A 144,179-nucleotide genomic window follows, 5' to 3' on the forward strand; every position below is an offset into this window, starting at 1 on the left:
TTTTGTGTCGTTATCAGCTTGAGTTGGTTAAATGCAAAGTTATTCATAAGGAAGTAAAGGCTTGCCCCCATGAGATTAGTGGGTCTAGTTGTTCCTCCGTTTTGCTGCCTGAATACAGGTTGACTGAACGCCACCATCCTGGAGGATTGCTGTAATGAGAAAAAGAGACATGACATTCAGTAACTATTCAGACTTCCTTAAACTTTTAATATACCTTTAACTTTGTTTGTAATGTGAATAAGATGGGATTAACTGATGCTTACTTCTGAGGACATCTTAGAGACACAATCTGAAGAATAATTTATTGACATCTGTGTGCAGAAGTATGGAAGCCCTAAATGGCCATAGATACATACATTTTATTCCATCTGTTTTCCCGTGATAACGAGATAATTAACTCGTTATCTCGAGAAAACAATGATCGTTTTCTCGAGATAATGAGTTAATTTACCGATGGTTTTCGAGGCCACTTTTTCTCCCCAGTCCGCCCCTGTTTATATGTGTTTACATGTATTTCTGGCAAAGGTGTACCCATTTTTACCCCCCTTTCATTGATAACTGAATAAAGTAGCCTATGAATCAAACGTGGAAAGTGGAGCGTTTGTGTAACAATTCTGCTTGTGAAAATGCACAAAGAAAATCCCGCTGGTGTGACGAGCATTTGAAGAATGGAATCAGGTTTAACACACACCAATCATGCTGATATCGTTTTCTCGAGATAACTAGTTATTTATCTCAGTATCTCGAGAAAACGATAACGGCACCTCACTGTGACTCAACGTCACTGATGAAGTCGACTATATACTGTAAGCAGGATCACTTAGGTGTAAACGCCTACTGAGCTGCAGTCAAGCCAGCCGTCTCCGACTACTGTATCCAGTTTTCAATGAAAGGGGGATAAAAATGAGTACACCTTTGCCAGAAATACATATAAACACATATAAACTGGGAAAAAAAGTGGCCTCAAAAACCATCGGTAAATGAACTCGTTATCTCGAGAAAACGATCATTGTTTTCTCGAGATAACAACATAATTATCTCGTTATCTCAAGAAAACCATCAGAAAAAAGTTTATACGTATCACGTCCTCCCTGGGCTTCCGTACAGAAGGCAGGAATTTGGTGAATTTGGAAATCGGTGTTTTCACATTAAAAATAGTTAATAAGACTTCTTGTCATGTTGTTGTCAACATTGCATGTACCTGAACGTATCCACGACAGAAAGAAACAACTGAAAAGCAACAAACAGGTCAACAGAAAGGAGAATAAAAGGGCAACTCTTACCAGCATGCACATACTGCAGGTAGTAAATGCTGTGGAATATTTGCTGCTGTGTTCACACATTGTCTCAGTCACTGATGTTTGACAGATTTTACGAGGGAGTATGATTTGGAAATTTTGAAAATGTGAGTGGAAAACATCTGGAGTGACTGATGCAGACACTTTTAGAACACTTTTAGCACTTCAGTGTGTCCGTGAAAATGGCTGTAAAGTGCAAATCCTGTGAGGTCACTGGACCGTCCAGTGTTGTTTGTATCATTCAAAGTTCTGGAGCACAACACTAACCACTAACATTTCTAAATATTTGTTATATTACAAATGTATAAGATTGAATCGTCTTCTTTTACTTTTCTGGTAGTGTACAATAAACAATGGTAACACTCCATGGCTGAAGCAGCTGCAGCTCAGGTAGAAAAGTGATTAGAAGGTCAGTTGGTCGTTCCCCGGCTTTCCCAGTCAAAGTAACCATTGGCAAGATACTAAACCCCACTTTTCTGCTGATGCATTTATTGTCATTTGAGTGTATATGACAGAGTAAAAAGCACGATGTAAATTGTAAGACTGTATCTATAAAAGTGTGTGTGAAAAGCTGAATGTGGCATGTTGTGTAAAACAAGTCAACAAAACTAGAAACAGCTATACAAATGCAGTCTGTTTGCCATTCCAAACTGATCTCACAACACAAAGTGAAATAGCTACATTGCTCCATAGCACAAAACTTAGCCAAGATCTTACCTATTTAACTACTGAGACGCTGCTTTCATGTCGCTAACCGATGACATTATAGTTACCTTCCCTATTTGTGTTAATATATGACAACTTTGATGCCAGATACTTGAAGCTGTCAAAGCTTGTCTCTTTTAAATGGTCAAAAATTAAATGTAAAGGAGAAAGAAGGGATGGTGGAGGGCATTGACCTGTGAACGACTGTCTGCTAAACGGCCACATATACAGTATTTTACAGGAGAAACCAAAGGTCAGATTCACCTGGTTCTTTCATTTATGGTGTAGTATTTATGGCGTTTCCCTCTCAGAGTGCAAAATCACATGATGCGGTTATTTACTGATGACATTATTTACTGCAGTAAAAAAGTAAGATGTGATAGCAGCTGTGAGGAGACGCTGCAGGGAACAGAGAATGTGTCGAGCATTTTATGATCGAGCAAATCTATCGGGAATTTATCCACGGTGCAATATGCAGTCATAGGAAAAAGAGAGGTTGTATGTGTTGTGTAAAGATTTTTCTAAATGCCTCCACCAAAGAAAAACTAAAAACATCATGAATGTAGAACCACCTTTAGCAGCATTAACTAACCTGATGTTATCAGTCTCACATGTCGTCGTCGAGCAATTTCTGTCCTCTTTTCTCCATGTTGTTTCTAATCATCGAGGCTTGTAGGCGCTTATTCATCCACAGCTCTATAAAAGTGCCAAAAGAGTCTTTTCATTCTGATGTTCTTCTCTGTGAGACAATCTTTAGTGTTCAGACAGACGGCCTCACATTCAACGTTAGAATACTTTGGTATACAGAGGAGTTCATGGTTGACTCAGTTTCACACATGAATTGTACCATGTCGACACAAAAAAAGTTGTCCTTGTTAAAGGATAAGATCGGTTTTTTGACATTGGGCCCTTGATTTCACATTATAGCATGATGTTCTACTCACCCCTGCTTGTTGTTGAACATTTGGAGCTGTTCCGAAGATATTCGCGAGGCGTCTGGCTGCTCTCTTGAGATATTCGGCCATGAAACGGTTTCCTATGGGCAATGTTATACAGGCACAAACTATGCTGTTTATAATTTATTAATTACTCTACACTAGCACTGATAACGTGGAGGTGCGTCGCTTACTTAAAAAAATCCGGGTTATTGTAATTTTGAATTTTTGTCGTAAAGTGGGTGTTACTGACGTCATCGTCGTGCTACTGCCACAGACAGCCCACAGACCTACTGCCTATTTATTCATTCGGCTAAAATTCAAAATTAGTAACCCGAATTTTTTTAAGTAAGCGACGCACCTCCACGTTATCAGTGCTAGTGTAGAGTAATTAATAAATTATAAACAGCATAGTTTGTGCCTGTATAAGCTTGCCCATAGGAAACCGTTTCATGGCCGAATATCTCAAGAGAGCAGCCAGACGCCTCGCGAATATCTTCGGAACAGCTCCAAATGACCAACAACAAGCAGGGGTGAGTAGAACATCATGTTATAATGTGAAATCAAGGGCCCAATGTCAAAAAACCGGTCTTATCCTTTAATCCGCCGCTGTTCATCTCTGTAATTCACACATGTGAAAGAAGTAGAGCAGCTCTTAATGTGTGAAAGCACACACAAAGCAGAATCTTTTCACCTGCAAATAGGTATTAGAGCAGAGGATCAACTTCAAACCTCCATTCCACCTCTGTACTTTCACATGTGACACGATGTGCAACAAAGGTTGCACATCAGTTTACAAAGTCACAGCTTGCAAAGGCATATGTAAAAGGGCTAATGACTGCAAGGTCTCCAGGTCCTGCAGCTGCAAAATAAGCCCACATCATCATCTGCCATGTTTATTTTTATCCAAATGTTATGCTGTTCATTATGACCAAACATCTCCACTTTGGTTTGTTTGGTTTGTTGATATTTGTTCATACAAACCTGGCAATCCTTACAAACAAGTCGTATTAAGTCAGTCTTTTTCTAACTGTACTGTTATGAACTGTAATAGTTCACTTTCTAACTGAGGCATGTAGAGTCTGAGATGTAGCTCTTGGATTTTTTTTGCAGTTTCTCTGAGCCCTTACGTCCCAGATTGATAGGAAGGGTTATAGGATCATTGCTGATGTCTTTCCTCCTTGGCATTGTCGTAACTCGCACCTGAATGCTTCACACCAGCAAACTGCTCACGCTTACTAGTGATCAGTTTCATTGGATTTGCAGAACCTAGCTACTAACCCTCTTGATTCCTATGGAATAACAGTAAGGGTGTACTTTTCACACACAGATTACGCATTTTGGCTTAGATTTTGTTCAATTTACAACTTAATTTTAAGAACCAGTAAGAACGAGGAAACTTTTTTATTACACAGCTACAGTCTCAATCTTTTGGCAGGCTTCTAAACTATCAATTTAAGAATCCAGGAGCACCTGTGGCATTAATAAATGACCTACATCTGATTAACAGTACTAAGCGGCGCTGTTCTTGATGGATCACTTTGGTCATTATGGAAATGAGCCTGTTGCCACTGAACTTATGTATCATGGTTAGTAGATCACTTCTAAAAGCAAATGCTGCCTTGTGCTAATTTCTCAGGCTCGGTAAATCTGGCCACGAGACTTTCTTAATTAATGCAGCGTTAAAATCTCAGATGTTGGGTGACAGAAGAGAGAGCTTTATAGATAAGTGACAATTATTTCACTGAAGCAACCTAAAATAATTAGAAGTTCATCATTTTCCCAGAAACGGCCTCTTGCTCAGTGCCTTGACCTGCTGTCGGACACACAGCAATAGAATGTGCTCTGAAAGCTGAGAAAGAAAGCCTTGTCTGACCACAGTTCATCATTGGAAAAAAGACGGACGGTTCACTTACATCCATCAAATATAGAACTCACTGTTTGCCCTCCCTGTGCAAACTCAGCTACATATGTTCTTGATGTCAATTCTAATTTGATTTGCTGTGCCAGGAAGGACTCTGCGGAGATTCAAGGGGATATCTACAACATCAGGGAATCAGGGGAGAAAAAGATACGGTGGGTCCAATTCATTACGGAGTGCATTTAGTGATGGGCAAATGGGATTCGATATGAGTACTTTTGTTTCATCAAGTGAAGGGGTTGACAAAAGACAGGGCAGCCACATCAACAGTTGAGAAAAGAAGGGTATGAAATAGAAAGACTGCCCGAGGCCTGTAATTCATGGCAGGGACTTGGCAAAGTCAGCTTGAGAAATGTATTGAACTCTGCAAATACAGGGATTACTACATAGATTTGAAGAGGCAGAACTGGCTCTTTAAATTCTTTTATGTCAACAGTGAACCGTGAAATAAATCTCTTTACCCCGTTAAATATTCTGCACTTGGTGACTAGATTTAGCTTAGAGCTGTTTTGACGATAAAGAACCTGAAGTTCCCAAATTTGACATAAAATTGCGGATTATCTCTTGTGGTTATTATGGGATTTATTTTCTATGAAAACATCCACTTTAATAAATCAGAATTTGAGAATTTGGCTGTTTTTAGCTCTCTGGCTCTCCTTACAGCTGTGGCATCCAACGGCACTGTTGTAAAAACCAACCTCTATCTGAGACTTACACATGCACACCTCTATACACGTCAACCGCCACCAAAAATGTCTGGTGTAATGTTAGAGGAACAAACAAGAATAAGATAAGACTGCATATTTTCATATGAGTATAAAATATATGATATATGTGATGAACAAACATGCTCACAAAAAGACAAATAAAAAAATAATATAGGTAAATTTTTTCAGATTGGAATGCGGCCTATGTGTGAAAACAGTGCGTGTGCAATGTAATGTGAATTGTATATATTACAGTTGTATTGCATCCATGTATATATACATGTATATACATGTATTGCAAGAGAGCAGAGGACATCTTGAGAGACTGCAAACTTCCAAGATTTGGTGTGAAATTTACCAAAACTGACAAATATTTTTACAATATTTCCAGGTTCGTCTGAAACAGAACTGAAGTGGCTGACCGAGGCTTAATCTGCGAGACAGAGACGATAACAATAAGGTTAGATTCCCCATTAGTCATGAATCAGAGCAGTAAAGAAAAATGTCTTTAGTATGTATACATTTCAATAGTTTTATGACAGGAATAAGCCACAGTTGAGAGCTCCTCTGATTTACAGCCTGCATAGAGCAGAGGGGGACGTGATCATGATCTTATTCTTCTCATTAAGCCAACATCCAGAGGCAGTGTGTGAAGAGGGTAAGTATCAGCCAGGTGCTGTTCATCAAATGCACCTGATTAAAGCTGCAGTCTGCAACTCTTTTTCAAGCATAATGCCTGGAACTGTCCGGGGATTCTGAAAGTAGTACATTAAATACCCCAATACAAAAAAAATGAGTTCTCTAGGTCCCCTATATGTCCCGCTAGGTCCCTCCAAAGCCAGCAGGTTTGTTTACAAAATTGCAGACCGGACCGGTAAAAGGTAACCAATCAGGTTTACGAGCTGGGCTCTGCTGCCTGTCAATCACCGATTGTGCACGCGCGATACAAGGTAGGCTCGTCCCCACGCTTATTTATCTAGACTATTGAACTTCATTACGGGCTAGTCTACTTACTGTGTCTTCCATGATCGCAAATGACAGGTGAGTTGATGAATGAGGAGTCGTGTAAGCGCATCTGGCGTGCACGTCTACGTGCACGAGTTCTCATGTGTTTTGATGGGGCGGGACAGGAAGTTGAATAACTTTTTATTTTTCGGTTAAAAAATAAGCATTTCTTGCATTTTGCGACTACGGAGGTCACCGTTTTCAACTTCAAGCGTTCTGATAGATCATGTAAACTCTTAAAATGCCAAAAAGTAGGACTTTACGTATGACAACAACAAATCCTGCAGACTTCAGCTTTAACTGATCATCAGTAAGTGTGAGCACCTCTATGAAAGCAGAAGTTGTTTAATTTTACGGTCGGGAGCATTCAGGTGTGTTAACACAATGTCAAGGAGGAAAGACGATACCACTGATCTCAGAGAAGCTATTGTTGCTGCCCATCAATCTGTTGTGAGGCTATTTTAAACTATTTGGAGTCAGTCATTCTGCAGTGAGGAAGATAATTCACAAGCGGAATTAATTTTAGACAGTGGACTTCTCAGCAAGTCCATCCCAAATTCACTGGGCAATGCACAGAGAAATAACAACAAAGCCAAGAAATGCATCTCAGACCCTACAGACCAGTTGACCTAGCATGTGAACTGTTAAAGTTAATGCTGAGCCAGTATGACTTGTTTGGAGGGGTTGCCAGTAGAAAGCCTCTCTAAAAAGAACATGGCAGCACAGCTTCGGTTTGCAGAGTTACATTTGAACAGTCCTCAGAAGTTGTTCTATGAATTGATAAGAAAAGTGGAGATGTTTGGCCTTAAAGAGAGCATAAACCAAACACAGCATATCAGCACAAATACTTCACACCAGCTGTCACAGGGTGGGCCGAAATTCTTCCACAACAGTTTTAATGCAATCTGTTGGTAGCCTTAGTTGTTATTTTTATTGGCATTATATGAATTAGACTTATTTGGATTGTAAATAATTAGATTAGATTGAATTATGATGGGATTACAATGAAATGGATTATAATTGGCTTGAATTAGACCTTATCTGTGAAGTGCCTTGAGATGACACGTGATTTGGTGCTATATAAATAAAACTCAATAGAATAAAACTCTTGAATAGAATTCAAAGTGAGAGACCGACAGTAACAAAGAAAAATATGATTTAAAGTTATTGCTTTTAATGGTAGTACAAGCGATGGAATCTTTATTTCTTCACGCACTGCTTCTGCATTTGATGTCATGTTTTTACTGACATGAGGTTTGCATTTACTAACTGTTTTAGACCTGGTCAGGACCAGAGGAGTTTTGAGGGTTTTTTGTGTAATGTACTTTCTTTACCTCATGACAGTAGGCACGACTGTATGCTGCATGCACACAGCATGCAGGCTCAGAGTCTACTTTAGCTAAATTTGGCTAAAACTGCTATTTATGACACAGCAAACTTGTAACAGATCCTTCCCTAAAGGAGGTTCTATTTTTGTACAGCCTGTCTCACTAACGTGCTTCTTCTACTTCATTAAACATCCTTTCCAAGATCACAAAAGTGCAACAAAAAGACAACATGAGGAATGCTAATTTTGGAAATTTGTGACCCAAAATAGTGACCAAATGACAAGGAATAATAAGGAAGCAATCACCAAAAAATCGGATATATACAGTGTTCTTTTTATTATTACAGTTTTTGGAAAAAGCACAAAGCATGTTCTCAGTGTATTATGAAATCAGATGATCTGTGGGGACTATATTGCACAGCAGTAGGTACATTACTGGCTCAGTAAGGGGACCAAGATGTCCTGCCAGCTCTAAAGAGCAGGCCAGGCAACTTGTGAATCTCTGGAGTTTTTCCTTATACAACTGGAGCAGCCGTGTGAACTCACATCTTGTCAACAAAAAAATACAAGGACACTTTGTATTGCATGCTGTGTAATATCGTCAATGGCAGCAGGCTTACACTGGCATAGATGCAGGTATTATCGTCATGTAGCAACCTCTCAGCACTTTCTGGTGACCATAAGTGTGCAACTGGTCTTTGTGTAATTGAAATGCCATGACGTCTTTTATCGATGGTTCAGTGCATGTACACGGTGCGCCTCCAGATTTGATTCTGTCCACTTTTATATATGGAACAGTTGGAATATTAGATAATGATGAATGTTTATTCCTGACAGTTTTTCTTTTCTTTAAAGCACTAGCATAATACAGCAGAGGTTTGCAGAAAGGGAAACCATAAGTTCTAAGAAATGTTTTCCTGGTTTGCCCATGGGCTCGCGCGCTGCTCGTAAATTCTCAGTTACGCAGGCGTTGAGTGTAGTTTCCGATTTAAAAAGGGGGAATGTTGCTGATATGCCATTTGGAATGTATAGTATTTCATTCTTATAGTAAAGGTCCAAATAATGCTGATAATAAAAGCTTTTTCCAGTTGTTTTTTTCCACTTGACTCACCAAATTTTATTTATAGCTCTCACAATGATTAAAGCAGCACGTTTTTAGTCGCACTTCATTATTTATGATGGTGTGAAGCTCATATCTGGGCACAGTCAGTTCTCATTGTAGGTCCTTGGTTTCCTGCCATTTGCAGAAACAGACGGTCAATTCCAGACTGTCCCTCCAAATTTGTGCTGGATATTTGATGGCCTCGCTTCCCACAATGCTGCGGTTGCTCTTTAAGGGCATAGTGGAAGTTGTTAATGTCACTGCACTGAAGGATCAGGATTGGCGCTGAGCCACACAGTGTTTGTATGTAGGCAATCCTGCAATATAACAGTTCCTAAAAACCTGGCACAATAATGGATACATAACCCTCTTTCACCTTGTTTGTTCCAAAGTCACAGATGAATAAAATATGAAGCTATTTCAGTATGATGATACAGTGCCATAAAGAAGAATCCCCCCCACTGGCAATTTTCCCGTATTGAGGCTTTATGTCTTGGAATTAAAGTGCATTTCTCAGAGTTGTGTATAATTTGATCAACACAACATGTCTGCCACTTTGAAAGTACAAGATATCTGTAACTGTGAAACCTTTTGGGTTATACGTCTACATTTGGCCCATCACTGGGATTTTTGCCCATTCCCCATGGCAAACCTGCCCCAGTTCGTTCAAACTGGATAGGTTCAGCAATTTTAAAGCCCTACCATAGATGCTCAATCAGAATGAGATCAGGGCTTTCCAAAACACTTGAATGTGTCCGTTTAAACCACCAGAGTCTTGTTTTATAAGTAACCTGATGCTGAAAGGTGATCTTCCGAGGTAGTTTCTAATTTTCCAAAAAGTCTACTCAGCAATTTGTCTGGCTTTTTTCACCATTGATCATTCTTTAAATTCTGACCAATATTTCCAAAGTGTTCCTGATTAGGATTTGCATTACTTCTGAAGGGAAGTGGCAGCACCAGTTCATAATGTAGGGGTTCAAAGAAAACAAGGTGATTACATACGCTGTCACTACTTTTCAGTTTCCGTCTTTGCTTTTTTTTTTTTTTTTTTTCATTGATCCAGTTTTAAGAATTCTGTTGAAGACTATTAATAGAATTCCAGATGATATCTACTTCTAAGTCACGGCATAAAGCAACAAATTACTATCGTATTTTTTCAAGGCACTGTACACACTGAGTAAAAAAAGTTCTGAATTTCCGTCACATCCTTTGAAAAGAAAAAAAAAACAGCCGTTTTATTTATGGCGATAAAATTCGGCACAGACTTTTATAGTTCCTTGGGTGTTTTCTAGGAACATCAATCACCAGGTTTTTACTTATCCAGAAAAATATCTCAGTCCACTGCACAGTGCTATCCTTCACAGACCATACCATGGGCTTAAAAAGAAGCACATCTGCAGGCTTTTAGTCTGGGTTTTATATCTGAAATTATGACTTAATATCAGTACTTGATAATGATTGGATAATGATTGGAGATAAGATGTTGTTACACATATGTAGGTTGTGCTGGTGCTTAATAGCATTATGACTCTTTAAAGGCTGAAATATGCATTCATGTATTATGGAATCCCAAACTGTATGAATCTCCTTCATGAGCAATGTGATTGTGACTCAGCTCTTAAAAGAAATGCTGCATTGCAGAGGACGGCTGATGCTATTGACAGCCTCTGTGGGCTGTCAGGATTAAATTTGCTTTGATGAAAGTCGGTATGATTTGATGAGAATATACAGCCTTTCTCCAAATCATATGGAAAATTGTTTACAACTATTTCACATTTGGAGGCCTGTGTCTAACAATTCTGATTGGCTCCTTGCTGACACACTAACAAGCAGAAGCTTTTATGTGGAGCCTGTTGCTTTATGCAAAGTGTTGTATACTGCAGCTTCAAGATGGGAGACTTCCTCCTCACACAGCTGATTTTAATTAGTGAGATATTCGGTGTTCCTTTAAGTCCAATCTACAAACGGTTTCTAAAAGCTTGCTATTGTTATGACCCATAACTTAAAGTCTCTCTCCTAACACTGGTTAAACCCTTAAAACCAAACTCATGTGCATCAAAATTGAAAACAGTCCAAATTTACCCTATGAAAATGATCCCATGTTTTTTTTTTTTTTACTGCAGTAAGTATGCAGGGATGCCAATAAGCCACTGCTTGCATTAAAAGCAATTCACATAAATTTAGTCTTCTTCACCATTCGGTTATGGTCCATATGGGCCCTCTGTGGTCGATAGAGTGCAGCCCAAATACTTTAACTGGATGAAATTAGCCCTTTGATTGCGCATGCTCCTGGATCTGTCCCTAATCAGAAAACTAACACACCAAACAAAGAGGTATATATGCAGAAGAACAGCATTGAAGGTTTTTTTTAAAGTCTATAATATACTGTAGACTGATTACAAGCCAGTGTGTGGAAAGCTTCAAAAGGCAAAATATATGGGACCACCCATATGTCCATCTGCACAGTCCCAGTCATATTGCACATGCACACATGGGAACTGCGTTCTCAGCATTAAGATGTCCCTCGTCTCCCATTGCATATGTGAGCAAACTAGATAAAAGTACCTTACCAGTTCTTCCACATAGATGGAGACACAGCACTGGCCAACATTGCCTCCACGGGAGAGTTGTTTTTTTTTCTTTAAAAGAATAGCAGAGCCTAAAGGGCTTAACACAAACACATAAAAGGTTTCTGTTTTGGCAGATTAACACTTGCAGGGCAGCTTTAATGCATTCCTAGTTACATCACAAGTTTCCATCTGTGTAAATAATACATCATCACGGTAACTATCCCCCCTCTTTTCCCTGTTCCGCACGTGTCTGCTCCGCTTGACCCTGTTGGTTGTACGCTGACCAGACACGGTTCACACCATTTACACGCTGTTCAAGGCATGCAGCCAAGTAAGTGCTGTTAAACGGTTATATTAAATAAACCTCCTTCCCAGCCTGAAAGCTCATGAGACTGGCTGTGAAACCCTGGCTGTCTGAAACTGTAATTTTTAAACGGTCTTTGATACGCAGTAGTTCCAAGTTGATGTTGAGTCCAAGTCCATGTCGACTGCTTGTTTCACCCATTACACATCTCCTCTCTGTTAACAATGTTACAAACTAGATACTCACTCCACACACACAGTGTGATGGTTTCTAAAGAAAAAAAAAATCCACATCAGTTTTACACTAAGTAGGCTACTCTCCATAACTGCAGGAAATTCCCTATTCACTTTGTAGACAGCATTTAAAAAAAAATCTTTTCCCAGAAGCATAGAAATATTTACTCTCCACTCACTCAAAGAGCTGTGGAGCCAAACATGCCTGGAAATATATGGAGGTGTGAAATGGAGCTTAAATGCAGCTTTGAGCTTATTTGAAAAAGTATTTCTAAAATATTTACTTAAACCTTGATAAAGTTCAGAAGGTTTTAGAAATATTATATTTAATTTACCACGTCTAAGATTTAATTTGCTGCAATGCTGGGTATTTACTGTATAGATGATATCACTCAACATAAAGAACAAATAAATGTAGCCTACTTTATTGTACTGTACTAATTTTGACAGCTTATTATTGACAATCCATTACCAAAATGTAACCAAACAGTATCATAAAACAACTGTTAAACGAGCTATTTTCTAACTTTAATTGACTTTGCATTAAATACTTTCCTTTGTGAGTGGATACTTTAATACTGTTAAATTCCTTTTATCACTTATCAACTGTCACATGTCCTCAGACTACTGCCTGCAATGAGCTTGCGTGCGGATGGAAAACCTGCGACAGCAAGAAACTGGACAAGTTGAGTGTGCGCATGCGCTTTAACAAATACGGAAGTTGACGTAGTTTTACAACAATGAAAACAACGCAGTGGCGCCACTAAGCTGCAGCCTGAGCTGAACTGGGACATTTACGGTGTTTGTTGAGCCCCAAACGAAGGTAAGAAAGGAAGGAGACAAAATTACTTTCAAAAGAGTTAATTCTCATCTTTCAGTCTGGCTTTTGACAGGATTACGACCTGGGGGGGCTAATGCTCCAGCTAATTTAGGTAGTTAGGCTTAAACAACCGAGGCACAAAACTCAGCTCCCCATTGAACAAAAGATAAATCTAAGTTTGTTTGCCGGCATTAACGGAGAGCTGATAAGGACACAGTAGTTGTCAGTAAATATGCTTATTGTGACAATGATTTTAAGATGCAGATAAGCGAAGCTTTGCGATATTTACATCTGTGGGCACGACTCAGGGGTCCTCTCCTGTGTGACACAGTAAAGCAGTGCCCTATGTGAAGCCTGTAACTGTACAGTTGTTGTCTTTAGGGAACTACTGTCCTTAAGACGTTAAAAAAAAAGTTTCACATCCCCCTCAATAAAAACAACAACCAATCTAAGGGTCCACAGCACAGCCTAGCTACAGTTGACAAAAACTGCATGACAGAAGTGTTGATGAATCAGTTCCTCTTTACTGTGATGAGGAGGCAACAACGACTCCTCTTCATGGATCTGGCGACTCTTGGGAGGTGGGCTCAAGTGCAGGGACTGCCGACAAGGCCAAAGCCTCCAACATGAACAGAATTAAGGGCTTAAGGAGAGTCAGATCACATGTGTGGTCAGTGTCACACCTCTGATCCCATCTGGGGCAGATTGGTATTTTAGTGTTTCTCTCGTGCCTCTCTTTGCATGCGGATGCTGCTTTCATGGAAGCAGTGGTAATTAGTCGCCTTGACGAGACCTGCTTTTTTTTTATTAACTCTTGAGTTTCTTGAGTGGGGTGAAGGCGAGACTTGTGAAGGAAGAGCCCCTCGTGGATGACAAAGGAAAAAATGATCTAAATTTCCCCAGACAGAAAACGCGTTTGAAAATGACTCGTTGCTTCAAAAAGTACACCTCAAGAGTCAAATGATTCCCTCAATCGCTGGTAAATCTCTCCTAACTTTTCCTCAAACACCTAATTTCTCTTTACCACACACACACACACACACACACATATAAATATAAATAAATTGTATAGATATAACAGAGCCGTTCTCTCAGATGAAATGGTCTTTCAAAGTTTGCGAGCAGAAGCGACAGAGTGGAGCTGAAAATGGGGGCTCATTATGTTCTATCAATAACCTCTTTGTCTCTGATTAGGTCATCTTTTCCAAGTGTGAAGTTTTTTTTCTGGTTATGTCTGGATCGTGAGGCAGTATGTTTTTAGATAGTTAGAAGTTGGTTACAAGTTTGCAGCTATATGAGCTTTTCTTGAAGGTTTGCTTGTATGATGCGCAACTCTGAATGTTGACAAAAACAACTAATACAAATACGTACATGTGTTTGTATATATATATATATATATATATATATATATATATATATATATATATGGAAACAGAATACAGTTGAAATTGCAGACATGTGGGAGGCTACCTTGAATGACTAACTGCATCTCTTTCTAAACACCTCCAATGTGTCATGAAGGCAGCTTCAAGCAATATGTACTCCGCCGGAGTATCCAACAACAAGGTCAAGTATTCGAGGCTGGCTGCTGATGACGATGGTTACATAGACTTGCAGGTGAGACACACTTTCGCTACTACATACTCTTATTGCCAAAGTAGTGATTTACTAAAAAAAGAAGCTGGAATTGAACAGGGCCGCGCGAAAGATTTCCATCCATGGATGTAAGCGTATGAGGTGGTGCGACCCATGTAACGGGTTTAATTCCCATGAGCTTATTATAAGAATTCCTAACCCAAAGCACGTAGTGACGTAGGTGATTCATGATACTCTGAGCTCGACACCTTCAGGATCAAACAGCTTTATCCACCGTCTTATTGTATCTCGTGATGCAGCGCGGGCTGATGCAGATGTTTCAGCTCGCAGTAATCTACACATCTGTGTACAGTTTCTCCTTCTGAGCAGATGCACTTTGCCACCCAATCTCTTAGGTAGGAATGCTTATTACCACACTGTGTTTATGTGCTGAAAGAGGAAGGATTTCCTTCTCACTAGATCATATTCTAAAATACAACGTTACCAGCTCCTTGTCGGTGACATATTCAAGGCCTATCCACCCACGCTGATATGTTAGATACAGATATAGCTATCTGTTTCAGTCTGTGTTGTGTTAAAGGGATAGATCGCCTCTTTTGACATGAAGCTGTATGACATCCCATATTAGCAATATCATTTATTAAATTTGACTTACCCCTTGCTGCGTCCTGTGAGCCGAGTTCCAGCCTCGTTTTGGTGTTGACGAAAGTAGACCGGCTAGTTGGCTGGGGCTTATAAAATAAAGCGTTTTGCTTCTCAAAACAATATGCGTTCAAAAGAGTAATACATTTGCGTCACAAAATCGTTCTCCAGGAAAAAGTCAGACCTCACAATCGCTTGGTGCTATTTTCTCTCCCTTCATATCACTGCACGCAGCTACCTGCCGACAGCCATGCCTGTTACAGTGTTTGCTGCTCGGTCTACATAGCCCGAAGTGATACAAAGGGAGAGAAAATAGCGCCAAGCGATTGTGAGGTCTGACTTTTCCTGGATGAACGATTTTGTGATGCAAATGTATTACTCTTTTGAACGCATATTGTTTTGAGAAGCAAAACACTTTATTTTTTAAACCCCAGCCAACTTGCCGGACTACCTTCATCAACGCCAAAGCGAGGCTGGAACTCTGCTCACAGGACGCAGCAGGGGGTAAGAAAATGTTCATAAATAATATTGCTAATATGGGATGTCATACAGTTTCATGTCAAAAGAGGCGAACTATCCCTTTAAAAGACGCAGAATTCATTTTCATGTGAACTGAAATGAACTAATATCTTCAGCATAGTGATGGCAAACCAGTTGAGAAAAATTAAAACATTGTGTAATCATTTTGCTCATTACAGTTCAAGAGGAGTCCACCAAAGGTCCCGTACAAGGCTATCGCCCTGGCCATATTCCTGTTTCTGATTGGCTCCTTACTGATAATCTTTGGGTCTCTTCTTCTGGCTGGAATCATAAAGGTTGAGGTGAGTTTTGCCAGTGATTGTAATTATTTGTCTCTCTTTTTAATCAAAGATTTTAACCGATGGATCTCAAACATACATTAACTGGAGTGAAGAAAAAGTTTGGGAACCGTTCCCAGCATGAAGGCTGAAGGACAGTTTCTTATCCTGTTGTGAAAAATGATAAATGCAGGTAGTTAGCTTAGCATGAATGCTAGTAGCAGGGTAAAAAGTAACAAAATGTACTTGCCAGCGCGTTTCTAAATAGAATCATCAATGACTTTGTAACAAGTCATTTGCTCGTTCCGAAGAAAAACTGCAATTATTTCAAATGAAAAGTAAGTGTAGTGATTTTACTGGCTCACTGCAAAGTTGAATGCATTTCTGTAATGTTGGATCATAATAAGGCCCATAATAAGGCCTTAAGTTAACGACAATGTTTTAAAGAAATATCTAGAATCACAGTTTCCCTTTTTTTTTTTTTTTTTTTTTTTAAAGCGGAGTTGTGTCAAACCCCTTATGAGCAGTCGGTGTCCTACGTGGAGTAGGTGGCGGTCCCCGGGCGAGCGAGGCTAAAAGCTCAGAGCAGGGTCATCGAAAGAGCGTCATGCGTCAAGCAGCTCGGATCTAAAAAAAAAAATCTCCCAGGAGTTTGAGCCGAGGCTGTGTTGTGGAATGTTACACCGCTTCTCTTTTCCCTCGGGCAGTTTCTTACTTTGTCAGCTCCTTTCTCTTAACTGCAGAGCGTCAGTGAAAGTTGTCTCTTTCGGGGTCTGAGCAGCGGTTAGCTTGGCTCGCTGTCATCAAAACCCTCTTTGGTTCTTCAAACTGAAAGCGCTCCGTCTGCTGCAGGGAAGATAATTACCATTCGTTAGTACTTCACACAACCCTACTGGGCCATGAAAAGTGTGCCATATTCCAAATAACTGCCCTTCTGCATAATATCCTAAACGGCTTGGTGATTAGGATTTTCTTAATTGATCTATTGTACACATGCATACTAACCAGAGTTGTATGTATATATTTATCACAATATTTCGTGGACTCCTTTTTTTTTTTCTTTACTTATCGTAGCAGGGAAAGCACAGGTGAGGCACATTTTGTTAACGCTGGCTCAGACTCATTAGGTGACTAGTGATTAGTGAGCCATAACAGGGAGTGAAGCTGCACGACACGGGGAATCTTCAGCTGGCTTATCAACATGAAACGCAGCCACTTTTTCAATGTGAGGTATTAGAGCAGCGTTTGAACGGCTGTCCTAACGTTTTATTGTCATGCTTGCGCTCTCCTGATATTACTTTTGCTTCTCTGGGCCGCAACACTTTTGTGTGCGTTTGAAAACAGTGACTGGTTCTGATGGCTAATAGCAGGGAGTTCCCACCTCAGTAGATCCCACGCTGTGGTTTTCACTTTGGCATTTCGTGGCGATATTACTGAACCTGCTTGTTTTATATTGGTAATTATCAGTGGGAGCTTAATGTGATTTTCTTTTTCTTTTTTTTCTTCTTTTCTTAAGCCCAGTTTGCAGTCTGTTGGCAGAATTTGTTGATCTGACATGAAAGCAGCATTAGAGTGTTTAAGCCTGCTGAATTTGCCAATTAGCCCACACAACTAAAGGTAGCGCGTCTAATACTAGCAGATTACACAAGGTTCTAGGTGTTTATTATGCTGAAACAGAGAGCCTACGGATTCTGTCTGGGAAAGTTGTAAAGAGTGGGGCGTAATCTTCTTTTTGTCATGTAACACGGTCTAGTGTTGCAGAATCAAATGAAAGAAAAAGTGGGGACTGATTCAGGAGTGAAACTTCCTTTACCTGAAATCAGAAAGCAGCGTGGGTCACTTCACCCACATTACACTGCTGTGAAAATAAAAGTTCCTGTTGTGAATTAGAGGACTCTCCAGAAGTCTTAAGCTGCCCCTCATCTCTTTATATTTGACTTCAGGAGTCAAACTCTTGTAATCTTTTAAAGTGCTCTTAATCTATAGATCTCCAGTCTTTGAACTCGACCATTTTCAGAGGAATGCTTTTTTTTTTTTTTTTTTGTTAAGCCATTTAACACTGATCTATAAATACATTCAAGCATAAAAAAGTAACCTAACGCCAGGGATGAAGCAGTGTTCAGAGTGTCTACCCGTCACAAACAACTTATCTTTAAGCTCTTTGTTAGGAGCAGCCTGTTGCAAAGACACATCATTTGTTCCCATTTCTTTCGCTGCATCTAGGAATAATACCGAAGAAAGCAGAGTTGCACATGAGCCTGTATTTTTTTTACCAACAAGCTGATTCTCACAGAACTACAGTATTAGTAAAAAATAAATAAAAAAACTTGATATATCTCAGCGTGGCGGCAGTGTGTTCTTAAAGGATTTGAGGAAGCTGGATAATTGGAGGACAAAAGAAGAAGTAGCAGGCTTACATACTATCTACAGCAGATGAACAGGATCTGAAAGTGATGTCCTTAAGAAAGACGAAAACATCCAGCAAAGACCTGACACGGGACCTGAGAGATGCATCTGGACCTTCAGCTGATCCATCTGCTGTTGGCCCAAGCCTCATCAGAAATGGGCTCCATGGAAGGGTGGCTGTCAAGAAGCCGTTCTTAAGGAAGGGAAACAGGGAGAAAAGGCTGAGCTGTGCCAAAGGACACAAGAAGTGGGCTGAGAATCAGCGGCAACAGGTCTGATGGAGGGATGAATCCTCCCCAGAGCCCGGACATCAACATTACTGAAGCAGTGTGGGATCATGTTGGCAGAGAACGGAACAAAAGGCAGCCGACATCCAAAGAAGAGCTTTGGGATGTCCTTCAAGAAGCCTGGAGAACTATTCCTGAAGACCACTGACCTCCTGACCCAGTATGAACCTTCCAGACCCCTCAGGTCATCTGGATCCGGTCTTTTATCAGTTCCCAGAGTCAGAACCAGACAAGGAGAAGCTGCATTCAGCTTCTATGCTCCACATGTCTGGAACAAACTCCCAGAAAGCCTCAGATCAGCTGAAACGCTCGGTGTGTTTAAGTCCAGGCTGAAGACACACCTATTTTCAGCTGCGTTTGAATAAAGCTCCAAATCTGAAGCTTGAGTTTCAAAACTTAATCACATTTTAACTGCTGCTGATTTTATCTATTTTTCTTTCTTTCTTTCTTTTTTGTTTAAAATTTAAATCATGCTTTTTATTTTTACTGATTTATTGTCTCTGTAAAGCACTTTGAATCACCTTGTTGTTGAATTGTGCTGTACAAATGACAGAAAGTTTGTCTGAGAGGGTTCAGGCTGTGTTGGAGAATAACGAAGCTCAGATCTAATATTGATTTTCTTAAGTCTGTTTTTGCCTTACACGCTGCATTTCTATTCACGTTTGCAGATTTCAATAAATTGCTGAACCCGTTTCCTTATTTCCTGGCAAGATACGGTTTAAAGAATTGGGTTTGGCTCAAGAACTGCACAGTATTGTAAAATAAGGAAAAATAAAAACCTCAACACAAGGCAAAGACTCAAGTTTTTCTCCCAAACAAAGAGAATGCTTTAAAGCCTGACCACACAGTACTGCTGCAGTGCATCTCTGAAAACAAGAGGGAGGTCTGCAGCAACGAGACTGCCATCTGGTGGTGAAGTCCAACACACCACCCTGCTGTTGGAGCAGCCTCCGCCTCCTGGTGGTTCGCTGCCCTGTGCATGAAACGACTGCTGATTTACATGAAACCAGAGCTCAGACAGACGAATGAAGTCATCCAGCCTGCAAGCCTCCTGCATACCCTCTTCATTTGAGGGTATTTATGTTGTTGCTGGCAGGCAGTGCTGTGTTAAGTACGTTAGAGCGTGATGAGTGCATTAGTCTTTACTGTACTCCATGTATTACTGGGATACCTCCTCTGGCATCATATTACCAGATGATGTATTCAAGTATTTCATGTGTATGTGGAAATGTATTAGAGAGCACAAAAGTGTGAAGCATTTGTGGTAAATTGCGAGCTTGTGATTCCCTCATTACAGATACATGCTCCATAATTCTGTTTTTTTTTTGTTTTTTTTCCCCCCAGCATCCCGACCGCACCATCCCCGTCATCATCATAGGTGTCCTCGTTTTCCTTCCTGGATTTTACCATTTGAGGATCGCCTACTATGCCGCCAAGGGATACCGGGGTTACTCCTACGATGACATTCCAGATTTTGGTGACTGAGTTTAGTGGAATCTGGTGTAAGTCACCTAATCTTCTCCCTTTGACACACTATGTACCCTGAGACTGATGCCTGCTACGGTTTACTTTTTGAGTTTATGCAGCACAAAAAGAGCTAAATCCTTTGGATTAACACCATGGAGACTTGTGTTTATCCAGGAGGGGGAGGCGTGCAGGAGCTTTGCTGAAATCTATAATTTTGTATCGGTTTTCATAGTGTTGTTTCTTCTATGCTTCGTTTGCTCTTGCTTCCTCTTTCTCTTTATTACTCTCCACACAGAAGGTGGACAGACCTTAGAGAGTTAACACAGCTTTATTACAATTGTATCAGTGGAGAATGTCAGAACAGATGCATGCCTGCAAAAGTACAGCAACAGTTTGCTGTTCCACACCTCACAAAATGAAACACACCTTGGATAAGTGGTGCCTTTATTTTCCTACAGCTAACAGGGTTTGTTTCAGGATCATTGTGCTTTTTTGCGCAGTAGTTTCACAGTGTGTCTTAAATGAATAGACAAATGATATTAGATATATGATGATCACCTCAATCACAGGAAACCGTTTTTCCTGAATCATCAAACCAATCTTATTTCTGGAAGAGTTGGGGAATTTTCTTAAAATCCAGCAAAAACTCGAATCTGTAACTTGTTAATTGAACCTCAATTTAGAAGAAACAAATCAAAGGAGTTGATTTTTTTGGGAGTCCTCACAGACTGACTTAACTGTATTTGCAAAATATGAGCAATTTTAAAATTTGGTGCCAGCAACACACTAAAAAAAAACTTGAGAAAAAGGCACGTTTGCCATTGTGCTGCAAAGCCTTCCTTTTACACTTTTTATTTATTCATGACCTGGAGATATGAACTGCTGGATAGAGGACCTTTATATCCTCCTTTATAGAGGGAATCTGTGTCTATTCTGGCGGCATACAAGATTTCAGCAGATCAACAGTTCAAGGTTGCATGTGTCAAGCACACAGACTCTAAGAGGATCGTATTTGATCTGCCACCGACGTTCCTCTTAGCTGGAAAGGTAGGTAACAGCGGAGGCAAAACAGGCTTTGTGTGTGCAAGGGCAAGCCAGCAAAGCAAAGCATGCGATACTGTTGTCACTCAGCTGGATGTGTGTAAGCACACACTAATGCAGGGCTGAGCTGCTTCTGTTTGATCTGTGAATAACTAAGGAGGATTAACAAGGATGCCTTTTCTTCTTTTTTTTTTTCGTCGGCAACAAGCCACATCGATAAATTAAACAGTCACATTGTCGGAAGAATGAAGTCAGACTGTCCTGCTGGAAAAAAACAAAACACGGACCTTCTGGAACAATACGTTGCCTTGATGGTAGCATATGTCTTTCCGACGTTCCAGTATACACCTAGATATTAACGTTACGAGCACACGTCTACAAGTCATCCATGACATGCATGCTGTTAGTTTTTTACCAACTTTTCTCCGATAACAGCCTGGATGGTCTTTCTGAACTCCGGCGCTCGGAACCACACGTCAGATTTTTCCCAAACGCTACTGAGACGGGGACTCGTCTGAGCTCAGAACATGTGTCCACTGTCTTGTTGGTGTTTCTGCTCAGGGCTGACGTGTGGCTTGCTCCTTGTGAAATGCAGTTTTAGGTTATCTCTGGATGCGTTGAGTTTTCCCAGGCACTCCAGAGCCCATGTGGCCAAATTTATCAGCACAGCGCGACAGTTTGATGGCCATGTGCATCCAAACCACCATCTTTGGAAATCTTTTCACAGTATTATGCACTGTAGATGTTGAAAGAACAAAGTTATTTGCATCTTGCATTGAGAAATATATTTTTTTTGGAACTTACTGATGTTTCTGTGACAGAACTCAGCAACGACCCATACAAGCCTTTGGTGGCTGCTCCTTTTATACCCAATCCTGACACCCTTACCTGCCACCAAACATCTGCTGACTTTAGAACCTTCCAGAACGCAGTTGCATGTATTTTCTGTAACCTTTTTCTCTTTCCTGCCTTGCTGCTGAATGTTTTGAAGTGTTGCTGCCATCCGATTTGTTCAGTTGGTTTACATTTCCTAAACACAAAGTTAGTAAAATGAAATTAACGTAGCTCTTGTTGACCGCTCAAAGCACTGGGATCAAACCGTCAACCTTCCTCCTGAGCACCGGTGAAGACGCTGCTAATCTTTTCTTTGGATTTGTGTCTTGCTGATAAAAATTCAAGTGATCGTTTTAAATTTATATTTCGCTGCAGAAAAATTCCCCAACTTCTCTGGAAACAAGGTTTGTATTTGCAGCACTATCAGAAGTGATTATTTTCTGAATGTACGGTATATGTTTTTTTATTAAATGTATACTTTTGCGTATTCTTGCTTGTCCTTGTTTGAAATATTTATTAAGAAAGTTGTATTTTTTACCTGAGCTTGTGCGTTTGAAAATAAAAGAATGAATGAAGTGTGCTGTTGAATCATCTGTAAAGTCCTTTAGAAGTGATTTTGTGGTTTTTAGCAAAAGAAGCTCAGTTATGGTACTTATTGCACAAAGAAAACAGGTAAGACTGTCATTGGACAGAGACAGGACTCCCTTCTGCCACCTTATAGTCAACTTAAACAAAACAAGTATATTAGGAAAATTGCTGAAAACAACCAAAGTATTATGGAACATATAGATAGATATTTGTCTCTTTCCCCGTATTGTTAGTAACATAATGAAAGGTGCAGACTTGTTTGGTCGTCAGCATGAGGTAAAGCACACCCTCTTGTGGTTGCCAGTAATCTGGACGCCATGAAGGGATTAATAATAATAAAAAAGAAGTTGCCATTTCATCCTGTGTCTGCACAAACAAACACAGCTTTGGCTTAAACATTGAAGAGTTTGCACTGCTGTGGTGTGTTGGTCTACTTTGATGTGCTGAGTCCTTTGAACATAAGGAAACGGGAACATAAGCCACCGGTGTGGCTGGGGGAGGAGGCGGGGGGTGGGATGGACACGGCCGGGGAGCGCGCAGACGCGTCACCTGTGCGTCAAACGAACACCTGTGGGCTGACAGAAACTCGCTGCTCGCGTTTCAAGCGTCAAAGGGACGAGGCCCGCTTCCAGTTTGCCAGACGGTGACCTGGTGGAGTAAAAGAAACACGCAGATGATGAGTTTGTGAGGGGGGAGATTCTCCACTAACCGAGCTACAAGCAGGTAAGATGGAAGCGAACTGGATCTGAGAGCGCTTCTGACTTCCTGCGGCTTTGGAAGGAGGAGAAACGGATGATTCCGAGCTCATACTGGGGAGAGCGAAATTTCCTCTCAATCCTCTGATCTGTGTCATGCATTTAAACGTCAGTAATGAGGTCTCTGTGGGGGGGATTTTCATTAGAATGTGGCATAAGAAGTCAAGAAAAGCCAATTCGCATGACCAAACTCAAAGCTGCCCAATTCAAACCGTGTGCTCTTTTATTGTGGCCTGAGTCTGTGTTGTTTTTTATTCCTCTGGTGGCCCCTGGTTTAATTGGGTGTGACAACCTTTATAATGTGTTATTAAGCTCTCTGGACCCTCTGGGACTGCACACACACACACACACACACACTGATAAGTTGGTGTGTGAGAACCTTGCTTCAAAAAGCCTCTGAGAGAGTGCTGTTTTTTCCCCCAATATCTTTTCTATTCAATACGTTAATTTTAAAAGCTGTAAAGCATTGTTTGGAAATATATTTCACCCAAATGGTTCAGAAACAAGCAGAGCGTGTGTGCTGAGAAGCATTTGATTCTTATTCCCATTCAGTGCATTTAACAAGGACATGGACTTTCTTTCCTTCTCTTTCATGTGATGCCTGTGTGCCTCATTTACCCAGTAGGGAAAAAAAAATGTGGAGCCAGACTGTAAAGAGCTGCAATACAAAAATATTTTATCTTTATTTTTATTTTATTTCTTTATTTTTTTTCTGTACTATTTAGTTTGTCTGAGACCAAAGTCTGTCTCTGTTTCCGCAATTATGGAAGAAATATTCTTGTAATTTTCCCACATGAGCCTCATTTAATTATCTCAAAGTCTCTTCCTGGTTTGATTGAGTCTGCTCAGGCACCAGCTGGGTGCAGTTTATGTAATACTTTCCAGAAAGTTTAAAAGAGGCAGCTCAGTGGGAATTAATACAGCGCGTTTGTCGTCATGGACGAGAACATAATGATTACCACTTGAATTGTGACCGTTTGAAGCAGTCTGAAGTAGACACACATTACTGCATTACCTTTTGTTGCCGGAAGGTTGGAAAAACTCACTAAAACTGATATTTTCTACTCAAAGCCCCTGAATATGTAGTGTTAAATAAAGGGGCATTTATTAACAACGCTTATTATTAGAGCTTTGTTGGCAAAAAAAAATAAAAAAATTGTTAGTTATTAAGGATTCAACTGATCAAGTGTCATTTCAAATGTCGCCAAATCCTGATTGGTTCACTGGAGTATGTGACCTCATTGTTTACCAAGCCAAGCCCAACCCACATAAAAGCATAAAGAGGAGCCACCTGGGAAACAAAGTGTGAGACATAGAAAGGCTCAAACTGCCATCAAACTCTGCAGTCGCAAATCTGATATTTAGAGTTGAGCCTTAATTTGACTTAAGCACTAATCATTCGTGTTTTCACTCCGAATTTGACTCAGAACACCCTTAAACCCAAAGATTAAAAGCTTAATTGCAATAATCTGTGCATTTTCCTCACAGCTTTGGATCAATTCGACAGCAGCCAGTCACATTGCAAGAGCTCTGGGGAGAGGCGCGCTTTGCAATGCAGATCAGCAGAGGACAGCTCGCCTTGTTTTCCCTCAGATGCAAAGACTCTGCGGCCGTCAAAAGACATGCGGATGAAAACACTGAAATGATTTAGCACTGAAATAGTACATAATTGCTCCAAATTGGATGGCAGTCATTTTTAAAAACAACTTTAATGGATATTTCAGTACATCACACCATTATGCTCAGGGTTAGTCATTTGGAAAAAACATTCAGCTGGAATTGGATCTGCTGACTTGTTCAGGACTTGAAAGGCAGAGTTTTACTTCAGCTTCACCAGGAAATTGTCATTCTTGACTTGGGACTTGCACCGGGGGCTTTACAAGTGAGTCATTTTAATAGATTTGGAGGAGAAATGATTGTGGCATTCACCCTGTTTCATAAAAAAAGATTCCTGATGTTTGTGTTCCGGTCACAGGAATGCTTACAAAGTGAGAATCTCTTTATTTCCCCTGTTTTATCTCCCCTTTTCAACCTGTCCTATTTCCTCTCCACAAGAGCAAGCTGCACAGAGGGCTCCAACTGTATGTGTGTGGATTTAGAATAAAAAAAGTGAGCTTTTCTCACCCATGTGCAAGTCAGGAAAAAAATAAGAAAGCTGATGGCAGCCAATGCGGAAGGGGGAAAAAAAGTAGAGTGGCAGCACAGTCTCAGAAATGTCAATGAGATTGGGCTTAAATTCCCATTGTTAGAATATGGTAGACTTTATACAACATGGTACAGCTGTAGATGCTCAGAAAGACAGCAAGAAAATTACATTTCAAGTCAATCTAAAGTTTTTTCAGGACTACTTAAAGCTGAAAGAATGTGATTTAAAGCTTCTTTTTTTTTATTATCTGATTTGAAATGCTTCTCTTTTAATGCAGATGCGTAACATTGAAATAACTGTCCATCGAGTTCAGAGGCTTGCATGTCACTCTTTTTCTCCTGCTGTGCCATCTTAAACGGGTCAAACAGGGAGACTTTTGATTCGCTCTTCCTCGTGTAGTGTCACAGGTCAGCTCTTTATCAGGAAGGGAACTCCAAAGTGCATCCAGCCTCATGGCCTCCACAGCTTTTGGAACAGTCCAGATTTTCCTATCTAGCCATAATAGCCGGTTGATGTTTTGAGCTCTAATATAGGGACTGGATAGTGTAGTGGTAAGATTGCTGACCAGAGTTTGGGTGATGATTACGCTAGTCGTCCATTGTTCAGTCAACGCAAGCCGTATCCAACGCATTCAGTTCATTTTCAATGAAATCCGGCCGATCGTTGTCGCCGTGCTCGCAAAGCATGCTGGGATTCCGGCACGGCGAGCAGGGGACCGGCGGCACGTCAAAATGTTGGGCTCGCCCGAAGTTTATGCAAATTTGCCACGGCAGCCGTAGTGCGTTACCCAATGACAGTAGATCATGTAGGCGTGTCATGATAGGTTTGTCGTGACGAAAGCATTGCGGAGAAAAATCAAAAATAATAAAGATGGAGGAGTGTTTGATTACAGCGGTTAGCGGGTTCCCCGTTTTATTCGATCTATCCCTGCCATCATACAGGGATACAAACATAAAAGACGAGGCGTGGAGGAAGGTGGCGGAGATTGTGGGTGTCCCTGGTGGGTTGACATCTGTGTGAACTGTACAAAATTACATGAACACCTTGCAAACATCATGGCCAGTAATGTATGCTAATGTAAAAGGCTAGGTCATTCCCCTGGTGGTCTTCGTGGTGATGAGCTAGATATGTTATATTATGTATAGTAAAATAATGAATGAAATAAATGAAGGGCATCACTCAGTTTTTTTCCCCTTTGTTTATTCACCCCTGAACGTTTCGGGTATTGCTCATGTCATTGCTATTGCGGGCAAAATGAACAGCAGCAGTGGCCAGAATGGCTGTGCTAAAACGATTGTAGGCGAATAAACACACCTAAAACATCAGGCAATTGTGTGAGCATCTCCGCTTTTGCAGTAAAGTAATGACCATCGTAATGACCTACGAAACTGGGTGTTTCGCCTGGTAATTCTGGGCCCCACTCGTGCCAGGAGCTCATCAAAGAGCTCGACGGAGAGGCGAAAGTACCTCTGGAAGAGGTCGGGGTGCAGCCGAAGCTCCATCACCAGCCGGTGATACTCCCCATACTCCTCCCGGGCAGCGTTGATGGGATGCACCCAAAAATTTGGTGATCTCCTGTGTCGCATCAGCAGCAGCAGCACAATAGCAGCTCTCCTCGCTCGCAGATCCAGATCCATGGTGCAATATGAAATAATGTTCCATTGCTGACGATTTATATACATTAATTTCCCTCCAAAACTCAAATTTTTAGAGGGAGAAACTTTGGTTGGTTAAAATCACAAGTTATTTACTTTCCCCCGGAGCCATTCTACCGTATGTTCTATCTACAACTTCGTATACACGCCCCTCTGTAGTAGCAACACGTCGACACTAGGCATCCAATCCGGCGAGTTAAGTTGACGTGACGGAACAATGGATCTCTACCGTTAACCTTAACCATAAATATGAAAACAATTATTGAGTTAAGAGATTGTAATAGCTTTCATACTCCCCCAGCCATCCCTCTATCACCATCATAACTTTGTAGTTTCCCAATATTTGAGTCTTGGATTAAATCCCTATAAATACTCCCACAACCGGCTGGATTATTGACGACCTGGCAAACGGACGGCGGTTTGTGTGTCTGAGGAGGCGGTCAGACGCACAGGAGCACCACAGGGGACTGCACCCTCTGAGTCGCATCATTCTAACCGTTGCCAGGCCTTGAAGGAATTGGCAAAGTTGTTTCCATTCCCCCAAATGTGAATCAAGTTATCTTCGAAACAGCCAAACAACAACCTCAAGCAAGCGTCTAAACTTCTTTTGTACATTAGTTTTTTTTCCTTCTTCGGCATCTCTTTCGGAGTGAGAGAAACGATGTCATTGTCCAGCATCTGTGGACCCAAGTAGCTATCATACTTCCAGTTGTAAGATCAGGTGTTCTTTTTGAAAAAAAAAAAAGCTACTTTGATTATTAAAATCCTCTAAATCGGTTATATTTTTAAATGTTCTTTATTGTCAAATGTGGAGATGCGATATTTCTGATTTGGAGTTGGCACAGGTTGTATGTTGAAAATAGCCTGGATTCTCTCTGCCTGGCTCCCAGCTCGGCTCATCTGCTCCATGCAGCTTAACATGACTTTAAAATAAATAAATATATATATTTCTGTGTGGTATCATAGCAGAGCCGGGGGAGATGGAATCATGAAAGCTGTAGCTTTGCAGTTAGAATGTGACACAGCCTCGTCTGCTGTATTTTATGGGTTAAACTTGGCCAACTTGTAGTTTGAGAAACTCAAAGTATGTGAAGATTTCCTTGAGGAGAACATGTGTTGGTTGCGTCCGTGGTTTGATGTCCAAAGCTATGAACTGTTCATCAATGGATGTTCATATCTAAGTGATCCAAATAGGGAGAACCATTTTGCGCTCTTGACAAAGACGTGTCTCCATCTTTAATCTCACCTTTGTAACTTTGATTTAACTCCATGTCTCCAGTCTCTGTTGTTCAGCTGCGTATAAGATTGAATATTCTCAGCGGTGTCTTTGAAGCAATGTTTTTCTTAAGTTCAGAGCACCATTTTCCATGAAGTGTTTACCTTTCTGCAGTCGCAGCACATTAGCAGTCTGACCTTTCCCCCTCTTTTTGTTTGGTCTCGGATGCCCAGTTTAGGTCACTGGCAGATACAAACGGGCTCAGAATAAACCGAAACCACTGATCAAATGCCCTTTGTTTAAAACCGTCTTCTGGTTTTAACGGTGATGTGCTAAGAGGAGACAGAGCGGCTGATAAATCTGTTGTCCTGCCTCAGTCATGATTGATAAGCTGGTGTCCTTATGCAGATTCAAATGGGAGCAACAGAATTTTTCTGTCACTGACAGTTCCAATTCAGTCAGCTGATGAATCTGCGTGAGACAGGGTGCTTTCTTTTGAGAGCTACTGGCTCATTTATTATAGCCTTAAACATTTGCCGGAGTGCTGAGCTGTCACCGTGCTTATGTTTATGCACATCCTCGGTGTCAGAGGAAAGTGTCTGAAGGAAAAGGGCTCCAGACGAGACATTTCCCAGCTTACCAGGACTTGGAGCTTTGTTTTGTTGTGATTTAATGACAGAAAATGTCCTGCGTCTTAATGAGATTTTCTTTTGCCTCTCATCTATCTCCTTGCTGGGTTTGCCTCACTTTCTTTCTCTTTCCGTCTACAAAAGTTTTTCTTTACTGTCTACAAAAGTTTTTCTTCTCTGTCGTCTTTTTGTTGTTGCCAGCGCTGATTCACTGTATTGCCTTTGCTGTTTCACCAGACGCACACAGATAAGCCTGACGTCACCACAGCAATTAAGCCCTAAGTAATATTTGTATTAATCTGTAGCCGTCTGCGTTTGTCATTATTTCAGTCCTTATTATCTCCACTCTTCTGAGCGAACAAGAAGCAGTCGATAAAGAGCGAGAAGCAGATGCTGAGCATCTGCTCGGTATGTGCAAAGCGAATGACGCTTACCCGTGGCAGAGTGAAGAAAAGAAGCAGCAGAGTCATAATGCTGAAGCATCTCCTTGGCTGGGCTTGCTCAGGCTCCATAAACAATGAAAGCCTGCATCAGATGTGAAAAGTTTAGGATAAAACTTTGTTTTCACAAAGCTCCACGGGTGAAGGACGCGGGGACGGGAGTGTTTATGTTCTAATGAGCTGTGATTCACAGACGTGCTGCGGACTGAGTTTCTTTATTTTTTTTACTTTCACGTTGATTCTCTCGAAGCTCTGTGCATGCTGTGCTGTTTGCTGAAGCATGGAAGTGTTGAACCGGGCACAGCAGCTGTTGACAGCCTGCGTGATTGTTTTCTACCAGTGCAGACTTTGCCCGAGCCATGAAATGTAAAAGCCTCATAAAAGCTTCATGGCCAGGGACGGAATATAGGGTATGTATGGCCACTGGGACAAGAGTGTGTTTTATTGCTCATAGTCAGGGGGGGTGCAGAGGTTGTTCAAGACGGCAAGGACTTCATTCATCTGATCACGCAGTTGTCAAAATCTCCTTGTTTATATTTATTATAGTCATGGTTTTCAATTGGTTAGAATGATTGTCTTAATGCACGTTCCAAATACACCTTAAAGGGGTATTTTTTAATACTAACATGGGAGCAGGCAAACATGCTGATATGCAATATTCATTCTTGCAACTATTAAAAAATTGTCTGAACTTGAAATTGGAACTGTACTAGCCTTGCCACAGGTAGAGTGTTCCAGGCTGAGCTGGAATTTACTCAGGGTGGTCTGCCTTTGGCGGGAGGGTGTGGGGATCTGCATCGGCCGTATGCTTTTGCAATAAAGTGATATTTAAGATTCCACGTACTCGTGTACTATAACGCAGTTCACACTGACAGTAACAGCAGATAACTTGGGTCTTGTCGAGAGAAGCTCCTGTGAGGGTTTTGAAGAGGAACTTGGTCTTTATCCATTTTAGCTTCTTTTTCTTCCTGTTAAAAGGGAGTTTTTTCCTTCCACAGTCGCCTTGTGCACGCTCAGGATGGGGGATTGGATCGAAGAGAAGTTTCGCTGCCGTCTGTTGGTTTCTTTAGCTACGCTACTTTTTTTTTAAATTGGCCTTGTATGTATGAATTGGACTAATTTGGAATTTATTTGGTTTTATTGGATTCTGATTGTGTTGTGATTAATTGGATTGTACCTTTGAAGTGCTGTGAGATGACATTTGTTGTGATTTGGTGCCATATAAATCAAATTTAATCGAATCGGTCAAAAAAAAAAAAGAGTGGCGTTAAGAGGAAGTTTTGTTAGAATGTTCTAAACTAATTAATTTTAACAGCCCTGGTTATAATGTAGCTATTTTTCATATGGCTGAGACAGATTTCATAGATAGAGGAACAAAACATGAAATTATAGTCATGTGTCATCAAAAACAACAGAACACACAGTGTTAAGTAAACTTGTATTTGATCTCTTTACTTCTTTAGCTGTGGTGGAAAGTCAACAGCGAGTTCCCACATTTACTGTTGAACGGAGCCCTGAACGCAATGACTTTTGAGTTTGTCCGTTTGTGCTGCAGAGCACTACAGGCAGTAGTGTCAGAAAATGTCCGGCACGGGTCTCTGGGATGAATGGAACTTCTGTTTGGCCTCTTCAGTTTGAACCTTAGCACAGTGAAAGTGGTGACGCCAACACTGAAGGCATGACTCTAAAGCTCCACTTTGGCTCATCAGATTCCCAAAAGTAAACACGCTGTGGTGGGGCCGAGTGGGTGACTTTCACTGCCAGGACACTTTCCCTCTGCTCAGTGTGAACAGACCAACGGCAGCGTTGAATTCAAATCCTAATTGTTGATTTGTGATGCGATTTTGGTTCAGTTTCGTTGAGTCTGAACTTTGATTTGTGTGCTTTTAAATGGTTTCAGTGACTGAGATTTGGATCTGCTGCTGAGGATTCTGTGAAACATTAACAATCAGTCAATATTTGTGAATAGGGGCGTGTCTCGCTCTCAGAGTTTACGCACCCCACGAAGAGGGGAATCAAAGCGATGGTGATACTGCAGGGTTGAGAGCTGCTGTCAGTGTTACACTTCCATGACTCGTCTTTCAGCTGTACAGAAACAAAATGAGACCTGATGATATGATGAGGTTTAGTTATGGTGTCCTTTCACAGCTAGCTGCACCCATAAGCTCTTTCATGTTGACAAAAGTATCAAACGGTGAACTAGAGATAAGCATAGAGGTCTGGGACAGTATTTCTTCAGTGCATAAAGTTACTCGTGCAAACCTATGGAGAGAGTTCCAGCGGAAAATAGTCCACAGATTCTTTAGAACTCCGCTAATCCTTTCCAAAATGGATCCCAGTCAAACAGGTACATGCTGGAGATGAGTCTGCTAACCACACACATATATTTTGGAAGTGTCCCCTTTTAGACAATTTTTGGAGGGAGATATTTGATTCATTAGACAACATATTTGCTTCTCAACTGCCTAGGAACCCGCTGCTGGTCATCCTTGGGGCCATCCCTGAAATAGAAAAAATAACTTTTATGTTGAGACTCCAAAATACACAATTTACAGGTGGGTGAGGAATGGGGTTAGGTGAGGGTGGAAAACTCTTAAAGTTTATCAACCTGTGCACCAGGGCCAAGAACTGTGAGAACTGTTTCTTTTACATTGTCACTGTTGTCTTTGTTTTATGATCTAGCAGAATGGGGAAAAAAAAAAAAACTGTTACAACTCGAACATGTATTTTTCTGTGGCGGTGTTGTTCAATAAAAAATAAAGTTGGAAAAAAAAAAAAGTATCAAATGGGTCAGGGAGGACGTGGTGAGAGCGCAGGAGGCTGTCATTGCTCCGTCTGTTGCTGAGGAAAGCTGTGAAGACTTCTCCATCTGTGAGCTACAACTAAAAGCAGCACCAGGAGACACTGAGAGGATATCTTTACTGCTGGCCCGTAAAAGTTGTGGCATTTTTTTTTACGTCGTCATCGACCCAGACTGTAAGGGTGTAAAAGTGTGTTTTAAACTATGAGGACTTGGAAATGATTAAAACATTTCCGTGGGTTTTCATCAATGTGTTTTAGTAGGAAAAGGGTCAGTGACTCGGTGCTTTCATCAGTTCAGACAGAGAACGCCACGCTGCCTCAGATGTGTTCATCAGTGTGTGTGAATGTGTGTGTGATAGTGGGGGGGGGGGGCTGCAGAGCCTGCAACACTGCATGGACAAAGATGTGTATGAGTGTTGAATGTGGTTTGTGGTGTTAAAGCGCTTTGAGTGATCAACAAGACTTGAAAAGTGCTATAGAAATTGGGTCCATTTGCCAACGCCATACATTTAGTTTTTGCTTGGCACCTTCGATCCACTTCTATTGATTCTGGCACCTTGCAGCCAAAGACTGCTCGAGCTTTAATCATTTGGTGTCTCTATTTTATACAACCCACAAGACAAAGTAGGGCCTGTTGCCTTAACATTGTAAAGCAGTGTTCAGGGTCAGCAGTAAAATGTATTTCAACAGAAAATTTGCACTGCATTATCTTGCTGTGAGACAGCCATTTTTTAATGTTAAACTCAAAGCATTGTGTCAGCACTACGCTCCCTTCAAAGCCTCAAGCCTCCAATGACAAAGATGGCCGTTTTACTTACGAGAAGGTTGACGCCGCCTCTTCATTCTGACATTAGGTTTCACTCCTTGATGCCTCGCTCTCCCGTCAGCTCAGCTGGACTCTGTCCTTGAGTGCTGAGTCTCTTGGGTGCTTCAGCCAAATGTCTTCATTGATGTGCTCTCCCAAAAACACTTAGATGCTGCTCCACACATGACTCCCCAAAGATTTATTTGACATTTATGACATTTACGTCTAGAAAAGGAGATGGGGCCAGGTTTTCTGGCTGCAGAGGCGGCTCTGGCCATTTGTGTAATGACATGGGATGAATTCCAGTTATTGGAAAACTGTATAAAAATTTGAACGCTCCTTCCCCCTTTCTGCGAAATTATGACAAAAGTGACAGCTCTGCTATAGCCTTTTTAGCTCGGAAATCTGTCACAGATGGCTGTCTCTTGATGTGCAGCCCAGGAGGTGATGTGAATGTGACACCTGTGTCTCTTTTGCCAACAGACTGAGCATGCTGCGGGTTGTGTGAGTGACAGATATGGAGCCTGCGAGATCACATTGGCAGACTTTCACTGTGGTGGCAGTTATTTGTCACTTCCGTAAGTACCTCCATTGTTTGTTTCAAAAGACGTTTTTTACAAACTACTATATTTCCAGCCAAGATATTTGCAAAGCTTTGCAAATACAGTGGTTTACTAAAGCTAAACTGTGATTTTTTTTTTCTGCTAATAAACCAAACAGTGGTTGTCGAAGGCGTAAAGTCAGAGGTCCACGGAAAGGTTGGAAGCTTGGTGGAGCTGGAGTGCAGTGTTCCTTCATCGGACCCGGCGGCCGTGTCCACTGCATCCCTGCATGTGGTGGAGTGGATTCGACAGGGATTTGACATCCCAGTCCTGATTAAGTTTGGATCCTATGCCCCCCGAGTCCATCCACATTATGAGGGTAAGCGCCTTTCATTCACTGTCATAGCTGTATCTTTTCCAAAAGTACATGTGTTATTTTGGTATTTTTAAAAAAAATTTAAGCCCGACGTTGCTTTATATTCCACCAGCTACGCTTTGCCGCATGCAAAGTTTGGGAGCTACTTCACTTCTAATAGACAAAATGATGATTTGTTGCATTTGCCTGAAAGCCCTTGACAGTAATCTCAGGTAGCAATGCTAGGCTACATGGCGTATGGGCGCACAGTCATGTGAAAAAGAAAGCGCACCCTTGTTCAATTCATGATGACATGATGAACCGTGTCATTATCTATTTCACAAAAGCTCGGCCGAAATGCAGAAGCAGTGTTTGAGAGCACCGTTCAGCAGTCCTCTCCCACTGGAATTAAAAAGGTGAGTCGTCACCAGATGCTGCTAATCAAATGCATTTTGTTTAGCAGTTCTGTCAGTTTGCCGAAGAAAAGAAATCCCAAATGCCCTGAGAAATTGCATTAAAAAAAACAAAAAAACACAGCAAATCATGCAACAGGACGATGTTCCCAGAATGTCTGAAAAAGAAAAGAATCGAGGTGTTGCAATGATCCAGTCAAAGTCCAGAGCTCAACCTGACTGAAAGGCTTTAAGAGAGCTGTGCATAAACTGATACTCATAAACCTCAATGAATTGGAACAATGGTTTTAAGAAGAGCGGGAGAGACTGATAACATCATACAAAAAATAACTACATCAAGTTATTGCTGCTGGAGGTGGTTTAACAAGCTGTTGAATGATGAGGTGTTCTTAGTTTTATCACACAATGATCACAATCTGCATTGTTCCTAATTTTTGTAAAGCCATGTTCATCTGAAGCTGAAGCCATAAGACCGAGTGAGTAGTAGGTGAATGGAATGGAATTGAATAAGAGTGTGTTTTCTTTCATACAACTATAAATGTCAGTGTCATTGGTCAGACTTTGGTTCAGACTGAGCTGTGTCCAAATCTGTTTCTGCCTGAGGAAAAAGTGTGCGCTGGGAAGTCATGAAGTCATTACAGAGTACAAAGTTAAAGCATTTTACTATAATTGTCATCACAAAAGAAAGTAGGAATTAAAGTCCCCGGTTCAAAGCCTTTCATTAGGAGCCGTTAGCCTGAGTTCCAGTTTCTTCCACTGTGAAAATGTAACCAGTATCTGGGTCTCAGAGTTTAATCAAAAGCACACCTTGATGGCCTTTCAAACCAGCTAGTTTTAAATGCAGTGAACTCTCACGTTGCATCATCATCCATTGTGCACTTTTCTGCCCACAGCTCAGAGAACAAAGACGGTCTATGGCGAAAAAAAAGGTCCTCAGTGGGCTAAGACTACCTTTGTGTGGCTTCCTGTTATCCTTTAAAGTCACAAACAATGGGACAAATGTGGTATGTCTGGGTGGTTCGGATCTTCCTTTTGACAGAGCCATTTTCTGTTCCAGAGAGATGCCTCCGGAGATATTCCACCTATGGACTTTTTTTTTCAAGTTGTTGGGAGTTTCTGACTGAGCACCACATAGAGTTTGGACTTGAGTGCATTTTTTTTTTAAAGAAAATGCCAGAAGTAGCATTTGAGATGCCACTTGAAAGAGTGAAATTAATTTGCAGAACAACACTCACGTGGGAGTTAGCAGGCTGCTAAGTTGCACTAAGTAGTTAACCTCAGCACCTTCACTACTGATGATAGATTGCAGATGGCAGCAGTAGACACTTCTTAGCTTAATTACTGCTAAGGCAACACTTAGTTTTCTTCTTACTCACCGTTGCATCAGTTATTACTTCCTGTGTGGCTAAACACTGTTTCAGCCCACGCAAATTAATTTTAAATTCCGACTGAGCTTCCATAGACACCAGTTATGTCTGTATTTTGGGGAAATGTGTTTAAAATGATAGTAGGAGGGGAAAAAAAACATTTTGAATGCTTTGAATGAAAGGAGTTCGAAACATTTCAGCAACCATGAAACTACATAAGATGGAAAAAAAAGAGGGAAAAGTTTAATGTCAGTCTGTACTTTTCTCTTTTTTTTCTTCACCCTTTTCAAAAAGGATGCCCTGCCTTAGAAATATCACAGGAGTGATACGCTTCCTAAAACAAGCCGATATCACACGAGGAGTGGCTGTTGAAGGGATGAAAAAGAAAAAAGAAAAATTAATAAATAAAATACATTAGGTGTAGCCCTAAAAGTGAAGTTAATACAAGCTGTCCAAATTAAAACCGACAAAAGTTCCCCTTTGGGTCAGGTATTTACATCAAAATCTCTCCGAAATATACCCAAAACAATTAGGTGCTGTCATTTTTAGGTACCCAAACTGGAGTTAACTGCATTTCTGGGGACTACTTTCAGATGTGGATGAACACGCATGTGCTCTTGTAACCTGTAATTTCTAAAATGTAAAATATTCCCACCCCGATCCTCCGAGTCTCTACTCTAAAATGCAACAACACCCTTGGCATCGGACTGATTGCTCGTTCAAACACAGGGTAATGAGCCGTAATCTGTGCACTTAGGTGTGTGTTTGTCAAGGGATCAGAACCTGCTTTTAGCTGAGTCCAAGCCTTTCCCGTCTTTGTGGGATGCCACTCCCTTGGCCAACCTGACCAGGAAATGGGATACTGACATTTACATAGCCATAAAGACGGAGGGAACCTAGGCTGATGTATTGCCGTAAGTGGGAGCAGGATGGACTTTAATTCCAGCCCGGGCTCATAAAAGACAGTAGGCTTTTTGTTGCTGACTCAGAAGACTAATGTCACACCTCACCACTCTGGGTGTTAGTTGAGAAGAAGCAGGGTAATATACTGGTAGGAATAACCCTGAAATTTGCCTACCCTTTGCCCCAAGAAGAACATTTTCACTCAACAAAAAAAGCACCCTCAACAGAAAAGCCCTGTCTTTAGAAGGACAGGCATGCTAATCACATGCCTCTCCGATGACAAGCGGAAAGCTATTTCTCGAGCGGTACAAAAGGTTTGCAAAAGATGCTTTGTCCATTTGGATGCTGAGCTTGGGCTTTCTCACAGGTAGAGGCTGGTCGGTTAGTAACAGGTGCAGCATGGGAAACTAAAGCTGTGGAGCCGAAACCAATGGTGTGTATTTCAGCCCCTCGGGCTGCGCATGTTCTCAGGTGTCTCAGCAGTTTGTCTTCAGGAGCCAGACTCCAACTGTTGTTTGGCTGCTGTGATTCTAACGCTTACTTATCCGGCGCTCTGCTGGGGTTCATTGTTTTGTTTCATCACTTATTCCTCTACCCCACCTTTTAAATAGATCAAGCTTTCCCTCCATCCAGACTCTTTTGCCTTTGGTGATGTGCGTAGCTTCACACAATGTGAGATACATTCGGTTTACCTCTGAGTGCTCCCCTGAGATTATTAAGAGCTAACAGGGGTTTAACAGTATTCGTTGTAAAAGAGCAAAAGATCAAAGGCTTAGATGCTGCTCCCTTAGCGCCTATGCATCTGCTGATTGAAGTAAAAAAGCAAATACAGCTGTATAAATGCACTGTTCTCAGGCTCTTCCTGTGTTAAAACCCTCCACAATCAGTCTGCATGCAGGAGTAACATGTTACTCACAGCGAAAACAGCTAATGTGCTTCCTTTCCTTGGTGAACAAATAAGAGAGCCTGCACTGGGATTACTCATGTTCTTCACAGCAGCGAGCGCGCCGCTCAGCAGCGACAGAGCTCTTCAATTCAAATTTCAAACCATGACACAGGAGAGCTTCAAAAATGCCACAAGCAACCAGGAGTGAAACCCTATCGCTTTCTTTCTTTAACTGAAACCTGAACGCCTCCCCGCCTCTTGCCAAGAGCTGACGGCATCTCTTAGAGATGATGTGGGCTGGCTGCCCGTGAACATCACATTTTCAGGGACATAAACGTCTGTGTTGCACAAAATGGTATTGAATTTAAATAATTTTTCATACAGCCCCCTGTCAAACCAAACAGGACACTTTGCAGATGATTCCCCTAAAGACTTTTACTCCATATATATATTATTTGAAAACTTCATCTCCGAAATGTCTTACATCCATTTTGGGAGAAAGAAAATCAATATCTGTGGTGCATCCTTCACTCTGAATAAAATGGAAAAAGCACATAGCGTGGCGTTCCAAATGTTTCGTTTTGTCAGCAATGTTCCTGCTTCTTAGCGAGCTCTATAGAGGACGTCAGTCCTGACCTCATAAGAAGTGTTCGAGGGAAATTTTGAAAACTTTTTTTTTTTTTTTTTCCAGCAGCACATTCGTAAGAGCAAAGCGTGTCTAATAGAAAGTGAATTCAACACAAGTACAGCAGTAGCGGCACGGTAAAGCAGATTAGGGTTCAATTCTGATTTAAGGCCAATTGATTGAAATTACTTTTAAGAAGTCTTTCAAAGACGGCATGATTTGTATGAGCGACGTCACTTCAAACTGCTCCTCGATCCATCACAACTAACAGAATGCTTTTTAAGTAAAAGCTCCCTTTAGTGAAGATGGCTTCTCATTTTTCTTTTACAAAGCCATTGTCTGAAGAGAGGTAACCAGCACCTCTTCTAATAACCTGCTCCTCTCTAATTCAAATCTGAGGACGTCCCATTTCACACTAGATTCCTCTGTTTGTTGAGAGAACCTTGAATGGTTTTGTTTTCGTGTCACCTGAGAGTGCATTAAAGGACGGAGCCTTTAGGGGGCTTCGGTTGACGGCCGTCTGACAAATGAATGCATTGTGTGTGTGTGTGTGTGTGTGTGTGTGTGTGTGTGCTGAATTGAACTGAGAGAAGATATTGTTTAGCTTGAATGTGAAAATCCTGCAAAGCTGCACTTTGGAAAATTCAAATCTGTGGGTGTGCAGAGCAGGAGAACACGAGGAGAGGTGATTATTGTCGGTGAAGGTTGAATGATGTTTATTGTCAGCATATATTTCAGGCCCTGTTGTGGCAATTAGGCAAATTTAGCACAACAAGTCAGTTAAGGTTTTGAAGGAAATTTACAGCAACAGGCTTGTAAATATACCTAAAGATTTAGGCCCCAAAGGAATCAAGTTTGGCATTTGAATATTCGTAGATGAAATGCCTCTCATGTCATTTTTTTTTAATCTATTTCAAACTGAAACCAAACTGATGCAGAATGGTGGGCAGTGTCTGATCACACTACTGGTGCTAACCAATCAGAGTAGGGGGGGGACACTTATAGCACTGTGTTAGCACTTTGTTAGCTGTTTCATGGGGACTCTAAATGTTGACTATGCTCAGCAATTAAATTTGCTGTGCTCTGGACTACAAATACATTATATGGCCTAAAGTTTAGGGACACAAATGATGTGCAACAGCGTTTCCACCCTTCATGGAAAGCTTTCCACAAGCTTTTGTGACCTGACTGCAGAGATTTGCATCTGTTCAGCCATAAATGCTTTAGTTACTGTAGATTGTTACGTTGGCCCCTTGGAATCTTGACTGTGTGCAGGTCAGATTTAGCCGACATTTTCAGCCCATTATAGTAAATGTGCGACGGTATATTAAAGGAGCGAGGTAAATAATAAAAGTGAGAATACTCCGTAGAACAGTCGTCATTGCTGCAGCATGTTACACATTTAGCGCATTGAACTGTTCAGCCTTTTTTATAATTACATAAAGCTTTTGTTATAATTGCATTCTTTTTTTTCAGTGCAGAGTGAGACTGAAGAAGAAAATGGAAGCGATGCCGTTTTATTTGCATCAACTATGCAAAGCTGAACTTTCCCTCTTTTACTACATTTGTGATTTATTGGTGCCAGCACACTAACCCTTGTCAAGCATGCACAGTTCATTTTATGGCTTCAGACATGCACAATGCAAACAACTACACACAAAGTAGGTGTGCTAAGGCTGGGAGATTAGGCCAGGATTGACCCTAACTGCGACTCCACTTCATTGTTGAACTCATCTGGCAAACCAGTGTAACATTTAAATATGTGGCAGCTACATTAGTCCACCGAACCATATTAGTTTCATTATAAAGATGCCATGGTTTAAACCCTTATTCACAAAGCTCGACTTTAGGTTTCCTTGGTGATCATTTATTACGAGACCTGCTCCAACAATATTGCGAAAAAACAAATAACCGTCAAAGAGTTGTACAGCCTCTATTGTAAAACGATTTAGTGTATCGGCATAGCTCTTGTACAATAGTTCTAAAGGTTTTCTCAAGTTTTTTGTTTGTTGAGCCACTTCAGACTGACCTCTGGGGTCATTCAAGCATCAAAAGGGCCCCTAACTCAAGGGATGAACCACTGTTTTGACTGCACATAACAGACAACTTGGCACAGAACCAGACCCATCTTTGTTGAATAATACCTTAAGGCTCTTGGTTACAAGCAGCCTGTCACAAAGACTCTTTTTCCTTTTTCTTTAGTTGCATACATCATTTTCTTTGCACCAACAAGGTGATTCCCAACGAAAACTTGGCATATCCCAGCATGATGGGCCATATATCCTTAAAATCTTTGGAAAACTTGATAACTGGAGGGCAAAAGAAGAAGATTCAGGCCTAAACACACAATCTACCTCAGATGAACAATATCTGGAAGCGATGTCCTCAAGAAATAGGAACAAAAATCCTAACGCAGGACCTGAGAGGTGCATCCATTTACTGTTCTCTGAAGCCCTATTTCTTATTTTTCACGCAGTATATAAAGAACTCAAGACTTTTGAACATGACTGTATATCTAACCTCGCACTGGACGCAATGATACGTTTCTTTTTTCTTTTTTTTTATGGCAGTAGTTGTGACATTAGGTCATACATTTACTCCCGCTCCCTCTCCGTCTCCCTCCCTCCCTCCCCCGCCCCTCCCTTCCCTTTTACCTGATGACACTGCGTTCCAACAACATCCCTGCCTCAGCACAACCTTTCCAGCAAGGTGCCATAGTGACCCATATCGCGCTGGGCAATAAACATAAGAGAGGGAAAAAAACTGCTGAGGGTCAAAGGGTAGGATTTTGAAATGTTCTAATCCCCAGAGTGTATGCTGATGTGTATTTTGCTCCGCTGTCACCCCCACCTCTTATTTCCCCCTGTGGATTTAGTCCTCTTTGGTGGCGTGGAAAAGTAAATAGGGTGTGTTATCGCTGCTAGCATACCAAACTCCAACTTCCTGGATCTTTTTTTCCCCCTGTCAGGCCTGTCCCTCCCTGCCACAGTCACTAGAATTCAGAGCCTCTGTTAATAATTACCATCACAACAGAGGCATCCCAGTGGACTGGAGCTTGCTGCAGTGTGTTTCCTGCTTGCACATTATCTCTGAGAGAAGTCTTGGTGACCTTAAATAGAGTTTTCATTGACAGTATCTCCTCAGCCGTGTCACTCCGGGCCTTTGGGTCACTGGACAACTGTGTGTCTGTTAAGGTGTGAAAACTAGATGGACAGTTGTAAAGGTGTAGGCTGGAAAAGATAGAGGGCTCCAGGGAGCCGTCACCTGGCAACCAGGGGATCAGATTTCTAATATTGTGCACGCATGTATGCAGTGTTTGCGTACTTGTTAGTGGATGTGAGGCCATTTTTAGGCAACGTTTGAGGACAGCGTTTGTTTTGGGCACGACAAGGCGTAACACACACCTGCAAGATGTCAAGTGAAATAAGCATTATGTGAAGTTTGTTCTCTCTCGTGTACCTCGTGTCAGCCCTCATAACTTTTTCCCTGCACTTTGTCTCTGTAGGCCGAGTGTCTCTGGCGAGAATCACAACTCTGAGGCTGGAGCGCCTGCAGCTGGATGACCAGGGCTTGTATGAGTGTCGAATACTCTTACTAGATAAACCCACAGATGAGGTGCGAAATAGCACCTGGACTCTGCTCTCTGTAACTGGTGAGTTGAATGCAGTTGTGTGTGTTGTGGTCTTGAGTCAAAGTGGGTATAGTGCTAAAGTGAATTGATCCAAATATAAACAAAGGGCAATGCTGAAACTTGTTTAAACGATGAAGACGTTTTGATCCAGAGGGCTCGCTTTTGCTTGTCATGCCAATCATGGATTATCTTTTACTTTTCTCTGTAAGTTCTGCTGCATGTTACACAGCAAAGCAAGACTTGGGCTGGATATTCAACCTCACTGTATCAATTTTAACAAGCTGAAAAGTGTCTGTAGCTCTCTGTGAGAACCGGCAACAACAGACACGAACTGTTGGAACTGGCTGTTTTCGTTTTCATTTTTTTATCCAGTGTTCTCTGAGTGTTGCGATTACAGATCGCTATAAATCTGTAATCGTATATATTGTGCTAATTTTACGTCATACCGTGCTAATTTTCAATTAGAGTAATCCACTTGGGCCACAAGAGTGGGCATAGCTCACTTTTAAAATTCAGTTTATCTCACATAGTGGCCCTGAAATTGATAACAGAGAAACTGAGATGAGATCTTTTAATTCTTTACCTGTCTGCAAAACAGTTGGCAGCTCATTCTCAGGCTTGCTGTTTGGGATTGACGTCCGTGGGCCAGTTGATAACAATCAAATCAAGCTAATTATCTCAGAAAGTTGTGCCACCGTGGCCTGCAAGATACAAAAGCAATACCATCCCGTGACATCACCGTAGTTGCAGGCTTGTCCAATGGGAGCTCACGATAGTTACTGGAACGGTTCTGATTACGATTTGGATTACCCACGTAAAAAAATAAAATCCTGCTCATATATGCAGATGCTGCAAACATGGTATTATACTGGAGGTGCAGCTTTTGTGATAACAAATGACCAGAATGCCAAAATCCACAGATATTGCACAAATAAGTAAAAAAGTAAAACGTCCTGCCCCAGAAAGACACCAGTCTATGGGCTGAAGCATAATAATAATACTGATAATAACAATAATAATACAACTGACATTAATTCAGGATGCTAATTTAGGTTTGACCCCTCTCTGCACTTGGCATTGTTATACTTATCTTCTACGCCGTCAGGAAATGACCTGTTTAAAAATCCATCGCCTTTCATTTCATAATCACTGGTAATGATGGTGATGATTTCAGAGAAAACACTTTTTTGTGCCTCCGGAAAAGGCCTTTTGCTGCTCTTTAGAACTACATTGTGCCCATTTAATATTACTGTTCTCTACTATTTTTTGCAAGCAGCACTGTTCAAATTTGATTTATTTATAAGATAGAAAATGTTTTTCAGCCTCATTAAGCGGTTTAAGCTTTTTGAATTTAAACCCTCTACGCTAACATTCAGGCTCCTTGGATTTCATTTAGTCTGCAAAGCACTGCTTAGGCATCCCATCTTGACAGGTGCCATATACAGGTGCTCCTTTAAACTTAAACTTTGGCAAAGGTTGTGAAAACAACTTTCAAAAAGTGTCTAAAACTTTCAGCGACAGATCAAGCAATGTGGACACCTTTAATAACCTCTGACATTCTTCACACAGGTTTCGGGAAGAAGTGTGGCTCCTTACTACAGAGTTATGATCGTGCTCGTTGATCGCTTTAAATATTGAATCTTGACATGAAATATGCATCATTATTTTTTTTCGCGCTTTGAAGTGTATCTGTATTTTGGAATACCTCTTGCTATGACACCACGCACAAACGTACAGCAGAAATTATCCGCACCCCGCAGATCAAAGAGAAGCGAGCCATTTTCTATGAGCTGGTCTGTATGGGCCTGCGGTTGGAGATGAGAATGATGATAGATTGTGACTGTATGCTTGAGGCCTTTTGTGACATGCCCTGCAGGTATGCTCTTCACTGATTGTTTGCTCTTCTGCCCAGCAAACAAGACTGTTAGTAGCCTTCACAGGCTCGAAACTCCGAGATAAAAGACCTCAACAATAAAAACTGTACTTATATGACTCATTAACATACCAAACCTTGTTTCCAGGGAGTGGGGGAAAAAATAAATCTGTTTCATCATATATAATGATATGTGTCTTGGGAATTTTCAGGTGGCTTGTTTATGTTTGCAGGGTTTGCAGAAGCTAAAAGAGAAGCCCTCCCAATGAGATCCGAGTCCTCTGAAGTTGCAGCAAAACTTCCACTTTAGCCGATGTAAAAGGCAGTGTTTGTAACTGACAATTTCCCTTAAGTTTGTGAGATAATAATGCATTTTGATGTGAGTAAACTTGGCACAGGGAAGCGCTGCTCAACAAACAAGGCTGCGCTCCTGTCAGGCTGTGTCTGATCAAACAACTGATCAAAAAGGGAGGGACAGGGAAAAGATTTATTGTCTGCTCTCTTTTTTTTATTCCTGCTGCTTGGGGGACGGTGCTCGTCTTGCCGTAAACAGGGAGGGCCTATACTTGACATTGGAGATTATTCAGCCTGATCTGGATACAGTTGCTTTAACATTGTAGTCGTCTAATATAAATGATTTATGTCTTTATTCAAAGACAGATGAAGTCTTATGTATTAACTTATATTGTATTATTTTCATAGCCTCACCCACCTTCACCAAAGCCCCGCCTCCTGTGCTGGAGGCCCTAGTTGGCAGTCATCTCTCTCTGGCCTGCGTTGCTATTGGCAACCCTTCGCCAACCATCACCTGGCTAAAAGATGGCAGTGTCATTGAAAGTGCCAGCTATCAGGTATGTGTGACCTAACTATACAACAGTGGGTAACGGATGTGATTTCAGGATATCATACACTAGAGGACTGCAGGGACAGATCTGTTTTCTCTATCTCTGTATGGAAAGAGTCCCTCATTTATAGTCCGATACGGCATTTTTAAATTGTTTTGACTGATGTGCCAGTGAATAAGCTGCATTTAACTGTTAACAAAAGGCAGTTTTGTATCTGCGCACGTTGTTTATCCACTGAGATAAATCGAAGGTGTCAGGACATCTTGAATGGAACATAAAACACTTTAGCTTTACATGAATAATTTGTATGCTTTAATTGATGTGGTTTGAAGTTGGCAGAGCTCTTTTACAAAATGGTGACGTCACTCAGTAACAACTGACAATTTAGCAGCATTTCAAAAACTGCTTGGCAGTTAGTGTTTTGTTAAACTTTGAAAGGACACATAATATGCCCCTTTTCACAAGTTGACACAATTTCCTGATGTCTTAATGAGATGCTTTTGACATGCTTTGGTCAAAATACTCGAGAAAATACAACAGCTCTCTTTTCAATCTTGAATTTCCAGCTCTTTTCATAGAAACCAGTTTGAGGGCGTGGAAAGAGCCACTCGATCCTCTCCACCCCTTCCTTCTGCAGGCCGTGTCTTATTTGAGATCAGTCCTAGAGCTTCGAGCTACCATGCATTACACTCAATAACCTGTGAAGTATGTTATTGGAGAGCATGCAGCACCGTAGCCCGAGAGCTCACATTAGCAAACAAAGCTAACCTAGCTTAGAGTACCACCCACGAGACTGACAGAAAAAACTTGACTTGGGGTTTTATTCTCAGACCTACATTTCCCTCCTCTGTAGCTCGACCACACACAGTTGTATTGATTAATCTTGTTGTGAGTCGTGTTGAGCTGGCCTAGTTTGTTAAAACACCACGCCACAGATAGAGTAAGGTAGCAGACAAATGGTTAATTCACTCAAATTTCCAAGTCATGATTCCTCCATGACACATTGGCTTCATAAACCATGGGCTTCCTTGTCACTCTTTTCCTCTTAATAAATGATTTTAGCAGCAGATAATAAGAACTGCTGCTTCTATGGGCAAAGTATAATGGATATTTGTTTTTTGCTGTTGTGCAACAAATGGTGACTTATCAAAATCTTATAACTCCCAACTGGGGTAAAAATAGAGTGCTAATAAGAAGTTAGATTGTACCGATCGAGCATCATCATCTGAATTATTTCTTGAGTTAAGTGAACTATTGGCTGCTGATGAGAAGCTGAAATGGTTTAAACTTACCAGTTCAATGGCATAGTGAACGCACCTGGACCTGAAGTTGAAGTTGGGATGAGAAAAAGATAGAGAGGTGGGATAATCGAGCTGGGAATGTGACGTAGAATTGCACTGCAGATTTGAACACCTCACTGAATGATGTATTTTCAAGCCTCCGCAGTCCCAAACAAAAGGCCCGGTGTGTGTTTTTGAGCTTTGCATTGACTTCAGACACAAAATATATGACAATAAGCTTTATGAAGAAAAAGATTTTCTCATACTGTGTTCAAGTTAATGTGATTATTCATTGTCATACACTCAATAATACAATTTCCATCCATCCATCCATTGGGCGAGAGGCAGGGTACACCCTGGACAGGTCGCCAGTCCATCACAGAGAAAAACAACCACACACACGCTCACACTCACTCCTAGGGACAATTTAGAGACAATAATACAATTTCGTGGAGAAAAATATGATTTTTACTGCAATACAGCAGGCTAGATGGGAATAGTTGTCACCTAAACATGTTGTAGTAAACAAATTCCCCAACGTGTTTGTGTTTTCCTCTTAAAGCACTCTGCTCAAACAAAGTCGTATCACTCTGTTATGTGTGCAGCTGTACATAAATGTTTAAGTAACCCTGAGCACATGACAAACTAAGTAATTAACTTGCACGCATTCAATCAAGCCTTTCTTCAAATGTAAAGATGGATTTTTTTAGCATCTGGCCGCAGCAAAGGTGCTGCAGGAACGTTGAGCTACACAAACAGCACCGCCCTGAAAAAGTCATGACTGAAACTCAACATCTGAAGCCTGCAAAGCAACATATGGAAAAGCCACTGTGCTTTGGGTTAAGATCAGTTTTATTGGCTTCCAGAGCAGCGCACTGACATAGACTGCTGCACATATCACAGCACATTCATCCATCTTACTTTACGTGTGTTATATATGTCTCTCCTCCTGTTTATATGCCCATCATATGTAATCATCTGCCTTTATTGTCTGTATCCATCCACCTCTCAGTTTATCTGTCATATCTTATTTGCCAGGGAGAAGTCTTATCTCTGCCAGCAGTGAGCATGCAGACAGCAGGACTGTACACCTGCCACGCCTCCAACTCTGAGGGAAACGTGACTCGAGTGACAAAAGTAAAGATCAAAGGTCAGTTGTTGACTGCCTGTCTATCCGTGCGTCTGTCTTTCTGCCTGCCTGTTCTGTCAGTCGCTGTGCTGTCTGTGTGCATTATTGGCTTAAAGCCACAGTAATTTACTTTTCTCTTTCTCCCTCTTGCATCACACAACAGAGTGGTTATAGTAACTCAAACTGAATTTGACCCTTATTTTGTCAATGTGCTAATATTTTCAGCATTATTATATGAAACATGGTATCATCTGGCACTTTAGAGCATGGCCTTATTGTGATTAAGTGTTGAGGTTTGCTCAGTTTTGGAGACGTTGCAGTTATTGCGGTGAGTAATGTTGCCTTTTGGTTATTAGTATTCATGTGTTCTCTAAAATCACGACTTGCTGAATGAAAAATCTAAACGTTTCTTGTTGGAAAAAATGGTTAAAAAAGGAATTACTGTATTTACAACATTTTCAGGCACTGACAGACTCCTGACAGATTCATGGGTTTTCAGGCTACAGATTTCCAGTCCAGTTTAAGGACAAATACATGAAGAATATGCAAATAGGCAACTGTGGATCATTGGATTACACCGACACAGCACACATAATACACTGTGGAATGTATTTCTGACTTCTCTCTGTACTCCTACTCCAACTCCTACTGCTGATTTTTCTCCAAAGAGCCACGACTCATCTGTAGCACGGCGCATGGGGGAATTTATATATTTTTGGCATATAGTCCCATCAAGGTTTCACTTAATTTTGAGTTTTCAGAGACACAGTGGTCACATTTGAACGAATAATCCTCATGAGAACACATGGTCTAAGTCACTTTATTTGAGCTCTGGCTGCATTTTTCTGCAGCGTTGCCACATGGATGGATTAGAGAAGACTAATAGCTGATCTAGATAAAGTCAGTCTAAAATCCCTTAGTGACCTCTAAACTGCCACTCATGCATATATCCATCGAGCATCTACAGCCCCGGTTCCAAAAAAGTTGGAACACTGTGTAAAATGTAATGGCTTGCAAATCTCATAAACCAATATTTGATTAACGACTGAACACATAAATTCATAATAAATGTTGAAAGTGAGATATTTTACTATTAATGAAATTCACTAGCTCAATTTGAACTGGATGGCAGCAACATCCTTTGAAAAGGTTGAGATGGGGGCAGCAAGGCTGGAAAAGTAAGTGGTACTAAAATTAAATAACTGAAGGAACATGATGTAACTAATTGGTTTAATAGGTCAGTAACATGACCGAGGATAGAAAGAGCACCTGAGAGAGGCAGAGCCTCTGAGAAGTAAAGATGGGCAGAGGTTCAGCAATCTGCAACAAACTCTGACTACAAATTATGGATCAATTTTAGAGTAATGTTCTACAACAAACAATTGTGAAGAGTGTTTCATTATCTGCCGCACATAATATTATCAAAAGTCTCAGAGAATTGGAAGATATCAGTTAAAATCAGTATTGGATGGCCATAATCTGTCATGGAAATCGTTGCGTGGGCTCAGGAACGCCTACAGAAATCATAGTCTGTGAATTCAGTTCATTGTACCACCCATAAATGCAGGTTAAAGCTCTACCACGCATAGAAGAAACCTTCGGAGAACATGGTCCAGAAACACCACTATCTTATCTGGACCAAGGCTCATCTAAAATGGACTGAGGCAAAGTGGAAAACTGTTTGGTGGTCAGCGAAATTTTAAAAGATTTTTTTTAAATCATGGACATTGCATCCTTTGGACTAAAGAGGAAAGGGACCAGCACTCAGTTCAAAAGCCTGCATCTCTGATGGTATGGCTGGGAATTAGTGTCTATAGGACTGGCAACATGCAGATCTGGAAAATCACCATGGAAACTGAAAGGTATATACAGGTTTTTGAGCGCTATGTAGTACAAGAGTCCAGATGGCAGACTGATCTGCCTGCAGTCCAGACCTTTGACCAACTGAAAAGTTTTGGCACATTATGCAATGCGAAATAAACAAAAAAGACCCAGGACTGCTGAGGAACTAGAATCCTAACTGCTCAAGAAGAGGGAATGTCACACAATATTAAACATGGCCCGGTACCAACTTTTTTGAGACGCGTTGCTGCCTTTCAAGTTCAAGATGAGTCAACATTTTTCCTAAAAGGATAAAAATGTCTGACTTTCATCATTTTTAATGTGCGTTCTGTGTTTTGTTGTCGATTTAAAAGAAAAAAAAAAGTGGTTTATGAGTCATTGCATTGTGTTTTTATTTAGATTTGACACAGCGTCCAACCTTTTTTGGAATGGATCATTAACTTGATCTGTCATGACCGCTGTAGAGACTCGGTGGTTGTTTGTACACACGTAAGGCAGGTGGTGTGTCTGCCCACTTTTATTAGTTCTCTTCCAATTACCGACATGTGGGAATGGCAGATAAATGGGACATCATGTCACCACACTGTGGTGGCTCTTTGTAATTAGTTTTCAAGGCAATTTTATTGTTAGTTTTGACAACGCAGGGTGCAATGAATATTGCGGTATTAAGTTTGGTTTTTTTGTGCCTTTTTTCCTAGGTTATGTTTGAGAAATAGTTTTTAGTTGCTTTGCTGCTTTTTTTTTTCCTTCCTAACCTTTGCCTTGGTTCGTATTTGCTCATTTATCAACTGTCTCATTTTGTAAAAAGTAATATGTAACAGTTCGCACCCATCTGTTATAGCCCGTTGAGTGCAAGTCTTCATTATTTTCAGTAAGCTGGCACTTGCAAAACACAAGAGCTGATACAAGATGGATTTTCACGATCAGTCTTATGTGCTCCTTTTCAATTATACACCACAGAGACAAGCTGAAATTGTTTGCTGGTGTCGCAGGTGCAGAACAAGGACCAGACAGGCATCACGGAGGGATCACTCTCACGGAAGGAAAATCACAAAAAAGACTAAATAAAACCCACACTGGATGAAATGTGTTTGCATAGGCACACCATCTTTGGACTAAAAAGATGACTCACATGCAGGACACAGGAGGCCGGGTTCAGTAACAGAAAAATGAACTTTTCTGACTGAAGCAAAAATAGAAGCGGGGAAATAAAAAAACACAGGGAAATCTGATAATACCTCAATCTTTCCTATATTTCATATGTTGATGAGGCGTAAGCACAATTTTGAATGTTTTCATCGAAGGAAAGACTAAAGGACAAGAGTCGTTGTACCAAAGTCCCACAATGAACACATTTTGATTATAATAGATTATCAGTATCTCCAAGCTTTATGCCGCCTGAAAACAACACGGCATACTCTTTGTAGCACCGTAGACTCAGCTGGTATAATTTAAAGCAGAGGATCGGGCACAAGAAAGGACACAGAGTTGGATTAATTTGTGTTGTTTGTCAATTTTTTTTGTATTTTAGCTGGGAAGGGCTGATATGTGTAGCTTTACAGTACTGTAGTATATTTCACTACTTTGATGTGCATGTGAACGTCAAATATATTTGGATGAATATATTCGACCTTTGCAGCTCGCCCAAATGTTAACAATGTGTGGGAAACTTTGTAATGGATGCAGAGGAAGAAAAAAGAAGAGGAAGAAGTTTATTGCTGGATTTTTAATGTAGTCTGACTGCCTGCTGTCCAGCACTGTCGGCTACACCAGGCGCTTTGCCAGAGGTGCCTAAAAGTCACAGACAAGATATCAAGATATATATATTCAAAGATACGCGGCCCATGTGAATTGTTTTGGGAGACGAGTTTAGGGCTTTTTTTAATTCATATCTGACTTTTGGACAAGTGACACCCCTACACAGAAGGCCAGCTCTTTTAGAAACCATTCCCCTCTTGTTTATGATGATTAAATCTTTCTCTCCAAGAAAAAGTAACTATTAGCATTCACCATGCGTTTGATGACCTTTTTAATATACATATTAAGTGTTTCAGGACAAATACAGTACTGTACTACTATTCAGTTAAACATGCTGGAATTGCAATGATGATTTAGTGTTTTCTGTTTTATTTTTTTATTCTGCACATGAAGCAATTTGTTGAATTATTGAATAATCAACAGGTTAACTGATAATGATGACACATCTCGTAAATTTATTTCTGCTTCTCACCAGGTCCACCCGTCATCGTCGTTCCTCCCAAAAGCACCTCCGTCAACATGTCCCAGAATGCACTTCTCCAGTGTCAGGCAGTGGCTGATCCTCCCAACATGACATATGTGTGGCAGAGAGGTAGAGAAAATGTCCATCACATAGAGTGAGTGCAATCATCAGTTTCATCGAACACTGTAGCAACACAAGAGCGTTCAATCTATTTAGAGCTAATTGCTTTTTAATGGAACTGATTGCCTGAAAAAAGAGGTGCAAGGTGATAATAGAAAGCTGAAACGAAAGATGGTTAGTCACAACACTGACATTAGCTTACTTTCCTCAAAAAGGAAAAGAAGATGCTCACCTTCTTATATGTCTTGCTTCTGGGTGACAGAGATACCAGAAAGCTCAGTGAATCAGACAAATACAGACGCAACATTTCTGAAAAGCCTGTCTAAATTGGAATTATGTGCTAGTCAGTAGAGTGATTTGATGTTGAATGAATTGCCATTCAGAAGTGAAATTAAGTCTGCTTTGTGTCATGTCTTGCTTGTGTGTGGCTGTATTGGCACCCTGCTCTGAAATTGCACAGAAGACATCACAGAAAGACAAAAGGAAAGTTCTTTGAGCAGAGCCCATGATCGGCCTTTCTCAGATATAAAAAAACTGTGCAAACATTTTTTAACCAACCTTCATTCCTTTATATGTTCCCTCCAAGGACCTTCTTGCACTGTTATGTTTTTGGAGTAGTCCTGAGCAACAGTTCGCCAGGCTTTCTAAATGTCTTTCAAAGTTTCTTCTTGGACATTGGCTGCTATTTCACTTATTGTCCTTGTACCTGATTATTTTCTGACGAGTGTGTTTTTGTGTTAGTTAAGCCAGTTAACACTGACCTCTGAATGATTGATCTGGACCAAAGCTGTGTCTACACATAACAGACACTTTAGAAAAGAACCTTTGTGAATAGCAGCGTCTCACAAAGACACACAATTTATTCCCATTTCTTAAGTTCCATAACAGTTTTGACTGACATAACAGTCATTCCAAAAGAGCTAGTGGCTCAAAACTTGGCATATCTCAGCATTGGGGAGCAGTGCATCCTTTAGAAAAATTTAGGAAACTGGACAAGTGGAAAAGAAGAAGTGGCCGTTCTTATGGAAGGGAAACTGGGAGAAAAGGCTGAGCTATGCCAAATGGCACAAGAAGTGGACTGAAAAATCATTGGCAACGGGTCTTATGGAGGGATGAATACTCCGGACCTCAACATTATTGAAACAGTGTGGGATCATCATGAACAGAACAAAAGGCAGCCAACAACTAAAGAAGAGCTTTGAAATGTCTTTCAAGAAGCCTGGAGAACTATTCCTGAAGACTAGTCTTAGAGGGTAGAAGAATAACACCAAATATTGACTTAATTAAAATTGTACAAAGTCTTTTTGTGCCTTTTTAATACCGATTTTCGAATTGTATTTGTAATGTTTTAGTCTGCAGACTGCATACTGTCTGCGTGCATTTCCTGCAGAGTACGCAGCAGTGCTAAAGCTGACTCAACTTATTTACATAGCACCTTTCAAACTCAAGTCTAACACAAAGGGCTTTACAAAAAAAAGGAAGAATGCTAAATTATTTAGATAGCAATTGAAGCAAAGGGTAAAAGAAAAAAAAAAATGAACAAAAGTTAGATGAATAAACAAAGGGAGCACATTAAAACAGGTAAGTTTTGATGTGCAGCATAGACTGTGCACAAGAAGATGACATCAGGTTATGTTGTCGGTTTGGTTTGATTGTTAGTCTCTTTTTAAAAAAAAAAAAATTTTTTAGCAGGATTAAAAAAAGTTGCATGCAAACCATATCAGAGACCGGGTCTAATTCAACTTGTTTAACCTTTGATTTAAACCTAGATCCACATCTGTATCCAGATTGTTTCTGTACTCCTACTGGTATTTAGTGTTGCCTTAGAAATTCAGATGAAGTTGAAAAACGGTGACTCCATTGCTTTTACTTTTCTATGTAATTCTAACTGTCAAGGTGAGGGTGTGTGGAAGGGTGGACACGGATGCGGACTTCCAAAAATAAAAAGGTAGATTTATTAATTCACAAAACAAAAGAAGTCAAAACAAAGCGCGGCTGAGCCGGATATAAAAAATGAGACTGAGACCAAACCATGAATATAACTGTGACTAACGAAAACAAAAGTCTTGACATGAAACATGAAAAACACTTAGCTTAGTCGTGGAAACGTGGCATGACATCTAACAGCAACAAAGATCTGGCAAAACTGAAAGGGGAGGCAGGAAACTAAATAGGGAGTGAGAGTGATTGGGGAGTGAGTGCAGCTGAGGGAAAAAACACAGGTGAAGTGAGTGAACTAATAAACAGAGTGCAGGGAAACTAAGGCATGACAAAAACTAAAGATGGACTGAAAACAAAAGCATAACCTAAACATGAAAACTAAAAACAAGAGTCTCTGGGCGTGACACTAACGTAACCCCAGCCCTCGTGTTGCCACTAATGTCTGTGTGTATGTTTGTCCAAATGTTGATTCCACAACTTTTTACTTCACCAAACAAAAATACATTATCAGTCTAAATTGAAGTTTAACCCATCAATTTTATATGTTAATTTAACTTCATTATTCATCACACACTTAAAACTTCTGCCAGGTTTGAGAAAGTCAGCTGTGAGATAAATTTTTCATGGAAGTAACACTGATGGTGCATTTTTTTGCATGTTGGATGCAAATGCATGCATGATTTCATTTTTCTGAAAGTGTGCTAACTAACTTTAGCTGGCACTGAAATATCAACACTAGCGATGTGAAATGTTCATAATGATGCTAAAGAATGACACTTTGACCCAAAACTTTCTTTTGCATAAGACAGAGTAGATTGTGTGGCGTGAACCCAGCATTGTTTGCCAAACTAAGTGACACTCTGTCACTAAAGTAAAGAATGCTTTCAAAAAATAATGCCACATATTGTTTTTATTGGTCAAGTTATTTCCTAGGGCTGCACGGTGGTGTGGTGGTTAGTAAGAGGGTTCCTGCTGGGGCCTGTCTGCATGGAGGTTGCGTGTTCTTCCCGTACATACGTGAGTTCTCTCAGGGTAGTCTGGCCTCCTCCCACATTCCAGAAACATGCACGTTAGGTTAATTGGTGATTCTAAATTGACCCTAAGAGTAAGCGTTGTTCTCCTTTGTCTCTCTGTGGCCCTGTGATGGACTGGTGACTGTACCCCGCCTCTCGGCCTATGACGGCTGGGATAGGCTTCAGCCTCCTGTGACCCTGAATTGATTTAAGCGTGTATAGATAATGGATGGATGAAAGTAGTTACTTGTTATAAAGTGCGACTGTTTTAGTGTTTTCAGTGTAATCCCAGACTGACTCGAAAAGTGGTCAGAGCAGTGCAGTGTGGGTGTTTAAACAGGAAGTACCTGTTCTTTTGGACTCTGGCTGTGCTTTTGTAATTAGATGAAACACCGAACCAGACTAAACTAAGTTATTGGAAAGAAAATTATCAGCCATTTCATTTTGAAACTATAAAAAAAAATCTAAAGTTTCCTTGGTGGACCCGAGCGCAAAAAAAAAAAAAAGAGGAGTTTCGCTGTAACCAAGTCTGCCGCTAATGAAAGAAGGCTTTATTCCTTTGGTATCCACCCTGCAGAGAGCCGTACATGGGAAAAAACCTTGACATAATCAAAGGTGAAGTTTCTTTTCCTTCTTACTGTGTGAAATTCAAATCGGCATAAAATGAAAGAAAGAAAAAAGAAAAGCAAAGACACGGAGGTTGCTTCCTCTGAGCATGATATTTGATGTCAGTTATTTTAAGTCAAAGCACAGCTTTTCTTTTTGGGCTTTTTGCTGCAGACTATTTAGCCTTGGTGTTGTCTGTCTGTTCAGTTGTGGAGAACAAGGTAACTCCCACATGTTGATATGAAAAACACCCGAAGGTTACAGTGAAGTCATGGTCCCAGTTGTGTGTTTTTTTTTGGTTTTTTTTTAGGAAATGCTAAAAATGAGGTGGCTGGTGAAGGACTACTACCAGACAGTCCACATTTGGCTAAATTAGCAAATGGGCATGGGCCCATAATCTTAATCAGCATGAGATTCTGATGGTTTGATAACCTTTAGCAGATTAATTGAATGTAGTTTGAATTGTCTGACTGAAAAACAAAGTTTTCAGTCATAAATGACATAAATAATACTGTATATGGAACATTCATAAATGTGTGTGTATATTACTGAAATAAACATAAACTCTAGTAATACATTACATGATCTAATTTGATGTAAAATCTAATACTACCACCACAAGTGCTGCTTTGAGACTGATGATGAAATAATGATATGAAATTGGTATTTCAATGCTGATGCACACATACGCATAAGGAGCCAAAGAGACGGAGAGCTTCACACACACACACATGCACACACACGTGCTTGTGCTCTCTGCAGGCGTGTGAAAAAGCAATTTGCAAAAACACCAGTGAGCAAGAAGGCTGCTTTAAAATTGGTGTCATTTTAACAAATGCACAGTGGAGACTTAATGGAATTTATAGAATACCAGGTCAATTTGATGATAGTGCAAGAGTCAAACAAATGATGTAGAAAACTATCACTTTGCTGCGGTGTGAGGTAGCGTTAGGAGGGTAACTGGCTGACGGTGGATCACCGGTTCACTGGTTTAATTAGCCATGTTGTCTGCCTCGGTAGCAAGCCTAGACTTGTTAACCCTACGTGGTTGCAAAAGTTAATTTACAAGACAGATGGGAGGTGCTGTGTAAAGATGTGAAATCATGTACTGAAGTACTTGCCTCCTCTGGCAGCCTCTATTCATGCCTCATCCATGTGTGTCTTTTCAATTCAATTTACAATACAAGTAGTCATTTAGCAGATGGTTTCTAACTAAAGCGACTTAAGTGATTAAACAGCACTGAGGCTTCTGAGATGTTAGAAACCCCAGTCTTTAAATTGAATGCTAAAAGTATCTATCTAGTAAATGAGAGTATAAGTAGAACTAGTACAGAAGTACTGGTTAGGAGGAGAAAGGGTGTTCTCTGAAGAGATGGTCTTCATACACTGGGAAAAATGCCCCTACAAAAATAAGTAAAAAAAACAACAAATACAAGACATTTTTCCTTGAAATAAGCAAAAAAATGCCAATGGAACAAGTGAAAATCGGCTCGTCAAGATTTCACTTAACAAGATATTCAAGATGTATTGTCCCTATATCTTGCTGAAATGGTACGTGTTAGGCAATTGTGTCTTATATTAAGTGTAATGAGATATTTTGACTAGAAATGAGACAAATATACCTGTTAATTTAGATTTTATTCCAGTGTAGCTCTGCACTGGAAAAAATGCCCCTCAAAAAATAAGTAAAAAAACAACAAATACGAGACGTTTTTGCTTGAAATAAGCAAAAAAATCTGCCAATGGAACTAGTGAAAATCAGCTTGTCAAGATTTCTTGAAATAAGATGTGATATTTTAGCCTGGGTGCAAGCCGAACTTAGCCCCGCCCATAAAATTTTTGGTTGGGAAGTTCGGTCTGGCTCTGCTCAGTTGGGAAATCTCTATGCTCGACATCAAAACAGTCGACCCAATCAGATTGCCTGGGCGGGCTTTGTACGATGATGGACAGATGATCAACTGGGACATTATCAACTACGTCACTAAAGAGCGCTTGGTTTGACTTCGTTTGAAACAAACATGGCTGCCGCTGGAGAGCTAGGGCGTGTAGATTCTGCCATCGAGTCTGTTCTACAGGATCTCCACATTGCATTCATTTTGAAAGACGAACAGAGGAACGCGATAAAGGCTTTTATCGATAGAAAATATGTTTTTGCCGTCCTTCCTACAACAAGTGTGTGTCGCTTAATCTACTTCACATACTACGTTGCTCTGATTGGTTGTAGGTCTATCCAATTGATTGAAGAGGCATTTTTTTCTCCTGGTTCGGTTGAAACACGCCCCATACTCAAATCTCTATCAAGCGGTATCAGACTCACATTCTGACTAGAATCGTGAGTATGACGTAGTCAGGCTAGTGAAATTTAGGACTTTTCAGATAAAAGTGATCTTGAAATTAGCTTCAAAAAACCTCTTCAAATGTAAAAAAAAAAAAAAAGCTTGTTTCATATGATATGCACCTCAAAACAATTTGTTTTCAAGACTTTTTCATTTAACAAGATATTCCAGATGTATTGTCTTCAAACAAGTCCCTATATCTGGCTGAAATAGTACTTGTTAGGCAGTTGTGTCTTATATTAAGTGTAATGAGATATTTTGACTAGAAATGAGACAAATATATTTAGTAAGACTTTTTCCAGTGTGTAAAATTCTTTAAGAAAGAGAGAGACTAAACCTAAACCACTTGGTAGCTCATTCCACCCTCATGAAACGACAAATGAGAACAGTCTGGATTAAGACTACATGTGCGTAGTAGTGGCAGTATCGGGTGGTGTCCCTGAGAGGCATGGAGTGATAAAGCCAACTTCCAAAACTGACTGCTCACACCAAGGGGGAAGAGGAGAAGAGAGACTATTCCTCTGAGTTTTGTGAATCTTTGGCTTTCATTCATCAGTTGGACAAAACACTTCAAATGAATGGCAATGTTGCTTTGACTCTGTTGGATGTGTACATGTGCGTCCCAACAGCTTCAGAAGGCAGTGTGAATATGCCGGGCTTGGTTGCAGACACTTTAAAAAGTGCTGAAAGCACTGAACGAGCTTTCCTGTTGGAGAGGTTTATCAAAAGGAATGCTCAGTGCCGGATAGAGGATCTGAGTGAGGTGGGAATGGTTCATGATCACCAGCATATCACTTAGCAGTCCACTGAAGACTCTCAGAAAATGGCGGCTGGGTTTAAACTCAGATGAGCAGACGTGGGGCTTAGATTGCATCACCTCTCCTCTTTAGCATTTCTATATCAAATGCATCCTGATTCACAATAGTTGCACTTGAGTTAACGCTCAACCTGATTTCGACGAGGACATTTTTCAGGAGAGGCTTTTTGGGGGGCTGACACGCGGTAAAACGCCGTACACAGCTGAGTAAATCACATGAGGATTATTCAGATTAACCATCACTAATTTTAGGAAATAAGCTCTTTTGTAATTGCTTTTTAAAAATAGTGAGGTGTTGTATGAGAATGCCAGAAAAGAAAATCCTTTTCATTTCTCTCGCACAACACCACAGCTGATGGAAACTCAGTCAGAGGATACACTGCTGGACAAATTAATGGCGGTATCGCATTATCACTCCACAGAGTGTGATGGTTATGTTGGTCCACAGTGCAAATGGCAGCAGTTTTATAATGGAGCCTCACAAAGGCACTTAAATCATTACAGACCAAAGTTTTCTTTTGCAGACTGTAACTTGCTTACGGATTGTGTATATCTTACATATACATATAAAGAGTGCCTCCTGGTAGAATGCAGTGGGTTTGTGAGATTCGTCTGCTGTCGCAGAGACTGAATGATACAGGAAATGAATCACAAACTGCATCATTGCTTTCAAAGAGCTCAAAACACTCCAGGGCCACAGAGTTGGTCATAAGTTTTTGCTGCTACTCCGAGTGACCCGTTTCACATGTTCCACGTGATTCATTGTTACTATGACACACACTGTTGTGAAAATGTTTTGCCTTGAAATGAGGACACATACACACGATGTTTGATATCAGGAGGAAAAAACAGAGTCGTGATGAAAAGGTTGCTTAGGAGATTTTGAGATTGTTAACGTACACGTGTAATAGAGCCTGGTAGAGTCCTCTGGTTTCTTTATTTAAATGAATGTATGTAGAGTGAGTGGGCACTTCACTTCCCACGCTAACTGAAATTAAATATCCTAAACGTCAATTTGTGCACAGTCGTGAATAACAAAAAAAAAAACAAAAAGAAAAAGAAAAACCTCCTACACTGTTGAAGCTTTGAGAGCCTGTTTGACCTCACTAGAAAAGGAGTAAGGTGCAATATTTCACTCTTGCTCTGAAGTGGCTGGTTTATATATTTTCCCTACTGATGAATTCCCACGTGTGTTTTCTGAAGGTCTCTGAAGTCACGTGTGAAGATAATGGTGGACGGGACTCTACTTATCTCCAGTCTCATCCCGGAGGACTCGGGGAACTACACTTGTATTGCCACCAACGGCCTGCTGACTCCGCCATCCGCCTCTGCCGTCCTCACAGTGATGCGTGCGTACTTGCTTTTATCCGGCAGTGCATTCAAAAGCTTTCATGAAGTTACCGTTGCATACAAGCATATACATGGAAAAGCTCCCAAGGTGAAGCACCTGCTCAATCTGTAGGCGATCTAATCGAATTTAGGCCGTACAACACCACTAAAAAAGTTCCCATTTAAAGATCTCCCCAGCTTTAAAGATTTAAAGATGTCCCCAGCATCTAAAACACTGATCACAGAAAGTATGAATAACTGCCTTATTTTCTTGTAGTTTCACAAACAAAGCTTCAAAATGCTACGGTAATTCTGTTTTCCACACGAACTTCCTTTGTCTGTACGGAGGAGCTGTGTACACGATCACTTACACATTTTAAGTTGGTGACGAGGTTGGACGACCACGTTTTGCTGCATCTTGACGTTGTTCACCCGACACGTTGTGTTCGTGATTCGGTCGCTTATAAAGAGGTGGTGGGGTGGAGGGTGGTGTTACTCCACTGACTAACATGCAAAAGATTGTTAGTTCAAAGGTTATTTCTGCAGATTTCCCAAAGTCCTTTCACCCTTTCCTTCTCACTCATGATTCCTTACTTTACTTCGTTATCAGGATTTGAAAATCCATGGTTGGTGTTGCTGCCCTATGCCAATTAAAAGGCCAAGGGATACCTCGCCACCTCACTGTTTTTACCCATAAAATAAAGCTACTTTATTTTGTGCCCATTACACGATTTCTGCTGAAACTGGGCGAAAAACACATGGAAATGACAAATGGTATTTAATGATGCACTTCGCTCCCTCAGGGCTTTAACCTGAAAGATCGACATAACAAAGGGGGGGATGGAAGCACAACATAGCATATTAACGTACCTAAAGCAAAAACAGTACAAAACTCATGTTTCTGTTTTTTTTGGCTGCAAGTTCATTATTAATGAGTAGGGGCCGACGCAGATTAGAGTTCACTCCCGTGCTGCCCATCTGTTCTCTAGAATGACTGAGTAAGTTAGAGCCCACAGAACCATTTGACTGTATTTCACCAACCTAAATGATTAACCATTTTCCCCCATTCAGAGAGGTGCTGCATTACTTACAGGCTTTATGGTTTTCAAAACACAATAAAGTACAGCAGAATAATTCTCAGCGTTTGCTCGGCTTAATTTCAGGCTAAATTGATCCAATTTTATAGGGTTTTTCTTCGCTCCGACAGAGACACTCGGGGTCAGCGCAACACATTTATTGCCATGACACTGGAAAGGAAAATGAAAACAAATTAGAAGTTAAAATGAAAAAGATATTTGTATTTCCTTCCAGTGGAAGAAAAGAAGAGCAGGGGTCAGAATGAGCAGCAGTGTGTTTTTTTGCAAATGAGACGAAGGAGTTAACAGAGACTCAAGCAGCAGTCATCATCTGTTGAAACTGATTTTACTCTTCTGAAACAGTCATTTGTATCAAATCAAATCATTCTTCCTTCCTTACTGTACTCAGACGCAGCCCAGGCACTTGAGATGCCCCGTGAAACATACCTTCCCACAGGGATGGAGGGTGTGCTCCCCTGCCCTGTGGCGGCTCAGCCTCCGCTGCTCCATGTGGACTGGATCAAAGATGGAGAACCTCTCGACTTGACCTTGGTAATGAAAATAACAGTGCTCAACCTTCACTCTGTGTCTTTTTTTTATCAGATTTATTGTCATGCGTACATATGTACACACGAAATTTGTCCTCCGCTTTTAACCCATCCAGGTTGGCATCTGTTTGACACACATGCACATGCACAGGGTCACACAATCAGAGACAGATGCCAACCTGGAGCTGTGGGCAGCCATGAAGCAGCCAGAAGGCGCCCGGGGAGCATGGGGGTACGGTGCCTTGCTCAAGGGCACCTCAGCAGTGACAAGGAGGTGGACTGACACCCCTCCAGCTATCAGTTCCACCAATCTTTTTTTCCGAGTGGCGAGAGTGGGAATCAAACCGCCAACCTTCCGGTTATTGGACGACCGACTCTAACCACTGAGCCACAGCCGCCCAACAGAAACTTACATTTCTGTCCCTTGTTGTGTGTGGTCGACACACCTTCACATATTGATCCCTTACACAGTAAATCCAACAGGGAAACTGTGGCTGAGCCTTGAATGACACCGCTGCAGGCATCTGGGAAATGACAGCTGACTTTTAAATTGTTTCCTCCAGAGTAACACGGTTACATTCCTGTACGCAGACGTAGGTGTGCTTCCTTTCCTCAAACATTTCAATGGGCATTTTCTCTTTTCCCGATGGAAGTGTGCCCTCTGATTTCCAGCGGAAGGTCATTCAGGCACACACACTTTAATGAATATGGGTAATGTGTTCAATCTTAAAAGCTTTGGTAGCAATCTCAAAGGAATTTCTCACCGCCGCGTGCTCTCTTGTTTTTTTTCCCCCTCTTTCTCTCCAATCTTTTGCACGCCTCATTGGAAAGATGATTGAAGGAACCATGATAGATTAGGGAGTGGGAACGGGATATCCTTCGTCATCCTCATTTTTCCTGACTAGGAAAACTATTATAGTCCCTCATATCTCACTGTATTAGCTTTTAAAATCACCACTTTCCCTTTTGTTTTTTATGCAAAAGTAGGACCCTACTTTTTCTCCCCTCACATTTACACGCCGACTCTTCAGCGCTTTGGTGTGAGCGACCGACACGTCGTCGGATCAGATGCACCATGGGAGACGTGATAGATTCCTGTAGTGCAGGACATGGGGGCTGGAGTCAGGCTGTTATTCAGCCAATTATCCTAATTCTGCTGTGGATGTCACATGCTCGCACACCCGCAGTGATGCTTACAGCTTTAACCTAAGGAGAATAGTAGCATTTTTACTTCATTAAACTAAGTGGGAACCTTTTTGAGCAGTCAAAGCGTAAAGCTCACCTTTCACTGCGGCTTAGTGGAGGAAAAACGACTCCAAAAATTGCTTTTGATGCAAATACTCCACAAGTGATCATGAAAGCTGTACAGAACATTTCTGTTATGCATGTTAGGATTCACAGAACTGGGGAATTAAAAAATGTAATGAAAAAAAGGAAAAATCAACGTTTCTAATGAGAAGAAAAGAAGATCTGCTGCCATGCAATAAATAATGCATAGCTTTAAAGAAGATTGGAAGTGCCTTTTGGTGAATGAAGTACAAGTATTTCAAAGTATTTCTGTAAATCCTTCAAACACAGCTGAGGAGCTCATATGTTGCTGTGGAGTGCTTACAGAATCCCTGCCTTCTGGCTCTTCTTGATTTCTGCACACTCACAGCATGAAATTTATGCATATATCCATCAAGATTGTGAGTACTTGTTCCTTTCTTTTGTAGTTGTTAGAGTGGTGTGATAACTGTGCCTTCCTCTCAGTATCCCGGATGGACCTTAAAAGCCGCCGGCTCTTTGGTCATGGCAACAGTCAACGAGGATGCGGCAGGCGTGTACACGTGTACTCCGTACAACAGCTATGGCAGCATGGGTGCATCGGGGGCAACCAACGTCATTTTACAGGTTAGTGTGGGTATGAGGCCACATTGGTCGCTCTTTAGACATACACTGAGCACCACTCAAAACCATTGTGATCCATCACGAGAAGCAGAATGCCTTTCATGCTTAAAAAAAAAAACACGCATGCCCTAATAACTCAGAAACTGCCAATGAGTCTACCCATGTACCCGTCGACTTCGATGTATTTTAATTACCCACGACTGCATCCGTCACAGCAAATTAAAACTCTCAACAGAAACAACATTTTATTGACCTTTTCGCACTGACGTGGGGGCTCTCTGACATTAATGGAAGTCAACTAAGACTGCCACCACAATGGTGGCACAACCGGGGAGTTAATTGTGTGGCTAATCCTTCTGTTGTTAAGATTATCTTTTCCAAAGCGGGAGCAATTCAGTCTTGAAATCCATTGCTGGCACTGCCGCAATCTCCTTGATTCAGCTATATTGCTTTGGTAATTCGCAGGACCCACCATCATTCAGCATCGGTCCAGAGAAGCAATACAAACAGGAGGCTGGTAGAACACTGCTTATCCCCTGTCAAGGAAACGCGGAGCCAACCATTAAAGTGACCTGGAGCAAGGTAAATCACCGTCTGCTGGGTATTTAATAAGTAAGCTGTCATATTTTATTTATGGCACTGCAAACGTTTTATATTTCAAAATGTGCTTAGCTAATGTCACAACAAAGTAAAGAAAGGTTCTAAGGACAATTTGCACAAAGGTCATTCCCTGCAAACTTACCTAATCCTCCAAGTTCATATCATTGATTGTAATGGTAGAAAACACACACACACACACACACACACACACACACACACCCACACACAATGTGAGTGGGTTGAGGTGCATAACAAACAATAGTAAAACCTGTAATAAAGATGAAGTAGAAGAATCTTCATCAGCAGGATGGTTAGATTAGATCAGATTTGTGTACCTAATAAGCTAACGTGGATACGTTCCTACCCTCACCTATGGTCACGAGCTGTGGGAAGGGACCGAAAGAACGAGATGGCGAATGCAAGCGGCCGAAATGAGTTTCCTCCGCTGGGTGTCTGGGCTCTCCCTTAGAGATAGGGTGAGAAGCTCGGTGGCTCGGGCATCTGGTTAGGATGCCTCCTGGACGCCTCCCTGGTGAGGTGTTCTGGGCCCGTCCCACTGGGAGGAGGCCCCGGGGAAGACCCAGGACACGTTGGAGAGACTGTGACTCTCGGCTGGCCTGGGAACGCCTCGGGGTCCCCCCAGAAGAGCTGGAGGAAGTGGCCGGGGACAGGGACGTCTGGGTTTCTCTGCTTAAGCTGCTGGCCCCGCGACCCGACCCCCGGAGAAGCGGAGGATGATGGATGGATGGATATGAGGCAGAGATACAAAATAAGTAGATGAATGCATAAATAAGAATACTGCTGTTCCTGTTTTTTTTTTTTTTATAACCACAGGTTTTTCTGTGGTCTTCTGTATTTGCACCTAGTGGCCACACGTAAATGCAGTTTTGCCGCTGGAATGGTGGGTTTTTGGAAATCGACTTCCAGGGTGAACATTTTCACTGGCTTCTATAACTATAAAGTTTATGTGTGGAGTGGAAAATCAGGCTTATGGCTCGCAACGGCAGACTGCTCATCACTATCTCCTTGGTCACGATTTGGGGCATATTTAGCTCCAGTCTGTGGTTGTCAATGTTCTGTTCGCTGAATCATCAAATGACTTGCAGATGTCACCAAACTATATAGATATGTGCTACAATCACAATTTGGTTGCATAATTAAAGCTATACATTTCTTAAAATGTGTATTTGGGATGATAAACTATTTTTTAAATGGTAAATGGATTGTACTTATCAAGAATTTTTCAAGTCGAGTTAATCACTTAAAGCGCTTTTATTCTACAAGACATATAATCACCTATTCACACACACATAGAGCCTATACTTAGGCTATACGGTGTGGCAGGGTATGCAGTTTTTTTTTTCTCTAAAGCATACATTTACACACCGATGGATGCATCAGAGGCATCTGCCCTGCCCGTTTGCACTTCAACGTGTGGCCTTCTGACCTCACTCGGGAGGAAGAGCAGTTTATTGTTATCAGTTTAATATTTAGAAAGAGTTTCCCCAACAACTGCTAAGATGCAAATAATGTCACGGCATGCTTGTTTTTACACAGCGACCCATTTTTATATGTTATATGATTTTCCACATTCCTGTCCTGCGTCCATTTGACTCATGATGACTCATCCTACACTCATATTGTGTACATACATTTTATCCAATCACACATGTTTCAGGGTGACCAGGGAACCCCTCCCATCCTACATAGCTGCAATTGACCTTAGCTTGTGGGCAGTACTATCTGTTGCAATATAACGTAGGAGGCGTGTGAGCTGGCAAAAGCTTTTATTCAGCTTGCCAGAGGAGAGCAATTCATGTCTAATATATTCAATTTCTAAGTCTTCCTTCATTTCTTCTTTAAGGGAGACTCGGGGAAGCAGCTCTGCAGTATGTTGGCTGTACAGCCATTTCAAATTGTTGTTTGCCAATCAAGTCTGCGGGATTTCCTCAGCTGCCATGTATGCTGCCATCATGATCATACATTTTTTATGCAGATATAAGTAGCATTACAAAGGTGAAGATCACTGCCCTTTTAATATTTTAAGAAGGGAAGTAATCACAGTGCTACACAACCCACAGACATCGGTGCATTTGTGTTTTTCACGAACTTGAAACGGCAACTTTAACATCTCTTTTCACCGCAATCAAGGGGAGAGTATAACAAAGTCACTTTGCAAAGTTTACAACCCCAAATATAACACGAAGCTGATCTTGAAAGGGAATATTCTTATAGTATCTTAGCAGCAGTTAGCTGTGAGAGCTAAGCTAACAGCTCTTCAGAACAGGGTCACCATACGCTGTGATTTTTACGTGTCATTGCCGTTTCACTACTTTCTCAACTAAAGAAATTTTGTGTTTCAATACAGTGTGCAGTCCAAAGTTTGTGTTAGTCTGAAAACCAGACTTTAAAACATGTTAGTTTTACTGAAATCATACAAAATTGAGCTTCTCAAAGCTGGACTAATTGGCCCAGATAATGCTGTTAGGGTATAAATAACTCCTACATTTGTATAGGTGAGTAAGTGTGTTAATCATTCATATTGTTAGATGGCTAAACATGTCAGATTTTTAGCTCTTTGGCTCCCCTCTACAGTTGTGGGATTTAACATGCACAAAACAAAAGTTAGTGTACCTCTGAACCAGTCAGAACCACAGTTGTGAGGTTCACACACTTCTCTAGAGTTGCTTTAAGACTACGTGTTAACCTTTTCTCACGCAGTTTACAGTAATTTCATTGGCAAAGTCAATAAAATTACAAGTCATACTCTACCTATTGTCATCAGTGTCTTCAGTTATATGTTTACCGGTATACTGATTGTAATAAATTCAGTCAATACATTTTGACTGTACTGCATATTAGAATTAGGCAGTATGATCTAAAATGTGTATATAATGTCTGTCACCGTCAGACTTTTAAAATTTTTTTGTACTTTTATTCACTGAATATATTAATTTGTATCAAGTAATTCTGGCCTAACTTTGAGCTTTCCTTGCCTGCTCGCACTGTGTGGATCTTACATTTCGAGTTTTGGGTGAATCATTTGGATGTTATCATTAGGTCAACCTGGTTCGTCGCATTTCTTACTCCATCGAACCCAACGGATCTCTGCTGCTTCAGCCTCTAACCAAGGACCACCATGGGCAGTGGGAGTGCAGCGCCTCTAATCGGGTGGCTTCAGTGAAGGCCCGCACACAAGTCTTTGTCCTGGGTGAGTTTTATCTAACAATACCATAAGAACATTGGTTACGTGAGCCGTCCACATTTTCTTAGCTTCACTTCTCTTTCCTAAATTGTTTGCTGTGTAAACCTGTTATACCCAGCGCAGGCCGGATGCCTGTGCCTCCACTCCGCCTCCGATGTATAAATGTGGTACATCAAGAGATGGCCTCTAAACTCTTGCTGTATCAGGTAGTTGAAGTGCTGGCCGATTTCCATCAACCATCCTCTCCACTCCCTCCATTACAGGAACCAGTCCCCATGCGGCTACCTCTCTGTCCATCTCTCCCGGGGTGAAGCAGGCCAACTTATCCTGGGAGGCTGGCTTTGATGGAGGATCAGCACAGACATTTTCAGTTTGGTGGGTGAAAAGCCGCCCACCTTCTTCTCGGGCTGTAACCATGGCAGCCATCGACAGCGCTTTTATTACTCTATTGATCTCCAGGATGAGGACTTCATTTATCTGTTATCACCTCTTGGCAGCTACAATGAAAAACTTCTGCAGAGCATAACTCTATAATGCAGTGGCCATGCTAGCTACAATAGAGGTTTACTGATAAAAGAGAGCGGAGTACGCTTGTTGTTGTTTTGTTTTTTTCTGTGAGTCAGTGTTTTTTTTATACTGGCTTAGTAATTACAGATGAATGCATTTAGTTTGCTTGAAGGCTTTATGTGTTGTTGATGAAACAACTGTGATAGAAATGTTCTTGAACAAATAAGTCTTTAAAAAGCTGTTTAAAGAGATTTTTTTTTTACTTCCTAATACAAAACTATATTTATTGAATTGTGTTTTTTTTTTTTTTTTGTTTTTTTTTACAATCTCTTTAGTTTCTTAGTTTTCTTTTTTGGGGGTGGAAAATTAAACTGAGGATGTACAGCAAACTTTTAATGCTTGTTGTTGTCCAATTCGAACCCGTGTGTGCTGCTTGAGAATAACATGAGATCATATGTCTCAGTACCTGAGAAGGAAATGGGTCAGTTTTGCAGTAAGATGCACAGAAATGAATGCAAATTACATGAAAAATGTAATGACGGATCCACAAATGAAAACAAACAATCCCCTCAAGTCTCAGCTTGGCTTTGACAACTTGACATGTTTTGACCCTGATTATAAGAGAGAACACACTATTATGAGAAGAGGAAAAAGATCAATAGTTGCAAGAGCCTTGACATGATGCAATGTGAGCGTTTTTCCCTTTGACATTTCAACAGAAATTAGTTTCCACGAAGGTCCAATGTGACAGTGGACAGCTTTGTTAGTGCTTTGTGGATTCCACCAAAGCTATCTCAATGATAATGCGCACTTGTTTGGCATTCAACAGTTCTGGGTCACATTTATTCACACCATATTCAGCACTCACGTGCAAAAGAGACACGTACGCCACAAGCTCTGGTGATTTTTTTTTTTTTTCTCAGAAACGGAACTACTCTATGCTCTTGTGTTTTGCTTCATGGATGTGACCACCATCATGCCGACAATAACAGCCATTATCTGTGCTGAACTGCATTTGTGTGTGTAAAAGAGAATTTTGATGAAAAAAAAATTCACGATTGAATACTTTTGCAAGTTAAGTCATCTGTATTTATAATCCTGAAGAAACACACCACAGCAGTTGATTCAAAGCAATCATCTTTGAAAAGCTCAGCTTCAATTGAACATCCTTTCTCCACTTCTGAATAGGTGCAGAGGTTTTTCTTTTATTAAAACCTGAGGGTCATATAAGTGTAGAACCTCAGCTTTGGCAGAAACATGAAAATCACTCATAATTGGAGTTGCAAGCTCTTTGTGCAATTTCAGGAATACATCAGTGCTGCCTCTGCCACGATATCTGGAACTGATGATGAGCATGAATGATTAATGAAACCTACTTTTCTGTCATGTTCCATAAAACCAGACTCTCAGAGTTCCCCGCCACGCTTTTGTTTTCACTCCGTTTCTCTTGGTCTCTCTTTCTCTGCAGGGTGAAGAAGATTTCAGCTGGCGATAATGAAGGGAAGCAGGAATGGTTCTCTGTGCCCGTTCCTCTTTCATCCGGCACCAGGCTGCAAGTGTCAGGCCTGTCTGCTGCCACAGACTACCAGTTCAGCATCTTGTCTCAGAATAAAATTGGAACAGGGCCCTTCAGCGAGATCACAGCTGCAAAAACCTTGGGTCAGTCCAATTCTCTATGTTTCCTCTACGAGCCATGACAAAACCATGCTGAAAAACCTAGCTAGCATCGCTATCAGTCCACTGTCACTGCTTAAAAGGACAAACATTGCCAGCAGTCAGCACATATTAAACGCAACAAATTCATTCTGTGAGTAACTGTGCCTAAGGCGGATTCTTGAAGTTTGCAGTCTGTGTAGACTGGTCGAGGTTAGGACTTGGGAGGATTTCTTGTATGTTATTTATTCAGTTTGGTGTCCTCGGCTGTTATGCATTTTGCATCACAGTCACCAGCTGGCACCTGAGTGAACACACAGCTTGCCTGATGGTGTGATTTAAAATTTTAGGATTAGTTTGGCACTAATTGTTTATTGAAAGTTGCTTGACTGGAGAAGGGGCAGAAAGAGGGGGATGACATGCAGCAAAGGGCCTGAACCGGGACTCAAAACCAGGTCAGCTGCATCGAGGGGCTTTAGCCTCTGTATAGCTACTAATCAGTTGAGCTCCCTTGGTGTCATTATTAGTGAGGATTGTAAGCATTTTCCCTGAAACATAAGCTATAAGTTTTACAACCGGAGTGGTTGAAGGTGACTTTTGCTATTGGACAATTATACGAAAGAAGAGGTTTTTTTCTTTACTTTGTCTCATTCCGGATGAGGGAATGAGGATCTGAGGGTCAAAGTTCCTTCGGTGAGACCACCGCTGCGTGGACCTTGGGTCACACTTACTCCTCCTCTCTGCTGGTATTAAAAAAATTCTGAATTTGTTAAGTCACAAGTATCCCAGTCCTCATTAGAAGTGGTGGAGACACACTTTTTTATATCCTGTATCTTATCCAGGACATAATCAAAACAGAATTATGTAGAAGAATCTAATTTCAGAATCCACTGCAGCCTATTTTTAAGTTTTGATCCAGTTTGATGGTTGAAATCCAGTGTTATATCTTATGTCCAACTAGGCCATGAGCTCTGGAGGAATGTAATCGTTCTCCCTTTCCCCATGAAATATCACACACTCACTCTCAGAGACGTTTACACAGACCGAGCTTTGCGGTGTCATGCTTTTTGTGATTCACTGACTTTTCCTTACGTTCCTTCAACTATATATATATATATATATATATATATATATATATATATATATATATATAAAAAAGGCAATAATTTTGCTCACTAAAATAAAACTAAAGGTCAGGTTGTTCAAGTTGTTAAAGGTCAAGCTCTGATATGCCTAAATTTACTGTTTTAATCAAACTGTATATACTGTTTTCCAGCAGTGGAGTGGATGCTTAAAAAGCTCCTCGTTGAATTATCAGAAATATTGCAGCAAACTCAACATTCATACATGAAACATCCTCTGGTACTGCTCCTCTCTCCCAAGCTAATTATCTGATATAAGAATTTATGCTTTGTTCTCTACCTTCCCCTATTTAAGAATCGGGTGGTGAGTGTTGAGGTCTGTTAAATCCTTTTATTTTTTTTTTCTGCCAGAAACATTTTATCATTCTGGGAAGAGAGCCCACAACCGAGACGTCTGAAAATGCCTTTGATGAAGCACCTGCTGATAGACATGAGCTAAATGGACAGAATTTATGTTGGGCTTTTCTGATGTCATCAACCGTTCAAAGGGTTCTACTGTAGAAGCCATATTCACCCATTCACACACACGAATCCTACTGCTTACACCCTCGCACTGACGACACAACAGGGGCAGATTTAGCCTCATTATGCTCCCAGTATACGATTTAGATATTTCCTCCAAAATGATTGTCAGTTTAAGTATTCTGAATCTCACCGTCAAACCTCGACTGCACCCGAATATCATCATCAACTCAATGATTCTGTTTTGGTGAGATTAAGTTGTGGTGGCGATATATGCCCTAAAATACCACCAAATTGTATTTGTAATTTGAACAATTTACTCTTACATAGTGTTAGGGATTAGGGTGACAATGAATTAAAGGTGTGCTGTCTGGAAGGCATGAAAATAAAAACTAGGGCTGGGCAATGATTAAAATTTTTAATCTAATTAATCACATGATTTCCCTGATTAATCACGATTAATCGCATTTGTACGCAAAATCCAAAAATTTATTCAAAAATAGTGGATAGCTTTTAGTTTTATTTTAAATGTACTGCCATACGAATGAAAGTGCCATAACATTTGTTGTGCAAACACACTTTTAACATCAGCATTTTCATGTAGTTTTTATGCAGAAGCCTCTGTAGTCCTCGCTGCAGCTGGCCCCGGTTCGAGTCTCGCATCGGACGGTTATTTGCAGCATGTTGTTCCCCCTCTCTCTGCCCACTGCTTCCTGTCTCTCTGAACTTTCCTATCTATTAAAAGCACAAAAGTCTCCCAATTATTATTTTTTTTAAATTTAAATTAAATAAAATAAATAAATAAAACCTGCGTTAATGCGCGATAAACTATTTTTCGGCGTTAAATAATCAGCGAGTTACCGCAATAATAACGAGTTAACTCGCCCAGCCCTAATAAAAACAGATTTGATCTTTGTCAACACTAATACATAGTTTTCTGTCACGTAAGTAAAAACTTGTTTATAGCAAAGTTACATTATCATTCATGATTTGACGCCTAAAAAACTAACTAAAGGCGCTGTCAAGGCAGGACAAACGCAATACTTATTATCAAGAAATAACAAGGACATAAAACTCCAGGTGTTGTCGAGTATCTGAAGATGAATAAAGGAAACCAAGGAGTATTTATACAGAGAGAGCGAAGGACTTACAAAAGGCAGGTGGTAGTGGTTAGCTAAACGAATCCTGGTGTAAAACAAGAACAGGACGTCAGCTTTCCAGAAAACACAAAGAGACGATGCTAACTTGGTTGAGTGGCAGTGCTCCTGACACAGTCTGTGTTTTTGGGTCTGTATTCATGTTCTGTTTTAGCTCATATTGCATTTTGGCTGTCTTCCTGTGTTGTTTTGTACAAGTAAAACAGCTGTTTTTATCTTAGAATGTGTTGTGGCTTTTTTACAATACCAGTATGACGGAGGACAGTGTTTTCATTGGGTTAATCCCATTGTGAAGGTCCGTGATGCAACTTTTGACTGTTGCCACTGTAAAGCGGTAAGCGTGTGGATGTTAATATTGGTGAAGCGATTTTTATATGTGTAGAGAGGTTTTTTAGACTTCAAGTTTCGAGTTCAGGCCTCATTCTTCCTTCATTCCTTTTTATACCCTATACTAGAATATATTTTTTTTTCTTGGATTTTAGCATGCCAAACAGACTTGAAAGCAAAGTTACTGTTCAGAGCTAACATCTGACTTCCCCTTACCCCCCTCAAATCCTTAAGGTTGAGCATTGGCTTCAGGTGCAATTTCCTCCGCTGTAATTTAATTTTTCCGCCAGAATGTATCACGCTGATTGACTGAAAGTCTTTCTCATTCTCTCTGCATTAGATCATCCACAGAGAAGAAATAAACTGAAGCCTCCTGCGTCGCTGTCTGCTAATCAGGGCTCAGCAGGTGTTATTCTGGAATGGTCCCTTCCTGAAGCACAGCAGCCCCCCATCACAGGCTTTGTTCTCCAATCCCGCACCGAGGGAGGGGAGTGGTTTAATTTGGATGAAGACATCAGTGCCAACAGGAGCGAAATAGTGGTTCCGGGTCTTCACGAGGTAACAATCCAGCCGCCCTGCTCCTTCTGTGCCTAATCAGTCAATACTGCATGTTAAATGCTTTTTTCTTTTTATACCATCAGTGATTTTATTTTGTACACTCTCAATTATGCACACGACATGGCAGTCATCACTTTTCTGTCATCTTCCACCCGGCCTGCGCTGCCTTTTCTTCCTGCTGCCCGTTTCATCTTCCTTTTCTCTCTCCTGTATGGGCCTACATGAATTCAAATGAACTTCATTAGCATTGCAGGCACAGTCGCGTGTTGACAAAGTGGGTTTCATCCTCTGTCCTCCCTGCTGTGTGTGTTTATGTGTGTGCTGATGGCGGTTTCAGGACCGTTTGTACGAGCTGCGGCTGCTTTCTCGTCATGGGGAGTTGCTGAGTGAGCCCAGTCCATCAGTCAATGTCTCCACCACCGGTAGGTGTATGAGAGCAAGCCTTCCCCCTTTGCATCCTTGCCCCACCTTTTATTTCAAGCCATCCTCCTCTCTCAGTATCCTTGTCTGACTCTTTTCACATTTCCTTCTCCTGTCCCTTTGTTACCAGCATTAGACCAAAATTAGAGCAGGGCTCCAGGGATGGCTGTCTATTAGAAGCCTGAGCGATAGAAATAGCTCCTCAAATAACTCCTCAACAGTGTTAAGAATACGTTTTTTCCCACATTTTAATATGAATGTGGCATGAATGTTACATTAGATATAGACCTCTGACTTAAACCAAAGGGATCCCACTGGTTTTTCCTAAGGACTGGCACAGCAACCACACCCATGGATTTTATTCCACTCTGCTGATGATCTCTGTTTGGTGTCTGACTGAGCAAATTCCTCAAATGTGTGCATGATCTGACAATGATAATGATGCTCATCAGGGATGTAGATTAGCGATTAAATCCACCTCAAACCAGTGATCGTTCTTTGTCATGTCAGTCAGTGAACAGATCATTTGTAACGATGAGCGTGATGAATAAATGAAAAATGGAAAACCAAACATGATGTCATTTTTTTAGAGCTCTATCTATCTCTATCCATCCATCTATCTATCAAAACTTTTTCCCCTTTATGGTTAACAATCACACTTCACTTGCTTTTATTTTTTATCCTCATCCATATTCATAACTGTTGAACTAATATCACAGGGATGGAGATATCAAACCCTGCCACATCCCGGCTCCTGGAGTTCGTGCCGGAGTCATTACTGGCCATTGTGCTCGCCGGAGTTGGCCTCATGTGCTTGGCACTGGTCTTGCTGCTCGGGCCCGCCTGTGTCATCAGCCGCAGGAGGGATCGACGCCGCAGAAAGAAGAAGGACGGTAAACCCCACCCCTCGCTCTGTAGACTCAGCAGACACTCACTTTGATGAACTGCATCATGAATATCATCATTTATTCAATAAAATATTGAAGGCACTTCCTTGCCATGATATAAATCATAACCTTCATGGATTCAGAACTCCTCTTGTCCCCTACTCGTCCATCCTGTTGTAAAAGTTATTGATGTCATTTACATTACTTGCTAATTAGGGTAATTTCTCATTAGTGGCTGACAAATGTAGGTGTAATTAACTTTTAGACAAGCCAGGGTGCCTCAGGCCCTTTAATGGGCTCTTATTAGATTTGATTATGTTTTTACATCGTGGTCAGTGTGGTTGTATCCTAATGAGTCAGATACCATCTTGCACCTCTTCATCCCTTTCAGAGCCCCTTCCAGCCATCTATAATTGCTCCACATCAATGTAAGTACCCCTTTATCATTTCATTGTGAAGCCTCTCTTTGACCTTTCCCTTTCATTCTGTAAGACTTTGTTGGAAATGCCAGAACTTTTCTATTTTACGTCTTATTTTTCTTCCTCATCTTCATCTGATCTTCGTCTTCTCTTATCTTCTCCTCTCTAATTTTCTTCTCTTTTCATCTCTCATTCGCCCCTTCTTTCTCTCTCACTCAGTCTTGTTTTTGCAGGCTCTGTTTCTCTCCCTCTTACACCTCTGTTTTTTTTGTGTTATTTTTGACAATTTTCTCCTGTCTCCTCCCTCCCCCTCTTCCTCTCACAGAAAGACTTCAGGCAGCAGCAGTCCAGACAGTTTGTTGAAGAAAAGCCTACTCCCTGCCACCTCCCTCTATCCCACCGCTTCCTCCACCATCACCACCACCTCCTCCTCCTTGCAGACAGATGGTTCCTCCCTCAGCGTTGAGAATCATCATCGGCGCAAGCACCTCACGTCCAACTACAGCAGAGGCCGCCTTACTAAGACCACCTCTCTAATTTCTCCTTCAATAGAGATGATCTCTAGAGGTCCTGATGGGCGGTTCACGGTTCCACCGTACGATCATGACACTATGAGTGTTGACAGCCAAAAAAAAGTGAGGTATGACCAATATGCCGCAATCAGAAGGTCTATATCACTGCAGTCGGAGGGGGAAGACAGGAAAGAGCTGCCGTTTGTGCTCTCTGTTGATTTCCCGCCTTGCAAAGCGGAGGATGATTCCACAAGTCAGACGTGTGGCTCGGCCCAGCTGCCACAGCACAGCCCATTTGCTGTGGATCAGATGGCAAGCTATGATGGTTTTCCTGAGCTCAGCAGCATGTGCTCGAACAGTAGTCTGGCTACCATGCGTCATCAGGACAGACGACTGACTCCAGTATTTCCAGTGCTCCCACATATTCGAGCGGGCCTCGGTCAGCCGTCTACGAGGGCAAGCGCTTTGGTGCTCCAAATGGAACATGACCGGGAGAAAGGGAACCTGAGTCGCTGTCTGAAACTGGCTCAGGAGAGAGAAGAACTCGAGAGGGAGCTCCAGAGGTACACGCTAGGGAGAAACTCCCTGAGAGAAATGAAGAGTGAGCAGTTTGACACAGAGAGCAGGGAGGACACCGGTGAGGAGCTTGTGTGGGAATACAAGAGCAGAACCTTACCCAACAGACATCATCAAGGTATCAAGGAGAGCTCTGGTCTATCACAGAGCCTATTCTCATCTTCTTATGTCCACTGGGAAGACCATAATCTGGTTTCCCAGCCAAATCCAATGTTGTCAAGGAAAGGTCTCAGCACATCTTCACCTTTGGCTCCTTCTTATTATAAGTCCAACAATCATCCTTATCCGCTCTTCGACAAACAAACCTCAGTCCAATCTGAGGAGGCAGGCAGTTTTTTGAAAGACAGGTTAACTCTTCCACACGTCTCCTCAAAGCACCAGAGACACGAAAGACTTGAGGCAGCACCAGAGGGCTATGATAATTCGGCACCATCCAAAGTCTTAGACAGTCAAACGAATGATTCATGCTCTGAGGTGCAGACACAGAGCGATCTCAGAAATGGCAACCTTTCAACTTCGTCTTTTTATAGTAATAAATACGATGAGAGATGTCATTTGACTCTTGATGCTGTGCCAGACTCTTCAAGATTGGAGGCGACATTCCCTGAACTCACTGGTGAAGACCTGTGTGTTGAAATGAGTGTAGATGAGCCAGAGTTGGAGGTGTGCGTATCGCGGACTACGAAGCCCATGCTGCACCACAGAATCGCATCTCATGTCCAACATGGGTGCTCACTGGCTCAAAAAGGCCGGCATGATGTCATGAGGAGGAGCACGAGCTTCGACTGCCGTAGCCCTGCTTCAGTGGACAACACAAACAGGGTCCAACGTTCTCCGCGCCCTTCAGAACCAGCGTCAAGAGTCTGGGAGCCTAAACAGCGAAGTCAGAGCCTACCCTCAAGGAGACAGATGAGGAGCAGTTTTCTCCCACCAGATGCGTGGATAGACTCTCTCAGCCAAGAGAACTGCTCCGTCTCATCATCCAGTCAAACAGACTCTCTATTCTGGAAATCTCACAGCTCCCCTCACAGATATACCTCCAAATCGCCTTCAAATGTACCTCCACCTATCCAAACAGCCCTCCATTCACCTCCTGTTATGGACCATTTATCTCAAAGGAGCAGTCCACAAAGACTGGTGCCTAATCCTGGCATGTCTGGGCGCTATGAGCCAAGAAGATCTGCATCCCTATCAGCTGACGGTGTCAAATGGCCGGTAGCCTATCAGGATGCAATGAAAGAAGCAGGTTATGTCTTGAAGGAAGCTTCCTCGTGCTTACCGCCCGACAACAGAGACCAAGAGGTGCTGGAGGTGGAGGCAGGAGACTACGAGGGAGTGCCAGAGTCTGGGAGCAGCTACAGCAGTTATGCCAGCAGTGGCCGAGGCAGCATGGAGGCCACAAACAGGCGCCTTTCCTTGTGTCAACTTTCCCCGACCCTTGTCAGTTCACCGGAGACTGTAGAGGACGCCCAGGGCAGCGCAGTGGACAAGCACAGTCACCAAGTGGACCTAAGGCAAAGGTATTATAGTACATAATAGCTGAGGGGAAACCATGGAAGAAAATGTGGGGGCTTTTGTCATAGGAGTTAAACGTCCAATGTCGATTCCAAGGTGAAAAAGTTATTCTAAAAGGAAATTTAGAAAAGAAATACAAAAAGAACACTGAGTTCTCAGATTGTAGTCTTCTTGCACATGTCAATTTCAGCAGGCATGAAGGACAACCAAACTTCATGATAGACACAGTCCTGGGGGGGGACATTGGTGTGTAATTCTGTTTGGATCATGGTATTATTTGATGTAAAGTGTGAGCAACATGAAAAGAAGATAAAAAATGAGCAACTTTTAATATATAAAGTGTCTTTGACCAGTAAGAACGAAAAAAACTTTTGAAATGGCCAAAAATGCTGAAGTCAGATTTCACAATTCTACCAGTATATTCAGCTTTAAAAGCCATAAAGCAAACGTGAAACTGTTTTGATTAGAAGAGAGAAGCAAATTGTACTAAACTGAGTGAACTCTCTTTTGATGTATAGTTAAATGGAAGAGCTTTGCCATTTGTAGACATTACTGAGTGCATGAGTGTGCATTAAACATCCCAGCTGTGTTTATATATTTGCTACTAAGTGATGTTTTGTTGCCTCTTTAGGAGAAAGCCCTCTGTGGATGAGAATTATGAGTGGGATGCTGCTGATAACTCCTCACAGCCTGGAGACCATGATGGTGAGCTTTTACATTTTCTTATTGGGAACTATGGCTCATGTTTTGGTTTAGGTACCGCTGGAAAAACGACGTAAAACGGTACCGCACCAAGATACTGCAGATAAATAATCACCAGTGAAATTAACCAAGTTTCTACTGTATTAGATAACCACAATTAATACAGTTAGCGGCTATTTTGATCACAGCTTTCAATAAAGGTGTTAAAAGAAATAAACTTTATTTGGTGCCACCCAGAGATGGCTTGCAGTGTGAATCCATCCACCCACGTTGTAGCATTAGCAACGTTTGTGTTGAACATGAAGCCCTAATACCCGTGTATCAACTGTTCACTGTTGATTATTACTCATGTTCACAATGTTGTTGCAGATAAAACAAATGCTAACCTTTCTTAAATGTTACACAGATCTGTTAAAAAGTCCTCTCCTAAATTTTTTACATACTTTCTCTCCAAGCAACCAGACTTGTAATCTTTGTAGTCTTTTCGAGTGTTCTTGAGCAATACTTCTCCAGGCTTTCTGAGGGATTTCAAAGTTTTTCTTTGAATTCTAGCATCATTTCACTAATTTTCAGTCCTGTGCTTATCCCCGATAATTTTTTAGAGGATTGTGTTTTTTTTGTTAAATTGTCTGTTATGTGTAGACACAACACTGCTTTAATCCTTGTCTTTTCTATGCTTCTTTCCTTTTTTAAGCTCGAATGATTGATGGGCCGGTGTTAAGTAGCTTAACGAGCAAAACAAAGAAAAAAAACCTGAAAGGCCTTGAGAAAGACTCCAATGAGTGAAGCCATTTTTACTTATGAACACAGGAGATATTCTGAAGAATGTGCAAAAAATTGGGTGTATATTTCTGTGTGTAGATAGGTAGGTGGATGGATGGAGAGATTTGGTCTCTTGACACACTGTAAACACCTAATGGTGTTCTTAAACAACGAAAAAGTTGTCCATAATAAATCACCTTTAATCTGCCTTTAACGTGTATCTGTTGCCTTGTTTAGGCAGCTTGGCATTTATGGTTGAAATCAACATTTAACAGGCTACAACGCAATTTTATCCAGGTAACATTTGTTATTTATTTCTGGAAAACAAATTTCGAGAAAGGTCAAAACCTGCCGTGGCGGTTTAATATCCAGCCCATAAAGTGTGGATGCAGATCTCTGGGTGTTACAGACCGAGGGGAGGAAACTCACAGAGCGCAGACATTTAATGATAAAACCTCTGTGATAGAATATGAAAAACTGACAAATTTCTTCTTTTTTTTTTCTTCACCCACAGGCCTACTTCCTTCAATGAATCTGCAGAAGCGTGCTCCTCGCTTTAGCCTTCCCAGCATGCAGCGCTCCACTAAAGCACAGAAAAATTGCAGTGAGTTTTCATCGCTGTCGGGGCATCAAAGCAGCTGCTCTGCTGAACCAGAACCAGACACCGTGCTGTTCTGACACCGCCAGCCTTCGGCTCATCTCACCTGGTGTGTTCTTTCCTGCATCGACTTGGATCACCAGGTGACGGAAAGCGTTTGTGGCAGAAAGGGAACTTTTCTGTGATCAATTCTTTTTTCTTTTATTAAGACATTAAAAAGACAAAAGGCCAACTGACAGAGTGGCTTTTCTGGGAGAGGTTACTCTGTTTGGTCTCTTTGTTAACCTCAAAGTTGAGTAGATAAGACTGAAAGTCTCCTTTCCCCTTAAGCAAAGCTTTGAATTTTAGCTTTGCTTCACGCTTCTGTTGTTTTCTTCTCAGACTGGCCGCCAATCTGCTGATATCAAAGCGTATCACTGTGCTTATGGATTCACCGTGTTCTCTCGTGTGTTTTGATAACTGTGCATTCCTCGTCCAGGCATGACTCAATAGCCACAAGGAACAGAACGATCTTAGTCATCAAGTTCCTGGTTTATGCGGTGAATGATTTTCTTATTGGATGCCATCAGTTGCCTTCGAGTTGAACAAAACGGGTGTTTATGGAACTGAAATATATAGGGAAGGGTGATTAAAATGCATGAAGGCCATTGTGCCACTTTCTCTTCAGCTGCTCAAAGGGTCATTTCCCAGAAGAAAAGGTGATCCACGTTTTTAAAGTAAATTTTAATCCCAAAAGCAGCTCAGTCTAGTGGGTCTTAGTTTCCTCTTTTTCTCCTTGATCAGGGAAGCGAGACACTCATGCTCTCTAACTGAAGTGGGCCTCGGGGTTTTTTTTCCTTTTGTATGTCACTGCTGCCATGTTATTGTCACAAGGGGAATTAAGCCTTTCTTTGCTGAAATAATTTGACATAAATTGACATTAATGCAAAATTCATTACCCTTTACAAATCTTGTATTCCGACTCGGTCACATCAGTATTCATAAAAACAGATGTTCGGGCCAAACACTTCTCGGTCGTAAAGAAATCCCCCTGAGCAGATGAGTCACTTGCAGAGGCAAAGTCAGTTTGTGCAGAGTTTGATTCATGAGGATTACTGTAATCAGTTTTTTAATATGTAAAAAGTCAAGATCCAAGTTTTAATTAAGATTGTTCTTTAAAATCACTAATACATCCTGCCGGTGCTTCTTGATATGCACGTACAAAAAGCCCTTTTCGAGCATGGATGATTGATATTCACAATAATGAGAAGTGTAGTGAATTATTTTAAAAAAAGAATAACTATAAAGATCAATCAAAGTCTGCTTTACTACCAGGGCTCATTTTTTTCCGTCCCTGACAGGTTATTGCATGAAGACATGTAGAGTCAGGCGGTCAGGACACATCAGGTCGACAAGTCCAAACAAGGATGAGTAACCTTCCCAATGCCCCATGTTCAGCTTAACCGAGCTGAAGGGAAGTGGTATCGTTGCAGTTGAACTTACTGAACAAAAATGAATCGAATAAATAAGAGAGAGAGGGAAGTAGAAATAAAAATCAGTCAGAAATTTGGAAGTGCAGCAGAGAGAGGCGTGGTCGAAACCTGGAGAGATGGCCGAACGACTCTGATGCGACATCTGGCTGTTCTTTCTGTGAGCTGCAGAAATAACAGATCACGCCATCGTCCCTGATGAACTTCCTCATGCACACATTTGTGGTGCTGACCGATTGCGCGCCATCTTGACGGCGCCGACCTTTGAGGAAATGAAAACAACAATCCAAAATGGATAAGGCTGTCTTATTCTCTGTGCTGTGCAAGTTAGTTTCAGCTGGGAGGTGGGGTTGGTTGTGTGTGTGTGTGTGTGTGTGAGTGTGTGTGTGGAGGGGATGAGGATGAGGATGAGGAGGTGTCAAGAAGGACAGAAAATGAAACCGTTCATGCAGCACCTGATACTGAGAGAAATCCACAGAAGCAATCAATCTAGGAGGACCCTCTACTAGGGTCGAATGTTCATTGTTGTCTCATTAACTCGCTGGCTGTTACTTGTCTTGTCATTTGTCAGCACCTGCACCAGCGATCAGATGTTAACCAGATGACAAAATAATATAAAAGTGAGCATTCATGAGCAATGCAAAGATAGTGATGTTTTGTCCCTTTATTATCCACCTCACTAAAACTGTGCTCATAAGAATATAGGCCAGTTGAACCTTTGTGCCACCTTCTCTACCTTCTGCTGTAGCTGAGCCCACAGACGTGCGGGTACTTGGTTTGTTCAGATTTCTACCAGTGAATCCAACTCCTGGCATTGAACATCAGTCTCATCATTTTGTGTAGTGCTATATAACCCAAGCTGTCACATGACGTATAAAGTTTGACTTTTGACCAAGCCGTTCTTCCTGCTGTAAATTATTCGACTATCAAACCAGCCGCTTTCTTGTGGAGAGAGTTCCACCGCTGCCCTCCAGGGAAACAAGTCCGTGCCTCTTTTCCTCATGAACAGTGGACAAAGGAAAAAGGAATATGACTTTTATTCTCTGCTTCAATAACTTTAGGCCGTCACATTATTCAAGCATGTGATTAGCTCAGAGCTCCACAGTGTACCAGAGCATTGTGGGGTATCTGTCCTGTAACTGAAATTCACTCATCGAGGTTTCACCTTTGTGGCACATTTCTATTTCTGACCAACACAAATTGTTTTCAGATCTATAAATGATCAAACCTCATTTGTTGCTCTCTGGATTTGTGTTCAGCACAATTTTTTTTTTTCTTTTGCCCTACATCAAACAAAGGCATGTCGTAACATCTTTTTCAATATTATGGATACACCATGAAATACCCTTTTTTTTTTTTTTTTTTTTTAATCGACATTCACTGCTCATAAACATGATTTTTAGACATCTTTTTGTTTTAATTATTGTGTGTACTGAAGGAGCTTAGTTTTAAAGCGAGGAATCATTTTACTATGTCCATTAAGCCGTAAAGGAATTGTTTTCAAATGCCAGGAAGTGACTCACAAAGCTAGAAACCAATCAAGGTCTTAGAGAGGGAAATGTCATCTACAAATTGAAAAGAGCAACCATATGGTGTTGCTCGTGTTTCCTCTGAGATGTTTTTAACTACCCATAATTGATAACTGGAGTTTAGTGTTGATTGCGTGTTAACACAAAGCCTCTTTTGTCTGGATGCTTTAAGTGAAGCAGCTAAGTGGGGAAAAAAAAAGATGATGAATAATTATCTGCTGTTTGTTTCTACTGGCTGCACCCTTTAGCTATAATAATCCGAAGAATCTGTTTTATAAGGACCGTATGAGAGTGATTGACTGCATTTGTGGGCAAACAACCCACCAACCGATCACTCTGCTGCTTTATTCTGATCGGCGCTTCAGTGTGATGTCAGGCTTTGCTAACAGATGATGATAACAGAGAGGAAAGCTATAGGAGAAAAAAAAGAGAAAAAATAGCTGTGTCTGACATTGATTGACCCAAACTACTAATCACAGTTAGAAGCCGCTTGGGAAAGTAGGTTCCTTTGGGTCTTTAAAGTAAGAAATGCTTATAGCGAACCCATTCTATTGTCTCTTACTTTAATATAAAGCTTTTACTCACACGTGGATCAGTACATTTGACAACTTAAAAGAACTAAAACATTGCAATGTAGGCTGATTTAACTTGCTTAACTGACTTAAATGAACAGCTTTCAGTGTATAAAAGTAATATGCGCCCCAGTAGTTGTTGTCACAGAGTTTCAGGGATAGCAGAACTCTCTCCTCTGTGCTCTTTTTATACACCGTTATAACTGTAGAAGCAGTCTGTGATGGCGCACTGATACACAGCTGGATTCTGACAGTGAGTGGGCAGCTGACTTCACTGACTGATAAAACGCTCATCTTGCAAGTTTCTAATTATACTAATGGCATTAGTGTCGTAGCGTCAGACAATCCTGTAAAATGATCAAAAGTAATGCCACTGTCCCCTTTTCTAATCTTCTGCTACTCTTTTTTTTATTTCTACATTTCTATTCCTTTGACATCAGAGTTCAGAGGTAGGGGGGAAAAAACACTTAATTCTTGTCTCTGGCTGTGAAAGAGTCTTTTCATCATTCTGAGAGCGCAGGTACTCCAACCGCTTTGAGTGCGCACACTTTAGAATTCAGACAACAAAACTTCAACCCGACGGGTGCACCTTGTTTTGTTTTTCAGCAGACATTCTGTGAATTAAAGAACTCCATATTCCACTCATATTCTATAGATTTCCACCCATTTCTAAACAGTGATGAGAGAATGAGAACAGCCTTGTACAGAGAGACTGTAGGTGTGATTGGCTTGAAATCCCCTTAAAATTAAGCCTAAACTATTTTAAGCTCTTGTGGTCTGATTAGCTCTCAGCCCTCATATTTTACAAAAGCCTTTAATTACATTTACTTTCTCGTGTCGGAAGCTGTCATTAAGAAGGAAATATGCTTAAGATAAATTTTGACTTGTGGCTTTTAAAGTTTCTACTCTCTAAGAACTAGGACTGTTCACGTCGTGGCTGATTTCATTTTCGCAGTAGCAGCATGAGAGGTTTGACTCTTGACTTTCCCAGAATTCTAAGGGGCAGCCACTTTTAAAGAGATACAAAATGAGGGCAACTCCTGCATCCGCCTTTTTCATTTTTCACAAACATATGTCCTTAACTGAAAGAATTCTATAATTTGCACTACCATGGGCAACAACTAGCTGTCCTCATGCTTTGATAAATGATCCAGGGGCTCTTGTCCAAGTGGAAGTACCATGCGTTTTGACAATGAAAGCAATGAATCGGAGCAATAAATGTTCTCAGGCTCAAAAAGTGAGTGAAACTCAATGGGACTTACTGGTTTGACTGCTCTGTGTAGGCTGCTGTGACCAGCACCGTACTCACAACACTTTAACCGACCTCATTTGCCTGATCCACACTGTATTTCACTGTACCACTTAGAAATCATTGGAAATTCTAAGGAGCCATTGCTGGAATAACCTCTTAGCTCCTTGACAAAAAGCCCCAGATGCTGTTGGTTGAAACGTGCCTTTAGATACACATGCAGCAGCTTGGAGTTTATGGTCAAATAGCTACATTCAATCAATTATTTACACTAACGTATTTCTGGTTTTAGTCTCGACAAACTTTTGAGGGAAATAGAAATGGAATAGAAAATTGAAAAATACTTTATTCATCCCCCAGTGGGGCAAATTAAATTTTTTTTTTTTTAACATATTTACAATGATTGTATATTATGGCTGTGGGGACAAAGGACCTCCTGAACCTCTCAGTCCTGCAGCGCAGAGAGATGAGCCTCTCGCTGCAACTGCTCCTCTGTCCTGCCAGGATGCTGTGGAGAGGATGTTTATTGTTCTCCAAAACAGAATATAATTCCCTCCTCATCTGATAAAATATCCGATAAAGACATGAATCTATCAGCATCATATAAAGGCACCGTAAGATAGCTGCTTCTTGGAGATAGCATGTTAGCTAATGTTGATTGTAGCCACGTTTCAAAGAGACACATTTCTTGCAGTCAGGTTGAGTCCAACTCATTTAGAATGTAACTTTGATCCTTTATCTTTAGTCGCTCGTGCATGCCTGCCTCAAAGCGCAACGGCTGAAAGAAGCGAATATTTTTCAGTCATTTTACTTGGAGGCACATGGAGGCACAGGTACAATTAAAAATGGACACTCTCTCCTTTGAAAGCTGGTGTGAGTTTGATGAGTTTACAGCTGTGAATAGACTGAAAGTGAGGGAACTCATTTCTGTGAAGTCACTGACTCACATGCACAACAAACTTTAACAATAATTACAGTGTTACACAACGACAGTTGATAGATTCATCAGTAATGAAATTCTAAAATGCGGAGCAAACTGTCAAGGAAAGAACCACGTGAAATGCACATGATTAATTTCATCCACGTAAGAGGACATTTTCATGTTGCGAGGTCCACATTTCATTTAACCTTGCAGACAATGATAATTATTTTTGTTTATCCATGTTCAAGCATCAATTTATTTTGCAGGTATTTTGTTTTGCATGACAAAAAGCATGAAGATGGCAATTAGTGCTTGTTGATGACAATAGGTGCGATTATTATCTCCAGCCGGCTGTAAAATTAGTGTGATTATCAGCTCTATTGCCGTGGAAATACGTTTGGACGTGGATCATTTAAAGATAGAAACCCAAAGGGGAGTTTTTCAATCAGTCTATCTGCACATCCAGCATTTATTTTGAGAGGTGAGAATTCAAAACATGTCACCCAAGTTAATTACCTCATTGAATGCCTCCGAGTAGACTGGAAAAACAGCATCAGTGGAGAGAATCACTTCTCTTCTGTTCTATTGGTTTTTAGTACAGCAGAATCTCTCTTAACCCTCTATTTGGCGCCCAACTAAAGGCAGACTTTTTGAAAAACATGTGTGTTCTGGTTATCCCAGGGGCAATAACCTCGCAGAGAGTATTTCTTATTCTCTCATTGATTACAAAGTGCTCAACCAGAATCGATGACCTTATTATAATGGGTGGCTTTAGTGTGTCCTTGTACACTCGTACCAATAAGATAAACAAAGCCCCAGTTCTCAGTGATGGTTGACCTAATGAAACCCACTACGGGTTTTTGTTGTATTTTATTTATATATTATATTTGAATGACAACGATGGCCTTCTCTTCATCAACTGAAAGAAGTGTAGCTGACAGCTTTAAGGCTTTGATTTAGAGACATATTTTTACTGCAGTATGAGGAAATAGATGCTTTTATATCAAGAAAATAAAGTGAAAAAAGGATTTATATAAGTTTAAATTAAGAATATATTCTATGTGTGCTGTTTGCATTTGTAAATAAAGTCTTTTGTTTTTGGCACATCAACTTGTCAGCAATAATGTTTACAAAAGGGACTAAACTGAGAATAAACATGTCAAGAGTTTTTACATCCATCTAGTTCACAATAAAATATTTCTACTATTTGATATATTTAGATGTGGAATCATGGTTTTTAATTATCTTCTCGGTTTTAAGTCAGATTTTCCATCTCATATGTTCAGAATTACATGTTAAGGTTTAATTAAGATGACGATTTTGCAGACTTCAATGTTTGTTTACTTGCTTTTATGTTGTATGCATTTTTTTTTGCCATTCTGCATTTTGAGATAAGCATTTAAATAAAAATACAGCATTGCAAACTATTTTAAGAATTTGTGCATAGTGGAACGAGCCTCATTGCTTTAGTTTATCACCTCCTCAAACTCATCCAACATTAATCGCTGTTGAAAGTCAAACAGGATTACACCGAATGCGCCTGTTTTTGTGTCTGTTATGTTCTCAAAAATAAACCAGCTTGTGATTTATTTCTTGTCTTTACTGAGTCTTTACCTTGCACGGTTTGTCAGCTCTGGCTGAAAAGTGCACACACACACATCGACAGGACTCCTCCTTGCCAAAAAGGTAACAAACTCTTAAAGTGATTGGTATTCCCTTTTTATCATCTTGAGTGTGTTGCATTTACAAATACGTTCAGAATCAGTGAAAGCTCAGTGATGCGACGCCTTCGAAAAGTGGGGCTGATGCGGGAAGAGTGCAGATACTCACTGGGATTGAAATGGAATTCAAAATTAAAAAAACAAATGGTAATACTGCAGGAGTATACCGTGGAAAAAGCATTGCCTCTTTTATTAAAAATGTCCAGAGAAGGCTTGCAATGAAACTGACGATTTTAAAGATTGTGATTGACGCGACACAGTTCCTTTCTCCATCATCATGCATATAGTATTCTCTTCAGCTTTTACTGAAACCAATAAATGAGCATCCTTACAATATGAAAGTGTTGTTTTTGATGGTTAGCGTAAATATGAAATGACATGTCTTTGAATGAATCAATGAAAAGAAAGGAGATGCAAACTGTTGCTTTTTTAGCACTTTCTTTTGCTTCATCACCATGATACATAAACTCATCTCCAGGCTGTCACTATGCAAGTTACTATGCTTTATGTGGTGCCTGGTAGGGAAAAGAAAAAAAAGAAATAATCGCATCATAAATTTTAAATTAATTTCTAAAATGGATCTTCTTAGACTCCAATTGAAAACACATATTTGTAAAAAAAGAACAAATGGAATTTGCTCATAAATACCTACACCACCAATGGGCTGAGTGGGCAATTTCACACTCAATTACAGCAGTAAACCCGTCAAATGCTTCCTTTTAATCATAGACAGTAACACCAGAGTACAGCAGTGGGGATGGCTGCTATGATTGGAACTTATTGTAATAATGAATAAGAAATAATCAAACATGTTTGTCTCTCCGGTTCAATCAGTGTGTTGGCTGAAGAAAACCGTCTCTTTGGGTGACCTCGTTATCTATCGCTGCCCCCTGAATAACTCCGAGAGTCTCTTTTAGTTTCAAGCTTGATCACAAGTCCAAAGGAAATTATTTTAGAGTTTTAAGAGATCAATGTTTTGCTTTTATGTGAACATTTGAACAAATCTATAGCCCCAATTCCAAAGAAGTGGAGGTGCTATAAATTAAAAGAAAATGTATGTGCTAAAATGAAAAAGGATTGCAATGAAATAAGTCTAATACAGTCCCAATTGAATCAAATTGAATTGATTAAATTCCAAATTAGTCCAATTCATACAGAGCCAATTCACCAAAAAACTGCCTAGCTAAGGAAACCAACAGATTGCACCGAAACTTCTCTTCAATTCAATTCCCCATTCTGAGCATGCACAAGGTGACGGTGGAAAGAAAAAGTTCCCTTTTAACAGGAAGAAACCTCTGCCAGAACCAGACTCAGGGGTCAAAAAGGAAAGTTTTAAGCCTAATCTTAAAGGTTGAGAGGGCGTCTGCTTCCCGGACATTTACTGGCAGCTGGATCCACAGAGAGGGGCCTTATAACCGAAGGCTCTACTTTTAGAACCTCTGGGAACCACGAGTAAACCTGCAGTTTGGGAGTGAAGTGCTCTGAGTCTGTCTGGGAAAATATCTGACAATGAGATCTTTAAGATATGATGTCATTAAGAGCTTTAATGACTGAATTTAACAGGGAGCCAATGAAGAGAAGCTAAAACTGGAGAAATATGATCTCTGCTGTTAGTTCTCATCAGAACTCTGGCTGCAGCATTTTGGATCAGCTGGAGGCTTTTCAGAGAATTTCTGGGACAACCCAATAATAAAGAATTACAGCAGTACAATCTTCAAGTGACAAACGCATGGAGCAGATTTTCTGCATCACTGAGACAAGATGTTCCTAAATTCAGTGAAGGTGAAAGAAACCTGTTTTATATGTGAGTCAATGGATAGATTCTGTTAAAAAATAAGTACACGGTTCCACTGTAACACCCGAAGGCAAGGAAATGCCATCTAGAGTAAGTATATAGCTATAACTTTATAGCCTATGCACACCTTTCTCTTATTGGTGTACACACCATTCTATAAATGACACGGCAAAAACAAGTTTTGGAAGAATGTTGATAAGACTGAAATGATTTACATAAATGTCCAGACTCTCCGCTGAGTACTTAGTTAAAGAACCTTTAGCTGGGAGGGAAGCTTTAAATCTTTCTGAGAAAGATCCTACAAACTTGGCAAAGCTTCCCTTCTTGGCACGTCATTCAAGTTTTATCAAGTTGTGTGTGAAGCATTGTCACAGTGCCCTCAAAATGAAGATTATGAACTTCTCAATACTCCGCATGGTGTGTGGGTTCTGATTAAGTGTAGTTTTTCCACATTTTGAATCATGTCTTCGGTGACTTTATCTGCATATTAGGCCCTGCACTATGTAAACATTTTAGTTATGTAAATAAGTCTTTTGCGACTGGCTGAGTATCCTCTGCTTCTACAGCCACCACTATCAAGTTGTTGCTTGGAAAACTCAAAATCCTTCCACACATTTGGAACAGTTATAGACCATTATATTTACGCTTCACACTCATCCTTTATAATGGAAATATCTGCCTTCTTATGACACAATAATCTTCATCCAGAGCCCTGTTCATGTCATTTTACTCAAACTGCTGTGTCCCGAGTGCTCAGTGCAACACATTAATATCACCAGCTTTTTTCATACCAACACCTGGCCAAAAGGTCTTCGCTCAGTTTCCAACACATGATATACGCAGGGAACTGAGGCACCATGGCAGTTAATTCCTCTGCGGCGATAAGTGATGCACCTATTACACTAATAGTACTCAGTAAAATGTCGTTTTACACTGCCAACTTATCGACAAGTAACATGGATCACATCAGGAGGTCGGAGGGGAGGAAGGCGATGTTTTATGTTGTCGGTATTTGCTGGACTTCCTGTTTTATTTTGTAGGCCTTACTCCTTTGTTGTTTCCTGTTAGGTTTACGTTGCTCCTCAGTCACACCTGGAGTCAGTTGCTGATTGCCTCTCACCTGTTTCTTATTTGTCATTAGTCCCTCAGTATATAATCTGTCAGGATCGCTGTGCTGCTAGATCATTGTTGTTTCACTTTCTGGGATTGTTCTCACAGTTTGTTCCGGTTATATCTGTTTGAGCAGTTCTTTTGGATTATATTTTCATCAGCCCTTTGGATTTATGTTTGGACTGCTTTTCGATTGCCTTCTCTGCAGGGCCTCCTCTTGATGGTTTATTCTCTCAGTTTCTATATCGGCCTTGTGCCTACCTGCTGTCTGCAATTGGGTCCACTTTTACCAGACTTGCAGGGCATACACTTTCTGCTTTCAGAGCCGACACAGCGGGATCCTGACCAAGAGTAAGTATGCAGCAGGTTGGTCAGTGTTGTACTATACTGTTGACTCTTACTCTATGTCATCATTACTGCCTCTTGATTTGAGCATAGCTTTTGACACTGGATGGCAGCATGCTTTTAAGCAGATGAAACGCAAAACTCATTGTATTCTAGGGGACCGCGTTTCCATAGTTTCAATCTTTATCAAATGGACCGACGTGTGTAATATGAGATAAAACAGTAAATTCCATCCTGTCAAATTTGTAGTATCACAGGCAGTATCAATTTCTTACAACTTCTATATTTACAGACGCATCTCACGGAAATAAAAAAATTTAAATGAGTATGAGCGTATTCAAAACTTATAGAAGAATGAGTAACTTCAGATAGAACCCTATAAATATTGGAATGGTTTTGTCATGCTGAATAGCTAATTCATGTATCCCCTTGACTGGATTACTGTAATGCCCTTTTACTTCATCTTCCTTGCTGCACTACTAAAAGTCTTCAACTTAATCAGAATGCTGCAGGTCAAATCTTGACAAAGTTGATGAAAATCGGATCAAATGACAGCCTTTCTATAGGTATTTACAGTTTACCACTGCAATGGCTTACTATGAAGTACTACTTTGAACCAAAATGTTGTGCCATAGTCCTGCAACCATGGGCGTCGCACCCGTGGGGGATGGGGGGTGTCGAAACACCCCCACTTTTACAGCAAGAGGATTTCACCTTTTTGAATTTTCAATGATCAAATAAAGTTTTAACAAATCATAAAATGTGTTTTAAAGACTCTGTACCCTCTTTAGAATAATTCCATCCAGATTTGAGCAGTGTAACAATATGCAGTTTCCATACAGGGCCTAGTTTAGGGCGATCAAAATGCAGTGAAATGGCACTTTAAGCCCATCCATTTAATTCGCAAATCGGAGGCTGGCGAATCAGATGCCAACTTCAGTGTCGTGTCTATGGGCTTGATGTGGCGCTCATATGCCCCCCCTGTAACACCCCTGCATTTAAAATCAATGCTCCACCCCTGCCTGCAACGCTTAACATCGGTGCCAACGCCCCCTTTGCTGTCAAAGTCCTCATCCTAAAGAAAAGCATTCTTCAACTGACTTCATTATTGTTCAAGCCAAAACTAGGTTTGTTCTACTGCCCCGTCGTAGCTTTTTACTTTTGATGGGGACTACAGTACTTATGGGCACTTCTTGTATCCTTCCTCCAATGCGTGCCTTGACACAATCCCGATCTCACAGATCAATGGGCAGTTCTCTCAGCATCATGGCATGAAACCATAAACTGTGACCTTCATATAGTGAGGTGTGTGCCTGTCCTAATCATGCCCTATGAATTCAAGTGGACTTGAACGGATGGTAACGCAGGTTGTATCACTAGTACAAGTTGTTAAATATAGTCCATTCAATTGTAGAAAAATTGTATTTTGTTGTATCTCTTCCATAATCTCTCTCCTGTTCTCCTTTTCATCCACACGAGTCACAGTTGGTACAAATGGATGAAAATGGCCGAGCATCGTTTTAAAGGTTGTGGCCACAAGGTACTGTGGAACAGAATTATCTCCTATTTTTTAAAGGATGGTACGGTGTATTCTATACTGAAGGTCAGGGCTCTGGGCTGCTTCTCTGATACGTTTGGCTCATTTCACTCAGTAAGGGAGGCTCTGAAGCAAAATGGACTATTCCACTGAATCCTGGGAATTGACGATCCTGACCTCCCAAAGGTCCGTTTCTCCTCATTTGGATCAAAGCAGAAATAATTCAATAATTCTATTGAATTTTGCATGCAAATTCCAGGTTCCTACAGGGTTGATTCTGATGAGTTTTCGACCAAGTGATGCCATGAGCTTCATGCTGCAACATTTATTGGACCCATTGTGCCTGAATATTGTAACCTTCAGTTTAATCCGGGTAAGTGGAACAGCTTGTTAAAATGGGAAGGTGTGAAGAACATAAAAATTCATGGCAAAAAAGCAACACAGGTGGAAATGGGGGAGGTGAAATGCTAGCAGAAAATTGTTAATGGTGTCAAGTCTGCACATTTTAACAATCTGATTCTCAATAGCAGCTGTTTATGTGACGTTGCACCTTTACATGAGAACTTTAAAATTGTGTTATGGTTTAATACAATGATTATATCTCATAAACTGAAATGTCAACATTTCCTCAACACTCGTTTTTTACAAGGTAAATCAATACTGATAAACTTAAAAGTACATCATTTGGGTTAGAATTGATGTACATGCCCAGGTCTCAATATCATTAAATACATTTTTAGACGCCCCAGATAGATAGTCTTGGGGTGTGTTGCTTTCTCACAATTCACAGCTGTGGATTATGACCCTACTTTTGAGACAAGGGGACAAATGTACAAATAACATGTTTTCTGGTGAGACTTGGCTGGTAATGTTGACTTTTTAATTAAGTTCCGTACTCTTTTGTGTTAAAAATTGGACAATACAATTTAAATTGGTATAATCTGTTGCTGTATGAGACCATTTGCTCTGTAAAGCTGTAGAAGTGTGTTTCTTCACCCTGCCACCGACCCCCATGCCTGTGAGAAAACTCAGACGTTGCATAGAATTTCTCCTCATTAACAACTTGGAGACTTTGTGGCTACATTTTCTTTTTGTCCCCACATTCCCTCTTTCTCAGCTGAGTGCAGCGACATTTATCTGACCACACGCTGAGCTACACTTCTGCATTAATTTGACCAGGATCATTTTATATTTAAACAAAGTCAAAGATTTTGTTTGACGTTCCGTTTGTACAGTCAATAACTGTTTGTGTTGTCTTCAGTGACTAAAATATGTACCTGAAGAAACATCTTAATTTACTGAAGTACAGTAATAATGGAAAAGCAAAAAGATTTGCTAATAGGCTAAATGTAATTAATAGTGCTGTAATCCATAATACATTTATTCATTTTATAACTGCTATTATCCAAGACCAGATACATATTGCATTCACTCTTTAGTTTTCTCTTGGTGTTTAGTTTAGGAAGTAATCTCACTCTGTTAAGGTGGCACTTACAACAATTTTTTTTCTGAAATACAGTTTTACCGATCACGTTAAACTGATTAGAAAGGCTTCTCTCTGTACACTAAACAGTAGAATGCAATATGATAGTAAAAGTGACTTAAATTCAATATTGTTTATGGCATTGCAAAGAAAGTTCTGTCACACATGAAATTCAGGGTCACACTGAATTAAAGAATACGATTGTAGCAAATCTGTAAGACTTATCGAACTCACATTGTACATCTTAACACAATCTTTATGGTGGAAAAATTGTAATGGACACAACTCTGTTCACATATTTCTGTAATCTTAAGATGTATTTCCAGCTTGAGGTGTTAACACAACCCCCTTGTGATTGGTTACTCCCATGATGATTTCCTCTCAGATGGGATTTGTGCTGCCTGCAGCTGTTCATTTCAATCACGGCGGCTGCATAAGAGCGCTCGTCCACTCGATCTCCAGAAGGCACCTGTTGATTTGCGGTGTCTTCCTCTTTGCTTCATGTACAAAGAGAAATGTGAGCTGAAAACGGTGATGCCAAATGTTTCAGAAAAATAGCAGTGATATGTCAGGGTCAGCTGTTATACAGTCTTGGCTTCATGCTCGTAAATGCTTGTCTGGAGATGAAAATCTCAAAACTCAACATTAAGATTTCTGCTGGATTCATGGCTCATGATTACAGTGTGAAAGGTCTTTTTTTCAGCCGAAAATGCACCCGTCTATTGACATCTTACAAAATTATTGTTTCATATAAATAAATTACTCCATTAGTCAAATTGATTACGAGTGGGTTTGTGTGCTGGCCAAACAAGAAATTAGATCAAAGTAATTGCAATCAGGGTGGTGTGCAAAGGTCTATTGAGTTCAAGTCATGCAGCACAGTTTAATGTACTACTTTGGTATTCTGTATTACTATATATCAATGCAATTGTCATGATTTCCTTTCTTTGGCACATTGTGTTGTAGACATCACTGGTGGCTAATAGTTGTTGTTGTTTTCTACCTTCCAGCAGCTGTAACATCTGTATAGTATTCAAGCCTACTGTTTTATGAGGACTGACATCTGCTGTTTACTGATGCCATCTAACTTTTTCCAGCTGTTAATCCCTAGGGCCATCTGAAGTAGTCGGTTCCATCTTCTGTGATTCCATGACCTCTGATGTTTGAATATATCTCTTATTGTCTTTCTAAACACTTCTGTCAAACCGGCTCAGTGAACACTTTGAAATTTTCTGCTTTAAAGAAGCTTTTGTTCACTTTTAAGGTTCATTCACTCTTTTTTAGATGTCTTAACGGTCTTGGGCCTTATTTATCGGACTTACTTTTACAGACTCAACCCTCATGGACCCTGAGGTCTTCCAGCACCGGCCTTTTAACCATCCGTGTTCGATTAAAAACACACGGGAGTCGGCTTTTTGTTATGGCCCCTGATTACAGCCTGCCGGAGAACCTGTTGATGTTTTTTAAATGAGATTCAAGACTCACCTTTTTAATCAGGCTTTTATTTGATTTTTTATTGATTTCCTTTATTCTTTTAATCAAACGTTTTATCATGTCATTGGTGTTTTTAGTCTCTGTGAGGCATTTTGTTACTTTTTAAGCATGAAAAGTGCCATATGAATAAAATTTGATTTGATGGGAAAAAATTTTAAAGGATGTCAGTCCACGTAACTAAACACCCCTAAACCTCACACTCATGGAAATAATTCCTAACATAAGATATTGAATCTTGAATGGGATTTAAATATATATATGGAATTATTTCTTTCAAAGATGACTCTAAAATTATTTTGAAGCTGGAAACAGTTGGCAACAGTAAAACCTTCACTGGTCTGTTGCTGGCAGTGCTCTGCTGACTAAAATGGGAACAACTGCTGTTTGGCATCATGAGCAAATAATTTCTTTAGTGCAGCGCTACAGGCTCAAAGCCTCTTCAAGGCTATTTTCAAAACGTCCTTCAGCAATCACAAGTACAGTTATGTGATGGAAGAGCTATTTAGTCTGTGGACAGAAATGTTTTACAGAGCTTATCCTTGAAACTTTACTCTCACAAAGCACTACTATCATTATTTATAGTATTATTCTGATAAATGGAGATGCTATTAATTTACCATTACTTCTATGTCAACACATAATGATGGGCTCTGTAGAAATGCCTCTCCAGTTAAATGGATAACAAAAATCTGCGTCCATGCACAGTTGCAGTTAAAAGCCAATAAGGACACCATTTATGACAGTTGCTACTGTTAAAATGAAGAGTTTTGTAAAGGGATAGAATAGTGGAATTAAATTATACTTTATGAATCCAACTGCAATCTAAATAAACAAATGTTGATAATAATTAGTCATTATAAACAGTCACTGAATATCCTATGGTCAGGAATCGCCTCCTGAGTCGCTCCCCTTTTCTTTTTTCTTTTTCTTTTCTTTCTTTGCACATTTTTGTTGATGGTAAAAAAAAAAAAAGCAGTTGTGGGAAACGGCCATAATGCAATACAAAAGGATGCCATTTCTTCAGCGAACACTTGAGACCTCTGCTATTTCCTTAAACTTCCACCTGAAATTTCACTCTGTAGCAGCTGCAAAACTGAAAGGCCAAGCTCCGAGCCTCGGACTTTGTAAAAAAAAAAAAATAAAAATAAAATAAAATCAACCGGTTCAAAAATCTGTCTGCAAGTGTACCAAAAGAAAAACAAATCAAACTTCATGAACATTTTTGGTATAGTTATACTGAAGTGGGTGAATATACTTTGAAACCTTTTAAAAATAAAAATGAGAAATTAACAGATGTTAATTACAAAATGCCCATATTATGAGTACACAATGAAATTATTTTTAGGGAGCTCTGGGAGTCTGAGGTAGTCACTTGCAAAAGCATTCGACCCTGTCTGTGTGACTTGGTATTAATTAATGGTAGTAATGTAATTTGCTCACATTATTATTTTTCTAATTGCTTAAGGAGTTGCAAAGGTAACAATAAGACGGTGATAAATCGGCATGAGTAGTACTACTCCAGCACTTTAGTTTGTTACGTTAATGCTGGCTTTTAACGCCGACATTTTCAAGGTTTGTGACCTTCACCGGCCTATTTCGGCAAAGAACTGGCAATCTCTGAGTTCTGTATTCATCATAAGAGGTACATTTTGATCTTTGAAAAAAACCCAAACAAATATCCAAGAGTCTATTCCTCAATGTTCAAAGAAAATGAATTGTATTTGTTAAACCTAGTGTATGAACCGTCAAACTTCACCGAATGAAATACTAAATTATATCAAGAACGTGTACCAAATGTAAAGAAGTAATCAATGGGTAACTCAATAGTGTAAATAAGATACTTGCACTCTAAAGGGGAATCTGGAACCATAGAAAATATACTTGGCTTCAGGTGTGTCTTAAAATTGTCAATCTATTTTATTTTTTTGTGTGTCTGGGAGGCTGTTTTTGTACGATCTCCCTTACTGACCAATCTTTATCAAGGATTAGTTGAAAGCAAATGTTCCAAAGATGTACCATTGGAGTAGGGTAATAAAGTTGAGAAATCCACTTTGGGCTCTCAAAAACGACAACAAAAAAGTCTTAAAATCACTCATGTATTCGATGGTTAACCAGTGCAGAAATGGCAGTACTGGTTCAATGCTGAATCAGAATGATCAAACACATTGGCCCTCATTTATCAAGCCGTTGTAGAAAGGATCGTTGATATGAGCGGAGAACTCGTCGTACACAGAGGCTCAAGTGAGATTTACAGAACATGCGTACCACACCAATCCCATCGTAAGACCCAGCGGCTGTTGATAAATCCAGCAGCTGAAATCCATCGTAATGATCCTAACCACGCCTTCTACAAAAGGCTGCACCTCTAAAATTTGCGACATGGAAAGACGAAAGGCGGCAAAGAAACGCTGTCAACGCTGTTGACAGCCGTCCAAGCTGTCAACAGCGTTGGCGATGTAAATCGCAGACCGGACGAGTTATGTATTTTCCCTTACTGTGATGGTCAATAAAATGTGATAAACTCCAGATTAAATGAAATCTAAAATTGAACATGTTTTACTTTTTCTCCAATAAGATCAAGAAGAAGTGGTCCGATATGAAGTTTGCAGCTCTCCGACGCAGCATGTCACAAACGGGGGGGCTGATCGAAGCTACGTCTTTGCGTCTGCGCAGTATTAAAGCGCCTCTCCTGTACAGCTCATAAGCCACTCATCATTTTCCCGAAAGAAATCCTACCGGTCCCGGAACACTCTCTCGCGCCTGATGCGCGCGTTCAGGTCCTCTAACAAAGCCAGATCTGCCATCGTTTTGCCATTACCGCGCCGCTAGAATCACCTCTTAAATAGGTGGTTGAATAATGAGCCATCACTCTTCCAATTACAGAGTTGTACTTGTTTAATTTTTTTTATTTATTTAATTTGCGTTTATGTTAACATTTATGTTGAAGTCAAATAAAACATGGGCCTTCTTTGAAGTGATAAGTCTGTAATTTTAACATAGGGATTTGTTGCGACTCATGAGGCACGCACTAGTGACGCTGCTGTTTATGTATGCTATTGCAGTCACCGCAAGTCAAAATGGAAAAGTGCGTACACTGCTTCAGACCTGTCGTGGCGATTTCATCTTTCCTGCGCTCACGATGAATTTGATAAATGCCAACCTTTGCGCAGAAAAGAACGTACACACGACCTACGCATGTTTTTCGTCTCACGCAAGTTTGATAAATGAGGGCCATTGATTGTTCTGCCATCTACGGGACGACCATCAGCAGTTTGCCGCGTCCAGAGATGAAGTTATCGTCCACTATGTGGAGATATTTGTAAGGTTTTACATAATAGAGCCTGTTAAGTAGTCAAATACCTTCACTTCAAATTACACTGTTACCTTTTGACAGATGAACACCCCCTCTTATGGTGTTAGTTATACAGCCCAGTACCTCGAATATACCTGATGTGGCTTCTGAATCGATGCATTCCATTAAATAATGAGGAATAAAATTGAAAGAGAGAATCTATTTTTCAATAGATATGCACTATGTGCAGAAAACCTTTAAACTAATGGTGGATTTTGATAAATTGCATCAATAGAATCCTGGGAGATGTCTTTACAGTGCAAGTTTCACATTCTCCGACTACACTACTCCTAAATGAAAGTGTGGACCACTTCTTCCCCATCTGCAAGGTGTGTGTATTGAGTTCATCACGGTTAATCTCAGCACTATAGAACTGGGGAAATGTTGTTTAAACAAAGAGTGAAGTATATTTATTTCTAACACATTAAGACTATGAATTGAAAATTGCAGCGTTGTATTGTCCATACCAGATTCCCTCAAATAGAGGCAGAGACCTTCATTATTTAAAACTCCTCATAAGCTGTGTGTTCATACAGGCTAATCGATGGGGGGGGAATGTATTCTGCAGAAAAGCGGTAAGCTCCTTGCGGTTATGCAAAGCAGAAATGTGTTGAGTACCGTTGGAAAAGTAACAGTTATTTATTGTGCACATCATTTTTATTGTGAACCATATCTAACAACTTACCGGACTGATCTGAAGAATTTAAAATGAGGGAATTAAATGGCCAATTTTACAAATGGTTCCAATTCAAAGTGGTAAACCAAGATTTCTTTTCATCTTTGGTCTGCATAATATAATGACAGATGTGCTTTTATGTTTTCTTTTTTTCTCTCCTCCCTCCCAGCCTACCCATCCATTAAGGGCTGGCTTCTATTTATTTGTTTGCTTCCAAATGTGTGAAACTGTCTGGTACATATGTTGATCCCCCTTTTAAGGTTATTCGCTCATAATCGGTGAAAGCAACTGTTCGGCCTATTCTTAAAGATGTTACATGGACCACCTAATCGACATTTGATGAAAAGACCTTTTCCATTCCTTGTGATTTCCAAAATGCAGCACAATTAAAGATTTTTGTTTGGACTGAAACAAATAACATTTGATACACTGCTTGGTGCTTTGATTCTGAAAGAGGCCAAAGTTGTTACATAACAGCAAAGTAACGACAGTATGTAACCAGAGACAGAGTGATTCATTTAAAATATAGACTATCTCTTTGAAACTGTCTTTTATGAGAACCCTTATTTTTCTTGTGGAAATTCCTATACGGAAAATTACATTTTGCAGAGAAACGCTGGAAGACTACACTTTGCAAAGATATTTGAAACGCATTCAAGAAGGAAAAAAAAAAAGGCTTGAAAATGATAATCTTTAACTCAAATCTCAGAGGGACTGATGAATTGCAGCAAACAATGAAAGATAAACACAGAAATTCCCACTCGCATATATACATATGGCACAGTAAAAGAGCCAAAATTAAGACTACTACACACCCCTTGAGGCCAACCACGGAACCAATTGGCCACTAGCCTGCACCGGCAATTAAGCAGCCAGCTGTGGCAAACTCATTTTATCGGTGTGGTCATCCATTCGCCTGATCCATTCGTCTTTTATCAGTTCCCAGAGTCAAAACCAGACATGGAGAAGCTGCATTCAGCTTCTATGCTCCACATGTCTGGAACAAACTCCCAGAAAGCCTCAGATCAGCTGAATTTAAGCTTGAATTTATTTAAGTCCAGGTTGAAGACACACCTATTTTCAGCTGCGTTTGAATAAAGCTCAAAACTTAATCACATTTTAACTACTGATTTTATCTATTGTTCTTATTTCTTTCTTTTTTGTTTAAAATTTAAATCATGCTTTTTATTTCTACTGTTTTAATGTCTTTGTAAAGCACTTTGAATCGCCTTGTAGTTGAATTGTGCTGTACAAATAAATTTGCCTTGCCTTGATGCAGCTACTCAATGGATCATTGTGATTGTGTCAGACACCTTCTCTACACTGTTGACTAGGGATGGGAATCGAGAACCGGTTCTTGTTGAGAACCGGTTCCCAGTGTTTCAATTCCTTGGAATCGTTTGGCAATTTTGCAAACGATTCCCTTATTGATTCCAGTGGGTGCGAATGACGTCACCACGCACGTTGCGTGGCGAGTCCAGTGCAGCCAGCAGTCAACAGTAAACATGGCGCCAAAGTGGTACAAATGCTCTAAAGTTTGATTCCACATCCCTAAAAAAGACGACAACAGGGCATCTTGCAAAGTGAATATTTCACCAAAGGGAGGAAATACTACCAACATGCAATAACTATGAATGAATGTCGCATTTTCGATCTGCTCCGGACTAACATTGGTGAATCTGAACCCAGCAACGTTAGCAACGTTAGCATGTCCTCAGCTAACACTGCAGGTCACTAACTAAAAAACACTGCCTATCATGTTAGCGCCATTTGCCTCATTGTAAAACCTGCTGTTAGTAACAGTTAAGATTAAATTAATTCCTTCTCATACATTACATTTAGATGAAATCATGAGAGACAGAGCCTGACTGGCTACGAGCCAGAGGCTGGTGGTACTACCCCCAGTTCACCTCTACCTCCAGCTTCTCCTTTCACCAGAGCAGGGCAGCGTTAAATTACCCAGGCCATGAGAGACGAATGTGAACCTCACCGTTGTTGGGTTTGTAAGGTAATGACTCGTATTACTTCTAAACTAAACAAAGTTGATCCTAATCGACCGGTTTGTTGTCCTTTTTCTCCAAATGAGAATCGATAAGGGAACCGACAAAGAACCGAATCGTTAAGCAAAATCGAAAATGGAATTGGAATCGTAAAAATCTTATCAATTCCCACCCCTAGTGTTGACCCACTGGATTAGGCACTGCCTGGGTCGGGCATTAGGTTGCAGAGGCTGGCAACAACTATTACCACAGCTGACAACATACTACAGACAATAGATGATCAAATTAGTGTGGTACAATAAAATTATTAAAAGTAGGTCTATGGAGCACCTGGCAGTAGCTACATAGTAGTCTTAATTTTGGCTCTTTTTCAATGCCACATATGTACCATTTTCCTTTACATTTGTATAAAGTGCCCTCCCAGTTGATAAAGTCATATTTTTCCCCTAAAGGAGTTCACCCTCTGTTCCCCACTCTGAAATTCTCAATCAAACAATTCAGGTTAAAATGCACATTCCAGAGTTTTAGTCATTTTCATACATTTCACTTCCACCATTTAGAAATTACAACACTTTGTCTACATTGTCCCGCTCATTTCAGGGCAGCATAATGTTTGGGGTAATTGGCTTCCCAGGTGTTTGTGATTACTCGGTTGTGTTTCATTGCTTTATTAGTGCGGGGATAACACAGGCTTGCTTCTACAATTTGGAGTCTGTAATTGCCGTTGTTCAACAGGAAGGGATAAGAGGGGTAACAAGGAAAAATGTGACTTTGGCCCAAACATTATGGAGGACGCTGAATGTGATTTATAAAAGCAAAAAGCCTGCTGTCTGTCCCCCTTTATTTATTTATTTGTTTGTTTGTTTTCTTTAGGTGAGATTTCCACACCTTTTTCATAAGCTACTCTATTTTCATGTATTTTCTAGCTCAAAAGGGATGCAAATATAGCAAATAAGACATGACAAATGTCAACATTTTAATTAGCATTTTCGCATCTATGATCTCCTGCCTATAAGTCTCATCCCATATCCTTTCAATTTAATGAACTTCCAGAGCACATGTATGTTAAGCCTGGTTCACATAGCTAATCAGCGAATCATCAGATTTTTATTTATTCTTATTATTCCCTCATTCATGATCCCTGTGTTTTTTATTTATTTTTAGCTGTTCTTTTCAGGCATGCTGTTTTTGTACCCAAACTGCTTGTGGCAGATGGTTGCCCTCCATTTGACTTGGATTTATTTATTTTTTAATAATAATTATTTTCCTCTTTTCTTTATTTCGCTTGTACAACATTGAAAGAGAATTGTCAAGTACATTAGTCTGTTGCCGTACAAGCTGTTGATGGACCTTTGTACAGGCTATTCCACTGGATTTGTGGAGCCTCACACATTGTTCGCAGCAGTGTGCATGCAGGTACTGTTTCAAACTCACATGAGTGTATTAGAAACATATGGTGCAGTTGGTGATGGAACATCTCTGACTGTAGCATTGAAACGACATGACTACATTAAGTTGTTAAAAAGAAGAAGAAGAATGAAGAAGAGTGTGCATACTGAAGTATTTGACAGCTACGGAAAAGTCTCAAAGTGGTTAGGACAACAATGAAGCAGGTGTGTATCACTTGTACCCATTCCAGTGTTCAGTTAGCTGTCGCCAAGAAACATCTCTTAGGAACAAAAGTATCAACTATTTTTCAAAATACTTGAATTTGTGGATACATTGTGGCCTTATTTTGTGGTGGTTTTGATTGAGCTATGTTAACATTACCAGGCTGAAGTGACTTTTTTTTTTTAATTTCAGGCCAGTGTGTCATCAATTCCATCCATCCATCCATCCATCCATTATCTTCCGCTGGTCCGGGGATCGGGTCGCGGGGGCAGCAGCTTGAGCAAAGAGACCCAGACGTCCCTGTCCCCGGCCACTTCCTCCAGCTCTTCTGGGGGGACCCCGAGGCGTTCCCAGGCCAGCCGAGAGACATAGTCTCTCCAACGTGTCCTGGGTCTTCCCCGGGGCCTCCTCCCAGTGGGACGGGCCCGGAACACCTCACCGGGGAGGCGTCCAGGAGGCATTCTCACCAGATGCCCGAGCCACCTCATCTGACTCCTCTCGATGCGGAGGAGCAGCGGTTCTACTCCGAGCCCCTCCCGGATGACCGAGCTTCTCACCCTATCTCTAAGGGAGAGCCCAGACACCCTGCGGAGGAAACTCATTTCGGCCGCTTGTATTCGCGATCTCGTTCTTTCGGTCACTACCCACAGCTCGTGACCATAGGTGAGGGTAGGAACATAGATTGACCGGTAAATCGAGAGCTTCGCCTTCTGGCTCAGCTCCTTCTTCACCACGACGGGCCGGTGCAGAGCCCGCATCACTGCAGACGCCGCACCGATCCGTCTGTCAATCTCCTGTTCCATTCGTCCCTCACTCGTGAACAAGACCCCGAGATACTTGAACTCCTCCACTTGGGGAAGGATCTCATTCCCGACCCGAAGAGAGCATTCCACCCTTTTCCGGCTGAAGACCATGGTCTCAGATTTGGAGGTGCTGATGGTCATCCCAGCCGCTTCACACTCGGCTGCGAACCGCTCCAGTGAGAGCTGAAGGTCACGGCCTGACGATGCCAACAGAACCAAATCGTCCGCAAAAAGCAGAGACCCGATTCTGAGGTCGCCAAACCGGACCCCCTCAACGCCCTGGCTGCGCCTAGAAATTCTGTCCATAAAAATTATGAACAGAATCGGTGACAAAGGGCAGCCCTGACGGAGTCCAACCCTCACAGGAAACATGTCCGACTTACTGCCGGCAATGCGGACCAAACTCTGACACCGGTCATACAGAGACCGAACAGCCCAAATCAAGGAGTCCGGCACTCCATACTCCCGGAGCACCCCCCACAAGAGTCCCCGAGGGACACGGTCGAACGCCTTCTCCAAGTCCACAAAACACATGTAGACCGGTTGGGCGAACTCCCATGCACCCTCCAGGATCCTGCGGAGGGTATAGAGCTGGTCCACTGTTCCACGGCCAGGACGAAAACCACACTGCACCTCCTGAATCCGAGATTCGACTATCCGGCGGATCCTCCTCTCCAGTACCCCCGAAAAGACCTTACCAGGGAGGCTGAGGAGTGTGATCCCCCTATAGTTGGAACACACCCTCCGGTCCCCCTTTTTAAAGAGGGGGACCACCACCCCGATCTGCCAGTCCAGAGGCACTGCCCCCGATGTCCACGCGATGCTGCAGAGGCGTGTCAACCAAGACAGCCCCACAACATCCAGAGCCTTGAGGAACTCAGGACGGACCTCATCCACCCCCGGGGCCTTGCCACCGAGGAGTTTTTTGACCACCTCGGCAACCTCAGCCCCAGAAATGGGAGGTCCCACGTCCGAGCTCCCCAACTCTGCTTCCTCATCGGAAGGCGTGTCGGTAGGATTGAGGAGGCCCTCGAAGTACTCCCCCCACCGACTCACGACGTCCCTAGTTGAAGTCAGCAGAGCCCCGCCCTCACCATACACGGTGTTGACGATGCACCGCTTCCCCCCCCTGAGCCGCCGGATGGTGGACCAGAATCTCCTCGAGGCCGTCCGGAAATCGTTCTCCATGGCCTCCCCGAACTCCTCCCAAGCCCGAGTTTTTGCCTCAGCAACCGCCGAGGCCGCGTTCCGCTTGGCCTGTCGGTACCCATCAGCTGCTTCCAGAGTCCCACTGGCCAAAAAGGCCCGATAGGACTCCTTCTTCAGCTTGACGGCCTCCCTCACCACTGGGGTCCACCAGCGGGTTCGGGGATTGCCGCCACGACAGGCACCGACCACCTTGTGGCCACAGCTCCGGTCGGCCGCCTCAACAATGGAGGCACGGAACATGGCCCATTCGGGCTCAATGTCCCCCACCTCCCCCGGGACATGGTTGAAGCTCTGCCGGAGGTGGGAGTTGAAACTCCTCCTTACAGGGGATTCCGCCAGCCGTTCCCAGCAGACCCTCACAATACGTTTGGGCCTGCCAGGTCTGACCGGCTTCCTCCCCCACCAGCGGAGCCAACTCACCACCAGGTGGTGATCAGTTGACAGCTCCGCCCCTCTCTTCACCCGAGTGTCCAGGACATACGGCCGCAAGTCCGATGATACGACTACAAAGTCGATCATCGAGCTGCGGCCTAGGGTGTCCTGGTGCCAAGTGCACATATGGACACCCTTATGCCTGAACATGGTGTTCGTTATGGACAATCCGTGACGAGCACAGAAGTCCAACAACAAAACACCACTCTGATTCAGATCGGGGGGGCCGTTCCTCCCAATCACGCCCCTCCAGGTCTCACTGTCATTGCCCACGTGAGCATTGAAGTCCCCCAGCAGGACGAGGGAGTCTCCCGGAGGAGCACTCTCTAGTGCCTCCTCCAGGGACTCCAAAAAGGGTGGGTACTCTGAACTGCCGTTCGGTGCATAAGCACAAACAACAGTCAGGACCCGTCCCCCCACCCTAAGGCGGAGGGAGGCTACCCTCTCGTCTACCGGGGTAAACCCCAATGTACAGGCGCACAGCTGGGGGGCGATAAGTATGCCCACACCTGCTTTACGCCTCTCACCGCGGGCAACTCCAGAGTGGAAGAGAGTCCAACCCCTCTCGAGGAGGATGGTTCCGGAGCCCAAGCCATGCGTCGAGGTGAGTCCGACTATATCTAGCCGGAACCGCTCAGCCTCGCGCACCAGCTCAGGCTCCTTCCCCAGCAGAGAGGTGACGTTCCACGTCCCAAGAGCCAGCTTCAGTAGCCGAGGATCAGACCGCCAAGGTCCCTGCCTTCGGCTGCCGCCCAGCTCACATTGCACCCGACCCCCATGGCCCCTCCCACGGGTGGTGAGCCCGTAGGAAGGGGGACCCGTGTCGTTTCTTCGGGCTGTGCCCGACCGAGCCCCACGGGCACAGACCCGGCCACCAGGCGCTCGCCGGCGGGCCCCACCCCTGGGCCTGGCTCCAGGGGGAGGCCCCGGTGACCCGCGTCCGGGCAAGGGAACACGGTGTCCATAAATATTATTCATCATAGGGGTCTTGTGAGCTGTTCTTTGTCTGGTCCCTCATCTAGGATCTGTTTGCCATGGGTGACCCTACCAGGGGCTTAAAGCCCCAGACAACATAGCTCCCAGACTCATTGGGGCACGCAAACCCCCCCACCACGATAAGGTGACAGCTCAAGGGGGAGTTGTGGCCTTATTTTGTGGTGGTTTTGATTGAGCTATGTTAACATTACCAGGCTGAAGTGACTTTTTTTTTTTAATTTCAGGCCAGTGTGTCATCAATTCAGATTTTCAAATATAACTTATGTTATTTCAGTATCTAGTCATATAATACCATGCTGGTTTAAAATAAAGAATGCGCCACACCGTGTTATGTTACATCAATGTAAAGGGGTACATAAACACCATCCCATTACCTCTGTAAGACCATTATTGCCTGCTTACATTTGGTACTGTTTGGCTAAATTTAGTGGAGAAGAGATGGAGAAGGAAGACTGACCTGACTGGGAGTATTTTAATTGCTCTACTGGCTGCAAAATCTGTCCGTTGGCAAGTCAATATTGTTTTGAAATCTTGTCCACAACAAAGCTTAACCCGTTTTAGAGATATTTATTTAAAGTAAACCAGTTATAATGCCAAATGGATTCAGCAGTGTTTTATATATGTACATATTTATATGTATATGTACATATTATAATGTTGCGTGTAGTAGATTTTATGAGGTACTATACTAATAATAGATGTTTTTGATTGATTTAATTTTTACTTGCAGTCGACAAATATGTTTAACATTTGATTATGAAGATTAGAAATGGACTTAGATAAGATTTCAGAGGCTCATTCTTTGGTTTGAGTGCAGAAACATTATCCCGAAGTTCAAATTCAGCATAGAGCGAGAATACAAAATGGCATCAAAATAAACCAAATGTGAAATCAACTTTACTTTGCTATAAGTTGTAAATGTTTTGGGGGGAATAAATGACAGAAAATGATTCATAATTCAGCCACCCATTTTGAGCCCTTCTGCTCATATGTAACAACTTAAACTAGATTACTGTAATTCGGTGAGAACAAAAAACTGAATCTGTTATGGATTCAAACTGTGCTCCATTCAGGTAATCAGCAGCTATTTTTCATGTTATGTACATTTGCAGCAATAAACGATTTTATTCTCTTGTAATCACATCCAACTCAATTTCCATGTGCCTTTTCATCATTTCAAAATATAAGGAGAGTGATGACTGCTTCAAGTTCACCTTCTTTAAAATGAGCTGCAAAGAGCCAAAATAAATACCGGCATGCGGCCTCACTGACTATCTGCAAATGTCAAAGAAACGGTTATTTAACATGACGTCTCTCTTCCAATATATGAATTTGTCACAGGTGAAAGAAACATAATCAAAATGTGTATACTGTACGGTAACCCTGAAGCGAGACTAGGATGGAACATGAACCTTAAAGCCGTTTCAATTATCGAGTAAACCAACCCTTGTTATGCCAATTCCCTGGCCAGAAACTGGAGCTGGTGCAGACCAGCTCAACACTGTCACATGTACATGGAGAGTAAAAAAAAGTGTATCATGGGAGGTCCCCCAGTGTCTGCTTCCTTAACCCAAACTGTCAGCAGGTTCCACAGAGAGGGGCCTGATAACTGAAGGCTCTGCCTCCCGTTCTACTTTTAGAAACTCTGGGAACCTCAAGTAAACCTGCAGTCTGAGAGCAAAGCGCTCTGTTGGGAAAATATCTAACAAAGAGATCTTTAAGACATGATGGAGCTTGGACATTAAGAGCTTTTACATTTGAGGAGAAGAATTTTAATTTCTATTCTGGATTTAACAGGGACCCAAAGAAGAGAAACTAAAACTGCAGAAATATGATCTCTCCTGTTAGGTTTCATCAGAACTCTGGCTGCAGCATTTTGGATCAGCTGGAGGCTTTTTAGAGATACCTTTTAGGACAGCCCAATAATGACGAATGTACAGACAAAGCCTTAGTTAGCCTCAGCACTCCAAATAAGTTCATCTCATGTAAAATGTTGCTGATTTCATTGCAGGTTTCCAGCCTGTAAAGGTTCTCTGCTTGTTTGCAATACATCCTACTGAGAAATGTACAATATGAATTTCGCTGAACCTGTATGCATTTCACACGTCCCGATGTGTTTGTTCATCACGGAATATGTACATCTGCAGTCTTAGTCTTGTTGGGTACAGTAACTTTACCTTATCTAGTCTGGGCACATTTTGTCAGCCTCTTTGGCATGACAACAGAATCATGTGCATGGCACAAGTGTTCGAGGAGCCAAAGAGCGAAAAAAAATAAAAAATCCAGATTTAAACTCAAAAGGTGAACAATCTTAACCCTCTGGGGTCTAAGGCCTTTTCAGAGACTTTGAGGCAGTTGTCACCACCTTGACATTTTCAAGTATTTCAACTATCTGTAAACATCTATGCAAAAGTGACACATATGGTTGTATTCTGAAAAGCCTAACAAAAAACAATGAGAGTCAAGTGAATGTAATACAAACAAGTTTTATTTAAATTGAGGGGAAACACAACTGTACAAAAAAAAAAGTTGTAGAGGTCTTCAAACAGTGCAAGAAAACACACTATAAATATATCTAGCCAAGACTTTTGAAGGTTGAACCATGTAAACAAAAGTGTTGGCTGCATAAAAGTAAAAAGTGCAGTCAGAAATGTTTTTTTGTTTCCACACAAACTGTAAAAAAGTCATTGTAACTCCAGGCAGTGTCTCTGTTAGTTAAATACTAATTAGATGGGTGTGTAACACCCCTGATTGCCCCCACCCCCCTGTCACTCTCCATGTGAATAATTGTCTGTCACTGGCAGGACATTGCTAGCCTGGCTCTCACGCAGACCCTTCGTGCTTCGTGCATCTTCGTTACACTTCGTGAGCTCGCACGAGGGTCTGGGCGCGCCTTGTTGAGCCCGAAGTCTTCGGTTACCCCATAAACGGGCCCGCCTCTATGCCTAGATCCAATCACAATCGTGGGGCGGGGTGTTAACAGATTAGCTGCTGCTAGCTCCTGCTTTGCTCGCTGCTGTTGTGTTTTGTTTATTTTCCACCACAGACCGAGAGACTGGTCGCGCTCCAACGCGTCACGTCCGCTTTCGATATGATTGGTCGAAGTAGTACGTGACACACACATTGAATTCTCCAATCAGGTTCGAGAGGTTTTTGAATACAACCCCCGCCTACTCACAGCAGAGAACAGCTAGGCAACCGACAAAATTCCAGATGGATGAAAAACATCCATCTGCGTGAGAACCAGGTTAGGACATTGCTGCCTTCCCCCACATGCTCGCTGAATGGGGCGTGTTCTCACCTGTGAATAGCCACTCAATCACCTGGTACTTTACATGTGAATAGCGATAGGTGTGGCCTAGGAAGCTGCTGCAGTCTGAGACTACAGAAAATCCAAAGATTTCTGTTCACTCTCTTTAAAAAGGGCCACCTATATAATTTATTTTAACATATATATATTTGAAAACTAGAAGTTTCAAGGTTTTTAATGGTGTAACTTATATGTTTCAATGACAAAAACTCACAGAGTTACAGATGTGTTTTTGGAGATGTGTCGAAAATCCAGCCGGCGGGATTTAGACTCCAGAGTGAACAAAACCAAAATGCAGAAGCAGTGTGTGGAAAAACTTACCTCTTCCCATACGGCATCCATAGGAATCCGTATGTGTGAGCACCTCCGTAAAAGCAGAAGTTTTGGGAGTTGCTGGTATGGAGCGTTTGTGTTTGTGGTACAATGCCAAGAAGGAACGACATCAGCACTAACTTTAGACAATTGTGTCTGCCCACCAATCTGAGAAGGGTTATAAGACTAGAACAATACCCGTTGGATATATGACACCAGAGTAGGGATTTTTGGACATAATGCACAGTGCCAAGTTTAATGAAAGAGTTTGCATTATGAACAATTCAAAAATGTTTTAATAAATTGTTTTAAAATCTTGCATCAGGTTTGCAAAAATGTCTATTTTGTATTTCTCTTGGTGTCATGCAATTTCAAATTGCTTTTGAACAAGAAAAAGGAAAGACTGATTGCCCCAGAAAATGTCAAGTGGTGTAACCACAATAAAAGGAGAAATATTAAGTGTTTATTTCCACCTAGAGTGTATGCAGGTGTACTTATAAAGACAGTTACTTGATTTTAATATTTAATTTGAAAATAGATTTGATCAGGATTATTTTAAAATAAAGTTGTATGCCTCTTTGCACAATAGAGCGGGACAAATGCTGAAAACCCGTGGCATTTTCCAAATAACATTTGATAAAAGCAATATATAAACACCGCATATCACCTGTCGGACACTGTTATGACTGGATTTCAACCCGATTTTAGATGCTGTATGTAAAGATGTTAGGACTTTCACAGAGTTGTGTGTCACCAAATGTCTGCAGACGGAGATAAACTGAAGCAGCGCTGTTAAGAGTGGGCCGAAATACCCCGACAGCAATATGGAGGACAGAGAAAACAATAACTTCAAGTAATTGCAACCAAAATGAGTTTGACAAGCTACATAATCCCAAGGTGTACTTAGTTTTTCACACACTGATTCTGGCTTAGTTTTTTTTTTTTTTTTTTTTTTTTTAATATAAATAATGACACTGCATTAAAAATCATGTGTTGGTAATCTGTGGTTGTATTTACATGAGTTTATGTATTTTAAGGACCAGACATTTATTTATTTTTTTTATTTTTTTTTATGTGCTAATACATAAAAACATTAAAAGTCAGATAAGTTATACTTTCTTTGACCAATGACTACACCTCTTCACATCCTCATCTTTGGTCAAGGTCTCGATGTGAATTAAAGGACAGACATAAAAGTTTAATTTCACCCTTTCCCAGGCTTTTGGAGCAGAAAGTGAAAAGACCTAAAAGGGGCGAAGCTGAGCAAGCAGTGACTTAAAGGTTCACATGTAACTGGCTAAATTAGTGATGGAGTAAAACGCTTTTACAAACTGCTCCATTGAGCTCAATTCATGAACCTTTACACAAAATGAGACATGGTCATTTTAATCAGTGAAACGTAATCAAAAAGTAATCTGATCCTTGCTGGTTTTTAGGATAATGAGGAGGTTAACACAACAATAGGCAAGGCTTACTCATTCTCAAATTGGTCTTTATCCATTTTATTTTTTCTAAGGGGCATAGTGATGATGATGTATCATAATCCATATGCATGTTTTCTTTTTCAATTATGCTTGATATGATTAGAAAAATTGACTCATGAAATATTTGCTGTGTGTGTGTGTGAGAGAGAGAGAGAGAGATGGTGTGTGTTTAAATTTAAACCCCTAGGCCAGAGAAAGTCGTCTCTGCCCAGCTTAAATAAGCTAGAAGCCTTAACTTAAACTAAGAAGCAGTTAAAAAATCATATCTTTTGACGATAGACATAACAGAGTGGTAAACACAGACCAAAAAGCTCCTCTGGAGACGATCACTCAACCCCCTGCAGAAGCTTTAATGATCGAAGCACTATGATGTGAAGACACTGGTATCACTCACCAACCAGAACAGAACAAGAGGAAACTTACTGTTAACCGACACTGGATGTCGAACCCGGGCATCACAAAGCAGCAGAGGTTCTTTTACAACTGCATATTTTTAGCTGTTAAATAAATAAGATAAAATAATAGCTTTTTTTTTTTTTTTTTTTTTTTTGGGAGTCAGTGGCTTCCCTTTTATCTGGAATTCTATTTCTGGACCCAGAAGTGGTGAAACCTCTGCTTTAACTTAACCACCAGCTACGCACCCCTTTGTTGGCAGTTGAAATCTCAACTTTGGTCTCATCCATCTTTGTTCATCACAGGTACCATTTCATATACCTAAGCCTTTTGTAAACCATACTTTTCAGTCTTTTGCTATCATGAACTTTAACACATAACGTGCAAACTGGAGCCTGTTAAGTGAGGTTGTTTTTCTTTTTGCAATTTCTCCGGGCATTCACAGTCTGCCTGTAATACACATAGCAACACACACACTTCAGCACTCTGTCTCACTGGCTCTCCCGTCACCCTGGAGAGTTCATCCCTCTTACGTTTTTAACCTCTAACCCGTGTTGTTCATGCTGTTTACGCCACACGTCACTCAGTGAAGTGCTGCTTCGCCACTCATCACTCACTGCCTTGCCTCTGTCCCCACGTGGCTCTCTGCAAGTACCAAACTACTGGAAAGACCTCACTAGACTATTCCCATCTGCACATGCAACGGCCCTCAGAGGAGGTGCTAATTTCCTTGAAACAATGCCTCTCTGCTCCCATCAGTGAGAAGTTTTTTTTTTCTTTTCTTTTCTCAGCCCTTATCCTCTCTTCTTCTGTCCCTCTTTTTCTTCTCTCCACAGCTGCTCTGCTTGCAGCATGACTCGCCATGCAAGGTGTTATCAGTGATAATACTTTACCAAATGAAGGCATCTGTTTACATGTGCGGACTGTAATTAAAATTCCACATCAGGTATGCAGTGCTGACTTTAAAGAGATGACAGAAAAAGTTTGATATGAAGTCTTCACTTTTTTACCAGTAGCTGGATAGAAGGAAAACAAAATTGATTTGCTGCAACAAAAACTGGCTTCAGTTTTCCTTTGTTCTACTCACACTTTTGTTGTAGTCTCTGCTTCTCAGTACTCCATCTGCATGGTTTCCTTCCAATCGGATTGCTTTTAAACATTCACAGCAAAACCCATAATCTAATCAGATTCTTTGCGTTTAGTCTGAGTCTTTTAAATGATTATTTTCTCTGCAACATTTTGCTTTGATTGGAGCTGCAAAGTTTCGTCAAAGGACCATTTGGGAAAAGGTTTCTATTTGGGTCACATCTGGTATTTTTTTCATTTTTTTTTTTTCAGTTTGGACTATGTGCAGTCCTCTACAAAGGTAATGGTCAAATGCTGATTGACTGACAGTTAACTGAAGAGGGTCAAAACACAACTTTGTCGACTTTGACTTTTGTCTTTTCCAAAGCGGAGCAAAAGCTAGAGGACCAACAACGGCACCAACACAACCAAGAGGAGCTCACAGCTAAGAATGTTCCACATATCTCTAATTTGCTCCCAGTGGCAGCAAAGTACTATTACATGTAGATGTGCGTGGGCAAAGCCCCTTTGCAAAGAGTCTGCAGGACTATGTACAGGCCTTAAAGTCCTACCATAACAGTTTCAAAAACTCGTCTTTGTACTTCTAAATTGTACATTACAAATTTTCAAAGTTTTTGCCAGAATAAAAACTCATGTCTTTAAATTAGTTGTGGGCCGTTATCGGCGTTAACGTGCTGCGATAATTTGAGAGTCTTATCGGGCGATATAAAAAATATCGCCGTTAATCTATTCTCAAAGTTGGGTTGGGAACTGGGTCAAAATAGGTAAGCAAACTGTGATGACTTTTACCTTGATATTTTAGCTCGGGTGTAGGCCGATGTACTTTGTCTGCCGTTAGGTGTGATGAAAACAGAAGAACGCCAGTTTGCAGAAGCCTGTGCTAGGCAGTTTATGGAGGTCGGGGATAGTTGACAAAATCTGCTCTGTTGGAACAGACAGCGCTCCTAATATGGTGGCCGCAGGGAGGATACTGCCCTTCGAGCATCTGCCGTGTGTTGCACATGTTGTACAGAGAGCGATTGTGATGTCACTGCGAGAAGGGGTTTTTGATGCTGCACTTGCTAAGTGTCGACAAATGGTGGGACATATCAAACACAGTCCGGCCAACGCAGACGAGCTGAAAGTCCAGCAAACCTCCCTTGGGCAAGTTCAGGAGCCGCTCGTGCAAGATGTTCCAACACGGTGGAATTCCACCCTCGAGATGATCAAGCGCGTGTGGCGCAACAGAGACGCACTGCACACAACGCAACAGCAGCACCACCTGGCCCTCCCAGCAAGTGCTGAATATGAGAAGTTGGCGAAGCTAGAGAAACTGCTGGAGCCATGCATGTGAATAAGCTGGTCTGCCTGCTGCGTGTACACCAAGAGCGACCTCGCTGGAGAAGCTTCGCTTGAGAATTTGCTTTGGTAGCTCGTGACGTCACATTTAGAATGTTAAATTCTTAAAGGCCCCGCGGCTGTGCAGCACCCCCGCGAGAAAAAAACATGAGGAAAGAGAGGGCAGGGACACGAATAAACGTGTTGTTATTTACAATTTGTTATTCAAGATATACATCACGTTACAAATGATGTAAAACTACATTAGGTACACCTGAGAAGAGCAGGAATAGCAGAGGCAGCTGTGAAAAAGAAACTAAATTCTAAATAAAATCCGAAATAAATCAGAAATAAAACTTAATTGCAGTGAGAAAGGTATGCGTGGGGTTACTACACTATTGTATTGAAGCACTCGACACGGCAATTGCAACAGTCTCAGGATTAAACGACTATTGTTTGGATAGGAACCAAAGTTTACACGTCTGTTTCCGCGAACCCCGCGGATTGCCGGACCCCTGAATGAGACATTTTAATCTAGATTAATCTAGATTAATTTCAAGATTTCAGTGAGATTAATCTAGATTAAAAAAAATAATCTATGCCCACCACTACTTTAAATGCTTTTGGATATGATTCTCTTCTTTCTCATTCAATAAATGGGCATTGATGACTGGTCCCAGCTGCTGACACCAGGACTTCCCGGTCTCTTCTGAGCAATGACCAACTGCTTATAAGTGTAATTCAGCTACACTTTCACTGTTGCTAACTTAGCCCACCTGTTGCCAGATTTAACCTGAGAAACTTCCTTCTTAAAAGGGACTAATGGTTAATTAAGTGACTGCTGACATGTTCTTCTCAAATTTATTTTGTCATTAATTATTATTATTATTATTATTAGTAGTATTAGTATTGTTGTTGTTGTCTAATATACAATCATTGTAAATATTTATGTTTTGAGCTACTTGACGAATTTGAATTTCTCCCATTGGGGTATGAATAAAGAATTTTTGTTATTTTATTAAATGTATGTATGTTTATGCTTTTGGCAGATGCTTTTATCCAAAGCAACTTACAGGTAGGCAGGTAGGGTAGGGTAGGGGGGTCTTGCCTAAGGACCCCTACTGGAGGTAGTACCTTTCATGCAGGGGATTTGAACCCAGATCACCTACATGAAAGGCGGCAATCTTACCACTACTATAAATGTAAAATGACTAACTTTTATGTATGTATTTTTTTATTTTTTATTACCAGGTTGTGTTTTCAGTTCGTATCATATGTGGTATCATTATTTTTTTTTTCTTTTTTGTTTTCATTTTTAAATGTTGGTTTGTATTATCTTAGAATTGACTTATTTTACATTGAGCTGTGGGCTGCACGGTGTTGCCGTGGTTAGAACTGTCACCTTACAGCCGGAGGATTCCTGATCTGAGTTTCAACTGGGGTCTTTCTTTGTTGGATTTGCATGTTCTCCCTTTGGAAGCAAAGGTTTTCCCAACAGCTTCCTCCCCGGGAGTGAGTGTGCGTGTTTATGATTGTTTTTGTGTTGTTCGTCTGTGTTGCTGTGAGATAAAGTGGCACCTAAGGTAAGATGGGCTCCAGCGCCCCATGACTGAATAGGATCAAGCGGGCATGGAAAATGAATGAAAGGCTGGATGGACATTGAGCTGTATGGTTAAAGGTCATGGCTTGGGGTGCCGTTTCGCTTAAGGTTCAAGTCCCGACCTGATGCCCTTTCTCTCTGTCTGCTTTCCTGTCCACCTACTTTAAAATAAAGTCTACTAGTGCCCAAAAATACTTTTAAAAAGAAAAGGTCAAATCTTTGGCATCATTGAACAAAAAACCTAGCTCAAACATTCAATTCTTTTATCTTTTATGGGAGGGTTGTCATGGTTCTACGCCTTATTTTTTTTAATGGAAAATCAAAGTTCTCTTTCAACATTCGTTTCGGTATCTCACTATGGGACACGCCCCCAGCGCCTGTCCCCCAGAAGCTCTATTACACTACGCCAGTCCTGACTGGCCCACAAAAGTGACGTCCACTCCGGGAGGAGGAACATCCTCCCAGTATAAATGCTCGGCGTCACGCAGGTGATCTTTAGTCTAACACTTCTTCTCGCTCCCAAAAGCAACTCTCAGACGACTAGTACGGTAACTATTGAGCTAGCTTAACTGTTCACAGAACGAGCTAACAACTCGGTCGCCGGACGCTTCTCAATAGCTGTACTTTGTTGCTCTGAGTTTTACAACCGCTGGCCTGTCATCAAACAGCAGGAACTACATACGTAGTTGCGAAGCTAGCACCTGTACTCACCATGGACAGGGCCAAGCCACCGACTAAAACTTGCACATGTGGCAACCTCATTGCTGGGGCACATACTCACCCTGTCTGCGCTCCATGCCTAGGGCTGAAACATGCCCAGGACGGGTTAGCGTCACCAGCTAGCTGCGACCACTGTGCACGGCTCTCTGTTAAATCTCGTCGGCGCAGGCTAGCACGGCAAGCTAGCCTGTCGGAGGTTGATCCGTTGCTGGGGGTATCCAATCCCCCGCCACCGGCTCTCACGGCTAACGATGAGGGAGAGCCCCCTCTGACTGGAGCAAGTTGGGGCGACCAGCTTGACGCTGTCGCTCCTCTACTTGATATGGAGGAAAATGAGGCCGACCTCCAGGATTTCAGTCATTTTGCAGAATCTGACTCAGAGGTGGAATCCGTTAGTCTCGGGTCTGACGACTACGAGCAGGAAGGCGAATCTTTCTCCATCCCGTCGGCTGCAAAGCCCACGGAGGCGGGGGACACCCGCTGCAGCGGCCCTCCAAACCCGACTGCATCAGACCTGCACGATGTCTGTAGAAGAGCAGCTGCAAAGCTGGGCATTGAATGGCCGGAAACCCTCAGACCACCACGTCTCGGTATGAGGGGAAGAGGCTTCCAAAAGCTAAATCTTCCACCAGACAGCTGCTGCCGGTCTTTCCAGAGTGCCTGGAGGAAGCTACCCGGTCTTGGGGTAACCCACTCTCCGCCAAGAACCCCGTTCTGGGAGGGTCGGCGCTAGACTGGACCGGCATGGAGGATAGCGGTTTTTCACGCTTGCCTCCTGTTGAACCTCTGCTGGCATTTCACCTGCAGCCGTCTCAGAGATCAACCATGACAGCGGCAGGGCCAACCCTCCCGTTCAGGGCCGACTCTTTTCAGTCAGCTTTAAACGAAAAAAGCTACAAGGCGGTGGCAGCACCTGTGAAGGGGTTGAACGCCTCGTCTCTTCTCCTCGCTTATCAAGCAGAACTACAAGAGCAGATGGCGGGAGCACCAGCCGCAGATCTGTGGGATGAGCTGTGCGTGGTGACAGACCTCTTCCTGCGTATCCACAGAAGCGCTGTCCAGGCCTCAGGGAGAGCAATGGCCCTGATGGTCACTCAAGAGAGAGCCAGATGGTTGAATCTGTCTAGCCTGTCTCAGAGAGAGAAGAACCAACTCCTGGACACCCCGGTGGACCCGAAGGGTTTATTCGGCCCCACCGTTGCAGCCATGCAAAAACGCTGTGAGGAGAAAAAGAGAGAAGGTGAAGCGCTAAAACTGTGCCTGCCCAGAAGAGCGCAGCCTCCTCCCCCCGCGGCACCTCGTCAGACATTCGCATCCCTAAACGCCAGCCTCAGACTCAGTCGCAGTCGGCAGACCGCGACTGTGGGAGGCAGATCGAGCTCAAGGGTGCATGGGGAAGAAAGCCCTTTGTACCGCCGGTGACATCAGGAACCCAAGCGAACCCTCCTGCCACCGTGAGCGCGTAAAAGAAGAGGCGAGCTACCTAGGGAACTGTCCTCAGAGCGGGAGAGCAGGCACTGCCAGGCACCTGCTCTCCCCCAACCGGGAAACGTTCTGTCCCAGCCTGCAGAGCCAGTGTTGGAGCTCACAGTTCAGAGCCGAACGAAGAGGAGGAAAAGCACCTTCAGCGAGAGCTCAGTGGAGCCACAGCTGTGGTCAGAAAGCACACACCAGTGTTTGATAACACAGTTTCCTCCCTTCCCAATAAACAATAAACAAAAATTGTTTCCAGGCGCGCAACCAGGCCAAGAGCCGAGGGCGCTGCCTCAACAAAAAATGGTGACTGGGTGCTAAAGACCGTATCCAGGGGATACAGGCTCCAGTTTGGGACGGCTTCACCCCGTTTCAAGGGCGTAATACAGTCATACGCCCGGGGAGAACACGCACGCATCTTGCAGGAGGAAATAACCTCTCTGCTGATCAAGCGAGCGATCCAGAAATGGATTTTACTCCAGATATTTTCTCGTCCCGAAAAAAGGAGGGGGGCTGCGACCAATATTAGACCTGCGAGCTCTGAACGCATATCTGAGACGGTATACTTTCAGGATGCTGACACACACAGCTCTAATAAGGTTTGTGCGTCGAGGAGACTGGTTTATCTCCGTAGACTTGAAAGACGCATATTTTCAAATCCCTATATACCCTCCTCACAGAAAATACCTCAGATTTGCATTTCGGGGAAAGACGTACGAGTATCTCGTGCTTCCCTTTGGCCTCGCACTAAGCCCACGCGTGTTTGTGAAATGCACTGAGGCGGCAGTCGCACCTCTGAGGGAGAAAGGAATACGTCTGGCTACGTATATAGACGATTGGCTGGTTGCGGCTCAGTCTCCGGGGGAACTCATGACGCAGGCAGAAATGCTTATATCGCATCTGACGGTTCTGGGTTTCACAATAAACTGGAAAAAGAGCATCTTGACTCCAGTTCAAACAATCACCTTCATTGGGCTGTCTCTGAACTCCGTCGACTTCAGAGCGCGCCTCTCGGAAGAAAGAGTGAAAGCCTTTCAAGCTTGTCTGGCGCTTTTTCGAAGAGGGGCGTATGTGAAACTCAGGCTGTGTCACAGGCTGCTGGGTCTGATGGCGTCGGCCCTGGCTGTCATCAGATTCGGCCGCTTGCACATGCGACCGTTTCAACGGTGGGTGGCAGTCAATCTGTGTCCAGTACGTCATGCCCACATAAAGGTGGCGATTTCCTCGACGTGCACAAGCGCTCTGAGTCAATGGAAACGCACAGCGTTCCTCAACACCGGCGTTGCCATGGGAACCATCCTAACACGGAAGGTCGTTACCACAGACGCATCGTTAACTGGCTGGGGAGCCACACACGAGGGCCTGATGGTAAACGGTGTATGGAACTCACAAATACGGACAGCTCACATAAACTGTCTGGAGCTCATGGCCGTGTTACTGGCTCTGAGACATTTTCTGCCCTTTATCAGAGGACACCATGTCTTAGTCAGAACAGACAATACAACGGTGGTGGCATACATCAACCGGCAGGGGGGCCTGCGCTCACATCATTTACACATGCTGGCACACAGACTGATAGTCTGGACCAGCCCACGCCTGTTGTCACTGAGGGCCACTCTCGTGCCAGGGGTGATGAACAGGGGGGCGGATCTTCTATCCAGGGGCAATCCCCGCTACAAGGAGTGGAGACTCCACAGCGAGGTTGTAACCCAGATATGGCAGCAGTACGGCCGAGCGGAGGTCGACCTTTTTGCATCAGAGGAGAACACTCAATGTCCGAGGTTTTTCTCCCTGACCGAGGAGGGTGCTCCGCTTGGGCTGGATGCTCTAGCACACCCATGGCCTCCAGTCCTACTGTATGCTTTTCCACCCCTCGAACTGATTATCCCTACCCTCTCCAGGGTGAGGGAGGGGAAACATTCACTCATTCTGGTGGCTCCCCGCTGGCCGGGGAAACACTAGCTGGCAGAGATTTTCCAGTCACTGTATGGCGAGCCGTGGCGGCTCCCTCTCCGCAGAGATCTCTTGACACAGGCACGCGGAGAAATATTTCATCCTCATCCAGAGCGCATGGCTTTATGTGCCTGGCCTGTGAGAGGATGAATCTGGCATCCAGTAGACTTCCCCAGAACGCCATTGACACGATCCAGAAAGCGAGAGCAGCCTCAACGCCCAGTGTCCAGGAGCCTCACTCCTTCATGGGATTTGCCGGTGGTGCTCGATGCCTTGTCACGTGCGCCTTTCGAACCTTTGGAGCATGCTGAGCTCAAAGTGCTCTCATTTAAGACAGCTTTGTTGATCGCCTTGGTTTCTGCCAAACGTGTTAGCGACGTTCAAGCGTTTTCCGTGAACCAGTCCTGAATGCGGTTTCTCGGTGGGGATTGTAAGGTTTTACTAAAACCTAATCCTGCTTTCATACCAAAGGTTTATAACCCGGCCATGCCGTCCCGCACCCTTGAGTTAACAGCTTTCTATCCGCCACCTTTCTCCTCCCAGGAGCATAAACGGCTGCACACGCTCTGCCCTGTGCGAGGCTTCCGGATTTATGTGGAGAAAACAGCAGGTTTTTGCAAATCGGAGCAGCTGTTTGTGTCATGGGCATCACCACATAAAGGTAAGCCTCCAACAAAGCAACGGCTTTCCCATTGGATAGTCGGGGCTATTACTATGGCGTATGAGACCAGGGGTCTTGCACCCCCTGTGGGTCTGCGGGCTCATTCCACTCGTGGCATGGCCTCATCATGGGCACTGTTTCAGGGTATACCTGTGGAGGACATATGTGACGCTGCCAACTGGGCAACCCCTTGCACCTTCACAAGGTTCTATAGACTGGATGTTACGGCCCCCTCTCTGGCTCATACTGTTTTAAGTGTGGGCTCCACACTTGGATAACTGCAGGGTGTATATAGTCTTCGAGTAAGCTTATCTGGCAATACGGGAGTCGCTATATCCCATAGTGAGATACCGAAATGAATGTTGAAAGAGAACTTTAGGTTAAGGAATTAACCCCGGTTCTCTGAAACATGAGTGAGGTATCTCACCAGATCACCCTCCTTGCCTGGAGCGAGGAAGAGGTGTGCTTACAAGACTGAAGATCACCTACGTGACACCGAGCATTTATACTGGGAGGATGTTCCTCCTCCCGCAGCGGACGTCACTTTTGTGGGCCAGTCAGGACTGGCGTAGTGTAATAGAGCTTCTGGGGGACAGGCGCTGGGGGCGTGTCCCATAGTGAGATACATCACTCATGTTTCAGAGAACCGGGGTTAATTCCTTAACCTAAAGTTTCCATCTCAGGTGGTGTCTAAGGGCCAACCACAAGATTTACATACCAGACTGAAACCAACAGTGTGATCACTGCCTAACCTTAGAATCTGTCTCTTCAGAGGAAATGGATCAGATTCGCAGACAGAAGCAACACTTGCTCTGGCTTAAGGCGGTAGCATGGTTGCCGCGTCTGTCACGGCGGTGGTGGACCGTGACGTCAAAATGACGTTTCAGGCATGGCGCTTCCCTTGAAAAGACGGCGCAGCGCGTTGTCGTGCACCAGTCGATTTTTGTAACTTGGCGGCGCCGAGCACAACGAACCGGATGGACCGATGTGAGACCAGGCTCAGTGAGGAGGTGCGTTTGTACAGGCAGCTGTACGAAACTGCAGTGAAACAGCACAGGGAGCACCTAAACTCCCCAAACTGGTGCACAGAGATGGGCAGAACTTTGGGGAAAGAGGGAGAGTTCTGTAAGAATGTGTGGAAGAAGCTATGGGGCAGATACGTGAAGGCAAAGAAGAGGGCAGAGACTCTGTTGATGTCGGGGGCTTCAAACCTTCACCTCTTTTAACTGAATTAAAAAATTAAAATGATCCGAAAACTGCAGCAGTATCATTAATTACAGTATTCTTGCTCTTGACAGCGGCATTGTTTTCTTCTCCACTTTCGTGGTTGTAGAATAGCGGTAACCTTCACGTAGCAGCGCCACCTCTGTGACGGAGAAAATTGCAACTACTGGCGCGCAACGACTTGCGCCACTATATAGGGTCCTATGGCGGGCACGAACTCGTGACGTCATCAACACCGCTCGCGCGAGCAGACGCAGCAACCATGCTAGAGCCTTTATCCTCAGCACCCTAATGTCTGCTGTTAAAAGGCCAGTTCCCAAGGATTTTAGTCTTGTCCCACATGATTATTTACCCCAACAGGGCAACAACTCTGCATCAAAGGGTTTGGTTATCATAATTAGCAGGATAACGTGTTGCTGAATTTTTTGCAACCCTGTCATATATATATATATATATATTTTTTTTTTACACGTTTATACCATGGACCCTTATTCTTTCTGCCTCGCTGAACTAGAGCTGAATGACTAAAGGAAGAGGAGATGCAAGCAGATAATTATTTGAACTTCTTTGCTTTTTTGCAAATTATGACATTTTTAAATAAGCGAGAAAAATACATACAGAAAAAGATTTGTCTTTCTGTTTTTGAGAAAAAAAAGACAATAAATATGATTCAAAATGAGTCTCTAGCTACATGGATTTCATAAATGCAGACAAAACTGCCAGTGTTTAGATTTATTTTTTTCTTCTACCATGGGGGGACGGCTGAATTTTCAGAGTAATTAGTTAGGAAGAATATACCCTTTAATTCACCCCCAGCCCATTCCACTCTCCTCTGCTGCAAAGTTTACATTTGGTAATGAATTAAGAGTCTTGTGCTATTAAAAGGGGGTTTTGCTGACATCTCTATAAGCTTAAGATAAGCTGGGTCTAAATCAAGAAAAATGCAGACCAAGCACTTTGCAGTCCAAGGAAATCTTAGGAAGGAAAGCTCTGAGCAGAAGATAGCAGCAGGTGTATTTGCCTTTGCAGCACGAGTCAAATGATGTGGTATTTCTTACTGTGGAAATGGTTTTGGTGGGAGTCCTTAAAAGTTACAGGATTTTATTTTGCTGCTCTGTTTGGATTTAGCGGTGAGATAAGAAAACTCGAACTATTTGACTGACAAATTTGTGAAACGTTGTGTTTTTTGTTGCACATAATTGATTTTTATTCTGATTTAAATCTTCCCCACGGTGAGAATTTCCAGTTGAACAGTTTCCATTAGACATTTGCAGCCAAAGTGCTCTGTGTGTTGCACAGCTCCAGTTTACTTCTGCCACAGAGATTAAAGTTAAAAACATTTTGTAAATTTAGTGGAAATTCCATGATTTGTTGCTTCTCGGTCGTGGTCTCTGATATTTCTGCATGTATTTTATTCATTGACTTAACACTGTCTGAATGTATTAACAAGCAGGTGTCTGTTTGCTGCAGAGACTAACTTTGGCGTTCTGGCAGCTGACACACGTTTTCTGGCAGCTATAATTATCTGTCTTCATCCGCATCTCTCGGTTGTGAAAACGGCAGTTACATCATCCTCTCAGCAGATTGCTTCAGGAAGACGGCGCAGGATGAATGTTAACCATGTTCACTGTTAGGGGCCAGTGATGTTAATTATATGGAAGAAGTAGTTATGATGATGAGACTCAATTTACCTTGAAGCTAAAACAGTTTTTTGGTGGAGTTGCTTCCTGGTGTTGGTTATATTCAGACAAAAAAAAAACAATCTGTCTTTAGATCATTGTCAAAATCTCCTTCAGTAAGACACTTACAATCCTATTTGTTAGTAAGGGCTTTGCTATCTTTTGTTTGAAAGTTTTACAATTTTGGCTGTTAGTATGCATGAAATCAGTGTTGTTGTCTGTTTTGTACATAGAGGACATGGTGCTGGTCTGGGGAAAGAAAAAGTGCAACCTGCTTACATGCCGCCATTCCGACACGGGCCTCCAATTATTGGAATGGCGACACTTTTTTTCCTCCGATTGTGGGAATGGCATTATGTAATATTTTTTTATAAACATCCTGCCATTCCGACCATTCCTTTAATAACCTATTAAAGCCTTTTTCCCCCTTTTTTTTAAAAAAAAAGGAGTTCCACAACCTCTCAAACCAACCATAATAAATTATCATCAAAATCCCCTGAAATTTCAAATATTAAAATACAGGTATTAATGTAAATCGGGCGAGTCTGACACCTGTTAGATTAAGCAGAAATACAGTGTCAGTGACCTGTCACAGCAGCCAGCTGGAGCAGAGCTCTCCACAGAGCCCATGAGTCTTTTGCACGCGAGCATCATAAGCAGCATTAATAATTGCAATTACAGACATCAATGACAGCTCATCTGTGTCCGACGTCCCGGTGCTGCAAATAAAAACAATTTCATATATTAGGCCACCCAAAACGTATTATTATTATTTTTAGTAGTTAATTAGTTTTAAATCAATAAGTGAACAGTGTTTGTCTATGTTTGTTGCTCCTTTTTGTGTAATAAACTATTTAAATATCATTAATTTGTTTTTGGAGTGCGTTTTGAAAATTACCACGGACTCATGACATTGTCAGGATCTGACGGTATCCGACACACATGACAGCTTTTGCACGCACACACCAGATTTATAGTGAAATAGTAACATCACAGCCCTCATGGATGGATCCTGAATGTCATCACCTTTTATTTTTATTTTTTGAATCCAAAATAAGCCCACATCCACCTGATCCTCCCCTCTGACTATAGATTTGACCCTTAAATTATCACTCGGCATCAATTTAATATCATTCAAACATCACAAGCTTTGAAGAATAACAGGCAGAGAGAGAGGCTTTAATTACACTTTTAAAGACTGTATCACATCTGTACATGTTTTAAAACATGTAAAATGCATGAACAGAAATTAGGGAATGTTATCTGTTGAGAAACGCACATTTCCTTACATGAAAAGCCATGTCGGAATGGCGGGATGTCGAAATGGGTGGTGCAACTTTGGCATGCATGAAGCTAACACGAAACATTTACCTAAGGAAAAACCTCTTACAGCTCTTCCTTCAACAGTTTTTCTCACCATCAGAATTTATTTGTATATTTTCTGGAGACTTTTATCCCCAGTCTCCCCCATGACATTTTCAGCAGGCAGCCATTTGTAGCAGAGAAGTATGCTAGCTGCTTAGCACTACACAGCAGGGAGAGAAGTTAGCTATCGGCTAATGAGCATGTGATACGCGTCTCTGGAGTCAGACTTAAATAAGGCTAAATGAGGCAGGACTGTTGAATTTGTCAGGTAGGAAAAAACTCCAAAGTGCAAACTGGCTTTGCATGGCTGGCATGCCCAATAAAATCTGCATCTCCATTTTTTACGAAAAGATCACTTTGTACAGTGTTCACACTGTTAAATTTACTACATGTGCACACCATCTCTTATTGCAAAAAAATTAATTTAGTTTTACATAAAGGATGCACCCAGTGAATGTGTTCACTTAAGATATGAATTTAACAATTATTCGCATTACTAGAAGCAGGGAACTTTACTGCTGAATTCTGGTTCCAGCAGCACTAATCAGTCTGCAGACGGGAAAGTGATAAAGGGATTTCCAGAGCTCAGCGGTGGATCACATCATTCCACAGTTCTGATAAGGTTTGAGCTCAAGTGTGGCTCTCTCAGTGGACTGATGTAACACCGTTATGGTCTCGGTTTACTCACCTGTGAATCTCTTATGCTCTTTCAAATGAAAATATACAATTCTAGTGGGATAATTAAGATGATCGATGATGTTGTAGCAACTCATCTTTTAATTGGGGTTTAAGAGTATGACGGAGGCACAATGGAATCTTTATCCTTCTTGTCATTCATTAGATATAAAAGAGCACTTTATGTCATTATGTAAGGGTTTTAAAGCCCAGATTAGGAGGTCACTGTGAATTTTCCAAACCACTGAGGAATAGGCTTTATATATTAATATATCAATATATTTATTTTCTATAAATTAGACAAAATAGTGAAAAAAAAAAATCTGTGAAATAGTCTGACAGCTTTTCTGTTGATATTATGATAATATTGTTATTGTGAATGCTTTTAGCCACAATAATTATGAAAATCTGACACCATAAAGCCCTGCTTCACAATAAGGTAAATAGTGAGCGATATTTGATTGCTCAGAAAATAGAAAATCTTTTAATGAACTTCATTTATAATTAGTTATTTTCTGAATTATATTTTAATGAGAAAAATACAATTTAAAATAGGTTAGATTGTAAACCTCAGGGGCGATTTCTGAAATGGCTGATTGCGCCGAGCACGTTGGTAATTTCCAGTAAAGTGTGATGTCATCACCGCGCCTCAAAGGGGAAGTTCTTTTTTTTTTTTTTTTTTTTAAATCTGGACCTTATTTCTGGCATAAAATACGTTGATCTACTCACCGATAACAGTTTGGTGAAAGTTGGCGTCCTTCTGAAGATATTTAGATCACTTGAGATCTGCGTATATCCATATAACGGGAGAGAACAGGCCATAGACGATACAGCCTCTAAATAAGGCATTATCTGTCTTTATTTCACCAATACTTAAAGCGAATGAATGAATGAACGCGTACTATTGAGCTGTTAGTTCAGAGCTGCCGTGTTGTTGTTATAGGGGGCTTTCTACACACACGTCTAGTGGGATGAGAAACTGTTATCAGTGCGTAGAGGAACGTATTTTATGCCAAAAAAAGGTCCAGGTTTAAAAAAAATAAATAAAATGAACTTTCCCTTTAAATGTTTACGCCGGCAGCATAAGGCTTGCTGCACTCGCTTCAGTCTTCATCCCTGCTGCTACAGACAAATGAGTTATTGTACTAAAAGCACACCAAAAATACACAAAAACACAGTTGCAGCTTGTTTTATTTGAGCAGAATTAGATGCTTTTATAACATTTTCCACAGCTGTAACTTGGTTTTGACAGATCAGAGGCTGCTATGGAAACAGAGCTGCTCAAGGTCTGTTCATTCAAAATCTTTTATTTTATTTTTCAAAAGAGCAACTTGTGCAGTACGACAATCGGGAGCTACACATTCGATTCTGACCTGTCTGCATGTCACTCTCCTTCTTTTTCTTCTACCTTCGTGTCAGCCACAACATTAAAACCATCGACTCATTGTTTTACAGGTTCAGTTCTGACCTTCTGTGACATGAACATGGAAACTCTGTGTATTCCTTTTTCTTAGGGATTGTTAAAGCACTTGCACGTCCCTTCAAGTAACTCAACCCCAGAAGTCAGATTTTGCTCACCCAACACACAACCAGACTTTTAACAGTGTGAAGGTGGAAATTTGTAATTGGTCTTTTTAAATGGGAATCCAGACATCCTCCTTGACCCTTATTGACAGCTCTTGTAAAAGATAGACTGGGTCGTGAGACAATTTCTTAGAATCATTTAAGTCGTAGAGTTAAGTCAGAGAGTCTTTAACTGTAGTTGTGCAATCACTGGCTTTGGCAGCTCTGTTTATATTCACAGTTGTTAAATTTGAGCACAAGGACATCTTTTACACGAGTGACTGAGAACAGCTGTGCGTGTAAACTTATACGATATGCTCTTGAGTGTGTTTTGTTCCCCTCTCAACACAAATATGACGCAACACCCATCACAGGACCGGTATTATAGGTTTGAATCAGGTCTGGATTAGACTTGGAGCTAAGTGAAGGGAACAGATCGGCTATGGTCTTGAGGTAAGGGGTTGAATGCAGATGCCAGTTTGCAAAACTGGAGCAAGCAGAAATAATGTTGGCTCCAGGTTTATCTGCATACAGAGTGTGGAAATGAGATCTGATCACAAGTGCTCAAACACTTGTGGACACACGGTGCCCTCAGGTTGGAAGTTGGTGATGTTGGAGCTTTCCACTTTTATGATGGGACGACAAAAGTTCTTCTGTGGCTGGTCAGAAAATAATTATTTTTAATCTAAGTCATGCATTCATGGTTCGTCTCTCTCTCTACATCAACCATCTCAGGATCAGCAGCTTTTGCAGGAGCAGCTGAGAGACCATTTATTTATTGCACAGATTTTCTGAAAACAATTCATTTTTGCTAGTTTCACTGGGTGACTTTAATTTGATTTGCTTTGTGAATTTTTGCAGTTCAACAACTGCGGATCAGTTCATATTGTTCTCCCCGGAGGATCATTTCGGGAAGATTTTAATACCCTTTATACATATATAATCTATAAGCCTGAATTTCAGGTGAATAGGATTTTATCTTCTTTCATACGCTCACTCCGTTGTTTTTCTCCTCTTAAATAGTTTTCATCTATTGCCACCATCTTTTGCTAGCTGTTCGTCAGGCTGTGTTTATGTAACTTTTCCTTCATGCCCATATGCTTGCTTGGGAAGGTTATGGGCAAGCAGAAAGGATTTTTAGCGATTTGTTGTTTTCTACTGTGTGCTTTCTTGTTTGCTTCCTTTAAGACCTGAGTAGTTGGCAAGTTCCCCCATAACTAACTTTGCAGAGCAGGACTTGACAAACCACAGTGTTGGCGTCGGACTGGATCAAATGGAATAGAAAAGCAGGGTTTCCCTAATTAATGTCTTTAGAGTGGGGGAAAACATTTTGTTTTTGTTTTCTTTTGACTTTCCCTCCTCTGGTTACACATTTTGTAAATTCATGTATTCCAGTTCTTCACTCTAAAACCGTTTATTTCCAGCAGTTCATTTACATAAGCATGTAATCATAAAGTTGACAATTGTCCACATACTGTTTGTGTGTTTGCATCGTTATTTCCATTAATGCACAGATGGGTGCATTAAAATTAAATTAGAGTGCCCTCAGACAGGCACAGGCTAAACAGCAGCTCCCAAATTCTTATGCAGCTTAGCATCACAAGCTGTCAGGCGCTGTGTTGTTGGGGAAGTGTAAAATTGTTTTTCTAAGGGGAATGCTTTTGCATTTAGAAACATTTATGTAATCTTTGTTTCATTTGCATATGACCATGTGCAGTTAGTGAGAGCGAGAGTGAAATCCCACATCGGGATGATTGTTTGCCTCCCTGTGGGAGCTTCAGAGCTCAACTACAGCCACACCCCCAGCTCTTCAACGTTGGAAATAGATTGATGTCTTTGAAATGCCCTCCGGACTCCCTCTTTTTTTTACTGGGGAAACGATATGATGACAGTTACAACATGCTGACAAGAAAATATCCATTTTGGTAAAAGTGTGAAATGTATTTAATTTTTTCTGCTCAACTTAGTGTGGCGAAAGCATACACAGAGATGGATCCTGCAGCATGTCATTACTCCATGAATGAGTGTACATGTTTTTGCTAATGGCAATGAAAGCAAAGCCCTGGTCTTATCTCTCTGTCACACCTTAAGATCTGCTGAATTGGCTCCTTCTGTCAATGTGTTTTCCTCCCCCCAGTTAAGGAGAGCTGGAGAGCCATGTGTTGCACTCTATCCTCGAAGAAAATTGACATTAAGCAGCTCAGTGAAACATAGCTTATATGTATATATACATATATATGTGTGTGTATGCAGCATTTACTTTACAGAGGGCGTACATTTGCCATAACAGTTTTTTCCAAGTATGGTTATTAAACATGTTTTCCAGTAAAAGTAGATGGCAGGGTGTCATCCCTTCGTGGTGTGCATTGACACTCCATCAACCGAAATTACATTTCATTACATTACGGTCATTTTACAGACGCTTTTATCCAAAGCAACTTACAATAAGTGTTTTTCCACATCGGTAGGCAAAAGAACTTCAGGTCACAAGAAATCACAAGTGCATTTCCTTCCAAAACCAAACAGATAAGAGCGTAACTAGTGCTAGAGTAAGTGCGGTAAGTTAGGTACCTAGACAAATGGGAAGACAATTTAGGAAGCAAATAAGTGCGTAAGAAGCTAGGACAAAACAGGTGGATTTGTAGTGTTTCCTGAAGAGATAGGTTTTCAGCCTGCGACGAAAGATGGGCAGCGACTCAACTGTTCTGACATCAGTCAGGAGATTTTTCCACCATCGGGGTGCCAGAACCGAGAAAAGCCGTGACCGTGTCCGTGACCGAAATGGTGAAGCAGCTGCATGACGCCAACCTCTTTACAAGTGACTTCTGTTAACTGGACACTGATCTGGAACTCCTTGCTGCTGCCACACACACACACATAGCCTGGATTCTTGCAAGATGGACTCTCTTCTGATGGTGATCTTGTGAATCTGCCCCGTGCAACAAACTACTTTGTGAAGATTATGTTCCATTTGTTTTGCTTCTTCTGCTACTTTACAGAACACCTGAACTCCCTGCTCACTCGGAGTGCAATGATGTGCTCTCGGTAAACTCTCCTTGTGTTAAAAATTTAACACGTGCACCAAAAAGAGAGAAAAAAACAGAAAAGGAAACACAACAAAATGAAAGAGGGCAAAATTATAAGGTTGCAGGGGTTTATTTTATAGAAATAAAAGAAGAATAACTAGGAAGCCAAAAAAAATCGAATTGGCACCAAATGTAATGTTCTTTCGATTTCATTGAAATGTATACAAAGAACAAATCAATTATTAGTGCCCAGATAATCTCCTGCTTCATTGTAGTGTTTCTGACATTTCTTCAACAGAATCAGCATTGACCTTTTGGCTGTCGCTCGTTCCACTGAGGTCACAGGGTCACACCCCCTGACCAAGACGATGTAATGTTTATATAAAAGTGAAAAGGCAAAAATCCCCAGCCATTTACCGTACTGCTCATTTACTATAAGATCAAGGTGAGCAAAGCAAGTCTGAAAACAGCGCAACCTTGGATGTGAAAAGCCTGGATGAAACCAGATTTCCACATATACGGTATTAAATACATTTTTTTTTTCAGGGTCACATGTAAATGTGTTGAGGCTAAAAATATTTCCATGTTCAATGAGGTAAACCATCCATATGGCTGCGTTCTCTCCAGCTCTATTTTTGTTTGCTGTTGCCTTTACAAACGCAACGAAAAAGGTATTTCCAGTCTGCTTCAACCAACATTAACACCTAGTAGAGCCCATTTTTTTGTCAGTGAGAATCTAACAGGATTGAAGGGAAAGTGTCAGTTGTCTTGATTCGTCACACAGCAACTACGGAAATTGAATGACACATTTAATGGCAGATATTTTTCCTTCTTACTTAAAAAAAGGATAAGCCTTTTTGTAAGTGTCACACGCAAGCTTTTATTCATAGTTTGGTGGCAAACACTAAAGTCACACATGAGCAGATACTTTGTTGAGGCAAAGGTAAGAAGGATTAAAAAACCTATTTTCAGTGTAATAGTTATAATTTAACTCATGACAGTTTCTATAATGATAGAGAAAGATAATTGGGTACTAAAAAAAAAATTATCTGTGAAACCTACTTTAGAAAAAGATGAAAATGATTTTTTTTTTTAAGATGGTAGATACAGGTTTTCAGCATCAACACAACTGCTTTCTATGTGAAATCCCAAACTGAATAAATTAGAGCTTTGTCATCTCCATATAGATCACGATCAGACTTTAAAAGACTATGTGAAGTAACCTTCTGGAAATGTGATTGTTCTCCCTTGAGAAAGGGTTCAAGCCTTTCACAACTGACAAAGTAGTGACACTTCAATCTCATGGTGAAATTGTTACTGAAAGGCTAAAGAATGCTACCCTGCTCTACATATATTATAACGAGGGTGTTATCTGGAAACACACTACCCACATAAGTTAAAGACGACGTTTGTTGACGGATTTTGGCTTTATTTACATGCACTATAATATCGCAGAGAGAAAGTTAAAAGCAACTGAACATCTCTAACAATTTCACTCTGGCGGGGAAGTAAACTGCCATGTTGTTAAGGCTGGGGATGTTTGTCTTTTCTTTTTCCGCTGCAACATGAAATAACTGAATTGTGCCTTGAAGATGTGTGAAAAGTGAGATTTAAGTCTCACATTCAATACAGATTTGAGAGCCCTGTGTGTTTGACTTTCATTTTTAATGGAACTGTTGAGCTCAGAGGCGTATGATTCCAGTGCTTTTGAAAATTTGGAAGCGATTCTTAGTTCTTATCCCAATGTCAGGTGATCACCTGTGGAGAGGCCATGCTGATTTTAATCACACATGACTCTTTATTTTAATCATCATGGCTTCCACCCAGATTAATTCAATGTAACATACCATGGCCTTATATTTAGAGGATGTTTGATGATTTTGATTGAGGTTTTGAATTTGAGGTCTTGTCTTTTTTTTTTTTTAATTAAAGCAGAACGCAGTTGCCTTCATCACGCCACTTGCAAAACGCTTGATATTATTTAGCCGGAAGAAATCCACTCCACCATCTTTTAAGCGTTGGGTGGAGGAAGTCATGTCCCATTTGAAGCTTGAATACCTGAGGTATCGTGTAAGCGGATTGGCAGCCATTTCTTCTTTATTTTGAGTCTGAATCAAGTATATAGCCCACCTATTTAAATGTCTAAATTCCCCCTTTTTTTATTCTTATTTGACTTTTTATTGATTTCTGGGATCTTATTTGTATTTATTTACTTGCATATCTGATGTCCGATTGGTCAGCCTTGCCAGTGAAATCAATTCTGTACATCTTCTTCTTTGCCTTCCTGCTTTTTTCTTTTGTCATCTTATAGTGCCTGCTGTCCCTACGTGTTTTGTCTTCTTGTGCGATGTTTATGTATGTTAATAAATACTTAAAAGTCAATAAAAAGATTTGAATAATCATAATAATAAGTGCATGTCCTTGCAATTTTAGAGCAGACAAGGATTAGAGTCAGAGATGGGTGAACTAAACTGACAAAATGACCTCCACAGAAACCAATAACCAATAATCTCTGCCTTTGAATGGCTTTCTTCTTCAGGAAGATGTGCCTTGGTGTAGGATTTCTTCTTAAATTGAATTAGTTGTAGTCATCTTTGTCAGTATGCTGGTCTGCTCTGTGCAGGCTGCAACTTCAGTGGTCTGCATTCCCATTCCAAGGTAGTCTGAAAAAAAAAAAAAAGAAATGTGGCAGTGTGGCTCACCACAGTCTTAATTTCAGAAAACCACTCCGCATAAAGTCCACTCTTCCCATGGCGGCTGCTTCTTACCGCACTCTCATTTCAAAGGAACACTTCATGCATCAACTCACCTCCCACAAGATTTCATATCAAGACCTTTTCCTTAACAAGACTTTAGCGTAGATCTTTTTTTATTGTGTTGTCAGAGGCAAATAAAACCACTTTCACTGATCATGTCTTCACTCAAATATGAGTCTATTTTAAAAAAATAAATTTCCTTCGTGCCCATCAGTGATTTACGCATGTAAAGTATAAAAAGTGACTTTTTTCATTTGGCACCATTGTGATAGACGGAAAGACAGATGCTTCAGATCTAAACGTACATGAAGTCAAAGTAATATCTCTGGCTTTTTAATAAACCTGACTGGAATTAAGGTTTCTACAGGGGCAGGGCAGTGCACGGCACTCTAAAAAAGCTTTGCAGAAACTGGAAAGAAGTTGTATTCAAAGCACGATCAGGCAGACTAAAAGTGACCACGCCATCAGAAGATCAATACATCAAGCATTGTTCTCTGTTCACTGAGAATAGTCAAAGGAACTTATTTTCCAAGGTCATCTCTTATACAATTAGATAAATCTGCATGAATAATACCTATTCCACCCCCTCTCCGATCTTGCCTTTCAGGCTGCTGAGAGGAATAATTTGGGGCTTCAGAATAACAGGCAGTCTGTTTGGATGGAGCCAGTTTTCTATGGGAAACGTGGAATGCAACTGAAATCCAACTGATGTAAAAAGAAAAGCTAATAAAAACAAAAAGTGGTGGTTTAAGTAAATGCCATTTTAAAACAGTAAGTATATAAGTCAAAATATTGGCTCTGTTGGTTTTGACTATTTCTGGATTCAAATTGTTTTTTTAACACAAACAGCTGCCGTGCTGTGAGACAAAGATCCACAGGTCAAAGAGTCAGTGGGCTTGTAGAGAGGCCCAGCGGGCATCACACTGCTACAGCTGTTCTTATGGGTTTATGGGGTTTTTTTTTTTCTCATGTTTTTATCTGTAAGACCTCTCCTGTGAACACCCTGCAAAGTCTCACAGGGAAGGGATTAAGGACGGCAAAGCAGGTGATGTTTACAAGGCTGACTGAATCTGTGAACAGGCACTCAGCTAAATTTTTCCACTGGTCTTAAAATGGTGCTTTGTTGATGTGAAGGATTGGAATGGTGGGTTGCACTGTGGTAATTCTGTAAGTTGGTAGTGGAGTCTGGAGTCTTTAAAAGTAGTCAGACAATGGCTTTGCAAGGGATGTGGTTGGGGAGGTTGTGTTTGTGCCTGTTGGTTCAGCTCCACTGGAAAAAATCAAAGTCTTACCAAGTATATTTGTCTCATTTCTAGTCAAAATATCTCATTACACTTAATATAAGACACAACTGCCTAACAAGTACTATTTCAGCCAGATATAGGGACTTGTTTGAAGACAATACATCTGGAATATCTTGTTAAATGAAAAAGTCTTGAAAACAAATTGTTTTGAGTCGGATTTCATATGAAACAAGCTTTTTTTGACATTTGAAGAGGTTTTTATAAGCGAATTTCAAGATCACTTTTATCTCAAAAGTCCCAAATATCACATCTTATTTCAAGAAATTGTCACTAGTTCCATTGGCAGATTTTTTTGCTTATTTCAAGCAAAAACGTCTTGTATTTGTTGTTTTTCTTACTTATTTTTGGAGGGACATTTTTGTGAGGTTGCTAGTAAGTTTGGTCTAATCTGCTGGTATACACTGGAACATTCAAACAAGTATTTGATTTGACTTCATTAGAATTTAGAAAAAAAAAAAGAATGCATGAAGACATACTGTTGGAAACTTAAAGTTAGCATTTCTTTCCCTATTTCTAGTCAATAAATTGCCATTAGTCCAGTAAACAACAGACTTAAAGGCTTTTAGTTTACCTATAAGAAATATTTTTTTTTTGAGGGTTTATAAATTAGTGCTTATTAGTCTATTCGTAGTGGTGGTTGTTGTTGTTCAAGGAGCAGACAGTGGCCTTTTCCTTGGATTTGTAAATGTGCCGGACCTATTGAAATAAGCCTGATGCACACGCAATTAAGAGAGTGGAAAAACCACATTGGATGGGTCACCGGTTTTCAGCAGATTTCTATTTATGGTTGATAAAGAAATCGTGTATTTTCTCTCTCTTGCAGTGGGGTGTTTGATGAAAGCAACAAGCCACTTTGTAGGGATTTGAAAAGCTTTTGAACTTTTCCAAAACAAACACAGCCTCTCTGTCAGCGAAGTGCTTTTATCGAACTTGGCAGGTAGTTTACTCACTTACATTTTTAATAGAGGCAGAAGTACATTTTGCCAATGTTAACCTCAGACTTTCTCCAACTTTGTTTCCATATCCGATAATTTGTGCATAAACAGTGTTAGATTTCTGAACTACAGAACAGTATAATGACATATAGATGCCACGACTTACACTTTATTTGTTTTTCTCTTTGCTCTTTGCCGTCGCAGTTTACAAAATTTTTTGACTGTGGATTAAATTTTGGATCTTTTGAACACCGTTCTGTCTTTGGCATTGTGCGCTTGGGTGCTCACTTCTGAGAATTTGGAAGAAAAAAAAGACGGATCAGAACATGAACTGCTTCCTGCAGTGTCCCTTAGCTTGAAATGCATCGCTATTTTGGCAGGAGGAAGTGATCCTCAGCCAACAAATCCATTGTGTTAAGCTGTGCCCACCATCTCCTCTCAGCATCCGGGAGTGTATCTCTCCCATTTTACTCTCAAATAGAATAAAAAAGAATATTCTGAAGGCTTAATGTATGCTCTGCATGTCTTTTGTTTAAATGCAAGTATGTCCATATGTGTCATCACAAATGTTGTTTACCTCCATCTTTCTGCTTGCTTACATTTCAATTCTGTGGGCTTCGTATTGAGGGGATTTCTGCATGCCAAGAAGCTTTTTGCTTTTGTTTTGCTTCTGAGAAGCTGGCAGGACTCTCTGAAATGCAGGTTAGCGCGCCTGATGTTTCTACAGCACCATCATCCAAGAGAACAAAGCACTCCTGGAGGCTTCTACATCCTGCATCCTGGCCAATCAGAAGCCACAGCCAGCAACCAGTTCATAAGGCATATTACTGCCCGCAAATAAAGGTTTTTCATAGGAGGAATGTATGAGGCAACTCGTAACAAATGGTCCAAGATGGAGAGAAAAAATAAAAAAATTGTTGACCAACTGTCGACCAACACTGTTCCAGTGCTGGTTCAGGGCTGGTGCTTGAGCCAGTTTCTGAGTCGGTTCTTGCTAAAAATTGGTTTATTTCCAAATGTTTTAATAAAAGTCATTATTATAAAGCAGGGTGGTGCTTTGCCTTTAAAGTGTTGATGAACACGATACTTAATCCTACATTATTCAGCAGAAATACTCATGGTTAAGAGTAAGTTATACAGAAGTGTGTTCTCAGTGGAAAATGCTTTTTGAATAATGTGCTGTATTTTTTTGAATAGTCAACGAGTCACATTCCCTTAGGTTTGTGGTACTGTGACCTCATCTGTCTGACTCACTGACTGACTATAATACAGACACACAATGTGAAGTATGTTGTTTATGGATATTTTTAACTTTTGCCCCTTTTGATAAGAGGTGTGGTTAACTGGACAGAAATGGACGTTAGAAAAAGCTGGGAAACAAATGTTTCATTAGAAGATTAAAAATTCTCTGAAATGAATGAATGTAGAATTGTGGTCGCTTTCTATATTTTTCTATTAGTTTTTTTAAGGCTAATTACACAGGTCCATTTATGTAATTTGCATATGTCTTTATGTCATCGGCACATTTTTTATTTATTCACTCACTTAGTCACTCACTTAGTAGAGATCAAAATAACATTCCTCTGAATACTACTGGGATTTTAAAAGCATCAGTTTATGTCTCTTGTAAGCGGTGTTGCGCTGACGCTAAGCTCTGCAACATGACTAAGAAATGATTTTACCCCGTCTTTTACCTCTCATAATGTGTCTGTTACATAAGGTCTCGAAATGTTTCTGAAATCACTGCAATAATTGCATATCATGCAACTTTCGAATGTGTTCATGCCTAAATAAAGATATAATTTTGGTTTCTGAGTGTGTTTGTGATTTTTACAGAGACAACAATAGATCTATGGGGTACTTGGTGTTGTCCACTTGTGATTTAATCATCTAGGACCCATGTTGGCACCAAGTGTGAACAGGGCCTAAGGTGTGTATTGTTATGAAACACCACACATCAGAAAAAAACGAAGTGCAGGCATTTCTTTCAGCTCAATTGCTTCTGAGGCCTTTCCACATAATTTAACCGTAAAGGTGATTACAACTGTGTCATTTCTATTAAATTCTGGAGTGTTGGTAGTTTAGCTTTGTCCTTCAATTAAAGTGTTTCATGCACACGCCCAGAAGCTTCTCTTCAAGTGTTACTTATAAGAATGCATTTCCCTCCCCAGTTAGATACATCAATTGTCATGGGGATGTTTTTCAGATAGTCTTCCAGTTCATGCTCAAGTTGTGCTTCGCTCATTGAATTGTTGAATTCTGAAAGCTCACTCGTCGCTGAGAAAATTGTAATTAAGGCTGAGAAGCATGTTAATGAGGAAGCAATCACAGGGTGAGTGCATTTTGTTGTCAGGGTTCTCTCCATAGTATTGACATCACGGAAATGCACTGTGAAATACAAGACAACCAGCAACTAGCAACACAACCTTTTATCATGTAATTTAGTATTCTCTCCTTGATTGTGGGTATAGGTTTGATTAAAAAGGGCTGTGAGTGTCCTTGGGAGCAGGAGAGAAATAGGAATATGAATGATGCATACATATGAGTAAAGCAGGTAGGATTAGAGTTGTTCATTCTGTCGACATTCGAGTATTATTGTCCGTGTTGTTTGAGAGAAGCAAACAAGGGAGGAGATTTATTCCAAATGAAAGATTAAGAACACTGATTTGCGAAAACCACAACATGACAATGCACTCAGGCTTCATTACTTTTTGAGGAGCTGTGAGATCCTGCACTGTTCCAGAGCAAAAGTGTCACAGACATTTTCACATTCCTGTTTGCCAACATTCTGTTTCAACATTTGCTTATATAAATGTCCGTAAGCGTATTAACACAGTAAGTTTCAATGGTTACTTTTTTACTGACCCAGGTGCATGAATTATAAGAGTCAAAAACTGTCTCCAACATGTGAAAGTAAAAATCTTGGTATGACAGAGCAAAACTTATTGCGGAGGCTCGAAAGTAACAAGCCTATTTTTTCTTTTTAAACTGCAGTTATAACTTGGCTTTGAGCCCAAACATGAAGCAGATAATGATACCGTGTTGAGAAAAATAAAGGGTTTGCTGCAAAAATGGTAAAGTAAGTTAAACTGTTGGAGCTACAATGCAAAAACAAATGCAACAAAAGTGGTGGACCACTGTAAGCCTTGCTTAGCGTGCTGCTTATCCCCATGTTCCCAGGTGTAGCCAAACATCAAACAAAAGACTGCAATTATCTCCTCTCTCAGACAGTGAGCACATTTACATGAAACTAGAAAAAAAAAATGACTGACATTTAGAATACGTGTACTCAGTTTAGTCCGGCTGAAAAATCTAAAATGAGACTATGAGACTAAATCAGACTAAAACACGCAGATAATGTATATGCCAGTTAGACTCAAATGAGCCATGGTGCTCATGCACATACTCCAAATTCCCAATAAAGCTGCTCTCATTCACATATTATTCTGTCACTTTCTTATTCTGTGATTGAAAATTAGCCAAGTAAAACTTACAGTCACTTCTGCTCGAATAAAACCCATATTCTATAACCGCAGGAACATCCAAGCAGCTTAAAGGCACTGTCCATGCAGTTCATTTGGCTGTTTGGCTATATACACGTACAATGATCTCCCACAGAGAAAGTTGGAAGCAGCAAAATGCCTTGGATTTGCCTCCTGGGCAACACCTGGTTGTTGAAGAGAACTGGCCATTTGTCTCCACAAGTTCTGTCTCTGAAGTCTGTTATGATGCTGCTCACTGGAAACATCAAAGATGCATCGATGTACTTTCCAACGTTTTACTAATTTCTGCTGCGTCTCTTGAGCTGACTACTTTTTCAGGTTCCCTCCTTCCATGTCCTCTTATCCTGTCTCTTAAGCCTTCATTGCATCACCAGCTCCTCCTCCGCAGGCCGTTCTGAAACTGCCTTAAGGCAAGCTAGATATTGGGGCTTGGACATGTGTGGAAGCCCAAAAATGCCGTCACAGCAGATTCACCTCAGATCTGATATGTGAAAATCAGGCTTAAATCTTGTAGCGTGAACTTGGATTTACTGAGCCTGCCATTTAAGTGATGCCAGATGCCTGTCATTGTCAGGGTCTGTGGTTTATTGTGTGTTTTGGTTTGTTTATGTCCCTTCCTCCTCTTCCTCCTCTACTCCTTGGGTCTGGTGGCTGCCAGTTGCTGATCGGTCCCTGATGCATTCCACCTGTGGCTGTTGCTGAGGCTCCTCTTCTTAAACTCCAGTCTCTCCAGAGTTTGATGACAGATCGTTGTTCACTACTAGTAGGAACTTCAGCGACCAATTACTCCCATTCCTTCTAGTGCCAATTCTTGCTTTGTGAAAACACTTGCTTACTGTTTCTTTTACCTGGAAGAAGGATTTCCTTTCCACCGAGTGGCACCTTCATAGCCTCAGGAGCCAAACTGTGAAGCCATGAGTGTCACAGTCATGCTGCACTTTCTAGGACAGAGATACTCATTGCGCGGCTCGCGAGCCACATGCGGCTCCTCAAGCTTTAATTGGTGGCTCGCACTCGCATAGTAGCTTATAACAATATGGTAACAATAACAATAATTTTTTTCCAATAACATACGAATACTGCACAGTATTAAAAAGTATTTTTATTAAGTTTGCGTTTTTGTATTATTAAGTATTATTTAAGGCTTAATGTTTTTTCCATAAGGGGGCACTGTTAAACCTGGCAACACAGCCCGTTTAAACCACCTCACACTTGACCGCAGTGCACGCTAGCTCCTTTAGGCTACCTTTACACGGAAACAATCTGAAACCAAAACGCAAAAGTGCCTTTTCATTTTCACTTTTAAATCTGCATTTAGACGAGCGTTTTAGGGTGAAAATCTGTGTGCATATGGAAACGCAAAAGTGATGCAGTAAACACACCAGATGGCTAGGTGGCAACACTACCAAGACCAAGTCTTTCTACTTTCTATGTGACGAGAAACGCAGTTTTGCATTTTCATCCTTTACACGGTGGCGCGACAGTGGAGCGTTTTCAAGAATTCCACTCTGGAGGGCGGTTTCACTTTTTTGCGTTTTCATGCCCCCAAAACGCTGTTACCATCTAAACGATATAGTGCATCCGCAAAAAGGTTTTGAGTTTTTAACCCGTTTTCGTTTCCGTGTAAAGTGCCCCTCAGCCAGCGCGAGATGCAGGCACAATGGATCGGTTTTTAATTAAAAAAGAGCAAAAACCAGCACATCTTGAATGTCTCACCATGATTACAACAACAAACTACAAATACAACATGAAGAAAGTCAAAGACATGCACGCCAGCTTCCGCTCATCCCAGTATTAAGGTAAATGTGGTCTTAATTGAAAATGTATTGGCTGTGTTGTTTCATTTTAAGTGGGATGTTTTATATGTAGAAATGCATATTTGCAAAAGGGGAACTTAGTATGTTGTCGTAAAAGTGGCTCTTCCCTTGATTTTGCTCTGCCAATGTGGCTCTTGTGAAAAAAATAGTGAGTATCACTGCTCTAGGACGACCACTGCCAACGTTTCACCTTAAACTAGCAACATGAAAGTCGGGTTAAATTTCCCTCCCTCCTAGCCACTGGTCACTACTCTCCTGTTTTACCAAGGTTCCAGCCTCCTACTCCCAAGTACTCTGTAAACGAGACCTGCATTACAGACCAGAGGAGAACACTCCCTCCACTTTTTCACAACCTAACTTCACAACTTACATTTTTACCCACCTGTTCAGTCTCTGCTTCCATCTTGGATCCTGCCTACCTGTAAACCTTAAACAGTTATGTAGCTGTCAAATGTTTGTCCTCTTTTAGTTAACCGCTGGTTAACTTGGCACTGATCAGTGCATAGTTTGTTGAAATATTCTGAAATGAGAAAGTATGGTTGATTAAAGCAATGAAATCAAATTGGAAAATGGTTTTCTCTCAGTCTCTTAACTGTGGAAACTGCTTACACAGTTAACTTGGTACCACGTTTACACATCTGATTTCCCATATGCAGCAACTCGACCCCATTAGTATGACAATCATGTTTCAACAGTGTTCTTGTCAAAAACAAATTCAATTCCCCGGCCATATAATGCCGTAAATCAGATGGTATCCACAACAACTGCCAAAAGCTTTCAGCAACTGTACAGCACTGTATCTGCATCAAATAGAAGAGCCTTTGCTTATGTGCACGCCTGCCTGAGCCCGTTTTCCCTGCCCTGACAGGATCCAACACTGACATCTGAGATTAGAGATGTATCTCATACACTGAGCCGTCCTTGGAAACAAGCAGTGTTTATGTTTGCCTTCTTTCATCCACAACTTCTACCCTGCACTGGGAATTTTCTGATGCACAAAAACATCTTGTGAGAGATGCATTTGAAGTCTCATCATCTTTCAGTCCCCATGGGGCTCTATTCAAAATTAAATGGTATTAAATATTTTACTGTCGCTTCAAGGACAGACACTGAGAAATGGCTTACAGTACTTCATGCATGACTGCTTGTCTAAGAGTCTCAAAATTCATCTAATATTCTCAGACCAGACTTATTACACTATGTCATGTATCTACTATGAGCACAATCGTGATGATTATGATTACTCCTCTTATTAATATTATTATTGCCTTTATCTAACCTGGAGAAATGATCAAAGATCGCTTTAGAGTTTCAGCTAAAACATTGGCAACAGCCCAGTTAAAGCACAACCACACACGCAGATATTTAACAAATGCTTGCAAATAACACAAAGTTTACACAAAATTGAAGGCAAACATAAATCATGCATTAATTACGAAATCTTAAACTCACACAACAAATATCCCATGCAAAGGGAGAAACATTTAAATGCAATATAGTTTGGGCTTTGGGAAAAGTAAATAAGAATAAATCCTGAGCAATAACTGACTAAACTTTCATGAAAACTGAAGTCTGTAAATATAGAAGTAAAAGTCCCAAAATGGCTTTGTAAACTAGAATGTACCAATGGTTGAGTGTAAGTGTTGAAAAGGCAGGTCATCTAACACAAGCATACGTTGGACGTAGTTAATAAGAGATTTAGAATTACTGATAAACATAAATAAATGCATGAGATGCAGATTTAAAAAGAGCCTTGAAAAGTGGTTATTAACAGAGGATTAAGTGACTCTGAGCAAGTTTTGTCACACGATATGTTGAAGTGTACTGAATGCAAGTTGCAGCTCCCTGAGAGCCCATATCCCAGTATCATCAGCATATGTCTGGCTTATTTTGACAATATCCAAAGGACTGGAGAAACTGAAATACTGTGGGGAACATGAATCTCGGCATCCAATGTTGGGCTAATCCATAAAGTCGAGTCTGACACATTTGAGGGTTTAATATTAGCTTTTAAAATACATATTACAGAGTTGATACACTCCTTTTTGAAGGATTGTGAAGGGTTAAAACAGGAAAGAGACTGAGTTGAGTGTTGAGAGAAACTGCTACATGCTTACAGGGGGAGTCAAAACAGGTGGGATGAAGCCTATAGTGGAAAAGAACTGGACACAGGGAAATAGGGAGAGGTTTTCCCACACAGGGAGAAGACATCTGAATGGAGCAGAGATGGGGTACGGGGCTGATATCGGACCAAGGATCAATCAGGGAAAGCCAAGTGTAAACCACGGCTTCGCCCCAACTTTTGGACCAATAATATTTACATCATGTTTGTATGGCAGTATAAAAGTTTATTTTCCAAAAAAGTGGAACCCTTTTTCTGATCAGACTGCCTGGCAGAGAGAGGTCCACAGTGCTGTGTAACTTGGACCATATAATAAATTCTGAGCGAGACTCTGAGTTTGTATATCTTCTCTCAGACAAACGAACATGACACAGATCTGAAAGAATGAACATTTCAACCACAGCAAGAAGAATTTAATCTCTGGGCATAATGAATATATCTATGACACTGCATTAATTGAATATTTGTTGTTTAAAAAAAAACAGAGAATTTATTCAGCTTTTAAAAAATGTCTTTATGGATTGGTTTGCATCTAGTCCAACAGCAACCAAACCGGCAGCTAAAAGTCTGAGCAAGAATCTGTCATCTTTGCCTCATTGTCCTCCGTGACAGAATGGGGCTTACATGTTGGTCTAACAGTCTCTTGTTACATGTACAGTAAAATAATTTAATTTATTTCCATGGCAGACAGGTTTTGACGGCACCCATTACATACTGTTTTTCACATAAAAAAAAAAAAAAGTTTTAAAAAGTAAAACTATGAATAAAACGAAATTATAAAATAAATCATTCAGGAGTTGTTCTGTGATGCTACTATCATGAAAAACTGTCATCTTTTAACTTGAAGGGAGTCTTGAGCCTCAGGATTGTGTTTTCTTTAGAAAAAAAATTGCACTGTGATAAAGATAGAAAGTATGACATCAATGTCAGGTGGTTAATTACAGTAGAGTTCTCTGAGAGCACGCAAAGAGAAAAAGTGGAGGCCACGTCCTAAACCTCACCCCCTCAAAGTACGACGATTAAAAACTGTTTATGGAAATCAATTATCCTCTAAACATGTTGGATGTTTAAACTTTATCAACAAAAATCTGACGCATGTCACCAAAGTCAAGCTGCAAAGATTTACACTTAAGATTATTGAAACAACCAAGCAATGATGTCATTTTAATTCCCCATCTATTTCATTTCTTACATCCTGTTGCCTCCTTCACTTAAACGTTTGGTGAAATCAAATTGTAAGAAAAACAACAGTAGAACTCACAGCTATGTTTAATAGTTTAATAGATCCACACGCACAATGCGAAGGGAACTCAAGGGATTGAGACTAAACTAAAAGCTGTGTAGCCTTAAGATAACGACTTATCAGTGAGGCTAATCGGGGAAAAAAAGGCTTCAATTTGCAAGCGAGCATAAAGACTCTGGAGCTGTGCAAGAAGGTCATGTGGTCTGATGAGTCCAGATTTACCCTGTTCCAGAGTGATGGGCGCATCAGGGTAAGAAAAGAAGCGGATAAAGGGATGCACCCATCATGCCTTATGTTCAATACCGTTCAAGCCGGTGGGGCAGTGCAATAATCTGGGGTTGCTGCAGTTGGTCAGGTTCAGCAACGTTGTGTCCAAAAGATTAGGTCAGCTGACCACCTAAATATACTGAATGACCAGGTCAGTGGATCAGTGGAAATTTTTTTCTTCCCTAAAGGGGTTAGCATATTCCAAAGAAAATGACAATGCTCGCATTCATCAGGCTCAAATTGTGAATGAGTTTCAGAGAGCATGAGTCATCATTTTGGATTGGCCACCACAGAGTCCGGACCTTAACCCCATTGAGAATCTTTGGGATCTGCTGGAGAGGACTTTGTGCAGCGGTCCGACTCTCCCATCATCGCTACAAGATCAAGGCGAAAAATGAATGCAACTCTGGGAAGAAATAAATGTTGTGACATTGCAGACGCTTATCGAAACGATGCCGTAATCAAAGCTAAAGGCGGTCCAACAAAATATTAGAGTGTGTGATTTTTTATATTTTATTTTTTTTGGATGGGCAGTGTATTTATTAAGGCACTGAAAAGGGTTGTATTCAGTTTTGTTGTTCATGTACAATGACAAAGATTCTGTTACAACTACAACATTCATGCCCTTAACATTTGCTGCAATTTCGGGATTTAGGAGCATGTTCACTTTACTTGACTGTTGTGACAACTGAGTTTGATAAAATGCAGCTGACAGCAACATTGGATTCTTCTTCCAACAATCCTGTCACTTGAAATCAGCTTCCAGTTTGTGGGATGCAGTGCTCAACACTGTTGTGACTACAGCAGCCATCCACTTATCCATCATCTCATATTACTCAGACTAAGTGAGTCTGCTCTCAAATTGACAGTCAATAGAGATTGTTCAGCTGGCACCGTGGGAAGATGACTCAATTTGCTTAGCTCTGTCAACAAGTGCTGTTTGTAAGACTCAAAATCAAACCATGAAATTACTCCCTCTGTCACAGTTTCTCTGACAGAGTGCCTTTTGTTTCGTATTCAATGTGTACTGACACGAGGACAAAGTTCTTAAAAGAAATGATTATAGAAGCCCCAACATCGGGACATTATCAGAAGATGAGTTTGGTGTTTGGTTTGGACCTTTGGATTTAAGATTATTTTGCATGCATGTCGCCTGACAAACCTTTTCTTTGAAAGGGAACTTTAGAAAAACCCTTTTCTGTACTTCAGGTTTCTGCAAACCTACATATACTGCAAACTCAAAAACTTTGGAACTTTGTTTGGATCCCCCTTAGGTTTTAGAATATGTTATTTAGCAAGCCCATCAGATTTGTTGGGGGAAAGTACACCCTCCTACATTGGAGTACGAAATGTCCAGTCTCCTCATCTTTATCTCCTCCCAACTTTGATTTAAATAAATTCTGCATTACAAAAACAAAAGTATTTATTACCTGCATTCACTATACCTCAACATTAGAGAGTTG

The 144,179-nt window shown here is 41.2% G+C and overlaps 2 protein-coding genes, 1 long non-coding RNA gene and 1 pseudogene across 4 annotated transcripts; all 4 read left to right on the top strand.

Moving 5' to 3' along the window:
* The first annotated feature begins 12,823 nt into the window (after nucleotides 1-12,823).
* On the top strand, nucleotides 12,824-22,577 carry tmem230a (transmembrane protein 230a). Of its 2 annotated transcripts, XM_075456022.1 has the most exons (4): nucleotides 12,824-12,930; nucleotides 14,449-14,544; nucleotides 15,864-15,986; nucleotides 20,000-22,577. In XM_075456022.1, exons 2-4 carry the CDS (start codon nucleotides 14,464-14,466, stop codon nucleotides 20,138-20,140), a joined length of 345 nt encoding a protein of 114 aa, XP_075312137.1. In that variant the 5' UTR covers nucleotides 12,824-12,930; nucleotides 14,449-14,463; the 3' UTR covers nucleotides 20,141-22,577. The 2 variants fall into 2 exon arrangements, with proteins under 2 accessions (XP_075312137.1, XP_075312136.1); XM_075456021.1 differs by lacking the exon at nucleotides 12,824-12,930 and having other exon boundaries at nucleotides 14,443-14,544.
* A 627-nt stretch (nucleotides 22,578-23,204) lies between these two features.
* Nucleotides 23,205-33,841, top strand: LOC142372949 (uncharacterized). Its single transcript, XR_012768364.1, has 3 exons — nucleotides 23,205-23,308; nucleotides 33,517-33,611; nucleotides 33,754-33,841. It is a non-coding gene; the product is annotated as an uncharacterized LOC142372949 (long non-coding RNA).
* Nucleotide 33,842: 1 nt separating this feature from the next.
* Nucleotides 33,843-81,454, top strand: igsf9a (immunoglobulin superfamily, member 9a; the record flags this gene model as incomplete). The annotated part of the gene is made up of 19 exons (XM_075456514.1): nucleotides 33,843-33,954; nucleotides 41,630-41,776; nucleotides 44,331-44,479; nucleotides 46,792-46,903; nucleotides 50,958-51,099; nucleotides 58,982-59,127; nucleotides 60,593-60,735; nucleotides 62,484-62,624; nucleotides 63,087-63,203; nucleotides 66,282-66,432; nucleotides 66,690-66,801; nucleotides 68,402-68,592; nucleotides 72,015-72,232; nucleotides 72,570-72,654; nucleotides 73,372-73,545; nucleotides 73,931-73,967; nucleotides 74,284-76,566; nucleotides 77,193-77,266; nucleotides 78,540-81,454. Coding segments are annotated over 19 exons (4,698 nt in total), but the record flags the coding sequence as incomplete, so codon positions are not given.
* Nucleotides 81,455-115,894: 34,440 nt separating this feature from the next.
* LOC142373313 (uncharacterized) lies at nucleotides 115,895-118,726 on the top strand (annotated as a pseudogene).
* The last annotated feature ends 25,453 nt before the right edge of the window (nucleotides 118,727-144,179 follow it).

This window comes from Odontesthes bonariensis, chromosome 22, assembly GCF_027942865.1.
Source record: "Odontesthes bonariensis isolate fOdoBon6 chromosome 22, fOdoBon6.hap1, whole genome shotgun sequence".
Taxonomy (NCBI): Eukaryota; Metazoa; Chordata; class Actinopteri; order Atheriniformes; family Atherinopsidae; genus Odontesthes; species Odontesthes bonariensis.

Excerpts from the sequence above, each read along its gene's own strand:
- tmem230a (XM_075456021.1), top strand. The coding sequence starts at position 14,443 with ATGAAGGCAGCTTCAAGCAATATGTACTCCGCCGGAGTATCCAACAAC. Across the intron at positions 14,545-15,863 it reads ATGGTTACATAGACTTGCAG|TTCAAGAGGAGTCCACCAAA; the intron begins GTGAGACACACT and ends TGCTCATTACAG. Across the intron at positions 15,987-19,999 it reads CTGGAATCATAAAGGTTGAG|CATCCCGACCGCACCATCCC; the intron begins GTGAGTTTTGCC and ends TTTTCCCCCCAG.